This window comes from Engystomops pustulosus, chromosome 7, assembly GCF_040894005.1.
Source record: "Engystomops pustulosus chromosome 7, aEngPut4.maternal, whole genome shotgun sequence".
Lineage (NCBI taxonomy): Eukaryota > Metazoa > Chordata > Amphibia > Anura > Leptodactylidae > Engystomops > Engystomops pustulosus.
This window is the reverse complement of record NC_092417.1, coordinates 9,771,664-9,915,842: the sequence shown is the minus strand read 5'-3', so window position 1 is coordinate 9,915,842 and position 144,179 is coordinate 9,771,664. Positions and strand designations below refer to the sequence as shown.

Here is a 144,179-nt window from a genome sequence, read left to right as displayed (position 1 = left end):
CCGTGAGGCAGCACGCACGTGATTCTTCCCCTAGGCACAACTCAAAAAAGAACAGGTTACCAAGCAGTAGGAGACAATTAAACAATTAGTGTCTTGGCTGACTCCACCTATATAAGGCCGGAGCACACACACAACCCTTGTATGGTATATAGCAATAACGTTTCATCATTTAAGGGTGGGAAAGTTGTGCTTCCTCACGGACTAAAATAAATGGACATTTCGGTAAGCAAATTTCCTCCTTCTTTTTCGTCCGTTCGGCAAGCAGTACTTATGGGGAGGGATCTTAGTTGCCTGTTGCAGCACCATATTGTGTAAGGATGAAACCTTCGGAGGCAGAGAAGTCCATCCTGCAGAGATCTATAGACGAGGATGGAGAGGACCACGTGGCTGCTCTGTAGGACTGATAGACGTGACAGAGCTCAGCTAAAGAAGCTGATGTAGAGTTGGCTCTCAGCTGGTCTAGAGCTTCATGACCGGAGAGACTCAACAGCATCTCATGGAGTCAATGATCCAAGTGGACAATTTGCCCCCTTTTTAACCCCAAAACGACCTGGCCCTTTTTAGTTTTTTTCGATTCCATTTTACACACACTTCAAAAATCTCTAACTTTTTTATTTTTCCACATAAAGAGCTCTATGACGGCTTATTTTCTGCGTAACAAATTACACTTCATAGTGACGTATTTAATTTCCCATGCCGTGTACTGGGAAGCGGAAAAAAAATCCAAATGCAGTGAAAATGGTGAAAAAACACATTTGCGATGTTTTCTTGTGGGCGTGGATATTATGGCTTTCATTGTACGCCCCAAATGACATGTCTGCTTTATACTTTGGGTCGCTACGATTACGTGGATACCAAATATGTATAGGTTTTATAATGTTTTCATACATTAAAGGAAACCTACCACTTGAAGTGGCAGGTTTCTGATGGAAATACCGGGCACCAGCTCAGGGTGAGATCAGGGTGAGATCAGGGTGAGCTGGTGCCGGAGCTTATTTTCGTTAGTGTTTTAAACCGCGGTGTCGCGGTTTAAAACACTTTTTAAACTTTATAGTCGGCACAGGGAGGTACACGCTCAGCGCTTACCATGCGCGCGGCTCTCCTTCACTTCCTATGTAGCCGCGTGCACGGTAAGCGCCGAGCGCGTACCTGCCTGCGCCGGCTATAAAGTTTAAAAAGTGTTTTAAACCGCGACACCGCGGTTTAAAACACTAACGAAAATAAGCTCCGGCACCAGCTCAGCCTGATCTGGTGCCCGGTATTTCCATCAGAAACCTGCCACTTCAAGTGGTAGGTTTCCTTTAAAACCTCCTGTACAAAATTTTTTTTTATTATTTTGCCATCTTCTGGTGCCAATAACTTTCATACTTTGGTGTATGGAGCTGTGGGTGGCGTCTTTTTTTTTGCGACTTTTGATGGCGTTTTCATTGCTATAATTTTTAGCACTGTGCGACCTTTTGATCACTTTTTATTAATTTTTGTATGTTTTTCAAAATAGCAAAAAAATGCCATTTTCCACTTTGGGCGCTATTTTCCGTTACGGGGTTAAATGCAGTGAAAATACGTTATTATATTTTGATAGATCGGGCATTTTCGGATGCGGTGATACCTAATGTGTTTATGATTTTTACTGTTCATTTATATCAGTTCTAGGGAAAGGGGGGATTTGAATTTTTTGGTTCTTTTTATTATAATTTTTTTTCCCTTTTTTTATTTTTACTATTTTTCAGACTCCCTAGGGTACTTTAACCCCTTAACGCTCTGCGCCGTAGCTCTACGGCGCAGAGGTATAAGGGATGTATGAAGAGGGCTCACGGGCTGAGTCCTCTTCATACAGAGGTGGGGGTTTTTGCATTTTGCACAAAACCCCCACCGCTAATAACCGCGGTCGGTGCTTGCACCGATCGCGGCTATTAACCCTCTAAACGCCGCCGGCAAAGTCGCCGGCGGCGTTTAAAAGACGGCGGCGCCATCTTTTTTTCGATCGCCACGCCCCCGAACGTCATCGGGGGGGCAGCGATCGGTTACCAGGGTAGCCTCGGGTCTTCTTTTGACACGAGGCTACATGGTTTATGCAGGTTCGTTACAATGAGCCAGTGGCTCATTGTAATGTATGACCTGCAAAAATGCCATATATTGCAATACTGTAGTATTGCAGTATATGGTAGGAGCGATCTGACCATCTAGGGTTAATGTACCCTAGATGGTCTAAAAAAATAGTGAAAAAAAAAGTTTAAAAAATAAAAAAAATTAATAAAATATTAAAAGTTCAAATCAAAGTACAAACAGTAAAAATCACAGACATATTAGGTATCGCCGCGTCCCAAAATGCCCGATCTATCAAAATATAAAAAACGGTTACGGCCGGCGGTGACCTCTGGGGCGGGAAATGGCGCCCAAATGTCCGAAATGCGACTTTTACACCTTTTTACATAACATAAAAAATGAAATAAAAAATGATCAAAATGTCGCACAGACCTCAAAATGGTAGCAATGAAAACGCCGGCTCATTTCGCAAAAAATGACACCTCACACATCTCCGTACACCGAAGTATGAAAAAGTTATTAGCGTCAGAAGATGGCAAAATTTTTTTTTTCTTTTTTGTACACATTCGTTTAATTTTTGAAAATGTATTAAAACACAATAAAACCTGTATAAATTTGGTATCACCGCGATCGCACCGAACCAAAGAATAAAGTAGGCATGTTATTTGGTGCGAAGAGTGAAAGTCGTAAAAACTGAGCCCACAAGAACGTGACGTGACGTGCGTTTTTTTTTTCAATTTTTCCACATTTGGAATTTTTTTTTCAGCTTCGCAGTACACGGCATGTTAAAATAAATAACATCACGGGAAAGTAAAATTTGTTACGCACAAAATAAGCCCTCACACAGGTCTGTACACGTAAAAATGAAAAAGTTATGGATTTTTGAAGTTGGAGAGCGAGAAATCAGCCGAAAAACCCTGCGTCCTTAAGGGGTTAAAGGAAACCTACCACTTAAAAGTGGTAGGTTTATACACATATACATGGCACCAGCTCAGGGTGAGCTGGTGCCGGAGCATATTTTTGTTAAGGGAACAAAGCCCCGATCTTAGAATTATAAGTTATATTAACATATAACTCGGCGCACCGCACTTGCGCTCGGCGCACCATGCACGCGCCCTTGCGTGCGCCGTGTTCTGAAGTGCAGGAGAGTCGGTGACGTCACCGAGCTCTCCAGCACATGCGCGCCTGCGCAACTTAGCATGGGGAAACAGGCCGTGCTAATTTGCGCAGACGCGCGTGTGCCAGAGAGCTCGGTGACGTCACCGGCTCTCCTGCACTTCAGAATCCGGCGCACGCATGGGCGCGCGCATGGTGGGCCGAGCCCAAGTGCGGTGCGCCGAGGCAGGCTTAGGGTGATGCCACACATGGCATTTTTAGGCCGTTTTTAGTTTTGTAGAAAACGCATGCATTAAAAAAAACATCAGTTTTTGTCCGGTCTTCCGAATTTGCACAATTAAAATAGAAAAAACCGCATGCGATTTTTACAATCTGAAAACGACTAAAAACGCCATGTGTGGGGCATCACTCATAGGGACGGGCAGCAGCAGGGACATAGAGGGACTCGACCGCCCCCCTTAGCATTGCGGATGCGGCAGCTATGGTCAATAGGGCCAACAGGAGCGCGTGTTATGTGTTACCTGTGTGTGACATCACAGGAGCGCGTGTTATGTGTTACCTGTGTGTGACATCACAGGAGCGCGTGTTATGTGTTACCTGTGTGTGACATCACAGGAGCGCGTGTTATGTGTTACCTGTGTGTGACATCACAGGAGCGCGTGTTATGTGTTACCTGTGTGTGACATCACAGGAGCGCGTGTTATGTGTTACCTGTGTGTGACATCACAGGAGCGCGTGTTATGTGTTACCTGTGTGTGACATCACAGGAGCGCGTGTTATGTGTTACCTGTGTGTGACATCACAGGAGCGCGTGTTATGTGTTACCTGTGTGTGACATCACAGGAGCGCGTGTTATGTGTTACCTGTGTGTGACATCACAGGAGCGCGTGTTATCTGTTACCTGTGTGTGACATCACAGGAGCGCGTGTTATGTGTCACCTGTGTGTGACATCACAGGAGCGCGTGTTATGTGTCACCTGTGTGTGACATCACAGGAGCGCGTGTTATGTGTCACCTGTGTGTGACATCACAGGAGCGCGTGTTATGTGTCACCTGTGTGTGACATCACAGGAGCGCGTGTTATGTGTCACCTGTGTGTGACATCACAGGAGCGCGTGTTATGTGTCACCTGTGTGTGACATCACAGGAGCGCGTGTTATGTGTCACCTGTGTGTGACATCACAGGAGCGCGTGTTATGTGTCACCTGTGTGTGACATCACAGGAGCGCGTGTTATGTGTCACCTGTGTGTGACATCACAGGAGCGCGTGTTATGTGTCACCTGTGTGTGACATCACAGGAGCGCGTGTTATGTGTCACCTGTGTGTGACATCACAGGAGCGCGTGTTATGTGTCACCTGTGTGTGACATCACAGGAGCGCGTGTTATGTGTCACCTGTGTGTGACATCACAGGAGCGCGTGTTATGTGTCACCTGTGTGTGACATCACAGGAGCGCGTGTTATGTGTTACCTGTGTGTGACATCACAGGAGCGCGTGTTATGTGTCACCTGTGTGTGACATCACAGGAGCGCGTGTTATGTGTTACCTGTGTGTGACATCACAGGAGCGCGTGTTATCTGTTACCTGTATGTGACATCACAGGAGCGCGTGTTATGTGTTACCTGTGTGTGACATCACAGGAGCGCGTGTTATGTGTTACCTGTATGTGACATCACAGGAGGGCGTGTTATGTGCTACCTGTATGTGACATCACAGGAGAGCGTGTTATGTGTTACCTGTATATAACATCACAGGAGCGCGTGTTATGTGTTACCTGTATGTGACATCACAGGAGGGCGTGTTATGTGCTACCTGTATGTGACATCACAGGAGGGCGTGTTATGTGCTACCTGTATGTGACATCACAGGAGCGCGTGTTATCTGTTACCTGTATGTGACATCACAGGAGCGCGTGTTATCTGTTACCTGTATGTGACATCACAGGAGAGCGTGTTATGTGTTACCTGTATATAACATCACAGGAGCGCGTGTTATGTGTTACCTGTATGTGACATCACAGGAGCGCGTGTTATGTTACCTGTATGTGACATCACAGGAGGGCGTGTTATGTGCTACCTGTATGTGACATCACAGGAGAGCGTGTTATGTGTTACCTGTATATAACATCACAGGAGCGCGTGTTATGTGTTACCTGTATGTGACATCACAGGAGCGCGTGTTATGTTACCTGTATGTGACATCACAGGAGGGCGTGTTATGTGCTACCTGTATGTGACATCACAGGAGGGCGTGTTATGTGCTACCTGTATGTGACATCACAGGAGCGCGTGTTATCTGTTACCTGTATGTGACATCACAGGAGCTAATGTGCGGGGCTCTATGCTCACCTGCAGCTTCTTCTCCCTCCAGTCTAATGCTGTCCCCTGTGTGTCCTGTGTGGGGCGCTGTTCTCACCTGCAGTTCCATCTCCCTCCAGTCTAATGCTGTCCCCTGTGTGTCCTGTGTGGGGCGCTGTGCTCACCTGCAGCTCCATCTCCCTCCAGACTAATGCTGTCCCCTGTGTGTCCTGTGTGGGGCGCTGTGCTCACCTGCAGCTCCATCTCCCTCCAGACTAATGCTGTCCCCTGTGTGTCCTGTGTGGGGCGCTGTGCTCACCTGCAGCTCTATCTCCCTCCAGTCTAATGCTGTCCCCTGTGTGTCCTGTGTGGGGCGCTGTTCTCACCAACAGTTCCATCTCCCTCCAGACTAATGCTGTCCCCTGTGTGTCCTGTGTGGGGCGCTGTTCTCACCTGCAGTTCCATCTCCCTCCAGTCTAATGCTGTCCCCTGTGTGTCCTGTGTGGGGCGCTGTGCTCACCTGCAGTTCCATCTCCCTCCAGACTAATGCTGTCCCCTGTGTGTCCTGTGTGGGGCGCTGTTCTCACCTGCAGTTCCATCTCCCTCCAGTCTAATGCTGTCCCCTGTGTGTCCTGTGTGAGGCGCTGTGCTCACCTGGAACTTCACCTCCCTCCAGTCTAATGCTGTCCCCTGTGTGTCCTGTGTGGGGCGCTGTGCTCACCTGCAGCTTCATCTCCCTCCAGTCTAATGCTGTCCCCTGTGTGTCCTGTGTGGGGCGCTGTTCTCACCTGCAGCTCCATATGCCATATCCCTCCTCAGCAGTGCAGCCAGAGATATATTTTCCTGTCAGAGCCATGGAGAGCCCCGCGGGGAGGTGAGGGGAGAGGGAGGGATCAGTCTCCTCCTTCGCGGGTGTCAGGCGGCTCCTGGAGTCTCTCACACTCTGAGGTGATGGAGATGCGGAGAGAAAATGGCCGCGGAGTGCAGAGCAGCCAATGAGGTGAGAGGGCGGGAAGACGAGGGGGCGGGGTTATGGAGTGTGAGGTGTGAGGAGAGCAGTGACCTGAGGGGGAAGATGCTGTGAGGAGAAGGTGATGGCGGGAATCACATAATGGCGGCTCTTATATGTGTGAGGAGAAGCCCCAGTGGTTCCTGTGTTATATACATGTAGCAGGGGAGGGACAAACCTATTAGGACCCAGGAGTATAGACATTATTAGTGATTACTGTGTGTGAGGAGATTATGTGCTTATATATAAGTGAGGTAATATCTCTCCTGTGACAGGACAGGACTTCCATTATTATCTGACACCCAGTACAAGTCATTAGTTGTCAGGTAAGTGGCTGTGACTCCAGGGCTCATATGTTCTGGTACATATCAGCACCAGGTAACTAATGAGTAATACAGCACTCACTACTCTGTTACTCCTCCTGGCAGGGGGTAATACAGAACATACTACTCTGTTACTCCTCCTGGCCGGGGGTAATACAGCACTCACTACTCTGTTACTCCTCCTGGCCAGGGGTAATACAGCACTCACTACTCTGATACTCCTCCTGGCAGGGGGTAATATAGCTCTCACTACTATGATACTCCTCCTGGCAGGGGGTAATACAGCACTCACTACTCTGTTACTCCTCCTTCACCGGGGGTAATACAGCACTCACTATTCTGTTACTCCTCCTGGCAGGGGGTAATATAGCTCTCACTACTCTGTTACTCCTCCTGGCCGGTGGTAATACAGCTCTCACTACTCTGTTACACCTCCTGGCCGGGGGTGATACAGCACTCACTACTCTGTTACTCCTCCTGGCAGGGGGTAATATAGCTCTCACTACTATGATACTCCTCCTGGCAGGGGGTAATACAGAACTCACTACTCTGTTACTCCTCCTTCACCGGGGGTAATACAGCACTCACTATTCTGTTACTCCTCCTGGCAGGGGGTAATATAGCTCTCACTACTCTGATACTCCTCCTGGCCGGTGGTAATACAGCTCTCACTACTCTGTTACACCTCCTGGCCGGGGGTGATACAGCACTCACTACTATGATACTCCTCCTGGCCGGGGGTGATACAGCACTCACTACTCTGTTACTCCTCCTGGCTGGGGGTAATACAGAACTCACTACTCTGTTACTCCTCCTGGCCGGGGGTAATACAGCACTCACTATTCTGTTACTCCTCCTGGCCGGGGGTAATATAGCACTCACTACTCTGTTACTCCTCCTGGCAGGGGGTAATACCGCACTCACTACTCTGTTACTCCTCCTTCACCGGGGGTAATACAGCACTCACTACTCTGTTACTCCTCCTTCACCGGGGGTAATACAGAACATACTACTCTGATACTCCTCCTGGCAGGGGGTAATATAGCTCTCACTACTATGATACTCCTCCTGGCTGGGGGTAATACAGAACTCACTACTCTGTTACTCCTCCTGGCCGGGGGTAATACAGCACTCACTATTCTGTTACTCCTCCTGGCCGGGGGTAATATAGCACTCACTACTCTGTTACTCCTCCTGGCAGGGGGTAATACCGCACTCACTACTCTGTTACTCCTCCTTCACCGGGGGTAATACAGCACTCACTACTCTGTTACTCCTCCTTCACCGGGGGTAATACAGCACTCACTATTCTGTTACTCCTCCTGGCAGGGGGTAATATAGCTCTCACTACTATGATACTCCTCCTGGCAGGGGGTAATGCAGCACACACTACTCTGTTACTCCTCCTTCGCCGGGGGTAATACAGAACATACTACTCTGTTACTTCTCCTGGCCGGGGGTAATACAGCACTCACTACTCTGTTACTTCTCCTGGCCGGGGGTAATACAGCATTCACTACTCTGTTACTTCTCCTGGCCGGGGGTAATACAGCACTCACTACTCTGTTACTTCTCCTGGCCGGGGGTAATACAGCACTCACTATTCTGTTACTCCTTCCGGGAGGGGGTAATGCAGCACATGCTACTGTTATTCCTCCTGGCAGGGGGGGTAATACAGCACTCACTACTCTGTTACTCCTCCTGGCAGGGGGGTAATACAGCACTCACTACTCTGTTATTCCTCCTGGCAGGGGGGTAATACAGCACTCACTACTCTTACGCCTCCTGGCCGGGGGTAATACAGCACTCACTACTCTTATATTCCTCCTGGCCGGGGGTAATACAGCACTCACTACTCTTATATTCCTCCTGCCGGGGGTAATACAGCACTCACTACTCTTATATTCCTCCTGGCAGGGGGTAATGCAGCACTCACTACTCTTATATTCCTCCTGGCCGGGGGTAATACAGCACTCACTACTCTTATATTCCTCCTGGCCGGGGGTAATACAGCACTCACTACTCTTATATTCCTCCTGGCCGGGGGTAATACAGCACTCACTACTCTTATATTCCTCCTGGCCGGGGGTAATACAGCACTCACTACTCTTATATTCCTCCTGGCCGGGGGTAATACAGCACTCACTACTCTTATATTCCTCCTGGCCGGGGGTAATACAGCACTCACTACTCTTATATTCCTCCTGGCCGGGGGTAATACAGCACTCACTACTCTTATATTCCTCCTGGCCGGGGGTAATACAGCACTCACTACTCTTATATTCCTCCTGGCCGGGGGTAATACAGCACTCACTACTCTTATATTCCTCCTGGCCGGGGGTAATACAGCACTCACTACTCTTACGCCTCCTGGCCGGGGGTAATACAGCACTCACTACTCTTATATTCCTCCTGGCCGGGGGTAATACAGCACTCACTACTCTTATATTCCTCCTGGCCGGGGGTAATACAGCATTCACTACTCTTATATTCCTCCTGGCAGGGGGTAATGCAGCACAGAACAGTGTAGGGCAGTGATGGCGAAGCTTTTAGCGGTCGAGTGCCAAACTGCAACCCAAAATCCCCCTTATTTATTGCGATGTGCCTCCCAAAAATTAAAGCAGTGACTTATTGCTCCCTGTTCAACAACTTTCGATCATATTGGCCTCCTGAGGACAGCAACACAGTAGATAGATGATAACTTTTCATCATTGTAGCTTCTTTCCAGTGTCCCTCTGTACACAGAGAATCGTGGGGCCAGCAGGAGGTCCTCCAAAGATAATTCGGCCCTGTCTACTCATTCTCCCTCTTACGAAGTTTCAATATGGCTGACACCAGCATCTTTTAAGTTGCTTGGAACTGCAGGAAGATTCTTTGAGTCCTGTCTGGTGTGCTGGGGCGATGGCCCGGGTGCCGACAGAAAGGGCTCTGAGTGCCGCCTCTGGCACACGTGCAATAGGTTCGGTACCAGTGGTGTAGGGTGTAATTTTTTTTATGTGTAACTTTTTGACCTTTTATTACAATTTGTGTGAAGGCAAGTGGAAATTAGGACATTTGCAGTTTCTTCATCATCACAGTGTGGACCATATGGGAAAATTATTTTTATTTTCTGATATATCGGGCATCAAAAGGTAGTATAAAAAAATCAGCATAGAGTATTTAAAGGAAACCTTCCACTTCCAATGGTGGTTATAAGCTGCAAATGCCGTACACCAGCTCAGGGTGAGCTGGTGCCGGAGCTTATTTTTGTTCTGTTTTTAAAGAGATGTAAAGCGTTTCAACGCTTAGTAATCTTTATATACAAGTAGCTTCACCGCACCTTGGTCCGCGCTCGGCGGACCATGCACGCGATCACTTCGTGCGCCTGAACAGGAAGCGGGCGAGCATGGTGCGCCGAGCGCGGACCACGGTGCGGTGAACCTACTTGTATATAAAGATTACTAAAAGCGTTTAACACCTTAAGGACGCAGCCTAAAATGACCTTCAGGATGCAAGCCTATTTTTCAGACCTGACATGTAGACCTATTAGTCTTGAGTTAAAGTCAGTGTATCTAAATCCAATCTATACAGAAATAAAGCCAGATTGGAACAGGCAGGATACGAACCTGCAGTTACCTGACTAACTATCATTTCTCTACCATTTAAATGATAGTGACTACACCTCCTCACTATAAAGTAACAGGGGTGTGAGCCAATCCATTATCACACCCCACTTTTAGTTATGTCACCTTTCCCCTGCTGTTAACCATTTTTGGAGTACACTATACACACACAGCATCCAATTGGTTCAGCAGTGGATTAGACATACAAACTAATGTGCATTCAGAGCTCTGTCTCTTTATCTTTTATAATTTGAAGAAATAAAAGCTACGTTTTATTCTTTTGACACTATACCTCCATTACAGTGAATCCAGGTCAATCAAGGAGATATTACTCACTAACATCGCTAATTCATTCAGTGAAATAGATCTGAACAAGCAGTTTTAGCCTAGAGGAACGTGCACAGTCTGACAAAAGTGCCCTAAAAAAACACTGCAAAAAATTTTAAGGTAAAAAAAGTTATGGCTCTTAAAACGAAAATTTGATAAAAATGCCCCGGTCACTAGAGCCTTTCCACGCCGTGTCACTAAGGGGTTAAGACAAAATATTATTGATTCTTAACTAAACCATCTTTTTTTCAGGTTAAATTGCTGTACTGGCACTTTGCGATGAGTAGGAAGGTTTTGGGTTGCAGTTTGGGCACTCGGTCTCTTGAAGGTTCGCCATCGTTGCCCTAGTGTGTCCTGTCTTACTTGTTAACAGAAATACTCAAGTGGATGAACACTTGACATACTAAATACAGGCAGTCCCCAAGCTAGTACAAGGTAGGTTCCAAAGGTTTGTTCTTAAGTTGAATTTGTATGTAAGTCGGAACTGTATAGTTTATAATTGTAGATCCAGACCCCAAAAAATTTTTGTCCCAGTGACAATTGGAATTGAAATTTTTTTGCTGTATTGGGACCAAGGATTATCAGTAAAGCTTCATTACAGACACCTTACAGCTGATCATTGCAGCCTGGGACTATAGTTATATACAGAGGGGGCAGAGGGGTCCGTCTGTAACTAGGGGTCGTCTGTAAGTCGCTGTCCTTAAGTAGGGGACCGCCTGTAATTTGTATGTGTGGGACAATGGAGTGGTATTTGACACTTCATTGTTTATACTGTACTTTCCAAATGTTTTGGATGCAGTGGGACTGTGATGAATTTTGAGTGGAGTCTCAATGGTGAATGAGCTGCCAACTCCCTGCGTCACGTTTCACCTTGCGCCAGGAGGTGACAGGACCATCTCCTTACACAGGACAAGAAGCTGCGGGTGGGGGCTGGTAATCTGAAGAGGGGGCGCATTGTAATCAAAAAGGGGAGGCATAAGGAAGGGGATAAACTGAGGGTAGGGGGTGGAGTGGAATAGTAAACTAGCAAGATAAGGGTTAACCGCATGTATACCGGTGAAACTGGGTATAAGGGTCTCCATTTGGTGAATTAGGGCCTATGTAGAACACTTAAAGGGGATGTCAGGAGGTTGAAAAACAAGTCTGTTTTCTTCTAAAAACAGCTCCTCTCCTGATCCTGGGTAGTGCCTGGTATTTCAACTAAGCTTCAATCATTTCTGTATACCTGAGCTGCATAAACAGAAAAAAACATGGTCAGGTGTACAACCCCTTTAAGATAGGAACCCTACAATACTGTATCCCTCATAAATAGCCCCAATACAAAAAATGTGAAAATAACTGGGCAAAATTTCAAATTTTTAACAGGCTCTCTAAATGGGGAGTGAGAAGTCCATCCTGTTGTTCGACAAAAAATGCTTCCTACTCTAATCAACTATTCCTGTGTTTACAATGCACTTTATGTTAATATTCTATTTAAAGAGAACCTGTCATCGGGGAACCCCGTGGTAGCCACACACAGTACTTGTTAGATGTCTTTATACCTGTTCCATGGGATTAGAGCCGGCTTTTATTGATTCCCTTGTCCCAGTGATGGAGGCAGAGAGCTGCAGTATACAGTCTGTATACCCCACCTCCTCACTGACCCTGACACTGCTTACCCAGCCCCCTCATGAATGAGAGAGACGTGTGACTCCCTAAAAACAATTCCTAAAGGCAGCTTGAGGTTGACTCTTCACATAGCCAGCTCTCTCTGTCCCCACCTTTCTGCTGAAGTGTCTGTCTCTCTCTATCAACATTCCAGCGAGTTGTAAACAACTTCCTACTGCACCTGAAGGTGAAAGTAAAGGGAGCTGTATAAGTCTGTAGTTAAATGTTGGCAGGCGGTCCCTAAGTACTAGTTACATACAGTAGCTTGTCCTAGCATTGAGACCTGTCACTCAGTGACACATCTGCAATAGTGATGGCAATTCCGGCTCTTCTTAGTGATCTGGCTTCGCTCACTAAGAAGAGCCGGTTTGTATGGCTTCTGAACAGCTCCCTATTACATATATAATAGGGAGCCGCACGCCAGTCAATCACCCCACGCCACTCCACTTTTAACCTGATTGTATCGGGTTAAAGGGCTGTGGTGAGCCAGTTTGGGGCATGGTTAAGTGAGCCAGCTCATTCGCGAACGACACATCACTAATCTACATAAGACCCCATCAATATCATTGCACTCACATCAGGTGAGTTACATATAAGTTTACATACAGATTTTTTAATATTGCAGCTATGAAAGGGAACTATTTAGGGATAAGGGCAATAGGGTTTTTTAAGGGTTTTTAATGAAGTATTTATTTTGAGTGGGTTGATGTGCATGGCAGGTTCTCTTTATATCAACCTTTTTGTACCTAAAATTATTTAATTAATTGTATTGATTTATATATAGACATAGGAAGCCCATTTACTAAACAATAAATACAAAAAAAGGTTTATTAACCCCTTCAGGTCCAAGCCATTTTAGACCTTTAGGACAAGACCTGATTTTTAAAATCTGCCCTGTGTCATTATAGGAGGTTCTACCACAAGAAGAAGAAAGGATACATGCCAAGTGACCAAGACAATACATTCTTTATTCATATATCAAAAAAACACAACACAAAAAGAGAGAATAAAAACCATTAAAAAAAAATGTGAACAATCACAGAATAATCTACCACAGGAAAACCCAACATGTGATAGTGTTAGTCAGTGGTGGCGAACCTATGGCACGGGTGTCGGAGGTGGCACTCGGAGTCCTTTCTATGGGCACCCAGGCCATCATCAGAGATTACTCCAAGTATCTTCCTACAGTCCCAGACAGCCCAGGACTTGCTGTGCACAGAGCTATTTTAAAGTGACAGCACTACCTGGGACTACTGGAGGAGTGGGAAGGTATTGTGACTGAGCAGGGAGTATAAATCACAAATAAAATTTCTGTGTTGGCACTTTGCGATAAACAAGTGGGTCTTGGTTGTAGTTTGGGCACTCGGTCTCTAAAAGGTTCGCCATCACTGGTGTTAGTGATCCTGGGACCACCAGCTCCCCCTGGAGACTAAAGCCTTATGTAACACAAAAAGAGATACAACAATATTATCCTATAAGGGATTACACATTGGGCTAGGGAAAATGCGGTACCAAAATATAATGTAAGCGGATTGCAAAAAAGTCACAAAAAAAAGGGGGGTATTTTTTGTATAGAGCATGAGAGTATGCAAGCAAAAGTAAATAAATAGATGGTACCACACTGCGCACCTAAATCAAGAGATAAGCAAGTATTACCTGTGCGGCAAACATACACACAAGAGGGAGCTCATTCTTAGATTCCTTTAGATTCCTCCAAAATTCTTCTGTACACCCATCTATTTGATACATTCCTGAACAGCCATCCCAGAAATGGATTCATCCCATCAGTTTGCTTAGTTTACCACGGAATCCACCAGGCTCTACTTGCTCACGACCACCATAGTCGTTCTGTTGTGGACTCTCTCCCTCTCCTGCTGGCCCTCCGTGGCTGGCCCCTCCCTTCCATGTCCTATTGTATCTCGTTGCGCACTCTGGACTCAGATATACCTTTTTATTGATACCGTATATACTATAAGTATCCATATATATCTTTGATTTGAATAATGTTCTTGAATGTCTCGTCCGCATTTTATATTCCGTTGATCCCTATGAGCATCATTCCATGGGTGGGTATCCTACCTGGCATTGACTATTTCGCCCCCATCCATCCATTTTACTTCACTGTAGTACAATTTAGCATTTAAATTGTTGCACTTGCACTTTATGGGCACGTAGTCCATGCAACCACTCACTTAGTTTATATTGACATCATCTAATCACACATAATGGGGCAGATTTTCTTACCCGGTCCATTCGCGATCCAGCGGCGCGTTCTCTGCGCTGGATTCGGGTCCGGCTGGGATTCACTAAGGTAGTTCCTCCAACGTCCACCAGATGTCGCTGCTGCACTGAAGAGCATCGGAAAGCACTGGAATACAACGGGCTGAGTGAAGGTAAGTGCAATTTTCGAGGCACATTTTTTTTTAAAAATGCGGCGGTTTTTCTGAATCCGTCGGGTTTTCGTTCGGCCACGCCCCCCGATTTCCGTCGTGTGCATGCCGGCGCCGATGTGCCACAATCCGATCGCGTGTGCCAAAATCCCGGGGCAATTCAGGGAAAATCGACACAAATTGAAATATTCGGGTAACACGTCGGGAAAACGCAAATAAGTATATGACCCCCAATTAGTAAATGACCCCCAATGTTGTTTATCTCTAATATGCAGATTCATTCTGCATATGGTGGTTGTTTGGTTGAATGTATGATGCATGGGCCCATGATAGTATGTATGTGTTGATTGGTGGGGTGATAGATTATATGTTCTAGGCCAGTGATGGCAAACCTTTTAGAGGCTGAGTGCCCAAACTACAACAAAGACCCGCTTATTTATCGCAAAGTGCCAACACAGAAATGTAATTTGTGATTTATACTCCCTTCTCTGTCACAGTTTTCATTGATACCAGCACCTGAGGACACCAATAAAGCAGAAAATAGTCCCAGGTAGAGCTGTCACTTTAATATAGCTCTGTGCACAGCAAGTCCTGGGCCGTCTGGGACTGCAGGAAGATACCTGGAGTCATCTCTGGTGATGGCCTGAGTGCCCACAGAACAGGCTCCGAGTGCCACCTCTGGCACCAGTGCCATAGGTTTAACCATCACTGGTATATAGTATTTTAAGTATATTATATGCTATAGGTTAGTTCACTATTTAATATTCATTTATTTATTTTTTATACAATATTGTGTCACATACACTGATTTTTATATTGTTATCTTACACTATTTTCACTGTACAACCTTTCTATGTACATTCCCCCCTTTTTTGCATGTATATTTTCTCATGTATACTCTATACAATTTTGTGCCTTTTTTATACATATGATCTGCACATTTTTATAGATACCACTTTTGTAAGCTATTTATTTGCAGTGTAGGTTTTTATGCCATCCCCTGTTTTGTACGTGCATTTAGTGTACCAGTTTCTGGCTTATTTACTCTTTAGAACACGGGGACACATTTCTCTGTTGCACCACATTGAGAACACGGGGACACATTTCTCTGTTGCGCCACATTGAGAACACGGGGACACATTTCTCTGTTGCGCCACATTGAGAACACGGGGACACATTTCTCTGTTGCGCCACATTGAGAACACGGGGACACATTTCTCTGTTGCGCCACATTGAGAACACGGGGACACATTTCTCTGTTGCGCCACATTGAGAACACGGGGACACATTTCTCTGTTGCACCACATTGAGAACACGGGGACACATTTCTCTGTTGCACCACATTGAGAACACGGGGACACATTTCTCGGTTGCACCACATTGAGAACACGGGGACACATTTCTCGGTTGCACCACATTGAGTACTTGATGCTGGAAGTGAGCTAATTTAGCTCACTACCAACACATGGGATCTTCCTTTATAAATGGACGCACCACACCATACAGATACCCCTGAGGAAGCCACAGCAGGTGGTGATACGGCTGAGGCGGCCATCCCCAGCTCCCTCTTGTGTGTATGTTTGCCGCACAGGTAATACTTGCTTATCTCTTGATTTAGGTGCGCAGTGTGGTACCATCTATTTATTGACTTTTGCTTGCATACTCTCATGCTCTATACAAAAAATACCCCCCTTTTTTGTGACTTTTTTGCAATGCGCTTACATTATATTGGTACCGCATTTTCCCTAGCCCAATGTGTAATCCCTTACAGGATAATATTGTTGTATCTCTTTTTGTATTACATAAGGCTTTAGTCTCCAGGGGGAGCTGCTGGTCCCAGGATCACTAACACTATCACATGTCGGGTTTTCCTGTGGTAGATTATTCTGTGATTGTTCACATTTTTTTTAATGGTTTTTATTCTCTCTTTTTGTGTTGTGGTGTTTTTTTGATATATGAATAAAGAATGTATTGTCTTGGTCACTTTGCATGTATCCTTTCTTCTTCTTGTGGTTTAAGCTATCTTTAAATGCATTGACCTTTAGACCCTTTACCTGACCTCATTTTGTGCAGTGCCGGTCCCATTTTTTTGTATTCCATTATAGGAGGTTCTACCTTTTGTAACGCTATAACATATCCCGGGGATTTTGAGATTGAAGTACAATGAGTGACGAGAAAACAAAGTAATAGAAACATTTTGATGATATCTTTTATGTTTAGTTATGATAAAAAAAGGAAATTTTCTAAAAATTATTCATTTTCAAAGTTCAAAATGTTCTGCTTTTCAGGCAGATAGTGATAGCACCCCAGTAACTTTACAGCTAACATTTCCGGAATGTCTGCTGTATATCGGCTCAGGGTTTTATGCCTCCTCTCTCTTTTCTAGGTTGTTAGGACGTCCAGAGTTTTGGGTGCAATTTTTCTGAAAATCACTGAAACCCTTATTTTGAGGCACCTGCTCAGTTTTAAGTGACTTTGAGAGGCCTAAACAGCAGTAAAACCCCTTAAATTATACCATTTTAGAAACTGCATGCGCAGTAGTTCCGGCTGCGCAGCCGAAGGTGCCCTTTAAGAAGTGTGTTAACCCTTTAGATGTTTCACAAGGGTTAAAATAAGATGGAGGATTAATTTACAAGCTGTCTTTTTTTTTTTTTTAGACAATACATTAATTTTGGCCAAAAATGAAACCTTCACAAAGTTTTAAGTGACAAAAAAACTCCATAAAGTTTTATACCCAATGTCTCCCGAGTCTGAGGATGCCCCATATGTGGTGGTGACTGCTGTATGGGCTCACGGCCGGGCATAGAACAGAACTAGCCATTCAGAGCAGATCTGCAATGTCACATCTTACAGGCTATAAAATGTTTATTTTTTTGTAATTTGGACATGTGGGGGATTTTTTTTTTTTTTTTTTGGTGGATGAGATCCACTTTTTATGTATCATTTCCGGGCTTCCAATAGCGAATAATCAGATTTTATTAACTCGCTCACTAAGGTGGTGGTTAAAAAAAATCATTAATTCTTGTTTATGTTTTTAGCATTTTTTTTTTACCATAAAAATAATGTGTTATCTTTATTCTATGGGTCATCACTATTACGGCGATCCCCCATTTATATGGCTTTTTTTTATAGTTAACTTGTTTTGCAGATTCTAGAACTAATTTTTTGAGCATTTCATCATTATTTTGCGTTGTTCACTGTACGGGTTCAGTGACGTTTTTATTTTATTGTACGGGTTGTTACGGACATGGTGATACCCAATATGTTGTGTTTTTTGGTGATTTTCACTTTTTTATGTTTTATTTGATTATTGAATGGGACGGGACTTCAGGGGACTTTTATTCTTTTTTTTAATAGGGTTTTTTTAATTGCACTGTTTTTTTTTTTTTTACTGTTTTATTTTGCCCCAGGGTGGGACATGAACAAGTGATCATTTGATGACTTGTTCATTGTAATATACTGCAATACTAATGTATTGCAGCAGATTACAGAGTCAGCCTATGCATTCAGTACGATCCTAGAAGGCTGCTACTATAGGCAGCCCTGGGGTCCTTATCGGACCTCAGGGTTGACCTGGCAACGATTGGCACCTTCGTACCCTGCAGGAAGGGTCCCAATTGTCATGTCGGTGCACTATAGACGCCGCAGTCACTTTGACCGCGGCGTCTATAGGGTTAAACAGCCGGGATCGTGTTAGTCGTGATCTCGATTGTTACTGCAGGATCCCAGCTACCGCATACTGCCGGGATCGCCAAGATGTGATTCTACGTCAAGGTTCGGGAAAGGGTTTTCCCCCTAGTGATGTTTATTAAGTAAAGATTATTTTAACCCCTTACTTTGCAATTTTATTGCTATCACTTAGTGATGGTCGGTGTAAAACTGGGCAGGCTCTAGCTGCGCAGACACTTCATGATCCCTCTGTGCTATTAGATGCTGTGTGCTGACAATGTGCTTAGATCATCAGGGTCTAGGTTTTGCTACACTTTTGAAGATTCTACTAATATCTGACACATATACATGACATGGATTTAATGACATCTCTACTCACCTCACCTAATAAATCAAATTCATAGTCTGCACTGCTATTCCCTTTCCCCTCGGATCAAGACCTTATTGTGTGTGTAGAGCTCTAGAGTTTGAGGCACTCTGTCCAGCAGTGTGTAGAGGAGACCTACAAACTCTAGTGCTCTCTGACTTGTGCCCCTCCTTGCAAACGCGCCTACTTTCATGCCACAGAAATTGGGGTGCGGGCCTATGGACAATCCAACAGATTAGGACGCGGGATTTAACATTCAAAATGGTGTCGCAAGCCATGCACTTACATGCACCGGGAAGAAGATGGTGAACTCCGGCAGACCTGACTGGGGAAGCGACACATGCAGGAAATTGGACGCATGATCTTAGAGAATCGCGGCAGCTCCGAATCCTCGTTGAACAATGCACCTCGGGGATCGCGACGGGTTGGGTAAGTAAAAGTGCCCCATCAACTTTAGGTTGCTCACTTCATCATCATCTCCTCTATCTATCCTCTGTTCAGTTGTTACTCTACAGATCACTATTATGTCCCCACAGTAACAAATATAGTAACATTCCCTTCACTGTTCCCAATATAGTAACAGTATGCAGTAGCCAATTTAGTCCCAGTGCCCCCACACAGAAGCCAAAAGGCATGGCCATCGACAGGAGCCAGTAGTCACAGCACCAGCCCCACGGTAGTCAACAGCCACACTTTAACAGTAGTTAAAGTATCCTAGGGGATCTGAAAAATAGTATAAATTATTATTTTTAAATTATATTACAAAAAATTCTAATCACTCCCATTTCCCTAGAGGGCATATAAATAAACACAATGGGGCACATGAACTTACCCGGTCCGAGGAGTTCACAGAAATTGCATTGTCCGACCTACACTCACCGGCCACTTTAGTAGGTACACCATGCTAATAACGGGTTGGACCCCCTTTTGCCTTCAGAACTGCCTCAATTCTTTGTGGCATAGATTCAACAAGGTGCTGGAAGCTCCTCAGAGATTTTGGTCCATATTGACATGATGGCATCACACAGTTGCCGCAGATTTGTCGGCTGCACATCCATGATGCGAATCTCCCGTTCCCCCACATCCCAAAGATGCTCTATTGGATTGAGATCTGGTGACTGTGGAGGCCATTTGTGTCCAGTGACCTCATTGTCATGTTCAAGAAACCAGTCTGAGATGATTCCAGCTTTATGACATGGCGCATTATCCTGCTGAAAGTAGCCATCAGATGTTACAGGGTACATTGTGCTCATAAAGGGATGGACATGGTCAGCAACAATACTCAGGTAGGCTGTGGCGTTGTACCAAGGGGCCCAAAGACACCATGACACCACCACCACCACCAGCCTGAACCGTTGATACAAGGCAGGATGGATCCATGCTTTCATGTTGTTGACGCCAAATTCTGACCCGACCATCCGAATGTCGCAGCAGAAATCGAGACTCATCAGACCAGGCAACGTTTTTCCAATCTTCTACTGTCCAAATTTCCATGAGCTTGTGCAAATTGTAGCCTCAGTTTCCTATTCTTAGCTGAAAGGAGTGGCACCCGGTGTGGTCTTCTGCTGCTGTAGCCCATCTGCCTCAAAGTTGGACGTACTGTGCGTTCAGAGATACTCTTCTGCCTACCTTGGTTGTAACGGGTGGCGATTTGAGTCACTGTTGCCTTTCTATCAGCTCGAACCAGTCTGTCCATTCTCCTCTGACCTCTGGCATCAACAAGGCATTTCCGCCCACAGAACTGCCGCTCACTGGATGGTTTTTCTTTTTCGGACCATTCTCTGTAAACCCTAGAGATGGTTGTGCGTGAAAATCCCAGTAGATCAGCAGTTTCTGAAATACTCAGACCAGCCCTTCTGGCACCAACAACCATGCCACGTTCAAAGGCCTCAAATCACCTTTCTTCCCCATACTGATGCCCGGTTTGAACTGCAGGAGATTGTCTTGACCATGTCTACATGCCTAAATAGACTGAGTTGCCGCCATGTGATTGGCCGATTAGAAATTAAGCGTTAACGAGCAGTTGGACAGGTGTACCTAATAAAGTGGCCGGTGAGTTTATATCCTGCATGTGTCGCTTCCCCACTCAGGTCCGCAGGAGTTCACCTTTTTCTTCCTGGTGCATGTAAGTGCTTGATCTTGTGACACAATTTGAATCTTAAATCCCACACTCAGTACGATTTAGTCGGATTGTCCGACAACCCGCCACCCCATTTCTGTCGCATGGAAGCTGCGCTGCCACGCCAAAATCCGATCACGTGCGACACAATCCCAGCGCAAACCCCGTTAATTACCTGTCAAAACTGCGCAAATGCTGAAAACAGCGAACAAACCAACGATAGTGCGATCCGCAATCCTTAGTAAATAAGCCCCATTAGATATTGCCGCGTCCGAAAATGCCCAGTTTAACAAAATATAATGACGGTTTTTCACTGCGTTTAACCCCGTAACAGAAAATAGCGCCTAATGTCGAAAATTGCAATTTTTTGCCATTTTGAAAAATATAAAAACCTCAATAAAAAGTGATCAAAAGTCCTAAAAATAGAAGCATCGAAAACCTCATCATGCAAAAATTACCGAAGTATGAAAAAGTTATTGACGCCAGAAGATTAGCGGCAAAATTGGAAAAAAAAATTTGTACAGGATATTACACATAAACATGTATGTGATACATGTGCAACATCCCCCACCGGGGCCTAGACCTTTCTTGGGGCCTGGAGGCAGCAGAATACCAGAGTGGCTGGCAATAGAGGGAGAGGCTGATATACTGGTTCTCCCTGGGGCAACCCCTGAGTCTCTGTAAGATAAGTCCCTGGGTAATGGAGGGGAAGCCCATGGTGGTAACAGCTGTATCCAGGGAACAGACGGAGGCAACGTTGTGCAGCTCCTGACCTGGAAAGGGCGCTATTCGCAACTACCAGCATACCCATGCATTGGCAGGGGTGTTGCACACATATATATTACACATATGTGTATGTATGAGTAAACTGTAAGTGCATGAGGTGTGTCTGTGTGTTATATGCATATGTATATGTGTGCAACATCCCCCACCGAGACATAGCCTTTTCTTGGGGCCTGGAGGCAGCCGGGGCCCAGAATACCGGAGTGGCTGGCGATTGCGGCCTAGGGCACATTGATGTCACGGTGCTTGGTATGGGGACTGGAGGACTGTCCTACAGCCTGGCAGCTCTCCAGCAGGTGGTGTGTGCAAGAAATATGGAGGGAGAGGCTGAAGTACTTGTTTCTCCTGGGGGCAACCCCTAAGTATCTGTAGGATGAGTCCCTGGGAAATGGATGGGGAAGCCCGTGGTGGTAGACAGCCGTATCCAGGGACCAGACGGAGGCAACATTGTGCAAATCAACTTACAGTTCTTTATTGAACCTCAAACAGCAGGCAACAGCCAAACTCGATTAACATTGGATTCTGGTTACTGGAGTGGTCACAGAGTGGTCCGTAGGAATGGTGCACACAGCCTGATAGTAGATGCAGGCTGGGAGAATTGAGATGGAGCTGTGTCCAAACTGTGGAAGCTGCAGCTCTGGGTTAGAGTCTCCTGACTCAGCTCCTGGGATTAGTGTCCATGGCAGCACTGAAGGTGTGCTGCACACTCTGTCTCCTTGGGATTAGAACATAATAAGACCATGGTAGCTCCTCTCCAATCACACTCCAGCTTACAATACAGCTACATAATTGGATAATTACTTACACCCATTTAACTGTTGCCTTTTCTAGCATTATACTCTGGGTGAGTTGCACAGGCTCATCAGATAGATCCTGACATGGAGAGGGCGCTATTCGCAACTACCACCTTGCTTATACATTGGCAGGGGTGTTGCAAGTCTATCTGGTGGTACTATATATGTATATATGCATGTGAATAATTTATCACACGCATAAACACACCATACACTAGAATACACATATACTACCACATGCATATAACACACAGACACACATACATACAAACATACCCATAATCAGATAGAAATGCAGCTGCTGCAGATAATGAGGGGGATGGGGGGAGAGAACTGCAGCCAAAATAGACCTACCTTCTCTGATATAGCAGTGGAAGGCAAATTCTCTAACTAGATGAGCAATGGACGCCTGTCAGGGTGCAGGTTCAGTGGATCCTCTGGACCACCGCAGGAGGTGGCACTAGCTGACACCTAGAACCGGAATCTAAGTGGCACCTGTTCTTCAGGGCGCGTTCACACGTCGTGTTTTTGGTCGCGTTTTCATTGCGTTTGAAACGCATATACAACAGCTGATGAGAGGTGATTTGCCTAATTACATTAGTGTTTACATATGTTAACGCATGCGTTTACGATGCGTTTTGTAAACGGAAATGTTAACAGTGATGTAATTAGGCAAATCACCTCTCTTCAGCTGTTGTATATGCGTTTCAAACACAATGAAAACGCAGGTCAAAACGCAACGTGTGAACGCGCCCTCCCCAGAGCCCGCCGCAAAGCGGAACGGGGTGCCACCAGGTCGTTCCGCCGGTGCGACTAGCCCACGGTGGCAGCGGAGGTTGAGGTACCTTAGAAGGAGACAGTTGCGTGTTCAGGTACAGGCACAGAGTCAGCCCGTCAGGTTTTCGTTCGGCCACGCCCCCCGATTTACGTCGCTTGCATGCCAGCGCCGATGCGCCACAATCCGATCACGTGCGCCAGTTCAGGAGAAAGCGGCGCATATCGGAAATATATTCGGGTAACACGTCGGGAAACCGCGAATCGGGCCCTTAGTAAATGACCCCCACTGTGCAAGTCATGAGTGTAACCGGGTTTAATAGTGGGCCACTGGGGAGGCCACCACGTTCCTGGGCTAAGACGCCTGTGGCGTAGATGCAAAATAAAAGGTTTGGTTCAGTGGGATGTGCCTAGGGTTGGGGCAGACAGGATTTGCCACCTTATGGCTGTGGAATGCATCAATTGCCTCCTGACTAAGGGCAAATGGGGAAGAGGCAATGCAGTCATCAAGGGGCAACATCAGGCTGGGGGCAGCAGACCTTATCCCAGGCTGCAGGCTGGCCAGTCCTAGAATCATGTGAAGAGGCTTAGGGCCTCAGGGCAGGGGCATATTCTGGACTGCCAGCTTTCTTTCCTCTGTCAGGTATCTGCCTGTGGCTGAGAAGCAGTGGCCTAGGAAGACCACCTTCTCCTGGCAGTACTGGAGCTTATCTCTGGAAGCTTTGCAACCCTTCTGGAACAGAAAACACATAAGGTAAATAGATGCATCCTGGCAAACCTGTAAAATGGAGGCACAAAACAGTATAACATAATGTCATCCACATACTGTAAAAGAACATCACCCATTAAGGGCCCTAGTCTGCAGATCTACTCCCTGTAGGACCGTGGGGTATGGAGTTTGCCCCCCCCCCCCTCTTTGTGGGAATCTGCACCATATGTACTGGAATACTGAACTGGTAAAGGTAAATAGGTACTGGCAATCTTCATGTAGGGGCAAAGAGAGGAAAACATTTGCCAAATCAAATAACAGTGAAGAATATGGCATTCTCGGGGACTGCTGCCAGTGAGGTGTGTGGATTAGGAACCACTGAGCGTCAGTACACTCATTGTCAGCTCGGAGGTCATGGACCATCCTACATGTATCCGGCTGTTCTTTCTGGGTCTTTCTCTTGACTGGGAACAACAAAAGGAACTAACTCTGTCTTGGGGAGGTTGTGCTTGCCGACGTATTTGTCTGTTACCACCCCCTGCCCTAGTCCTCCCCTGTTGGGGGCATTTCTGTTTCCTAGGATGTGGCCACTCACTTCAGTCACTTTGGTAATGTCTCCTCCCCACAGTTGAAACACGCCCACCTCTCTCACCACACCGGAACTTCTCTGTTTCACTTTGTCAATGGTCTGTGAAACTGCTGATCCTGGTCTCTGTTCCCCCTGGCTTTCTGTCAGTCTTATCAGTCCCTCTGTACACCAGTCTGGCTGAGAAGTCTCTAGTCAGTTAACACCTTTGGTAATAACCCATTACAAAACAGCTGGCAAGTGCATTAGATGTACACTACACTGTCAGGTCATACCCCATGTGTCCAAAAGCTGTAACCAGTGGAACTCTTCTAACTGTTCAGGTATCTGCTTTATCTCATCTACACACATGGGATTCTCCCATAACTATCTCTAGCCCAGCGTTCTGCGCTACCTATAAAGTTCTGGCCAGACTGCAGTGTCTCAACAAAAGCCAGGGACACTTAAATGAAGTGTTGGTGTTTAGTAAAAAAGGAAACAAAAGTCATAGGCTCAGTCATAGAGTTGGGGGCTCTGTCCTTGCTTAGTCAGTTCATGGAGGACACAGAGAAATCTGCACCGTCTTATCAATCTCAAGCAGAATTCTCTCCAAGGTCACACACACTGCCTGTGAGCATAACACAGACACAGCATTCCAATCCAAAAGAGCCCAGATTTGGAGCCCCCGCCATCTCCCTTTTCCACGTACAGGAGATGCTGTCAAAATCACTTCTAAGCCACAGGATTTTTTTTTTTAATCATCAGAATCAAATAAGTTTTATCGGGACCATAACAAAACAAACAACTTCCCACTCCAAGAATCCTCTTAGCAGAAATCCGGAATTAGTGAAAATATTCACCTTTGCCGGCTTTTATTCCAGACATCTATCAAGATTCTCCAAGGTGCTCAGCTGCTAAACTACAACAAAGACCAGTTGTTTTCTACAACTATTGTCATCAATCAGCCTTTATGGCTGCCAAGAAAATAAACTGTCTCTAAGATGGCCGCCACTGAAGATTGGTAGGGCGTGTCATCTTCTCTAACCACCAGGTACAGGGGTGTGACTAGTGACATGGTCTGGGGAGAAACTGGGGGCATCACAATAAGTGGTCTCTCCTGACTCCCTGAATCCACACCTCTGCTGATATGGGTTAAGGGGGTGGAGTCCAAGAGGGTGCTAGTCCGGATCCTAGACGCCATATTTTTTTTCCTTTATACAGGGAGGAAAATACATAAAATCTTCTTCAATTCTCTCCACATCAAAAACTTTGAAATGTTGCTTATCACCCGTCTCTCTCTTCAGCGGGCACTCCTCCTCCTCCTGTCACTCTCTCCTGGTCCGTCAGTAGTCACTGGTCTAAGTCTTTAGTAATCAACCTCATCCACTTTCCTTTCCGTCACAGTATACTTTCACAACCAACTACCTACTTACATCAAGCCAACCTTCTGCCTGGGTGCCACCATTTTCATCAAGTGCTGTCTCCCACCTCTGCACACTCAGGGGATCTTCTACCATACCCAAAAACTTCAATACCTCATGACTTCCTTTCACCCACTCTTTACCTTTCCTTTGTGACACTATGTCAGTTTTCTTTTTAGGTTTGCAATGACAAGCTACATTGTTTCTTTGCTCACTACCCATATTGTGACCTGTGGAATACCTGTTTTGTTTAAGGACTATAGATATCCTCCGTACCTATAGCTCTGGACTACAAATTAAGTAGTACAAATTAGAGACCTTCACACAATGTTTCAGAAATCAAGGAGTTAACGCTCAACCGTAAAATCTCTGTCAGTGTCCCAGAGACTCTACTGTCCCTTACCGCATCACGGGGACGATCCCAATCCCGGAGGAAAGGTTCGTAAACCTGGCCAGGGTTTGTCTCTGCAAACTTCCAGATTCTTTTGGGTTTACGTCGTCGGACGGATTCGGACAACACCCAGGATTTAACATCTCAAATTACAAGACATGCACTCACATACACCGGGAAGAAGGAGGTGAACTCCGGCGCACCTCAGCGGGGAAGCCACACATGCAGGATCTCGGGTACACGATCTTGGTGAATCGCGCTGGACTTCATCTTCATCGGACCGTCCGGATCGGGGATTGCGAGAGGACCGGGTAAGTAAATGTGCCTCACTGTCCTTAATGAAGAATAGCTCAAGACAAAAACCTTTATTTTTGGCACTGAGACATGTATATGGAAAATCATAAGGCGCTTTGCATAGAGTGGGTAAGTACATGAGCAGGCAATACTATTGGGTGGTTTGATCCCAGAAATGCAACACAATTGGATGTAAGCACACAAAGGAATGTAGAACCATTGGCTGTCTTCACACATGCCCAAGTGCTCCCCTGAATACCTTCCCCAAGGTGGTGCTAGCGAGTCTGTGTTTTCTACCTTACTTTGTTTGAATAGAAACCCCACCCAAACTTTAGTTTTCACTAGACACGTTATGTGACCAGTGCAATCTCCTTAACACCCTCGTATCCTTGATATTCATCCGGAAACCTCCTACTACTGGAGGAAGAATTGTCCATAATGTCCTGGGATCAGCAAAGAGATACATCTGCTCCTGGTTTCCTCAATTATAGAGTTCCGTATTGGGTTTTCTTTTTTTGCAGCTCTTATATTTCTTCCTTCTCCTCCTTAGAGAATCCATTGTCCCTTAGACTAGAAGATAAAACAGATCCCTGTGTTATTGATGGGTATGAGGAGGAATCTGTACAATCCTCAATTCTCCGATCCAGGTCCAAATTCCAAATATAAACAGAACATGTATAGTGTGTGTATACGGTACATGTATGGTGTGTGTGTATACGGTACATGTGCAACATCCCCCACCGGGGTCTTCTTGTGGCCTGGAGGCAGCCGGGGCCCAGAATACCGGAGAGGCTGGCGGTTGAGGCCTTACAGTTCTTTATTTAACAGATGACCAATCGGTTAGCAGCAGACTCGTGGAGAGCCAGTCCACAGGAAGGTTACACGCAGCCTGGTAGTAGCTTCAGGCTGGCATGGTAGAAATGGAGCCAAGTCCTGCTGATGGATCTCAGCTTTGGGCTTAAGTCTCCAGACCTGCCCTGGGTGCTAGGCAGGGGCCTGAGGCACCTGTGGTTCCTGGTATTAGGAAGCTTGCTGTGGCAGCACTTGCATGTCCAGCTCACCCTGATTGGACTCTGTAGACTAACCATGTCCTTCCACCCAGCAGGAGTTTATAGACTCCCCTGGTCAGGTGGTAGCAACCCTCCAATCAACTTCCAGCTTGTTTTACAAGAACATAATTGGACAGTAACCTCTCAGTATTAACTCTCTCCTAGAGGTAGCTTCTGGAAGAGTTGCGCAGGCTCACCAGATAGATCCTGGACCAGGAAAGGACGCTATTCACAACTACCACCTTGTCTATGCAGCGTGTGTGTATACAGTACACGGATGATGCGCGTGTGTGTATACAGTACACGGATGCTGCGCGTGTGTGTATACAGTACACGGATGCTGCGCGTGTGTGTATACAGTACACGGATGCTGCGCGTGTGTGTATACAGTACATGTATAATGAGGAGGGTGAGGAGTGTGTGTCCTTTATATGTAAATAATACTCCTCTTATCATTTTTAACCCCTTTGTGACTGATGTTTATTGTTGCGTCATTATGGTCATTATGGTCCTATATTATCACACAGGGGCACATTTACTAAGGGTCTGTACACCGCATTTCCGTCGGGTTTCCAGACTATTTCTGATTTGTGCCTCATTTAACAGGGGTTTTTGGCGCACGCCATCAGATTTTGGCGCAATCATGCTGAGTTTCATGCGACACTATTTGGGGGCGTGGCGTGTACTTGGTTCCTATATACATTGTATATTTATAGATTATTAGGGAGAATCTTCCGGAAATAACAGACACAGGAGAGGATTAGACACACAGCTCAGCAGACAGTATCACACAGGAGAGGATTAGACACACAGCTCAGCAGACAGTATCACACAGGAGAGGATTAGACACACAGCTCAGCAGACAGTATCACACAGGAGAGGATTAGACACACAGCTCAGCAGACAGTATCACACAGGAGAGGATTAGACACACAGCTCAGCAGACAGTATCACACAGGAGAGGATTAGACACACAGCTCAGCAGACAGTATCACACAGGAGAGGATTAGACACACAGCTCAGCAGACAGTATCACACAGGAGAGGATTAGACACACAGCTCAGCAGACAGTATCACACAGGAGAGGATTAGACACACAGCTCAGCAGACAGTATCACACAGGAGAGGATTAGACACACAGCTCAGCAGACAGTATCACACAGGAGAGGATTAGACACACAGCTCAGCAGACAGTATCACACAGGAGAGGATTAGACACACAGCTCAGCAGACAGTATCACACAGGAGAGGATTAGACACACAGCTCAGCAGACAGTATCACACAGGAGAGGATTAGACACACAGCTCAGCAGACAGTATCACACAGGAGAGGATTAGACACACAGCTCAGCAGACAGTATCACACAGGAGAGGATTAGACACACAGCTCAGCAGACAGTATCACACAGGAGAGGATTAGACACACAGCTCAGCAGACAGTATCACACAGGAGAGGATTAGACACACAGCTCAGCAGACAGTATCACACAGGAGAGGATTAGACACACAGCTCAGCAGACAGTATCACACAGGAGAGGATTAGACACACAGCTCAGCAGACAGTATCACACAGGAGAGGATTAGACACACAGCTCAGCAGACAGTATCACACAGGAGAGGATTAGACACACAGCTCAGCAGACAGTATCACACAGGAGAGGATTAGACACACAGCTCAGCAGACAGTATCACACAGGAGAGGATTAGACACACAGCTCAGCAGACAGTATCACACAGGAGAGGATTAGACACACAGCTCAGCAGACAGTATCACACAGGAGAGGATTAGACACACAGCTCAGCAGACAGTATCACACAGGAGAGGATTAGACACACAGCTCAGCAGACAGTATCACACAGGAGAGGATTAGACACACAGCTCAGCAGACAGTATCACACAGGAGAGGATTAGACACACAGCTCAGCAGACAGTATCACACAGGAGAGGATTAGACACACAGCTCAGCAGACAGTATCACACAGGAGAGGATTAGACACACAGCTCAGCAGACAGTATCACACAGGAGAGGATTAGACACACAGCTCAGCAGACAGTATCACACAGGAGAGGATTAGACACACAGCTCAGCAGACAGTATCACACAGGAGAGGATTAGACACACAGCTCAGCAGACAGTATCACACAGGAGAGGATTAGACACACAGCTCAGCAGACAGTATCACACAGGAGAGGATTAGACACACAGCTCAGCAGACAGTATCACACAGGAGAGGATTAGACACACAGCTCAGCAGACAGTATCACACAGGAGAGGATTAGACACACAGCTCAGCAGACAGTATCACACAGGAGAGGATTAGACACACAGCTCAGCAGACAGTATCACACAGGAGAGGATTAGACACACAGCTCAGCAGACAGTATCACACAGGAGAGGATTAGACACACAGCTCAGCAGACAGTATCACACAGGAGAGGATTAGACACACAGCTCAGCAGACAGTATCACACAGGAGAGGATTAGACACACAGCTCAGCAGACAGTATCACACAGGAGAGGATTAGACACACAGCTCAGCAGACAGTATCACACAGGAGAGGATTAGACACACAGCTCAGCAGACAGTATCACACAGGAGAGGATTAGACACACAGCTCAGCAGACAGTATCACACAGGAGAGGATTAGACACACAGCTCAGCAGACAGTATCACACAGGAGAGGATTAGACACACAGCTCAGCAGACAGTATCACACAGGAGAGGATTAGACACACAGCTCAGCAGACAGTATCACACAGGAGAGGATTAGACACACAGCTCAGCAGACAGTATCACACAGGAGAGGATTAGACACACAGCTCAGCAGACAGTATCACACAGGAGAGGATTAGACACACAGCTCAGCAGACAGTATCACACAGGAGAGGATTAGACACACAGCTCAGCAGACAGTATCACACAGGAGAGGATTAGACACACAGCTCAGCAGACAGTATCACACAGGAGAGGATTAGACACACAGCTCAGCAGACAGTATCACACAGGAGAGGATTAGACACACAGCTCAGCAGACAGTATCACACAGGAGAGGATTAGACACACAGCTCAGCAGACAGTATCACACAGGAGAGGATTAGACACACAGCTCAGCAGACAGTATCACACAGGAGAGGATTAGACACACAGCTCAGCAGACAGTATCACACAGGAGAGGATTAGACACACAGCTCAGCAGACAGTATCACACAGGAGAGGATTAGACACACAGCTCAGCAGACAGTATCACACAGGAGAGGATTAGACACACAGCTCAGCAGACAGTATCACACAGGAGAGGATTAGACACACAGCTCAGCAGACAGTATCACACAGGAGAGGATTAGACACACAGCTCAGCAGACAGTATCACACAGGAGAGGATTAGACACACAGCTCAGCAGACAGTATCACACAGGAGAGGATTAGACACACAGCTCAGCAGACAGTATCACACAGGAGAGGATTAGACACACAGCTCAGCAGACAGTATCACACAGGAGAGGATTAGACACACAGCTCAGCAGACAGTATCACACAGGAGAGGATTAGACACACAGCTCAGCAGACAGTATCACACAGGAGAGGATTAGACACACAGCTCAGCAGACAGTATCACACAGGAGAGGATTAGACACACAGCTCAGCAGACAGTATCACACAGGAGAGGATTAGACACACAGCTCAGCAGACAGTATCACACAGGAGAGGATTAGACACACAGCTCAGCAGACAGTATCACACAGGAGAGGATTAGACACACAGCTCAGCAGACAGTATCACACAGGAGAGGATTAGACACACAGCTCAGCAGACAGTATCACACAGGAGAGGATTAGACACACAGCTCAGCAGACAGTATCACACAGGAGAGGATTAGACACACAGCTCAGCAGACAGTATCACACAGGAGAGGATTAGACACACAGCTCAGCAGACAGTATCACACAGGAGAGGATTAGACACACAGCTCAGCAGACAGTATCACACAGGAGAGGATTAGACACACAGCTCAGCAGACAGTATCACACAGGAGAGGATTAGACACACAGCTCAGCAGACAGTATCACACAGGAGAGGATTAGACACACAGCTCAGCAGACAGTATCACACAGGAGAGGATTAGACACACAGCTCAGCAGACAGTATCACACAGGAGAGGATTAGACACACAGCTCAGCAGACAGTATCACACAGGAGAGGATTAGACACACAGCTCAGCAGACAGTATCACACAGGAGAGGATTAGACACACAGCTCAGCAGACAGTATCACACAGGAGAGGATTAGACACACAGCTCAGCAGACAGTATCACACAGGAGAGGATTAGACACACAGCTCAGCAGACAGTATCACACAGGAGAGGATTAGACACACAGCTCAGCAGACAGTATCACACAGGAGAGGATTAGACACACAGCTCAGCAGACAGTATCACACAGGAGAGGATTAGACACACAGCTCAGCAGACAGTATCACACAGGAGAGGATTAGACACACAGCTCAGCAGACAGTATCACACAGGAGAGGATTAGACACACAGCTCAGCAGACAGTATCACACAGGAGAGGATTAGACACACAGCTCAGCAGACAGTATCACACAGGAGAGGATTAGACACACAGCTCAGCAGACAGTATCACACAGGAGAGGATTAGACACACAGCTCAGCAGACAGTATCACACAGGAGAGGATTAGACACACAGCTCAGCAGACAGTATCACACAGGAGAGGATTAGACACACAGCTCAGCAGACAGTATCACACAGGAGAGGATTAGACACACAGCTCAGCAGACAGTATCACACAGGAGAGGATTAGACACACAGCTCAGCAGACAGTATCACACAGGAGAGGATTAGACACACAGCTCAGCAGACAGTATCACACAGGAGAGGATTAGACACACAGCTCAGCAGACAGTATCACACAGGAGAGGATTAGACACACAGCTCAGCAGACAGTATCACACAGGAGAGGATTAGACACACAGCTCAGCAGACAGTATCACACAGGAGAGGATTAGACACACAGCTCAGCAGACAGTATCACACAGGAGAGGATTAGACACACAGCTCAGCAGACAGTATCACACAGGAGAGGATTAGACACACAGCTCAGCAGACAGTATCACACAGGAGAGGATTAGACACACAGCTCAGCAGACAGTATCACACAGGAGAGGATTAGACACACAGCTCAGCAGACAGTATCACACAGGAGAGGATTAGACACACAGCTCAGCAGACAGTATCACACAGGAGAGGATTAGACACACAGCTCAGCAGACAGTATCACACAGGAGAGGATTAGACACACAGCTCAGCAGACAGTATCACACAGGAGAGGATTAGACACACAGCTCAGCAGACAGTATCACACAGGAGAGGATTAGACACACAGCTCAGCAGACAGTATCACACAGGAGAGGATTAGACACACAGCTCAGCAGACAGTATCACACAGGAGAGGATTAGACACACAGCTCAGCAGACAGTATCACACAGGAGAGGATTAGACACACAGCTCAGCAGACAGTATCACACAGGAGAGGATTAGACACACAGCTCAGCAGACAGTATCACACAGGAGAGGATTAGACACACAGCTCAGCAGACAGTATCACACAGGAGAGGATTAGACACACAGCTCAGCAGACAGTATCACACAGGAGAGGATTAGACACACAGCTCAGCAGACAGTATCACACAGGAGAGGATTAGACACACAGCTCAGCAGACAGTATCACACAGGAGAGGATTAGACACACAGCTCAGCAGACAGTATCACACAGGAGAGGATTAGACACACAGCTCAGCAGACAGTATCACACAGGAGAGGATTAGACACACAGCTCAGCAGACAGTATCACACAGGAGAGGATTAGACACACAGCTCAGCAGACAGTATCACACAGGAGAGGATTAGACACACAGCTCAGCAGACAGTATCACACAGGAGAGGATTAGACACACAGCTCAGCAGACAGTATCACACAGGAGAGGATTAGACACACAGCTCAGCAGACAGTATCACACAGGAGAGGATTAGACACACAGCTCAGCAGACAGTATCACACAGGAGAGGATTAGACACACAGCTCAGCAGACAGTATCACACAGGAGAGGATTAGACACACAGCTCAGCAGACAGTATCACACAGGAGAGGATTAGACACACAGCTCAGCAGACAGTATCACACAGGAGAGGATTAGACACACAGCTCAGCAGACAGTATCACACAGGAGAGGATTAGACACACAGCTCAGCAGACAGTATCACACAGGAGAGGATTAGACACACAGCTCAGCAGACAGTATCACACAGGAGAGGATTAGACACACAGCTCAGCAGACAGTATCACACAGGAGAGGATTAGACACACAGCTCAGCAGACAGTATCACACAGGAGAGGATTAGACACACAGCTCAGCAGACAGTATCACACAGGAGAGGATTAGACACACAGCTCAGCAGACAGTATCACACAGGAGAGGATTAGACACACAGCTCAGCAGACAGTATCACACAGGAGAGGATTAGACACACAGCTCAGCAGACAGTATCACACAGGAGAGGATTAGACACACAGCTCAGCAGACAGTATCACACAGGAGAGGATTAGACACACAGCTCAGCAGACAGTATCACACAGGAGAGGATTAGACACACAGCTCAGCAGACAGTATCACACAGGAGAGGATTAGACACACAGCTCAGCAGACAGTATCACACAGGAGAGGATTAGACACACAGCTCAGCAGACAGTATCACACAAGGAGAGGATTAGACACACAGCTCAGCAGACAGTATCACACAGGAGAGGATTAGACACACAGCTCAGCAGACAGTATCACACAGGAGAGGATTAGACACACAGCTCAGCAGACAGTATCACACAGGAGAGGATTAGACACACAGCTCAGCAGACAGTATCACACAGGAGAGGATTAGACACACAGCTCAGCAGACAGTATCACACAGGAGAGGATTAGACACACAGCTCAGCAGACAGTATCACACAGGAGAGGATTAGACACACAGCTCAGCAGACAGTATCACACAGGAGAGGATTAGACACACAGCTCAGCAGACAGTATCACACAGGAGAGGATTAGACACACAGCTCAGCAGACAGTATCACACAGGAGAGGATTAGACACACAGCTCAGCAGACAGTATCACACAGGAGAGGATTAGACACACAGCTCAGCAGACAGTATCACACAGGAGAGGATTAGACACACAGCTCAGCAGACAGTATCACACAGGAGAGGATTAGACACACAGCTCAGCAGACAGTATCACACAGGAGAGGATTAGACACACAGCTCAGCAGACAGTATCACACAGGAGAGGATTAGACACACAGCTCAGCAGACAGTATCACACAGGAGAGGATTAGACACACAGCTCAGCAGACAGTATCACACAGGAGAGGATTAGACACACAGCTCAGCAGACAGTATCACACAGGAGAGGATTAGACACACAGCTCAGCAGACAGTATCACACAGGAGAGGATTAGACACACAGCTCAGCAGACAGTATCACACAGGAGAGGATTAGACACACAGCTCAGCAGACAGTATCACACAGGAGAGGATTAGACACACAGCTCAGCAGACAGTATCACACAGGAGAGGATTAGACACACAGCTCAGCAGACAGTATCACACAGGAGAGGATTAGACACACAGCTCAGCAGACAGTATCACACAGGAGAGGATTAGACACACAGCTCAGCAGACAGTATCACACAGGAGAGGATTAGACACACAGCTCAGCAGACAGTATCACACAGGAGAGGATTAGACACACAGCTCAGCAGACAGTATCACACAGGAGAGGATTAGACACACAGCTCAGCAGACAGTATCACACAGGAGAGGATTAGACACACAGCTCAGCAGACAGTATCACACAGGAGAGGATTAGACACACAGCTCAGCAGACAGTATCACACAGGAGAGGATTAGACACACAGCTCAGCAGACAGTATCACACAGGAGAGGATTAGACACACAGCTCAGCAGACAGTATCACACAGGAGAGGATTAGACACACAGCTCAGCAGACAGTATCACACAGGAGAGGATTAGACACACAGCTCAGCAGACAGTATCACACAGGAGAGGATTAGACACACAGCTCAGCAGACAGTATCACACAGGAGAGGGATACAAAGTGTCTATTACCCAGAGAAACTTCATTCTATCTTATACTTACTATAATCCCTCCAACCTGCGGAGACCGGACAGAGCTTCCAGCAGGACACTGAGGTCAGGACCAGCCAGGCGGTTACCAGACAGGACAAGTATCTTCAGGTCCGGATTATTCCTTATTACAGAAGCCAAAGGGACGCAGGACGTGTCTGAGAGATCATTACTACCCAAACTGTAAGAATAAGAGGAGATGTGAGGGAGGTGTCCGCAGACTGTATCACACAGGAGAGGATTAGATACACAGCTCAGCAGAATATCCCACTGTGTATCTAATCCCATCCTTTGTGATACTCTCTGCTGAGCTGTGTATCTAATCTTATGCTGTCTGATACTGTCTGTTGAGCTTTGTATCTAACTCTTTCCTGTGGGATAGTGCCTGCTGAGCTGTGCATCTAATCCTAGCCTGTGTGATACTGTCTGCTGAGCTGTGTATCTAATCCTATTCTGTGTGATACTGACTGCTGAGTTGTGTATCTAATCCTATCTAGGGTTGCACGATGCATTGAAATCTCAGTACTTATAGCCAGAATGGTTCAATACCAGGTTTCTGTTACGTGCGGTACTGAACGACTTCCACAGACTTCTATCTGTCTGCAAGGCAGACATCGGGAAGAGATGTGTCGGGTTAGAGGCAGAGCAGGGACCACGTCAGCAGGGAGATATCACCATCTGTCCATATATGGGTCTCTACATCTCCCAGGTCTTCCCCAGACACAAGACTTGAAGAACCCACAACCTCCACCCTCTGCCATAGAGAGACTGAGCCTCTATCCACTAGGCTATGGGCTTTGAATAATATTTTAATCATATATTACAGTTACATTAAATGAATAAAAATGTATAAGTTACATTCACACAGCCGTATGCTGGACCGGCCGCAGCCCCCTCCCCCCTCCATAGAGAAAAGCGCTGCACACAAGGGGAAAGATAGAGCATACACATCCCCCCCCAGACGGCTGTTTGAATGTAACCATATACAAAAAATAAGGGCTCATTCAGATGGGCGTTTCCACTGCTCATCTGCCAAAAATGCTGACGTGATGTCTGATCAGTCCATATTGTATCCGTACCCTATCCGTTATTTTCTCAGATTCAAAAAAAGCTGATGGGTTTCTAATCTACTTCTTGCTCCGCCCAGTTGGTTGCAACATTTGAAGAAATAACACTCTGCATACGGAGGTCATGCATGTGCCGTCCATTTTTTTGCGGATACATTGACTTCAATGGATGTACGTGGTCCGCATGCGAGACACAATAACGCATGCTGCACTTTTTTTCTCACTGTCTGCACATCCGTGAAAAAGGACATGAGAACAGACCCATAGGAAACAGTGGGTCCGTTTGCCATCCGCAAAAAAAAGGATAGTATACGGACATCAAAAACGCCCATCTACATGAGCCCTCTTGATAATGAAAAAGGGAGAAAAATCTTCCCTGAAATGTGTTTATGTCCCAGCGGCTGATTTCTACTACAAGTGCCCCCGGGACTATGCCTCTTCCTTACATGTCATGTATATCAGGTAGGTACCTGGACCACCTACCTCCATACTCAGAGACAGTAAAAATTTTGGGGCCCCTGACTGGGAGATGCTGGGCCCCCCTGCTGCTTGTATATTTATGTTATTATCGTCCTATATTATCACACAGTGCTGTCAGGGGGTTGTACATACAGCGCCCCCTAGAGGTGATGGGGAATAACTCTGCACCTTCCTGTCCTGTAAGACTTTGGGTGCTGGAAATGATATGTGGGTGCAGGGTGTCCCCGGCCTCCCCCATCACCATCATGTGCGGCTCCTGTATTACCGGATCACAGAGATAAGAGAAGGACAAGGCCGGGGCTCGTCATCCACAGCTCAGTGTCTCCTCTCCAGTCCTGCAATATTGTATGTTACCTCTGGGGGGCGCTATAGTCAGCTCCTAATAATGTATCTTCCTCTCCTCTATTACAGACACAAGAGACAAAGGGGGTCATTTACTAAGGGCCCGATTCGTGTTTTCCCGACGTATTACCCAAATATTTCCGATTTGTGTAGATTTTCACTATATTTCCCCGGGATTTTGGCGCACGCGATCCGATTGTGGCGCATCGGCCCTGGCATGCACACGACGGAAATCGGGGGGCGTGGCCATTAAAAAAACCTGACTGATTTGGAAAAACCGCCGCATTAAAAAAAAGTGTCACTCGACACGCACTTACCTGCACCCACAATAGGACGGTGAAGTTCAGTGCATTCTGATGAACTTCAGCGCAGCAGCGACACCTGGTGGACGTTCGAGGAACTACCTTACTACTACTGCTGAGCTGTGTATCTAATCCTCTCCTGTGTGATACTGCTGAGCTATGTATCTAATCCTCTCTGGTGTGATACTGCATAGCTGTGTATCTAATCCTCTCCTGTGTGATACTGCATAGCTGTGTATCTAATCCTCTCCTGTGTGATACTGCATAGCTGTGTATCTAATCCTCTCCTGTGTGATACTGCTGAGCTATGTATCTAATCCTATCCTGTGTGATACTGCAGAGCTGTGTATCTAATCCTCTCCTGTGTGATACTGCATAGCTTTGTATCTAATCCTATCATATGTGATACTGCTGAGCTATGTATCTAATCCTATCCTGTGTGATACTGCTGAGCTATGTATCTAATCCTCTCCTGTGTGATACTGCATAGCTTTGTATCTAATCCTATCATATGTGATACTGCTGAGCTATGTATCTAATCCTATCCTGTGTGATACTGCAGAGCTGTGTATCTAATCCTCTCCTGTGTGATACTGACCGATGAGCTGTGTATCTAATCCTATCCTGTGTGATACTGTCTGCTGAGCTGTGTATCTAATCCTATCCTGTGTGATACAGTCTGCTGTGCTTTGTATCTAATCCTATCATATGTGATACTGCTCAGCCATGTATCTAATCCTCTCCTGTGTGATACTTCTGAGCTATGTATCTAATCCTATCCTGTGTGATACTGCAGAGCTGTGTATCTAATCCACTCTTGTGTGATACTTCTGAGCTATGTATCTAATCCTATCCTGTGTGATACTGCAGAGCTGTGTATCTAATCCTCTCCTGTGTGATACTGACCGATGAGCTGTATATCTAATCCTCTCCTGTGTGATACTGTCTGCTGAGCTGTGTATCTAATCCTCTCCTGTGTGATACTGACCGATGAGCTGTGTATCTAATCCTATTCTGTGTGATACTGTCTGCTGAGCTGTGTATCTAATCCTATTCTGTGTGATACAGTCTGCTGAGCTGTGTATCTAATCCTCTCCTGTGTGATACTGACCGATGAGCTGTGTATCTAATCCTCTCCTGTGTGATACTGTCTGCTGAGCTGTGTATCTAATCCTATTCTGTGTGATACAGTCTGCTGAGCTGTGTATCTAATCCTCTCCTGTGTGATACTGACCAATGAGCTGTGTATCTAATCCTCTCCTGTGTGATACTGTCTGCTGAGCTGTGTATCTAATCCTCTCCTGTGTGATACAGTCTGCTGAGCTGTGTATCTAATCCTCTCCTGTGTGATACTGCTGAGCTGTGTATCTAATCCTCTCCTGTGTGATACTGCTGAGCTGTGTATCTAATCCTCTCCTGTGAGATATATGTATAATGATATATGTATAATCACACCCAGTGACCCTCTAATCTCCTATTCCGGGTCTTCGGTTGATGCTTTTTCCCTCTTCTGTTATTTGTAGATATTTTTGTGCTTATTTTAAGTCTCTTGATAATGAAAAAGTGAGAAAAATCTTCCATGAAATGTGTTTGTCCCAGCGGCTGATTTCTACTACAAGTGCCCCCGGGTCTATGCCCCTTCCTTACATGTAATGTGTATCGGGTAGGTACCTGGACCACCTACCTCCCTACTCAGGGACACTCAGGATTTTGGGGCCCCTGACTGGGAAATGCTGGGGGCTCCCCTGCTGCTTGTGGTTGTAGAGCAAGTCATCCACAGCTCAGTGTCTCCTCTCAAGTCCTGGAATATTGTATGTTACCTCTGGGGGGCGCTATAGTCAGCTCCTAGTAATGAGATGATTCTGTATCTTCCTCTCCTCTATATTTATGGCAGAGGCTTATTATAGGATTTCTGGACTTGGTTCCTGTATACTTTGTATATTTCATAGTTTCATTGTATCATGGTTTATATGGTTGAAAAAAGACACATGACCATCAAGTTCAACCAAGGAAGGGAAGGGATTGGATGAGGAAGGGATTTATGGGAAACAATTCTATATAACATAACCAGCAATGTTATTTAGGTGTAAAAAGGCATCTAGACCCTTCTTGAAGCTCTCTGCTGTCCCTGCTGTGACCAGCGCCTGAGCTCTCTGCTGTCCCTGCTGTGACCAGCGCCTGAGCTCTCTGCTGTCCCTGCTGTGACCAGCGCCTGAGCTCTCTGCTGTCCCTGCTGTGACCAGCGCCTGAGCTCTCTGCTGTCCCTGCTGTGACCAGGCCTGAGCTCTCTGCTGTCCCTGCTGTGACCAGCGCCTGAGCTCTCTGCTGTCCCTGTTGTGACCAGCGCCTGAGCTCTCTGCTGTCCCTGTTGTGACCAGCGCCTGAGCTCTCTGCTGTCCCTGCTGTGACCAGCGCCTGAGCTCTCTGCTGTCCCTGCTGTGACCAGCGCCTAAGCTCTCTGCTGTCCCTGCTGTGACCAGCGCCTGAGCTCTCTGCTGTCCCTGCTGTGACCAGCGCCTGAGCTCTCTGCTGTCCCTGCTGTGACCAGCGCCTGGGCTCTCTGCTGTCCATGCTGTGACCAGCGCCTGAGCTCTCTGCTGTCCCTGCTGTGACCAGCGCCTGGGCTCTCTGCTGTCCATGCTGTGACCAGCGCCTGAGCTCTCTGCTGTCCCTGCTGTGACCAGCGCCTGAGCTCTCTGCTGTCCCTGCTGTGACCAGCGCCTGAGCTCTCTGCTGTCCCTGCTGTGACCAGCGCCTGAGCTCTCTGCTGTCCCTGCTGTGACCAGCGCCTGAGTTCTCTGCTGTCCCTGCTGTGACCAGCCCCTGAGGCAGGCTATTCCACAGATTGACAGTTCTCATAGTAAAAAAGCCCTGTCGCCTCCGGTGATTAAACCTTGTTTTCTCCAGATGGAGACAGTGCCCCCTCGTCTTTTGATTTGATCTAATCTGAAACAACTTACCACCATATTCTTTGTATGGACCATTCATATATTTATATAAATTATTCCTGTCTCCTCGTAGTCGTCGCTTTTCCAGACTAAATAAATCTAGTTGTTTTAATCTTTCCTCATAACCAAGACCCTCCATACCCCTTATCATTTTTGTGGCTCTACGTTGTACCCTCTCCAGCTCCAGGGCATCCTTTTTATGGACCGGTGCCCAGAACTAGACAGCATATTCCAGGTGAGGCCGAACCAATGCCTTGTATAGTGGTAATATTACATCCCTATCACGAGAGTCCCAACCACTGCTGATACATGACAAGATCCTACTGGCTTTAGAGGCAGCTGATTGACATTGCATGCTGTTATTCAATTTTTGATCTACCAATACCCCCAGGTCCTTCTCAACAAGGGACTCTCCCAGATTTACTCCCCCAAGGACATATTTTGCCTTTGGATTATTAGCCCCCAGGTGCATAGCCTTACATTTATCCACATTAAACCTCATTTGCCAAGTGGATGACCAAACATTCAGTCTGTCCAAGTCACCCTGCACCCTATGAACATCCTCCATAGACTTTATTACACTACACAGCTTTTACTACTGCTCCCATCCTCCATAGACTGTATTACACTACACAGCTTGTACTACTGCTCCCATCCTCCATAGACTGTATTATACTACACAGCTTGTACTACTCCCATCCTCCATAGACTGTATTACACTACACAGCTTGTACTACTACCCCCATCCTCCATAGACTGTATTACACTACACAGCTTGTACTACTACCCCCATCCTCCATAGACTGTATTACACTACACAGCTTGTACTACTCCCATCCTCCATAGACTGTATTACACTACACAGCTTGTACTACTGCTCCCATCCTCCATAGACTGTATTATACTACACAGCTTGTACTACCCCCATCCTCCATAGACTGTATTACACTACACAGCTTGGGCCAAGCACAGAACCCTGGGGTACACCACTCATAACTGGTGACCATTCCGAGTAGGAATCATTGACCACAACTCTCTGGATACGATCCTTCAGCCAGTTCTCAATCCAATTGCAAATGATTTCTGCCAAACCAATAGCCCTAATTTTACCCATCAGGCGTCTATGAGGGACAGTGTCAAATGCCTTAGCAAAGTCCAAATTTATAGATTACTAGGGAGAATCTTCGGCAAATAACAGACACAGGAGAGGATTAGATACACAGCTAAGCAGTATCACACAGGAGAGGATTAGATACACAGCTCAGCAGACAGTATCACACAGGATAGGATTAGATACACAGCTCAGCAGTATCACACAGGAGAGGATTAGATACACAGCTCAGCAGTATCACACAGGAGAGGATTAGATACATAGCTCAGCAGTCAGTATCACACAGGGTAGGATTAGATACATGGCTCAGCAGTCTGTATCACACAGGATGGGATTAGATACACAGCTCAGCAGTATCACACAGGAGAGGATTAGATACATAGCTCAGCAGTATCACACAGGAGAGGATTAGATACATAGCTCAGCAGTATCACACAGGAGAGGATTAGATACATAGCTCAGCAGTATCACACAGGAGAGGATTAGATACACAGCTCAGCAGACAGTATCACACAGGATGGGATTAGATACACAGCTGAGCAGTATCACACAGGAGAGGATTAGATACATAGCTCAGCAGTATAACACAGGATAGGATTAGATACACAGCTCAGCAGACAGTATCACACAGGATGGGATTAGATACACAGCTGAGCAGTATCACACAGGAGAGGATTAGATACATAGCTCAGCAGTCAGTATCACACAGGGTAGGATTAGATACATGGCTCAGCAGACAGTATCACACAGGATAGGATTAGATACACAGCTCAGCAGTATCACACAGGAGAGGATTAGATACATAGCTCAGCAGTCAGTATCACACAGGGTAGGATTAGATACATGGCTCAGCAGACAGTATCACACAGGATAGGATTAGATACACAGCTCAGCAGTATCACACAGGAGAGGATTAGATACATAGCTCAGCAGTCAGTATCACACAGGGTAGGATTAGATACATGGCTCAGCAGACAGTATCACACAGGATGGGATTAGATACACAGCTCAGCAGTATCACACAGGAGAGGATTAGATACATAGCTCAGCAGTATCACACAGGAGAGGATTAGATACACAGCTCAGCAGTATCACACAGGAGAGGATTAGATACATAGCTCAGCAGTATCACACAGGAGAGGATTAGATACACAGCTCAGCAGACAGTATCACACAGGGTGGGATTAGATACACAGCTCAGCAGTATCACACAGGAGAGGATTAGATACATAGCTCAGCAGTATCACACAGGATAGGATTAGATACACAGCTCAGCAGTATCACACAGGATAGGATTAGATACACAGCTCAGCAGTATGACACAGGATAGGATTAGATACACAGCTCAGCAGACAGTATCACACGGGATAGGATTAGATACACAGCTCAGCAGACAGTATCACACAGGATAGGATTAGATACACAGCTCAGCAGTATCACACAGGAGAGGATTAGATACACAGCTCAGCAGAATCACACAGAGGATTAGATACATAGCTCAGCAGTATCACACAGAGGATTAGATACATAGCTCAGCAGTATCACACAGGAGAGGATTAGATACATAGCTCGGCAGTATCACACAGGAGAGGATTAGATACATAGCTCAGCAGACAGTATCACACAGGATAGGATTAGATACACAGCTCAGCAGTATCACACAGGAGAGGATTAGATACATAGCTCAGCAGTATCACACAGGATAGGATTAGATACACAGCTCAGCAGTATAACACAGGAGAGGATTAGATACACAGCTCAGCAGTATCACACAGGAGAGGATTAGATACATAGCTCAGCAGTCTGTATCACACAGGATAGGATTAGATACACAGCTCAGCAGTATCACACAGGAGAGGATTAGATACATAGCTCAGCAGTATAACACAGGAGAGGATTAGATACACAGCTCAGCAGTCTGTATCACACAGGATGGGATTAGATACACAGCTCAGCAGTCAGTATCACACAGGATAGGATTAGATACACAGCTCAGCAGTATCACACAGGAGAGGATTAGATACATAGCTCAGCAGTATCACACAGGAGAGGATTAGATACACAGCTCAGCAGTCTGTATCACACAGGATGGGATTAGATACACAGCTGAGCAGTATCACACAGGAGAGGATTAGATACACAGCTCAGCAGTATCACACAGGAGAGGATTAGATACATAGCTCAGCAGTATCACACAGGGTAGGATTAGATACACAGCTCAGCAGACAGTATCACACAGGATAGGATTAGATACACAGCTCAGCAGACAGTATCACACAGGATAGGATTAGATAAAAAGCTCAGCAGTATCACACAGGAGAGGATTAGATACATAGCTCAGCAGTATCACACAGGAGAGGATTAGATACACAGCTCAACAGTATCACACAGGAGAGGATTAGATACAAAGTGTCTATTACTGGGAGAATCTTCATTATATGTTGTACTTACCCTAATCTCTCCAACCTGCAGAGACCGGACAGAGCTTCCAGCAGGACACGGAGGTCAGGACCAGCCAGGCTGTTACCAGACAGGACAAGTGTCTTCAGGTCCAGATTATTCCTTATTACAGAAGCCAACGGAACGCAGGACGTGTCCGGGAGATTATTATAACCCAACCTGTAAGAATAAGAGGAGATGTGAGTGAGGTATCCGCAGACTGTATCACACAGCTCAGCAGTAGCACACAGGAGAGGATTAGATACACAGCTCAGCAGTATCACACAGGATAGGATTAGATATATATCTCAGAAGACTGTATCACACATGATAGGCTTACATACACAACACACAGCTCAGCAGTCAGTATCACACAGGAGAGGATTAGATACAAAGCTCAGCAGTATCACACAGGATAGGATTAGATACACAGCTCAGCAGGCAGTATCACACAGGATAGGATTAGATACACAGCTCAGCAGACAGTATCACACAGGATAGGATTAGATACACAGCTCAGCAGTCAGTATCACACAGGATAGGATTAGATACACAGCTCAGCAGACATTATCACACAGGATAGGATTAGATACACAGCTCAGCAGACAGTATCACACAGGATAGGATTAGATACACAGCTCAGCAGACAGTATCACACAGGATAGGATTAGATACACAGCTCAGCAGTATCACACAGGAGAGGATTAGATACACAACTCAGCAGTATCACACAGGAGAGGATTAGATACACAACTCAGCAGTATCACACAGGAGAGGATTAGATACACAGCTCAGCAGACAGTATCACACAGGATAGGATTAGATACACAGCTCAGCAGACAGTATCACACAGGATAGGATTAGATACACAGCTCAGCAGACAGTATCACACAGGATAGGATTAGATACACAGCTCAGCAGTATCACACAGGAGAGGATTAGATACACAGCTCAGCAGTATCACACAGGAGAGGATTAGATACACAGCTCAGCAGTATCACACAGGAGAGGATTAGATACACAGCTCAGCAGACAGTATCACACAGGATAGGATTAGATACACAGCTCAGCAGACAGTATCACACAGGAGAGGATTAGATACACAGCTCAGCAGTATCACACAGGAGAGGATTAGATACACAGCTCAGCAGTATCACACAGGAGAGGATTAGATACACAGCTCAGCAGTATCACACAGGAGAGGATTAGATACACAGCTCAGCAGTATCACACAGGAGAGGATTAGATGCACAGCTCAGCGGTATCACACAGGAGAGGATTAGATACAAAGTGTCTATTACTGGGAGAATCTTCATTATATGTTGTACTTACCCTAATCTCTCCAACCTGCAGAGACCGGACAGAGCTTCCAGCAGGACACGGAGGTCAGGACCAGCCAGGCTGTTACCAGACAGGACAAGTATCTTCAGGTCCGGATTATTCCTTATTACAGAAGCCAACGGGACGCAGGACGTGTCCGGGAGAACATTATTATCCAACCTGTAAGAATAAGAGGAGATGTGAGGGAGGTATCACACAGGATAGGATTAGATACATATCTCAGAAGACTGTATCACACATGATAGGCTTACATACACAACACACAGCTCAGCAGTCAGTATCACACAGGAGAGGATTAGATACAAAGCTCAGCAGTATCACACAGGAGAGGATTAGATACACAGCTCAGCAGACAGTATCACACAGGATAGGATTAGATACACAGCTCAGCAGTCAGTATCACACAGGATAGGATTAGATACACAGCTCAGCAGACAGTATCACACAGGATGGGATTAGATACACAGCTCAGCAGACAGTATCACACAGGATAGGATTAGATACACAGCTCAGCAGTCAGTATCACACAGGATAGGATTAGATACACAGCTCAGCAGTCAGTATCACACAGGATAGGATTAGATACACAGCTCAGCAGTCAGTATCACACAGGATAGGATTAGATACACAGCTCAGCAGACTGTATCACACAGGATAGGATTAGATACACAGCTCAGCAGTCAGTATCACACAGGATAGGATCAGATACACAGCTCAGCAGTATCACACAGGATAGATACACAGCTCAGCAGTCAGTATCACACAGGATAGGATTAGATACACAGCTCAGCAGACTGTATCACACAGGATAGGATTAGATACACAGCTCAGCAGTCAGTATCACACAGGATAGGATTAGATACACAGCTCAGCAGTCAGTATCACACAGAAGAGGATTAGATACACAGCTCAGCAGACAGTATCACACAGGATAGAATTAGATACACAGCTCAGCAGGCAGTATCACACAGGATAGGATTAGATACACAGCTCAGCAGACTGTATCACACAGGATAGGATTAGATACACAGCTCAGCAGACTGTATCACACAGGATAGGATTAGATACACAGCTCAGCAGTCAGTATCACACAGGATAGGATCAGATACACAGCTCAGCAGTATCACACAGGATAGATACACAGCTCAGCAGTCAGTATTACACAGGATAGGATTAGATACACAGCTCAGCAGTCAGTATCACACAGGATAGGATTAGATACACAGCTCAGCATACAGTATCACACAGGAGAGGATTAGATACACAGCTCAGCAGTCAGTATCACACAGGAAAGGATTAGATACACAGCTCAGCAGTCAGTATCACACAGAAGAGGATTAGATACACAGCTCAGCAGACAGTATCACACAGGATAGAATTAGATACACAGCTCAGCAGTCAGTATCACAGTCCTAGGCTACTTTAGTCCTAGGCTACAATAAACAGCTGTAACAGTTATCACAGGCGTCTGTAATGAAGCTTTAGTGTTAATCCTGGTTCTTATGACAACCCAACATTTTTACTATCCAATTGTCACAGAGACCAAAAAAGTTCTGGCTGGGATTACAATGATAAACTATACAGTTCCAACTTACATACAAATTCAACTTTAGAACAAACCTACAGACCCTATCTTGTATGTAACCCGGGGACTGCCTGTATATTCTCTTAGCTACACCAGAGAAGTTCCTAAGGAGTGAGAGTGGAACGATACTGTGGATTTGTCAAAGAACATTGAAAAGACTTAAAAGGAGCTCCGGTCAGATTGATTTTTTTTATATATTTTTTATACTTTGGTGTATGGAGCTGTGGGAGGTTTTGATGATGTTTACAATGTTATAATTTTTATGACTGTGTGACATTTTGATCACTTTTTATAGAAGTGCCATTTTCGACTTTCTGTCTATTTTAATAGATTGGGCATTTTCGGACGCGGCGATACCTAATGTGTGTATGATTTTTACTGTTTATTTATATAAGTTCTAGGGAAAGGGGGTGCTTTGAGTTTTTAGGTTTTTTTATTATATATATTTTTTTTTTTTTTAAATTTAGATTTATTTTTACAATTTTTAAGACTCCCTAAGGTACTTTAACCCTAGGTTGTCTGTAAGATCCTACCATATACTGCCATACTACTGATAGCACATTGTAATGCATGGGTTAAGCCGAAGTAGCCTCTGGTCTTCGGAAGACCCAAGGCTACCATGGTAACGGATCGCCGCTCCCCGATGATGTCACGGGGAGCGAAGATCCTCAGAAAGATGCTGGCAGCGATCAGTGAGAAAACACCTGCGCACTCGGCATGTGACGTAATACTACGCCACATGTCGGTAACAGGTTAAATTACTATTACATATGTTTTTTAATCTATATCTATATCAGTGCACAGTATGGGGGGGTGTATATCTATATCAGTGCACAGTATGGGGGGGTGTATATCTATATCAGTGCACAGTATGGCGGGGGTGTATATCTATATCAGTGCACAGTATGGGGGGTGTATATCTATATCAGTGCACAGTAAGGGGGGGTGTATATCTATATCAGTGCACAGTATGGGGGGGGGTGTATATCTATATCAGTGCACAGTATGGTGGGTGTATATCTATATCAGTGCACAGTATGGCGGGGGTGTATATCTATATCAGTGCACAGTATGGCGGGGGTGTATATCTATATCAGTGCACAGTATATGGGGTGTATATCTATATCAGTGCACAGTATGGGGGGGTGTATATCTATATCAGTGCACAGTATGGCGGGGGTGTATATCTATATCAGTGCACAGTATATGGGGTGTATATCTATATCAGTGCACAGTAAGGGGGGGTGTATATCTATATCAGTTCACAGTGAGGGGGGTGTATATCTATATCAGTGCACAGTATGGGGGGGTGTATATCTATATCAGTGCACAGTATGGGGGGGTGTATATCTATATCAGTGCACAGTATGGGGGGGGTTGTATATCTATATCAGTGCACAGTATGGGGGGGTGTATATCTATATCAGTGCACAGTATGGGGGGTGTATATCTATATCAGTGCACAGTATGGGGGGGTGTATATATCAGCGCACAGTATGGGGTGGGTTGTATATCTATATCAGTGCACAGTATGGGGGGGGTGTATATCTTTATCAGTATGGGGGGGTGTATATCTTTATCAGTATGGGGGGGTGTATATCTATATCAGTGCACAGTATGGGGGGGTGTATATCTATATCAGTGCACAGTATGGTGGGTGTATATCTATATCAGTGCACAGTATGGGGGGTGTATCTCTATATCAGTTCACAGTATGGGGGGTGTATATCTATATCAGTGCACAGTATGGCGGGTGTATATCTATATCAGTGCACAGTATGGCGGGTGTATATCTATATCAGTGCACAGTATGGGGGGGTGTACATCTATATCAGTGCACAGTATGGCGGGTGTACATCTATATCAGTGCACAGTATGGGGGGGGTGTATATCTATATCAGTGCACAGTATGGGGGGTTGTATATCTATATCAGTGCACAGTATGGGGGGGGTGTATATCTATATCAGTGCACAGTATGGGGGGTGTATATCTATATCAGTGCACAGTATGGGATGCATATATCTATATCAGTGCACAGTATGGCGGGTGTATATCTATATCAGTGCACAGTATGGCGGGGGTGTATATCTATATCAGTGCACAGTATGGGGGGTGTATATCTATATCAGTGCACAGTATGGGGGGTGTATATCTATATCAGTGCACAGTATGGGGGGTGTATATCTATATCAGTGCACAGTATGGCGGGTGTATATCTATATCAGTTCACAGTATGGGGGGTGTATATCTATATCAGTGCACAGTATGGCGGGTGTATATCTATATCAGTTCACAGTATGGGGGGTGTATATCTATATCAGTGCACAGTATGGGGGGGTGTATATCTATATCAGTGCACAGTATGGGGGGGGTGTATATCTATATCAGTTCACAGTATGGGGGGTGTATATCTAAATCAGTGCACAGTATGGCGGGTGTATATCTATATCAGTGCACAGTATGGCGGGGGTGTATATCTATATCAGTGCACAGTATATGGGGTGTATATCTATATCAGTGCACAGTATGGGGGGGTGTATATCTATATCAGTGCACAGTATGGCGGGGGTGTATATCTATATCAGTGCACAGTATATGGGGTGTATATCTATATCAGTGCACAGTAAGGGGGGGTGTATATCTATATCAGTTCACAGTGAGGGGGGTGTATATCTATATCAGTGCACAGTATGGGGGGGTGTATATCTATATCAGTGCACAGTATGGGGGGGTGTATATCTATATCAGTGCACAGTATGGGGGGGGTTGTATATCTATATCAGTGCACAGTATGGGGGGGTGTATATCTATATCAGTGCACAGTATGGGGGGTGTATATCTATATCAGTGCACAGTATGGGGGGGTGTATATATCAGCGCACAGTATGGGGTGGGTTGTATATCTATATCAGTGCACAGTATGGGGGGGGTGTATATCTTTATCAGTATGGGGGGGTGTATATCTTTATCAGTATGGGGGGGTGTATATCTATATCAGTGCACAGTATGGGGGGGTGTATATCTATATCAGTGCACAGTATGGTGGGTGTATATCTCTATATCAGTTCACAGTATGGGGGGTGTATATCTATATCAGTGCACAGTATGGCGGGTGTATATCTATATCAGTGCACAGTATGGCGGGTGTATATCTATATCAGTGCACAGTATGGGGGGGTGTACATCTATATCAGTGCACAGTATGGCGGGTGTACATCTATATCAGTGCACAGTATGGGGGGGTGTATATCTATATCAGTGCACAGTATGGGGGGGTGTATATCTATATCAGTGCACAGTATGGGGGGTTGTATATCTATATCAGTGCACAGTATGGGGGGGGTGTATATCTATATCAGTGCACAGTATGGGGGGTGTATATCTATATCAGTGCACAGTATGGGATGCATATATCTATATCAGTGCACAGTATGGCGGGTGTATATCTATATCAGTGCACAGTATGGCGGGGGTGTATATCTATATCAGTGCACAGTATGGGGGGTGTATATCTATATCAGTGCACAGTATGGGGGGTGTATATCTATACCAGTGCACAGTATGGGGGGTGTATATCTATATCAGTGCACAGTATGGCGGGTGTATATCTATATCAGTTCACAGTATGGGGGGTGTATATCTATATCAGTGCACAGTATGGCGGGTGTATATCTATATCAGTTCACAGTATGGGGGGTGTATATCTATATCAGTTCACAGTATGGGGGGTGTATATCTATATCAGTTCACAGTATGGGGGGTGTATATCTATATCAGTGCACAGTATGGGGGGGGTGTATATCTATATCAGTGCACAGTATGGCGGGTGTATATCTATATCAGTGCACAGTATGGGGGGGTGTATATCTATATCAGTTCACAGTATGGGGGGTGTATATCTATATCAGTTCACAGTATGGGGGGTGTATATCTATATCAGTGCACAGTATGGCGGGTGTATATCTATATCAGTGCACAGTATGGGATGCGTATAGCTATATCAGTGCACAGTATGGGGGGTGTATATCTATATCAGTGCACAGTATGGGGGGTGTATATCTATATCAGTGCACAGTATGGGGGGGTGTATATCTATATCAGTGCACAGTATGGGGGGGTGTATATCTATATCAGTTCACAGTATGGCGGGTGTATATCTATATGAGTGCACAGTATGGCGGGTGTATATCTATATCAGTTCACAGTATGGGGGGTGTATATCTATATCAGTGCACAGTATGGCGGGTGTATATCTATATCAGTGCACAGTATGGGATGCGTATAGCTATATCAGTGCACAGTATGGGGGGTGTATATCTATATCAGTGCACAGTATGGGGGGTGTATATCTATATCAGTGCACAGTATGGGGGGGTGTATATCTATATCAGTTCACAGTATGGGGGGTGTATATCTATATCAGTGCACAGTATGGCGGGTGTATATCTATATCAGTGCACAGTATGGGATGCGTATAGCTATATCAGTGCACAGTATGGGGGGTGTATATCTATATCAGTGCACAGTATGGGGGGTGTATATCTATATCAGTGCACAGTATGGCGGGTGTATATCTATATCAGTGCACAGTATGGGATGCGTATAGCTATATCAGTGCACAGTATGGGGGGTGTATATCTATATCAGTGCACAGTATGGGGGGTGTATATCTATATCAGTGCACAGTATGGGGGGGTGTATATCTATATCAGTGCACAGTATGGCGGGTGTATATCTATATCAGTGCACAGTATGGGGGGTGTATATCTATATCAGTGCACAGTATGGGGGGTGTATATCTATATCAGTGCACAGTATGGGGGGTGTATATCTATATCAGTGCACAGTATGGGGGGTGTATCTCTATATCAGTTCACAGTATGGGGGGGTGTATATCTATATCAGTGCACAGTATGGGGGGGTGTATATCTATATCAGTGCACAGTATGGCGGGTGTATATCTATATCAGTGCACAGTATGGGATGCGTATAGCTATATCAGTGCACAGTATGGGGGGTGTATATCTATATCAGTGCACAGTATGGGGGGGGTATATCTATATCAGTGCACAGTAAGGGGGGGTGTATATCTATATCAGTGCACAGTATGGCAGGTGTATATCTATATCAGTGCACAGTATGGGGGGTGTATATCTATATCAGTGCACAGTATGGGGGGTGTATATCTATATCAGTGCACAGTATGGGGGGTGTATATCTATATCAGTGCACAGTATGGGGGGGTGTATATCTATATCAGTGCACAGTATGGCGGGGGTGTATATCTATATCAGTTCACAGTATGGCGGGTGTATATCTATATCAGTGCACAGTATGGCGGGTGTATATCTATATCAGTTCACAGTATGGGGGGTGTATATCTATATCAGTGCACAGTATGGGGGGGTGTATATCTATATCAGTGCACAGTATGGGGGGGGTGTATATCTATATCAGTTCACAGTGAGGGGGGTGTATATCTATATCAGTGCACAGTATGGGGGGGTGTATATCTATATCAGTGCACAGTATGGGGGGGTGTATATCTATATCAGTTCACAGTATGGGGGGGTGTATATCTATATCAGTGCACAGTATGGCGGGTGTATATCTATATCAGTGCACAGTATGGGATGCGTATAGCTATATCAGTGCACAGTATGGGATGCGTATATCTATATGAGTGCACAGTATGGAGTGTGTATATCTATATCAGTGCACAGTATGGAGTGTGTATATCTATATGAGTGCACAGTATGGGATGCGTATATCTATATCAGTGCACAGTATGGAGTGTGTATATCTATATGAGTGCACAGTATGGAGTGTATATATGTTATTCCTGCGTGTTTTCCATAGAACTCTATTGGAAAGGGGCTTTACTCTACCATATGACCTTCAAAACTTTTGGACAAGCTACTGACTTTATTCCTTTGCAAATAGGGGGGAAAAAACGGATGACTCTGGGACCACTTCTGCTTACATTCTAAGTGTATGCTCACATCTACAGATTCTCTCTGTTCAGTCCCAGGTGAAGTGCACTACAGGGGATCATTGACAAGCTTATTTTTACGCTTGCCTTTTATTTTGGGGAGTAATGGCGCCCAATAATGCGCCTATGATGCTTGGTGAGGCGTTTGAGCGACCTCTGATTAGATACATATCTCAGCAGACAGTATCACACGGGATAGGATTAGATACACAGCTCAGCAGTATCACACAGGCTAGGATTAGATACACAGCTCAGCAGTATCACACAGGATAGGATTAGATACACAGCTCTGCAGTCAGTATTACACATGATAGGATTAGATACACAGCTCAGCAGACAGTATCACACGGGATAGGATTAGATACACAGCTCAGCAGTATCACACAGGATAGGATTAGATACACAGCTCAGCAGTATCACACGGGATAGGATTAGATACACAGCTCAGCAGACAGTATCACACAGGATAGGATTAGATACACAGCTCAGCAGACAGTATCACACAGGATAGGATTAGATACACAGCTCAGCAGACAGTATCACACAGGATAGGATTAGATACACAGCTCAGCAGACAGTATCACACATGATAGGATTAGATACACAGCTCAGCAGTATCACACAGGATAGGATTAGATACTCTGGTACAGTGTCCCCTTATTACTAATCGGGGGCACTATCACAACCATTACTACTATTACTATTGGCTACTGTGGATCCCGGTGTAATAATAATCCGGATGATTTATACCTCAGATCCCGGAGGTTGTGTAATCCTGGTGCCAGTCTCTCTAATCCCTCAGGGGTTATAGAGCATCCAGATAGATGGAGACCTTCTATATGTGAGCAGCACTCAATGATGAATGATAACATGGTGCAGTCTAGAGCCGACAAGGGCACATAAGAAAGGTCCAATGTTCTGTGTGATTGTAATGATTCCTGCACCAGAACCTTATTCCGGGTCTCAAACAGATAGAAGAACGTCCTGAGAAGTTGCTTCTTGTTTTCACTTTCCTCCAGCCTCTCTTCTTCTCCAGCCTCCAGCATCTCTCCTCCTTCTTTCTCTTCTTCTTCTCCTCCTCCTGTAATGAAGTTCTTCAGCCAAGTGATGACGTCTCTGGAGGCCTGAGCTGCTCGTGTGTCCAGGTATCCGGTTAGTAGTGACCTGGTGGTGGCATCTGATAGACCACACAGGAAGCGCAGGAACATCTCACCTCGTCCATCAGGATAGGATTTGGCTTTCTCTAGTGATTTCTGTAACTTCTCAGGAGAATAATCTGCATAATGCACAAAGGCAGAGAAGAATTCCTGGACAGTGAGATGTAAGAAGGAATAGGACACAGGTTCCTCCGATTCCATCAGGAAACTTGATAAGAGCTTTGACTTATTGTCCACATGGAAAGATTCCAGATCCCGATCATCAAATATAATCGTGTGATTCATGACCCCATGTTCTGCCATCCATCCCATGGACTGCAGGAGCTTCTGGGCGCCACTTTTCTCCAGGCTGTGATTGGACAGGATGTTGGCGACATATATGGCAAAGAGCTGGGTCACGGTTCTGGGTAATAATGAGACCTGCTGGTCACTACTTGTGGTCTGGAAGCTCCTGGATAATACTGTACAGATGATCCAGCAGTAGGACGGGAGGTAACAGAACGTGTACAATGTGTCATTCTGCTTCACATAGGTAAAAGCCTTTTCTGCCAGTTCAGGGTCACGGAAGAAATTGTCAAAGTAAATCTTTCTTTCTTCTGTGAAGAATCCACTGATTTCTACCATTCGCTGGAAATCCCTACAATCCATTGATGCCAGTCTGGTCGGGCGACTGGTCATCAGAACAGAACAACCAGTAAGAAGAGACTTTCTCACCAAACTGACCACAATGTCACCACAACGTTCCGGCTGTTTAGGGTCGGAGCACAAGTGACGGGATGTGAAATCCATTGTCTGATTGCTTTCATCTAATCCATCAAATATAAAGAGAAGTTTCTCTGGATCTTGTAGGATGTTCCCGAGCTGCTGCCACAGATATGGGTAATGATGAAGGATCAGGGTCTCCAGACTAACCTTATCCCATCTGTTCAGTTCCCGAAATTTGAAGAAGAAGACAAAAGAGAATCTTTGATAGAGATCCCCCTTCACCCAGTCATAGACAATCTTCTGCATCAGCGTGCTCTTCCCTACCCCGGGCTCTCCGCTCACCAGCACCATATGTGGTACCAGTCTGGACCGGTGGCACCAGCGGAACATCTTGTTGGGGGAAATACATTGTAATTCATGATGTTTCTTCTTTACATATTCCTCATGTCTTGCCCCGGTCGCTATGAGCTCATTCTTAGAGCGTTCCCTAAAGTGATGAGTGGAGGCAATGATGAGGGTCACATAACGTGTGCAGAAGGGAAAACTCTCCTCCTCCTGGTTACATCTCGGAGGTTTATTCTCTATCAGATTCTCCGTTTTCTCATATAAATGTTTCTTGTGCTGGTTCTGGATTTCTATGGAAACAACAGAAAATAAAGGAGATGATAAGTGGCTGCAGGGTTGGAGCCTAGGGTCCACCAGTGAAATATATTTTAGAGGCCCAGCTACTGCTTCATTGAAACAGGCAAACCACCCCATGTATATTTTCATTGTGTTTCTAAACGTGATGCAAATGCAAGGTGTGAATGCAGCCTGTGGCTGCGTTCACACATTGGGGCACATTTACTTACCAGGTCACTCGAGTTCACTGAAAGTGCATTGTGCGTCTATTATGCTGCATGCAGCGATTCACTAAGATCGTGTGCCTGAAATTATCGCTTCCCCGCTCAGGTCCATCAGAGTTCACCACCTTTTTTGTGGTGCGACTTTAACATAGAGCATGCAACAAAATTTAAAAGTCAAATAAGGTGCTCAGTCCAAATCAGTCAGACTGTCTGATGCCACGCCCCCTAATGTGTCACATGGAAGCAGCGCAGCTGCACCACAAAAGGATCGCCTGCGCCACAATCGCAGCGCAGACACTTCACCGGACTATAGTGTGGTGCAAAGCCCTTAGTAAATGAGCCCCATTGTGTTTTTGTTGCGTTTTCAACGCATTGGGAAAGAGGATCCTGTTTCTCTTCCATTTAAATGCATGTTGTTTTGCCATTTTGTAGCGATGCATTTAGAGGTTTGCCTTTTAAAAATACAAAATTAAAGCAAAAACACAACATTGATATGTTGCCTTTTTGCTTTTGTTTTATGTTTTTGAAAGACACACAAACCTCTAATTGCATTGTAACCCAACAGAATGCAACAAAGAAAACATAATGGGGCACATTTACTTACTAGGTCACTCGAGTTCACTGAAAGTGCATTGTCCGGCTATAATGCTGTATGAAGCTAATCACCAAGATCGTGCGGCTGATATCATGAATGTGTCGCTTCCCGCTCAGGTCAGACGGAGTCCAGCAACGTTTTTGTCGTTCATCTTTAACCTACGGAGTGCAACACAATTTAAAAGTTAAATACGGTATTTGGTCCGAATCAGTCGGAACGTCTGACAGCCCGCCCCCTAAGTTGTGTCGCATGGAGACTAGTGCAGCTGCATCACACAAGGGTTGCATGCACCGCTATCCCAGGGCAGACACTTCTTAAATACCTGTGCAAGATGTTTTAGCCACGAAGTATGTGCATTGTCCAACCAAAGTGTACAGCGCGACCCGTAGTAAATGAGCCCCAAAATGTGAAGGCAGCCTCAGGCTTCCTGGATAATACACTTGTGCAGTTCTTGGGATGAAAATAATGGTCCCATGGATCGTTGTTTGGACATTGTTTGACATTGGGATGTAAGTACATAATAATAGCCTGAACTGCGAACATGGTTAGGACCTGCTCTGTCATTTGCAGCTCAGGCAGTCGCCTCATACACAGGGCTATGAAATTCACAGCCATGTGCATGAGCCCATAGAAGTGATTGGGGACGTGTACAACAGTCCTGCAGAATACTGGCCCATTCACACTTAGTTATTTTGATGCGTTTTAACTGCATTGGAAACCATAAAAGGGAGGGGCATAGCCAGAACACAAATGTGTTTCTACTGAAACGCTTTTGTTCTGGAATGAGCCCCTCCCTTTTGCCTTTGCACATGGAATTAAAACACAAGAAACGTGTGAAGGGGCCTGAAGCTTGTTATCTGCCAGACTGTTTTACTTCCAGGAATCAGTATTTAACCTCTTAAGGACTGAACATGCAACAGGTTGCAGGTATATAAAGAAGGTTCACAGGCTGGGGGGGGAGGGAGTTTGACATGTGGTCGTGAAGGGCTGTAGAGGCGCGCACCTAAATTCTTTTGAAAAGCCTGCAAACTTTTGTTTGCTGGTTTTTACGCAAAACTACACCAGGTTGGACTTGGCAACGTTTTACCCGGCGACTGCTTTGCCCAACGGATACATCAAGAGGCCTCAGGGTGGCATCACACGTTAGCGTTTTAAAATACACTAGCTGGCCCAAATACATTTACATATTCGTTTGCATACAAAAGCATGCGAACAGTAATCAGCGCCCATTGTCTTGTATTGTGTAAATGCAAAACACCGGGTGAGGATTGACGATTGCATGGTACTACTGGCTACTGGGGGCCATCCCTGTGGCTGTTGGCTACTGGGGGCCATCCCTGTGGCTGTTGGCTACTGGGGGCCATCCCTGTGGCTGTTGGCTACTGGGGGCCATCCCTGTGGCTGTTGGCTACTGGGGGCCATCACTTACTATAAAAGGTCCGACACTGTGACTACTGGCTACTGGGGTTATTACTGTGGGGATCGCTATGACTATTGGCTACTGGGGGTTTAATGGTGGCCACAGTGGGTATCACTGTGAATAATAGCTACTGGGGGTCATCACTATAACTAATAGCTACTGGGACGAGAACTACGGTATTTAAGAATTAGACTTCCATACAGTACAAGTCTGTAATGGTCGACTTGAGAGCAGACCTAACAGTGCACTTACCTCTCAGATCTAGGGGTAGGTGGTGTCCTTCCTCATCCAGTAGGATTTCTCCCGGCAGATCCTCACCTAATAAGAAATTTGTAGGATTTTATAGTATGTAGATCAGTGCTGGATGTACAGATATAATATACATGTGAGATTATACAGGGATATGGACAATGGTCATAAAGATAAAGCTGAGAACAATCCCAGGAGCCAGAGATTGGACCAGATGAAACCAGTAGATGGATCAGAATGAATCTACACGTACCTAGCAATAGGTAGAGGCCAGAAATTATATCAACAATCTGTAGAAAACCTAACACTGATGGATTTATATAGAAGTTTCTGGACCTCACAAACCCCTGTCCCCCTCCGCCCCAAGTATAAACCACCTACATATAAATGGCAGGAACACAGAATGACTTGGAGGAGTTAAAGCAGCTCAATATAATATAATAAGAGTTTTCTACAGGAAACAAGATTCCCCCTGAAGAACCATTTTGCCTCATGGCTACACTAAGCATGGTGTGGAGCTTCCCTGGCTGAGATGAGTATAAAGGTTTGTTACGGGCAGAAAGCAACAAATAAAGTGTCATTTGGGACACTAAACCACTGGTCCATAAGTATCGGTAGATTGTTTAGTGTCCCAAATGGCCCTGACAGTAGTTACTACTGATGAGTGGAGAAGTCAGTGCCTGCTAATGTATAGGGACCAGACACCTTCCAGGGGTGTGCAGGGAGTGGATGGACAAACTGCAGTAATAGTCACTTACAGCTTTTCATCAGGAGTCGGTTTGTGTACACTAGGACCTAGAGGACAACAACAGCCAAGAGGAGGGAGCAGGACAACACCAGCCAAGAGGAGGAAGCAGGACAACGTGAGAGAGACAACAACAGCTAAGAGGAGGAAGCAGGACAACGTGAGAGAGACAACAACAGCCAAGAGGAGGAAGCAGGGCAACGAGAGAGAGACGACAACAGCCAAGAGGAGGAAGCAGGACAACGTGAGAGGACAACACCAGCCAAGAGGAGGAAGCAGAGCAACGTGAGAGGACAACACCAGCCAAGAGGAGGAAGCAGGGCAACGAGAGAGAGACGACAACAGCCAAGAGGAGGAAGCAGGGCAACGTGAGAGGACAACACCAGCCAAGAGGAGGAAGCAGGACAATGTGAGAGGACAACACCAGCCAAGAGGAGGAAGCAGGGCAACGCGAGAGAGACAACAACAGCCAAGAGGAGGAAGCAGGACAACGTGAGAGGACAACAACAGCCAAGAGGAGGAAGCAGGACACGTGAGAGGACGACAACAGCCAAGAGGAGGAAGCAGGGCAACGCAAGGGGACTACAACATCCAAGAGGAGGAAGCAGGGCAACGTGAGAGGACAACAACAACCAAGAGGAGGAAGCAGGGCAACGTGAGAGGACAACAACAGCCAAGAGGAGGAAGCAGGGCAACGTGAGAGGACAACAACAGCCAAGAGGAGGAAGCAGGACACGTGAGAGGACGACAACAGCCAAGAGGAGGAAGCAGGGCAACGCAAGGGGACAACAACAGCCAAGAGGAGGAAGCAGGACAACGTGAGAGGACAACACCAGCCAAGAGGAGGAAGCAGAGCAACGTGAGAGGACAACACCAGCCAAGAGGAGGAAGCAGGGCAACGAGAGAGAGACGACAACAGCCAAGAGGAGGAAGCAGGGCAACGTGAGAGGACAACACCAGCCAAGAGGAGGAAGCAGGACAATGTGAGAGGACAACACCAGCCAAGAGGAGGAAGCAGGGCAACGCGAGAGAGACAACAACAGCCAAGAGGAGGAAGCAGGACAACGTGAGAGGACAACAACAGCCAAGAGGAGGAAGCAGGACACGTGAGAGGACGACAACAGCCAAGAGGAGGAAGCAGGGCAACGCAAGGGGACTACAACATCCAAGAGGAGGAAGCAGGGCAACGTGAGAGGACAACAACAACCAAGAGGAGGAAGCAGGGCAACGTGAGAGGACAACAACAGCCAAGAGGAGGAAGCAGGGCAACGTGAGAGGACAACAACAGCCAAGAGGAGGAAGCAGGACACGTGAGAGGACGACAACAGCCAAGAGGAGGAAGCAGGGCAACGCAAGGGGACAACAACAGCCAAGAGGAGGAAGCAGGGCAACGTGAGGGGACGACAACAGCCAAGAGGAGGAAGCAGGGCAACGTGAAAGGACAACACCAGCCAAGAGGAGGAAGCAGGGCAACGCGAGGGGTCAACACCAGCCAAGAGGAGGAAGCAGGGCAACGTGAGAGAACAACAACAGCCAAGAGGAGGAAGCAGGGAAACGTGAGAGAACAACAACAGCCAAGAGGAGGAAGCAGGGAAACGTGAGAGAACAACAACAGCCAAGAGGAGGAAGCAGGGAAACGTGAAAGGACAACAACAGCAAAGATGAGTAGTTGCCCACCAGTCCCGGCAGCTCTTTTTTCGGGAAAGACAATTAAGCAGAGTGGCCACCGTGCTTCTACAGCTGCTTGACTCCCTGCAAATGCAAGCTTCGCTTTCCCTAAAGCCTCCCCAGCCTACCGCCTTGCTTCAACAGCTGCCTGACTCGAAGCAGTTTCAAGCCCGGCTTCCATGTCGGCCTCACTTGGCTCCGGTGTTCGAAAAGCTACCAGAGTTTCTGGCTCTCCCAGAAGCCGCTCCAGAGTCTCCGGCTCACCCAGAAGCCGCTCCAGAGTCTCCGGCTCTCCCAGAAGCCGCTCCAGAGTCTCCGGCTCTCCCAGAAGCCGCTCCAGAGTCTCCGGCTCTCCCAGAAGCCGCTCCAGAGTCTCCGGCTCTCCCAGAAGCCACTCCAGAGTCTCCGGCTCCCCCAGAAGCCGCTCCAGAGTCTCCGGCTCCCCCAGAAGCCGCTCCAGAGTCTCCGGTCTTCCAAGAAGCCGCTCCAGTGTGCCAAGTGCCGCTCCACTCTCCAATGTGCCAAGACCGGCTCCGACCTCTGCAACTCTCCAAAGCTGTCTCTGCTTTCCAAGAACTGCTCCTGCCTCCGCAGCTTCCCAGTGCTTCTCCGGTCTTCCAAGAGCCATTTCAGCCTCCGGCCTTACTGCTTGTTGAGGACTCTTTGCAAGTTATCCATCCATTGGCCAAAAGACTCTCCAGTGTATCCTCGGCTTGTTCCCTGCCAGGTCCAAGCACCTTATCGAGGTTTGTCCTGTTTCTGCTTTCCTCCTCAGGTGTCCCGTCACCAAGATGAATTGGAGGAGACGCAAGAAGAGGCAACTGAGGTGAAAGCCTCCTGTGTGTATCCCAAGGTCCCGTTTCCTGTGCGTTTCCAGATGCCTCCTGTGGTCCGTAGCCTGTGGTCCGGCATTGGGAAACACGGGGTTACACCTGTTTAACCTGTTAAATGCTGTGGTCAGCGCATTTAACATGCCTCTTAGGGTCTTTCCCCCCCGATCGCCCCCCTCCCCCGAATAGTTTTTGGTGGGCGCTGATCGTTGCCATGGCAGTGCGGGGGTCCGATCTGGTCCCCAGCACAGCCTGCAGGCACTGCCAGCAAGATGGCGTCATCTTAAAGGCACAGTGTCAGCCTATGCATGTGCATAGGCTGACACTGCTAATACCCTGCAATACATTAGTAGTACCATGAACAAGCAATCAGATGATTGCTTGTTCATGTCCCAGGGTGGAAGTAGTAAAAAAGTAAAAAAATAATGTTTTTCAATAAAAAAATAAAGTAATAAATCAATAAAAATGCCCATAAGCCCCATAACATATAAAGAGACATATAACACAAAAAAAGCCAAAATCATAACAAAAGCCCCACATATATAGTATCACCGCGTCCGTAACAACCCGTAGAATAAAAGTAAATTATTATTGAACCCTTTTGATAAAAAAAAATGCTAAAATCCCTCCAAAAATTATGATTTTTACCTATTCAATCCCACAAAAAATGCAATAAAAAGTGATCAAAAAAAACATATGTACTTCAGAATGATACAGTTGAAAAGTACAACAAAAAACAAGCCATCAACCAGCTCCATAGCCAAAAAATTAAAAATGTTATGCCACTTGGAAGACGGCAATGCAAAAATTATAACTTTTTCCCCACATTAGGGTTTTATTTGACAAATTTAGTAAAATGTAAGAAAAAATATTCATGTTTGGTATCCCCGTAATCGTAATGACCCATAGAATAAAGATAATATGATTATTAGTCTATACAGTGAACACAAAAAAAAAAAGGAAAAAATCCAGTACAGAATTGAGGGGGGTCTCTGCACTCGGGAGAAACTGCAGAACAAATTGTATGGTGGGTTTTGTATTTTTATCTTTTGGAAATGTGTAAATTTTAGGGCTAAATGAGCGTATAACCGACAAAATTTTACCATTCTAAATTTCACCTTCATTTTGATGTAATTACTATGAAGATCTCAAGGGGTTAACAATCTTCCTAAAAGCTGTTTCTGATAGTTTGAGGGGGGCAGATTTGAAAATGGGTTGATTATATAGGGGGAGTTTTGATGTTAAATATGTAAAATTTCATTCAAATCAGTATTTATCCGCAAAAGAGTAAATTCTGAAAATACGGAAAATCTCTATTCGATTTGTAACCGCGTGACATCAAAATAAATTATCCAGACATTTCAAAAATTATGAAAATGTAAAGTAGATTTATGTTTTGTGTAAGAGCGAACCATTGGTTCACATTAGGAATCCTACTACTTCCCCATTCTCGAACTATAAGGACCTTGGCTATTGTCATGAGCTTTAATACCAATAGCCTCTCTTTTTGCTTCACTTTATCGCTAATCCCAAACAGTCCCATAACTGCCACACTAATCGAGGGGGTCAGTGGCCGCTCTAAAATTTTATTTATCTGCCGGTATAAACCATCCCAGAAACCTTTAAGTCTGGGGCACGCCCAGATTGTATGAAGAAAGTCGGCCTCCTCTATTCCACATTTGAAACATTTAGATGAACTCTTCACTTTCATCTTGTACAGCACATCTGGAGAGTAGTATAGTCTATACAATACCTTTGTCTGGATAACTCTGATTTTCACTAATAGATCCTACCTTCACATTCCTATAAACCCCCTCCCACTCATGCCGTGTTATCTGTCCTATCTCCTTTTCCCAGTGTTCTTGTGACTTATGTTTAACCCTTTTCCTTTTTAGTGTTTTTAATAAAGTCTATACATGGATGTGACTCTAATTCTATACTCCTATGCCTCCTTATTGCTATAATTGCATGTGCTAACTGTGAATATCTCAAAAAGTCTCCATTATTCAAACCCACTTTTGTTTTAAGTGAAGAAAAACTTACCACTACCCCTTTATCCAGTATCTGAGAAAAAAGGCGCACCCCTCTATTTTTCCAGAAAATGGGATCTGGGAGGTTCCCAAGCTCTGGAAAGAGGGGATTATGCCACAAAGGAGTATCTTCTATAATACCATCCATATGAATTATTTTCTTCACCTGACTCCATCCTTTATGAACGGCCTCCATACTTGTATTTAAATTCTTCTTTTTCTCCACTTCCCCCCTCTCCAGTGCTTCGTACACAGTAGGAGCTTTCCCATCTTCCATTATCCAACTTTTCACTGGTTCGTCCCTGTCCTTCCATCCTACTATACGGGACATCTGGGCCGCAAGGAAATAGCCCTGCAGAAAGGGTATCCCAACCCCCCTTCTCCTGAGGGTCTGTATAAGTAACTAATTTTGATTCTACAAAACAAAGAAAGTCCAAGGCAGCACAACCAAACGGCCTGGGTGCAAAAAATCTGGATATCCGCGGCACGGACCAAATGATATAGGGAAGGAAGGCAGCAGCACTCCAGTAGGTAGAATAAATCAGGGTGATCTTTTATTTCAGATGCGACGTTTCGGTGTGTCCACCTTTTTCAAGCATATAACATAGTGATCAGTGTTTCTATATATGGACCAACCCACTTTCTGATTGGTCAAACAATTGTTTGTGCAATAGTTTAGTACAAAGACAATTTCTTAGTATACATTATAGTAGTGCATAGTACATCAATATTTACAGATGAAGTGTCCGTGCTACAATGAAAATTTGTGCAATAAGTGCATTATAAAAACAATAGTAATTCCTTGCTGGTCTAGGACCGCCCCATCGTCATTGATCGAATTTATGTAAATTAACAGGGGGCTGTCTTAGAAACGTGCCGAACCCGGGAAAACAGCGCCTCTTACGTCATATCCGGTTGAAACCGGAAGTCAAGTGGGTCACGTGACCGCTCGTCAGCCGCGCATGCGCACGGCATATTCTGAGATGCAGCGGCCATATTGGTTGAGGGAAACAGGCGGGGCGCCTGAAGGTAAGTATAGTATAGAGATATTTACAGGATTTAGGAGACCAGTTACACACTGCGGAAGCAGTGTGTTCTTGCGGGACAAGTGGGTCGTTGCGGATCCGCGAAATGGCAGGTCCACATGAGCCCTCTTATCGTCCCATTGGTCACCAATAGAAAGAAGGTCAAGAACTGTTCGAGTGAGAACCGCAGTGAGAACCGGACACATACTGTGTGAACAGTATGTTAGCATCGGGACTAGTGGAGCACCTCAGAGTCACAATTTTTGTAACTCTGTGCGTGTCTCCTTATCGTCCCACGGTTCACACTATTCGCGGACCTAGATAAAGGAGAAGGGAAGAAAAAGAGGAGTAAGACAGAGAGGTCGCTATAATTCCGGGAGGGGGTTTCGGTTGCAGCCAATTGATAGCCAATAGATTTTGCCGACGTATGGGGTCTTTTGGGTCCAAATACAGGAGGATCTAAAGTAAAACAAACAAATGTTACAAGATTAATATCGGAGAAAAAAAGGGAAATATCCCCTGCATTAATACACTTATGACTTTCAGAGGAACCAGGGATGGTACAGCGGAGTATACAGAACAGTACCAACCTATTCACATAAGCATATTATATAACAGTGGTGAGATTAAATTCAATATTTAAACCCTGGGGTTGTAATGATTGAAGGCGGTGTATCCACTCCAGTTCTTTTTTCCGGAGGGTATGTTCCCTATTACCCCCTCTCCTAAGGGGGAGAATGCGGTCAATAATTTGACATTTCAGGTCAGATTCTTTATGGCCCTTATCAGAAAAATGTCTACTGACAGGTAGGTCCAGTCTCTTTTTGCGGATGGTGTACCTGTGTTGTGTCAGCCTGGTTTTCAGGTCAAGAGTAGTTTCACCCACGTAAATCAGATTGCATGGGCATGATAGCTTATAGACTACGAAGTCGCTGTTGCAATCCAAATAATGTTTGATTCTATAGGTGACATCATTGTGAGTGAATGTGTTCCCTTTAACGATATAAGCGCAATTGATACATGAGCGACAGGGAAAACTACCAACCCTAAGTGTGCCGGTAAGAGTTTTTTGTATGGTTCTCCTCAAGGGACCAACATCCGATTTTACCAGATGGTCCCTAATGTTTTTAGATCGTCTATATGAGAAAAGCGGAGGGTTTTTTAGTTCTGGAACACCAGAGGGATCACTGGCCAAAATTCGCCAGTGTTTTCTTATTATACTTGAGACTAGTGTACTATTGTCACTAAACGTGGAGACAAATGGGATTCTGGGGGTCCCTTCTTTCTTTTTGGCGGGCAATAGAAGAGCATCTCTATCTTTATTTTGCGCGGAAATCAAGTTTTTATTGATGACGCGTCTAGGGTAACCTCTTTGTTGAAATTTAGTGATCATTTGTTGTACATTCGTTTGATATTTGTCATCATCAGAAGAGATTCTTTTTACACGTAGAAACTGGCTGAGGGGCAGGGAATCAAGCATGGGACGTGGGTGGCTACTCTCATATCTTAAGATGGTATTCCTGTCCGTAGGTTTTGTGTAAAGGTCCGTGGTTATCTTGTTGTCAGTAAGTATGACTTGTACGTCCAAAAACTGTATTCTTTCGGTAGAATGAACCAGTGTGAATTTTATGTCTTGGTCAATAGTGTTTAGGAATTCCTGAAATTCGAGGAGACTGTTGAGTGGGGCCGTCCAGAGGAGAAATATGTCGTCTATATATCGCCACCACCTCCGGACGTGTTGGAAGTGGTGGGATACATAGACGTTCTCCTCCTCTAGGCCGGCCATGACAATGTTTGCATAGCAGGGGGCCATGCTAGCCCCCATGGCAACCCCTTTCTGTTGAACGAAGAAGTTCTCTCCGAACAGAAAATAATTGTTGAACAGAACCATTTTAAGCAATTCCAAAATAAACAACATTTCTTGTTCATTAAAGTGCGACTGTCTTAGACATTTTTCCACTACTCTCAGGCCGAGCTCGTGGTTGATAGATGTATATAAGGATACCACGTCGAATGAGGCTAAAATGATAGGGGAAGTGTGTTCCAACTGAGTATCCTGTAATTTACATAGAAAGTCGGACGTGTCCTGTATGTATGAGCGGCTGTTTACAGCAAAATCCCTGAGTACCCGGTCTAAAAAGATAGTGATATGTGAAAAGATGGAATCATTCCCCGATACAATCGGGCGTCCGGGGGGATTTTCTAAGCTTTTGTGGATTTTGGGCAGGACATAAATAACCGGGGTCACCGGATCGTCAATCCATAAGTACTTATGTAGCTCTTTGCTAATAATGCCTGTATGGAGGGCCTCGTCTAAGATATTTCTGATCCTACGTGCTAACTCAAATTTGGGGTCTGCAGAGACCTGTTTGTAAGTAGATGTATCGGCCAGCTGGCGGCGGATCTCAGACACATATTGGGCCTTGTCCATGACGACGACAGCACCACCCTTGTCTGCGGGTTTAATGACGATGTCGTCGTCATGGGCAAGGTCCCTGAGCGCCGCAACCTCCAAACTGGTCATGTTATGGTGTGTTAGGCTGTTTTGTTGTTGCTGGCGTAGACAATGAATGTCATGTTTGACAGCTGTAGAGAATGCTTCAATGGCTGGTATCTCTACAGGGGGAGTAAAATTGCTCTTATTGTGCAAACCAAACCTTTTGAGATCAAGAATCCCCGTGGGATAATCGGGGGCTCTCTCAGTGTTAGAATCTGCCGTCTCATGATTATGGAACCAATGTTTGAGTTTAATGTTGCGTACAAGCTTACAAATATCCATTTCAAGTTCAAACCAATTAGTGTAGGACCACGGACTAAATGATAAACCTTTTTGTAACACATTAGTCTCATCACATGATAAAGTCTTAGAGGAAATATTTACCACTGCTAGCTGTGTCATTTCTTCTTGTTGGTCGTGGATCGCTGTGGTTGGGTGCGGCCCCTCATAGGTCTGTCTCTTTCGGGATCTGAAATGGTGTTTGCCCCCTCTCCTGGTTCGTCTGGGGCATGAGGTCCTATTCCTAAAAAAGGAGATGATAATTCTTCCCTTGGTGAACTGGTAGATTCCTGGTTGTCGCCTTTTCTGGAGTTTCTGTTGAGAGGGTTTCTGTTATTAGAGCCACGTTTCTTTTTGCCACTTTCTCTGATGGACGAATTGGAAGGTTGGGTATACGAATTCTGCCATGCATATATCTTGCCGGTACGGTAGTCCTCAAGGTCTCGGGTCCACTTCATCCGTTTCGTTTGTTCCAGTTCAGTTTTATTCTGGGTGGTTTTTAATTGGATAGAGTCCATAAATATTTTGTAGTCATCTTCTGTAAGGGTGTCTTTAAGGGTCGAACTCATAAGGGACATGGATTCTTGTACTTTATTGGTTTCTGACTGTAAAAATTCTATATTCAACATTAATAAATCCAGTGAATATTTGTTAGATATTTGCATGAACTTCATGCAAAAGGCTGAGTCCTGTATGAACAAATTAGGTCTGACGTTGGAACGCATCCCTCTTGGGATTCTTTTGGCCTTTAAATATTCACCCAGGGTGGCCAAGTGAAGTTCTAGAGAAATGAATCGTTTAGAGAGTACTTCGTACTTGCGTTTCAGTTCAGATGTTGACGGTGTGCTTAGGAAGGAGGTATCGGACTGAAGACTCGACAACATCCGTTCCTGGTCCTCTTGGGTATAAGTGAAGGAGTGAAATAAATCGCCCGTTGAGCATTCCATGTTTGAGATAATGAGATATTAGAGTAGAGGTGTGCAAAAATCCTGGAAGCCGATATACAAAACAAAGAAAGTCCAAGGCAGCACAACCAAACGGCCTGGGTGCAAAAAATCTGGATATCCGCGGCACGGACCAAATGATATAGGGAAGGAAGGCAGCAGCACTCCAGTAGGTAGAATAAATCAGGGTGATCTTTTATTTCAGATGCGACGTTTCGGTGTGTCCACCTTTTTCAAGCATATAACATAGTGATCAGTGTTTCTATATATGGACCAACCCACTTTCTGATTGGTCAAACAATTGTTTGTGCAATAGTTTAGTACAAAGACAATTTCTTAGTATACATTATAGTAGTGCATAGTACATCAATATTTACAGATGAAGTGTCCGTGCTACAATGAAAATTTGTGCAATAAGTGCATTATAAAAACAATAGTAATTCCTTGCTGGTCTAGGACCGCCCCATCGTCATTGATCGAATTTATGTAAATTAACAGGGGGCTGTCTTAGAAACGTGCCGAACCCGGGAAAACAGCGCCTCTTACGTCATATCCGGTTGAAACCGGAAGTCAAGTGGGTCACGTGACCGCTCGTCAGCCGCGCATGCGCACGGCATATTCTGAGATGCAGCGGCCATATTGGTTGAGGGAAACAGGCGGGGCGCCTGAAGGTAAGTATAGTATAGAGATATTTACAGGATTTAGGAGACCAGTTACACACTGCGGAAGCAGTGTGTTCTTGCGGGACAAGTGGGTCGTTGCGGATCCGCGAAATGGCAGGTCCACATGAGCCCTCTTATCGTCCCATTGGTCACCAATAGAAAGAAGGTCAAGAACTGTTCGAGTGAGAACCGCAGTGAGAACCGGACACATACTGTGTGAACAGTATGTTAGCATCGGGACTAGTGGAGCACCTCAGAGTCACAATTTTTGTAACTCTGTGCGTGTCTCCTTATCGTCCCACGGTTCACACTATTCGCGGACCTAGATAAAGGAGAAGGGAAGAAAAAGAGGAGTAAGACAGAGAGGTCGCTATAATTCCGGGAGGGGGTTTCGGTTGCAGCCAATTGATAGCCAATAGATTTTGCCGACGTATGGGGTCTTTTGGGTCCAAATACAGGAGGATCTAAAGTAAAACAAACAAATGTTACAAGATTAATATCGGAGAAAAAAAGGGAAATATCCCCTGCATTAATACACTTATGACTTTCAGAGGAACCAGGGATGGTACAGCGGAGTATACAGAACAGTACCAACCTATTCACATAAGCATATTATATAACAGTGGTGAGATTAAATTCAATATTTAAACCCTGGGGTTGTAATGATTGAAGGCGGTGTATCCACTCCAGTTCTTTTTTCCGGAGGGTATGTTCCCTATTACCCCCTCTCCTAAGGGGGAGAATGCGGTCAATAATTTGACATTTCAGGTCAGATTCTTTATGGCCCTTATCAGAAAAATGTCTACTGACAGGTAGGTCCAGTCTCTTTTTGCGGATGGTGTACCTAATTTGTTCATACAGGACTCAGCCTTTTGCATGAAGTTCATGCAAATATCTAACAAATATTCACTGGATTTATTAATGTTGAATATAGAATTTTTACAGTCAGAAACCAATAAAGTACAAGAATCCATGTCCCTTATGAGTTCGACCCTTAAAGACACCCTTACAGAAGATGACTACAAAATATTTATGGACTCTATCCAATTAAAAACCACCCAGAATAAAACTGAACTGGAACAAACGAAACGGATGAAGTGGACCCGAGACCTTGAGGACTACCGTACCGGCAAGATATATGCATGGCAGAATTCGTATACCCAACCTTCCAATTCGTCCATCAGAGAAAGTGGCAAAAAGAAACGTGGCTCTAATAACAGAAACCCTCTCAACAGAAACTCCAGAAAAGGCGACAACCAGGAATCTACCAGTTCACCAAGGGAAGAATTATCATCTCCTTTTTTAGGAATAGGACCTCATGCCCCAGACGAACCAGGAGAGGGGGCAAACACCATTTCAGATCCCGAAAGAGACAGACCTATGAGGGGCCGCACCCAACCACAGCGATCCACGACCAACAAGAAGAAATGACACAGCTAGCAGTGGTAAATATTTCCTCTAAGACTTTATCATGTGATGAGACTAATGTGTTACAAAAAGGTTTATCATTTAGTCCGTGGTCCTACACTAATTGGTTTGAACTTGAAATGGATATTTGTAAGCTTGTACGCAACATTAAACTCAAACATTGGTTCCATAATCATGAGACGGCAGATTCTAACACTGAGAGAGCCCCCGATTATCCCACGGGGATTCTTGATCTCAAAAGGTTTGGTTTGCACAATAAGAGCAATTTTACTCCCCCTGTAGAGATACCAGCCATTGAAGCATTCTCTACAGCTGTCAAACATGACATTCATTGTCTACGCCAGCAACAACAAAACAGCCTAACACACCATAACATGACCAGTTTGGAGGTTGCGGCGCTCAGGGACCTTGCCCATGACGACGACATCGTCATTAAACCCGCAGACAAGGGTGGTGCTGTCGTCGTCATGGACAAGGCCCAATATGTGTCTGAGATCCGCCGCCAGCTGGCCGATACATCTACTTACAAACAGGTCTCTGCAGACCCCAAATTTGAGTTAGCACGTAGGATCAGAAATATCTTAGACGAGGCCCTCCATACAGGCATTATTAGCAAAGAGCTACATAAGTACTTATGGATTGACGATCCGGTGACCCCGGTTATTTATGTCCTGCCCAAAATCCACAAAAGCTTAGAAAATCCCCCCGGACGCCCGATTGTATCGGGGAATGATTCCATCTTTTCACATATCACTATCTTTTTAGACCGGGTACTCAGGGATTTTGCTGTAAACAGCCGCTCATACATACAGGACACGTCCGACTTTCTATGTAAATTACAGGATACTCAGTTGGAACACACTTCCCCTATCATTTTAGCCTCATTCGACGTGGTATCCTTATATACATCTATCAACCACGAGCTCGGCCTGAGAGTAGTGGAAAAATGTCTAAGACAGTCGCACTTTAATGAACAAGAAATGTTGTTTATTTTGGAATTGCTTAAAATGGTTCTGTTCAACAATTATTTTCTGTTCGGAGAGAACTTCTTCGTTCAACAGAAAGGGGTTGCCATGGGGGCTAGCATGGCCCCCTGCTATGCAAACATTGTCATGGCCGGCCTAGAGGAGGAGAACGTCTATGTATCCCACCACTTCCAACACGTCCGGAGGTGGTGGCGATATATAGACGACATATTTCTCCTCTGGACGGCCCCACTCAACAGTCTCCTCGAATTTCAGGAATTCCTAAACACTATTGACCAAGACATAAAATTCACACTGGTTCATTCTACCGAAAGAATACAGTTTTTGGACGTACAAGTCATACTTACTGACAACAAGATAACCACGGACCTTTACACAAAACCTACGGACAGGAATACCATCTTAAGATATGAGAGTAGCCACCCACGTCCCATGCTTGATTCCCTGCCCCTCAGCCAGTTTCTACGTGTAAAAAGAATCTCTTCTGATGATGACAAATATCAAACGAATGTACAACAAATGATCACTAAATTTCAACAAAGAGGTTACCCTAGACGCGTCATCAATAAAAACTTGATTTCCGCGCAAAATAAAGATAGAGATGCTCTTCTATTGCCCGCCAAAAAGAAAGAAGGGACCCCCAGAATCCCATTTGTCTCCACGTTTAGTGACAATAGTACACTAGTCTCAAGTATAATAAGAAAACACTGGCGAATTTTGGCCAGTGATCCCTCTGGTGTTCCAGAACTAAAAAACCCTCCGCTTTTCTCATATAGACGATCTAAAAACATTAGGGACCATCTGGTAAAATCGGATGTTGGTCCCTTGAGGAGAACCATACAAAAAACTCTTACCGGCACACTTAGGGTTGGTAGTTTTCCCTGTCGCTCATGTATCAATTGCGCTTATATCGTTAAAGGGAACACATTCACTCACAATGATGTCACCTATAGAATCAAACATTATTTGGATTGCAACAGCGACTTCGTAATCTATAAGCTATCATGCCCATGCAATCTGATTTACGTGGGTGAAACTACTCTTGACCTGAAAACCAGGCTGACACAACACAGGTACACCATCCGCAAAAAGAGACTGGACCTACCTGTCAGTAGACATTTTTCTGATAAGGGCCATAAAGAATCTGACCTGAAATGTCAAATTATTGACCGCATTCTCCCCCTTAGGAGAGGGGGTAATAGGGAACATACCCTCCGGAAAAAAGAACTGGAGTGGATACACCGCCTTCAATCATTACAACCCCAGGGTTTAAATATTGAATTTAATCTCACCACTGTTATATAATATGCTTATGTGAATAGGTTGGTACTGTTCTGTATACTCCGCTGTACCATCCCTGGTTCCTCTGAAAGTCATAAGTGTATTAATGCAGGGGATATTTCCCTTTTTTTCTCCGATATTAATCTTGTAACATTTGTTTGTTTTACTTTAGATCCTCCTGTATTTGGACCCAAAAGACCCCATACGTCGGCAAAATCTATTGGCTATCAATTGGCTGCAACCGAAACCCCCTCCCGGAATTATAGCGACCTCTCTGTCTTACTCCTCTTTTTCTTCCCTTCTCCTTTATCTAGGTCCGCGAATAGTGTGAACCGTGGGACGATAAGGAGACACGCACAGAGTTACAAAAATTGTGACTCTGAGGTGCTCCACTAGTCCCGATGCTAACATACTGTTCACACAGTATGTGTCCGGTTCTCACTGCGGTTCTCACTCGAACAGTTCTTGACCTTCTTTCTATTGGTGACCAATGGGACGATAAGAGGGCTCATGTGGACCTGCCATTTCGCGGATCCGCAACGACCCACTTGTCCCGCAAGAACACACTGCTTCCGCAGTGTGTAACTGGTCTCCTAAATCCTGTAAATATCTCTATACTATACTTACCTTCAGGCGCCCCGCCTGTTTCCCTCAACCAATATGGCCGCTGCATCTCAGAATATGCCGTGCGCATGCGCGGCTGACGAGCGGTCACGTGACCCACTTGACTTCCGGTTTCAACCGGATATGACGTAAGAGGCGCTGTTTTCCCGGGTTCGGCACGTTTCTAAGACAGCCCCCTGTTAATTTACATAAATTCGATCAATGACGATGGGGCGGTCCTAGACCAGCAAGGAATTACTATTGTTTTTATAATGCACTTATTGCACAAATTTTCATTGTAGCACGGACACTTCATCTGTAAATATTGATGTACTATGCACTACTATAATGTATACTAAGAAATTGTCTTTGTACTAAACTATTGCACAAACAATTGTTTGACCAATCAGAAAGTGGGTTGGTCCATATATAGAAACACTGATCACTATGTTATATGCTTGAAAAAGGTGGACACACCGAAACGTCGCATCTGAAATAAAAGATCACCCTGATTTATTCTACCTACTGGAGTGCTGCTGCCTTCCTTCCCTATAATTTTGATTCTAGCTCTCTTCCTCCCCCAAATTAATTCATTAAGGAGAGCTTCCATTGCTTTAAAGAAAGAATTATCAATCCAGATTGGCCACGATGTCAAAAAAAACAAAATTTGTGCTAGCAGGACCATTTTTATATCTATCTATCCGCAAAGGAGAGAGGTAGTTTATCCCAGGTATGAACCCTACTTCTAACTGAGTTGACTAGAGGTTTCAGATTTAATAGTTCATATTCTTGCACGGTGGCTGAGTGAGTAGCACTTCTGCCTTGCAGCGCTGGGGTCTTGGGTTCGAATCCCACTCAGGTCAACATCTGCAAAGAGTTTGTATGTTCTCTCCGTGTTTGCGTGAGTACTCCGGTTTCCTCCCACACTCCAAAACATACTGTTAGGTTGTTTAGATTGTGAGCCCCATGGGGACAGGGACCAATTTGACAAGCTCTGTGCAGCACTGCGTAATCTGTGTGCGCTATATAAAGAATTATTATTATTATTACTTTTGCTGAGATTACGGTCCCGAGATATTTCAGCGATTCCTGGCTGTTCATTTTAATTCCAGATTCTAGCTCTACTATCTTGTTCCCATCCAGTGGCATCAGACCTGACTTACTCCAGTTAATCTCTAAACCTGAAAATTGACCAAATTCTGTCACTGTGCTTACTGCATTGGGTACCGAGACAAACAATCTGTTCAGACAGTCGCTCACTTTCCTGCCTGGGACAAACCCCCTCTGGTCCTCGTGAATAATACTGGCAATTACCTTCTTAAGTCGTCTGGCCAACGTCTTTGCTATGATTTTAGCGTCGGTATTAATCAGTGAAATGGGTCTGAATGATCCTGGGTCCAGTGGGTCCTTGACTTTTTTTGGGATAAGAATGATGATAGCTTCGGACATTGAGTCAGTCACTTTCCCTCTTCTATAAATTTCTTGCATTGTAGTTAACAACATTGGGGCCAGTACTTCTTTTAATCTCCTGTATAAACCGAAGGGAAGGCCATCCTGGCCTGGGGCAGAGTCGCCGCTACAGGAGTCAATTGTCTCCTCCAGCTCCTTCAACGTAATCGGGGAGTTCAGCGCTTCTACCTTTTTTCCAGACAAGCGCGGAAAGTTAATATCCTGCAGGTATCTTTTAATATCTCCCGTTTGATTTTTATCCCCAACAGACTCATAAAGGTGTTGATAAAAGCGTTTAAATTCCTGCTGTATCTTGTGTTGCTCTCTGCATATTTGTCCTCTATGCCCTCGGATAACTGAAATGTTCTTATTTCCTTGTTTATTGTTCTTGATCATATTAGCTAAAAGTTTACCTGATTTCCCCTTTTCCGTGAAGTATCGCTGTCCCGCAAAAAACAGTTTGTGTTGGGCTTTTTCTATTAAGAAATCTTCATATTTTTCCCTGGCATCCTTATAGGCCCGGGTAAGAATGGTATCTCCGGAGTGTCCCAAATTCTTAGATGTGTCCTCTACCTGCTTTTTTAAATCTGCCTCCTTCCTACTAAAATCTTTCTTTTTAACATTAATCGCATGTGAAAGCGTAGACTTAATGAATAGTTTCAACATATCCCAAACTGCAAAAGTGCTTGCGGTATTAATGTTCCTGTCCCAAAACTCTCCAATAGCTGTTTTTAAATCCAGATGAGGTTCGAGAACAGTTAGCCAATGGGGGTTTAGTTTGAACTTCCGCCTACTGAATGATGGTTCCCCTATTGTGACTAGGACTGGAGCATGGTCAGAGATCACAATGGGTTCATAGGTCATTCTGGAAGTGTTCCTCAATACCTGCGAATTAGCTAATCCATCATCTATTCTGGACAGGGTATTACAGGATTTAATGTGACAAGAAAAGGCCCTCTTTTCCCCATATATCCTGTAAACCCATGTCCTGACAAAAGTTCCTCAATTTTATCCCCTCATTAGGGTTTGTTTTTGTTACCCCCAATAGGTTAAGGCGATCAAGATGAGGAACAAAGACCATGTTCGGGTCTCCCATGATCAGGATTCTGGTACAACTTTTATCCTCAATAAAGCGGGCAAATTCTGACAGAACCCTTAACGATGAGGGGGGGGGGGGGGGTTAACATAAATGCAAGAACATACTCAATTCCGTTCAAAAGACAGTAAAAATATAAACCTGCCCTCAGATTTTTTATCAATTAATTTGAAGTCTATACTGAAGTGGTTTAGAACAGAGACACCTTTTGAGTAATTACCCCCGTATGAGTGGAATTCCCATACAGCCCATCTTTTTTATATTCTACATCCTGTTAGGATCAGTGGATCCTCTAGACCACCGCGGGAGATGGAACTAGCCAACACCCGGGACCGGAGCCCAGTGGCACCTGGTATTCACCAGAGCCCGCCGCAAAGTGGATTGGACTTGCTGCGGCAGGATACCACTAGTTCGTTCCCAGGCGTGACTAGCCCGCGGTGGCAGCCGAGGTCGAGGTACCTTAGCGGATGACAATCTCGTAGTCAGGTCCAGGCACAGGGTCAGGGCAGGCGGCAGAGATGCAATGTCAAGTCCAAGTCCGGGGTCAGCAACAGGAGTTGTTTGTTGTAGTTTGGGCACTCGGTCTCTTAAAGGTTTGCCATCACTGGCCTAGATTAACGCAAGGCGCACAGAGAGCAAAATACAGATATAAAATACAAAATAATAAAATATAAAATACAATAATGCCAAAATCGCCACAGGCTTATAATTACTTCAACGCAAATTTAACTAGGGTTGCTCAATAGTATGACTTAGAAAAAGAATGTTACTGGAGCAAACCCGAAAATCCAGACCAGACTTAAGTTAGGAGTTGGTTAGAAAAACAAGCAATAGAAGCATCATTAGGAGCCCTGGCGAGGTTGCCCAACTACAGAAACCACATCGGCATATCAGACTTTGCCCTATAGTCCCATATGAAAGATATGAACACATCCATATTGATAAATGTGGAACTGGAGGGAAATGGGCTGAGATCTGGAGTCATTGGAAATAGTTTTTTCCCCCATTGTTGAGGATGTGTTTCTGGGAGGAGGGAGAGGAAAAGAAGAGAAAGGGGAAAAAAAGAAGAAAAGAAAAAGGATGACATATTGGGGGTCATTTACTAAGGGCCCGATTCGCGTTTTCCCGACGTGTTACCCGAATATTTCCGATTTGCGCCGCTTGTACATGAATTGCCCCGGGTTTTTGGCGCACGCGATCGGATTGTGGCGCATCGGGGCCGGCATGCGCGCGACAGAAATCGGGGGGCGTGGCCGAACGAAAACCCGACGTATTCGGGAAAAACCGCCGCATTTAAAAACCGAAAATGTGTCGCTTGGGGAGCGCTCACCTTCACCTTCTATGGGATGGTGCATTCCGGGGCGTTAAGATTATTTTCGGCGCTGCAGCGCCACCTGGTGGACGGCGGAGGAACTACCATCTTAAATCCCAGCCGGACCCGAATCCTGTGCAGAGAACGCGCCGCTGGATCGCGAATGGGCCGGGTAAGTAAATGTGCCCCATTGTGTTTTATCTGGAGACCTGATGGCAGATCTCCACCATTGTGTTTCAGGTTAGGACGAACTATGTCTAGCAGTATGTGGTACACACCCTGGTTATATGAATTTTGTTAAACTGTTATATGTGTGAACACTGTTAAATTGCAATGTCTGACTACTATTTCTGTAATGTACATTCTTTGTTAAAAAAGCTATAAAAAATTTTTATAATGAAAAAAAAAAAAAAGTAGAGATATGGGAAATGTTATTCAGCAACTTATTTAGGTGATAAATCTATCTGCCTGGAAATGTAAGGATTTCGAATTTAAAAAAAGAGAAATTTTTCAAAAAATTCATCATTTTTTCTTATTTTAGTAAATAAACACAAAACTTATCAACCAACATTTACCACTAAAATGAAGTACAACATGTGGGGAAAAAACAATCTAATAATCGCTTTGATAAGTAGCAGTTTTCAAAAGTTATAACCATATAAAGCGACGCAGGTCAGAATCCAAAAAATGTGGGTGAGCCTTAAGCTGTAAAATGGCTGCGACCTTAAGGGGTTAATAAAACAAAAAGAAACAACATTAAACAAAAACATACAAAAACAAACTCTGTAGTGCGGCTGCTAGACCACGTCCATAATTTCCAACGAATATGGGGTACTAGTTTAAAATTCTCAATGAATTCTTTTTCCCATTATTTTGCTACGCCATCCCTCCAGTTCTTACATTCTCAATATTAAGTAGCCTGTAGTGCTCTTAATTGTATAAGGTTATTGCTCTGTGAGATAAGAGTGTTAGTCCTTTGTATATTACACGTTGCTCCATCTGTACATTTATACACTGCGGAGAATGACTGATCCAGTGCAGAGATCTGTATTACTGAGGTCATTGTACATGATGAGCCCCGGATATGATGAGTGACACATGTCATACACAATGTTACCTGTGTGGCCGAGCTCCTCCAGTACAGCGGCCAGGACCGGGGAACCGTGATCCTTCCGTAGTACATGAAGACTGACCCACAATGATATCACAGCTTCTGCTCCTCTACAGAAAATCTCCTGGAGTAAATTCCGGGCCAAGGTTTTTCTATCATGTTCTAAACTCAGGTATTTCTAGAACAAAAGAAAGGTCCAACATAAGGGTCATTATACAAGGAGACTGAATACAAAGGGTTAATATACACAGATACTTAAAGGGGTATTCTCACCTGGGCATTCACATTCAGTTTCACTAATCTTCCATTTATAAACATTTCTTCAATTGGATGTTATTAACCCCTTAAGGACGCAGCCATTTTGTAGCTTAAGGCTCAGCCCGATTTTTTGGATTCTGACCTGCGTCGCTTTATATGGTTATAACTTTTGAACACTGTTACTTATCAAAGCGATTCTTAGATTGTTTTTTCCCCACATGTTGTACTTCATTTTAGTGGTAAATTTTGGCAGATAAGTTTTGCGTTTATTTACAAAAAAAAGAAAATATGATAAATTTTTTGAAAAATTTGCCATTTTCGAAATTCTAAATCATTGCGTTTTCAGGCAGATCGATTTACCACCTAAATAAGTTGCTGAATAACATTTCCCATTTGTCTACTTTACATTTTCATAATTTCTGAAATGTCTGGATAATTTATTTTGATGTCACGCGGCTTACAAATAGAATATCGCTTTTCCGGATTTTCAGAATTGACTATTTTGGGGATAAATACAGTTTTGAATGAAATTTTACATATTTAGCATCAAAACCCCCCTATATAATCTACCCATTTTCAAATCTGCACCCCTCAAGCTATCAGAAACCGCTTTTACGAAGATTGTTAACCCCTTGAGATCTTCATAGTAATTGAATCAAAATGGAGGTGAAATTTAGAATGGTCATATTGTTCCCTTATACGTTCATTTAGCCCTAAAATTTACACATTTCCAAAATATAAAAAGAGAAAACCCACCATACAATTTGTTCTGCAATTTCTCCTGAGTACAAAGACCCCCCACATGTGGCCATTACTTGTGTTATGGGGGCACAGCGAGACGCAGAAGGGAAGGAGGGCGCTGCAGCTGCCAGGATTTTAGTTTTCTGGTTGCCCCCTTTTGAAGGCTATAAAATTTTCGCTTTTCCGTTATTGGGGCCATGTGATGGCATTTTTTTTGCGGGATGAGATGCTTTTTCCATTGTTACCATTTTGGGGTTGGTATCACCTATTGTTGAAAATTTAGGAACTTTTTTTGAGGGCAGGAGTAGAAAAGCATCAATTCTGTACTGGATTTTTTACTTTTTTTTTTTTGGTGTTCACCGTATAGACTAATAATCCTGTTATCTTTATTCTATGGGTCGATACGATTACGGGGACACCAGACATGAATATATTTTCTTACGTTTTACTAAATTTGTCAAACAAAACCCTAATGTGGGGAAAAATCTATCATTTATGTATTGCCGTCTTCCAAGTGGCATAACATTGTTACTTTTTTGGCTACGGAGCTGGTTGATGGCTTGTTTTTTGCGGGACATGTTGTACTTTGCACCAGTATCATGTCTGAGTACATATGGTTTTTTGATCGCATTTTATAGCATTTTTTGTGGGATTGAAAAGGTAAAAATCATAATTTTTGGAGGGTTTATAACATTTTTTTTTTACTGCGTTTATCGTGGGGGTTCAATAATGATTTACTTTTATTCTACGGGTTGTTACGGACGCGGTGATACTATATATGTGGGGTTTGTGTTATGATTTAGACTTTTTTTTGAGTTACAGGCGGTCCCCTACTTAAGGACACCCGACTTACAGACAACCCATAGTTACAGACGGACCCCTCTGCCCACTGTGACCTCTGGTGAAGCTCTCTGGATGCTTTAAAATAGTCCCAGATTGCAATAATCAGCTTAAAATTGTCTGCAATGAAGCTTTATTGATAATTCTTGGTCCTATTACAGCAAAAAAATTTGAAACTCCAATTGTCACTGGGGCAAAAAAAAAAAATTGTCGGGAACTACAATGATAAAATATACAGTTTCGACTTACATACAAATTCAACTTAAGAACAAACCTACAGTCCCTATCTTGTATGTAACCCGGGGACTGCCTGTATATGTCTCTTTATATGTTTTGGGAGTTTGGGGCATTTTTAGTGATTTATGACTTTATTTTTTTATTGAATAACTTTTTTTTTTTTTACTTTTTCACTTTTATACCATGGGACATGAAGAAGCAATCTTCTGATTGCTTCTTCATGATAATATTCTGCAATACTCATGTATTGCAGAGTATTATCAGTGTCAGCCTATACACTTGCATAGGCTGGCACTTTGCCAGTAAGATGACGTCACAGACACCATCTTACTGGCAATTCTTGCAGGTAACTCTGGGGTCCAGATCGGACCCCAGAGTTGCTATGGCAACGATCGGCGCCCCCCGAAAACGGTTCGGGGGGGCCGATCGTGGGGGAAAGACCCCCCAGATGCTTGTTAGATGCCGCGGTCGCACTGACCGCGGCATTTAACGGGTTAAGCACCCGCGATCGGAGACAACTCCGATCGCGGGTGTTACACTGGGGTGCCGGCTATTAGTTACAGCCGGCACCCCGTGTTTCCCGATGCCGGTTCGGCTCTGATCCAGAGCCGAGCCGGCATAAGCGCCGTGGCGGATATATCCGCCACTGAGCGCTAAGTCACTGCGCTCCGTGGCGGATATATCCGCCACGGAGCGTGAAGGGGTTAAAAAAAAATGATCCTGTGTGAAGATAATTTCTCATAAATGTAGTCATTCTGTCCCTTAGAAACGAGATGGCTTCCTCGGTTACGACCACGTCACACTCTGGCAGCGGTGGCCAGACATGAGCTATTCAGTCCTGTCTGACCTCCTGGATTCAGCAATCATTACCACAGGACGGCTGTGGGTCATGTAGTAAATCCCGGACATTTCATATACAAAAACAATTTGTTTCTTTGTGCAATCCCTCCATCAGACGTGGCCGTATCCGAGGAAGCTATCTCGTTTCTAAGGGACAAAATGACTACATTTATGAGAAATTATCTTCACACAGGAACATTTTTTTAATAACATCTAATTGAAGAAATGTTTATAAATGGCAGATTTATCAAACTGAATGTGACTGCCCAGATGAGAATATCCCTTTAATGTCTTCTCTATAATGTGCTGGTCCAGAGGAGAGAAATAGATGGAATAGTTGGGGAGAAAATCCTGATTCCACAAGTAACAATCATAATATTTACCAGAATATAATGACCCCCTTATGTATGTGTGTGGGTGGGGCAGGACGGGATAGCTACACTTATAATACTTACACAATATAATCTGCTATATAAGCCATAGGCCCGTAAAAGAAGGTTGTGAGCTTCCCGCAAAAATGGCAGCGAGGTCACGGCCCCCACTGAGGTCTATTGTGCGGTCACAGGATAACAGAGGAGACACCTGTATATAACACCTGATATCACAGGGGACACCTGTATATAACACCTGATAACACAGGGGACACCTGTATATAACACCTGATAACACAGGGGACACCTGTATATAACACCTGATAACACAGGGGACACCTGCATATAACACCTGATAACACAGGGGACACCTGCATATAACACCTAATAACACAGGGGACACCTGTATATAACACCTGATAACACAGGGGACACCTGTATATAACACCTGATAACACAGGGGACACCTGTATATAACACCTGATAACACAGGGGACACCTGTATATAACACCTGATAACACAGGGGACACCAGTATATAACACCTGATAACACAGGGGACACCTGTATATAACACCTGATAACACAGGGGACACCTGTATATAACACCTGATAACACAGGAGACACCTGTATATAACACCTGATAACACAGGGGACACCAGTATATAACACCTGATAACACAGGGGACACCAGTATATAACACCTGATAACACAGGGGACACCTGCATATAACACCTGATAACACAGGGGACACCTGCATATAACACCTGATAACACAGGGGACACCTGCATATAACACCTGATAACACAGGGGACACCTGCATATAACACCTGATAACACAGGGGACACCTGCATATAACACCTGATAACACAGGGGACACCTGCATATAACACAGGGGACACCTGCATATAACACCTGATAACACAGGGGACACCTGCATATAACACCTGATAACACAGGGGACACCTGTATATAACACCTGATAACACAGGGGACACCTGTATATAACACCTGATAACACAGGGGACACCTGTATATAACACCTGATAACACAGGGGACACCTGCATATAACACCTGATAACACAGGGGACACCTGCATATAACACCTGATAACACCGGGGACACCTGTATATAACACCTAATAACACAGGGGACACCTGTATATAACACCTGATAACACAGGGGACACCTGTATATAACACCTGATAACACAGGGGACACCTGTATATAACACCTGATAACACAGGGGACACCTGTATATAACACCTGATAACACAGGGGACACCTGCATATAACACCTGATAACACAGGGGACACCTGCATATAACACCTGATAACACAGGGGACACCTGCATATAACACCTGATAACACAGGGGACACCTGTATATAACACCTGATAACACAGGGGACACCTGTATATAACACCTGATGACACAGAGGACACCTGTATATAACACAGGGGACACCTGTATATAACACCTGATAACACAGGGGACACCTGTATATAACACCTGATAACACAGGGGACACCTGTATATAACACCTGATAACACAGGGGGCACCTGTATATAACACCTGATAACACAGAGGACACCTGTATATAACACCTGATAACACAGGGGACACCTGTATATAACACCTGATAACACAGGAGACACCTGTATATAACACCTGATAACACAGGGGACACCTGTATATAACACCTGATAACACAGGGGACACCTGCATATAACACCTAATAACACCGGGGACACCTGTATATAACACCTAATAACACAGGGGACACCTGTATATAACACCTGATAACACAGGGGACACCTGCATATAACACCTAATAACACAGGGGACACCTGTAGATAAGACCTGATGACACAGGGGACACCTGTATATAACACCTAATAACACAGGAGACACCTGTATATAACACCTGATAACACAGGAGACACCTGTATATAACACCTGATAACACAGGGGGCACCTGTATATAACACCTGATAACACAGAGGGCACCTGTATATAACACCTAATAACACAGGAGACACCTGTATATAACACCTGATAACACAGGAGACACCTGTATATAACACCTGATAACACAGGGGGCACCTGTATATAACACCTGATAACACAGAGGACACCTGTATATAACACCTGATAACACAGGGGACACCTGTATATAACACCTGATAACACAGGAGACACCTGTATATAACACCTGATAACACAGGGGACACCTGCATATAACACCTAATAACACAGGGGACACCTGTAAATAAGACCTGATGACACAGGGGACACCTGTATATAAGACCTGATGACACAGGGGACACCTGTATATAACACCTGATATCACAGGGGACACCTGTATATAACACCTGATAACACAGGGGACACCTGCATATAACACCTGATAACACAGGGGACACCTGTATATAACACCTAATAACACAGGGGACACCTGTATATAACACCTGATAACACAGGGGACACCTGTATATAACACCTGATAACACAGGGGACACCTGTATATAACACCTGATAACACAGGGGACACCAGTATATAACACCTGATAACACAGGGGACACCTGTATATAACACCTGATAACACAGGGGACACCTGTATATAACACCTGATAACACAGGAGACACCTGTATATAACACCTGATAACACAGGGGACACCAGTATATAACACCTGATAACACAGGGGACACCAGTATATAACACCTGATAACACAGGGGACACCAGTATATAACACCTGATAACACAGGGGACACCAGTATATAACACCTGATAACACAGGGGACACCTGCATATAACACCTGATAACACAGGGGACACCTGCATATAACACCTGATAACACAGGGGACACCTGCATATAACACCTGATAACACAGGGGACACCTGCATATAACACCTGATAACACAGGGGACACCTGCATATAACACCTGATAACACAGGGGACACCTGCATATAACACAGGGGACACCTGCATATAACACCTGATAACACAGGGGACACCTGCATATAACACCTGATAACACAGGGGACACCTGTATATAACACCTGATAACACAGGGGACACCTGTATATAACACCTGATAACACAGGGGACACCTGTATATAACACCTGATAACACAGGGGACACCTGCATATAACACCTGATAACACAGGGGACACCTGCATATAACACCTGATAACACCGGGGACACCTGTATATAACACCTAATAACACAGGGGACACCTGTATATAACACCTGATAACACAGGGGACACCTGTATATAACACCTGATAACACAGGGGACACCTGTATATAACACCTGATAACACAGGGGACACCTGTATATAACACCTGATAACACAGGGGACACCTGCATATAAAACCTGATAACACAGGGGACACCTGCATATAACACCTGATAACACAGGGGACACCTGCATATAACACCTGATAACACAGGGGACACCTGTATATAACCCCTGATAACACAGGGGACACCTGCATATAACACCTGATAACACAGGGGACACCTCTATATAACACCTGATAACACAGGAGACACCTGTATATAACACCTGATAACACATGGGGACACCTGTATATAACACCTGATGACACAGGGGACACCTGTATATAACACCTGATAACACAGGGGACACCTGTATATAACACCTGATAACACAGGAGACACCTGTATATAACACCTGATAACACATGGGGACACCTGTATATAACACCTGATGACACAGAGGACACCTGTATATAACACCTGATAACACGGGGGACACCTGTATATAACACCTGATAACACGGGGGACACCTGTATATAACACCTGATAACACAGGGGACACCTGTATATAACACCTGATAACACAGGGGACACCTGTATATAACACCTGATAACACAGGGGACACCTGTATATAACACCTGATAACACAGGGGACACCTGTATATAACACCTGATAACACAGGGGACACCTGTATATAACACCTGATAACACAGGGGACACCTGTATATAACACCTGATAACACAGGGGACACCTGTATATAACACCTGATAACACAGGGGACACCTGTATATAACACCTGATAACACAGGGGACACCTGTATATAACACCGGCACATCTCACCTGCAGATCTGGGATATTTCGGGAGCTCAGCTCATGTAGAAGTGATGGAAGACTCAGGTTCTCCATGATTTGGAGCAGATCCTCCTGGAAATACTCATACGTCATCCTCAGGACATGAGATGGATAGTGACAAAGCTGCTGGTAAAACTTCCGGGTCTCAGCATCTGGAAATGAAGGAGACACAAGGATGAAATCTTCCAGGACATGTAGAGGGATGACAGCAGTGGATATTAGTACAGTAATGTCATTGTGCTGCTAGGGGACTTGTGTAGGAACCTGGAACAGGCCAGGAAAGTCAAATGGGGCAGATTTATCCAGTGTCTGAAAGTCAGAATATTTCTAGTTGCCCATGGCAACCAATCACAATCCCGTTTAAAATATTCATGAGCACTGGTATTTTAAACGGGAGCTGTGATTGGTTGCCATGGGCAACTAGAAATATTCTGACTTTCAGACACTTGATAAATCTGCCCCAATGTCTGGAAGATGCATTGCTCCCAACCATCCCGGTTTGGCCAGGACAGTCACGATTTTTTTACCTCTGCCCCGCGTCACGGGCAACTGTCAGATTGTCACGGATATTCCCTCCAGGTCGCGCACTTGCTGGGGTTGTCCCGGCTCTGTGTCCCGCATAGTAAATACTTTCAAAGCCAGAACCTGGGAGCCTACATCTCCTAGGGTTCCCCAGAGCAGACATCGGGCAGGGAATCCTTTTGAGAGAAGTGTCGGGTTAGCGGAGAGAGCAGGGACCACGTCATCAGGTCAGATCACCATCTGTCCATATATGGTCTCCAGGGCTTCCCCAGACACAAGCTATTTATTGAATAAAATAAATTTATGCCCAGCCCGGGATTCGAACCCCAGACCCTCTGCAATAAGGATAGAAGCTTCTACCCTCAAGGCTATAAACTCAGAGGATGTCAGTGGGAGGATTTTCTGCAACTAAGAGTTTCACTGTTACATTGTGACACACCGATACTTCGAGAGGGATCTTCTCAGAGAATATTATTGAGATTATTATTGAGATGATTATTATTATTAAGATGAATATTGAGAGTAATATTGAGATTATTATAATTTAGATTATTGAGATTATTACTATTGAGATTATTGATATTATTGAAATTATTGAGATTGAGATTATTATTATTGAGATTATTAAGAGATTATTCTAATTATTGAGATTATTATTATTATAATTATTAAGATTCTTGAGATTATTATTATTGAGATTATTAGTACTAACATTATAATAATACTGATGGTCTCCATGATAATAATAAAAATAATAATAATAGTCATCTCAATAATTACAAATGGTAATTTCTGAGAAGATGTATCCTCCCATCAATGACCACTGGGCCAATACCCTAGTGCAGTGATGGTTAACCTTTTGGAGAGAGAGTGCCCAAACTTCAACCAAAAACCCACTTATATGTCGCAAAGTGCCAACATGACAATTTAAGCAGTAACTTATTGTTTTAATCCTATTGGCGGCCTGAGTTCATCAATACAATAGAAAGATGATGGAGAAATTTGGATTGTAGCTTCCCTACGGGTTACCCTGAAAAGGAGGAATCAGGGTTCCCAGAGCAGGAGCTCCAAAAATAATCTCTCTTTCCACACTTTCTCGTTCCTCATGTAGCTCTGGCTGCCAAGGATGTCGATTAAAAATGGCGCTGAGCATGGCACATCCTGGGCTGTATTGGACGGCAGGAGGAAGCCTTGAGTCCTGTTTGGCAAACTCTGTGTTGGGGTGAAGAGCTGGGTGCCCACAGAAAGGGCTCTGAGTGCCACCTCTGGCACCCGTGCCATAGGTTCGCCACCACTGCACTAGTGGATGGAAGCTCCTTCTCTGTAGCATTTAGAGTGTATGAGTTCAAATCCCAAGCTGAGCACATTTTTTTCATTATTATTATGAAGAGGATTATTATTCTTATTATTATTGTGATTATTATTATAATGAAGATGATTATTATTAATAAAAATGTAGTTTAAAGAACTGGTTAGCACAACCCAATGCAATATCAAATAGCCTTGTGCAACATAAATAAGCATGAAAGAACAAAAACAGAAAGCGGTGCACAAAAGCGGCCCATACATGAATACTCAAAATATACACCAAAAATTGCTCATTTTATTGATATAAAGGACAAACAAGAAACCATACAAAGACATCTAAAGCCATTTAAAACAAATAATGTACATAGAATGACTTAGGTGGAGATCCCGGTCTTGGTCAACCACAACTAACCTCTAATCCAGACAAAGAATACTGTCTAAACACCTCTACCCATGATAAATTGCATGAAGATATAATAATTATTGCATATAGTGCCCCAGCCAACAAATTACAGGTAATGGGCGATGGAAGGCCCCAAAATCATGCTGCAATGATGATAAAACACACCTATAAAGTGCAAGTGCTACAAGTGAAACAACTGTCAAAGCCCCCTAATGTTTAAACCAATGTGAGTTTCCAATGTAAAGTGCAAATTGCAGAGGGGGGGGGATGAAAGTGCTGATAAGCAATCCTATGAGGTCAAGGTTAGGGTCTTACGGCATGTGATAGATTGTAGAAAAAGATCCTGTGAGGTTGGTGGAGCAATGGGAAATGAGGTGGGATGCGAGGTGAACGGCTCCCCGCGCGTATCGTCGTCCCAAGGACCTACCCCTGAGGAAGTCGTGTGTGAGGTGTGTTTTATCATCATTGCAGCATGATTTTGGGGCCTTCCATCGCCCATTACCTGTAATTCGTTGGCTGGGGCACTATATGCAATAATTATTATATCTTCATGCAATTTATCATGGGTAGAGGTGTTTAGACAGTATTCTTTGTCTGGATTAGAGGTTAGTTGTGGTTGACCAAGACCGGAATCTCCACCTAAGTCATTCTATTAATAAAAATTTGGGGAATGGCCAGGGCGTAATTAGGGGTGTGGCTTAGGGGGATCGCCACGGCACGCTACACATGCCGCCATTTTTTCCTTCTTTCTCTTCCAGAAATGTTGGGAGGTATGAAGATGTGAGGAAACACTGGACAGTAAGAGAATATTTTACTATACTCTGCCGCAAAGACGTCGTATAGTAAGAGCTGTAATATCATATACACAATACACAGATACCACTATAAGGACACAGTATGGAGGTAATATCCTCATCACTGCCCCCTGTATACATGTAATGTACATAACACACATATCATATACACAATACACAGATACCACTATAAGGACACAGTATGGAGGTAATATCCTCATCACTGCCCCCTGTATACATGTAATGTACATAACACACATATCATATACACAATACACAGATACCACTATAAGGACACAGTATGGAGGTAATATCCCCATCACTGCATCCTGTATACCTGTAATGTACATAACACACATATCATATACACAATACACAGATACCACTATAAGGACACAGTATGGAGGTAATATCCCCATCACTGCCTCCTGTATACATGTAATGTACATACCACACATATCATATACACAATACACAGATACCACTATAAGGACACAGTATGGAGGTAATATCCTCATCACTGCCCCCTGTATACATGTAATGTACATAACACACATATCATATACACAATACACAGATACCACTATAAGGACACAGTATGGAGGTAATATCCCCATCACTGCCCCCTGTATACATGTAATGTACATAACACACATATCATATACACAATACACAGATACCACTATAAGGACACAGTATGGAGGTAATATCCTCATCACTGCCTCCTGTATACATGTAATGTACATAACACACATATCATATACACAATACACAGATACCACTATAAGGACACAGTATGGAGGTAATATCCCCATCACTGCCCCCTGTATACATGTAATGTACATATCACACAGTCATATCATATACACAATACACAGATACCACTACAAGGACACAGTATGGAGGTAATATCCCCATCACTGCCTCCTGTATACATGTAATGTACATAACACACACATATCATATACACAATACACAGATACCACTATAAGGACACAGTATGGAGGTAATATCCTCATCACTGCCTCCTGTATACATGTAATGTACATAACACATATCATATACACAATACACAGATACCACTATAAGGACACAGTATGGAGGTAATATCCCCATCACTGCCTCCTGTATACATGTAATGTACATAACACACATATCATATACACAATACACAGATACCACTATAAGGACACAGTATGGAGGTAATATCCCCATCACTGCCCCCTGTATACATGTAATGTACATAACACACATATCATATACACAATACACAGATACCACTATAAGGACACAGTATGGAGGTAATATCCTCATCACTGCCTCCTGTATACATGTAATGTACATAACACACACATATCATATACACAATACACAGATACCACTATAAGGACACAGTATGGAGGTAATATCCTCATCACTGCCCCCTGTATACATGTAATGTACATAACACACACATATCATATACACAATACACAGATACCACTATAAGGGCACAGTATGGAGGTAATATCCCCATCACTGCCTCCTGTATACATGTAATGTACATAACACACATATCATATACACAATACACAGATACCACTATAAGGACACAGTATAGAGGTAATATCCTCATCACTGCCCCTGTATACATGTAATGTACATAACACACATATCATATACACAATACACAGATACCACTATAAGGACACAGTATGGAGGTAATATCCTCATCACTGCCCCTGTATACATGTAATGTACATAACACACATATCATATACACAATACACAGATACCACTATAAGGACACAGTATGGAGGTAATATCCCCATCACTGCCTCCTGTATACATGTAATGTACATAACAAACACATATCATATACACAATACACAGATACCACTATAAGGACACAGTATGGAGGTAATATCCTCATCACTGCCCCCTGTATACATGTAATGTACATAACACACATATCATATACACAATACACAGATACCACTATAAGGACACAGTATGGAGGTAATATCCCCATCACTGCCTCCTGTATACATGTAATGTACATAACAAACACATATCATATACACAATACACAGATACCACTATAAGGACACAGTATGGAGGTAATATCCTCATCACTGCCCCCTGTATACATGTAATGTACATAACACACATATCATATACACAATACACTGATACCACTATAAGGACACAGTATGGAGGTAATATCCCCCATCACTGCCCCTGTATACATGTAATGTACATAACACACATATCATATACACAATACACAGATACCACTATAAGGACACAGTATGGAGGTAATATCCTCATCACTGCCCCCTGTATACATGTAATGTACATAACACACATATCATATACACAATACACAGATACCACTATAAGGACACAGTATGGAGGTAATATCCCCATCACTGCCTCCTGTATACATGTAATGTACATAACAAACACATATCATATACACAATACACAGATACCACTATAAGGACACAGTATGGAGGTAATATCCCCATCACTGCCTCCTGTATACATGTAATGTACATAACACACATATCATATACACAATACACAGATACCACTATAAGGACACAGTATGGAGGTAATATCCCCATCACTGCCTCCTGTATACATGTAATGTACATAACACACATATCATATACACAATACACAGATACCACTATAAGGACACAGTATGGAGGTAATATCCTCATCACTGCCCACTGTATACATGTAATGTACATATCACACATATCATATACACAATACACAGATACCACTATAAGGACACAGTATGGAGGTAATATCCCCCATCACTGCCCCCTGTATACATGTAATGTACATAACACACATATCATATACACAATACACAGATACCACTATAAGGACACAGTATGGAGGTAATATCCTCATCACTGCCTCCTGTATACATGTAATGTACATAACACAGTCATATCATATACACAATACACAGATACCACTATAAGGACACAGTATGGAGATAATATCCTCATCACTGCCCCCTGTATACATGTAATGTACATAACACACATATCATATACACACAATACACAGATACCACTATAAGGACACAGTATGGAGGTAATATCCTCATCACTGCCCCCTGTATACATGTAATGTACATAACACACAGTCATATCATATACACAATACACAGATACCACTATAAGGACACAGTATGGAGATAATATCCTCATCACTGCCCCCTGTATACATGTAATGTACATAACACACATATCATATACACAATACACAGATACCACTATAAGGACACAGTATGGAGGTAATATCCCCCATCACTGCCCCTGTATACATGTAATGTACATAACACACATATCATATACACAATACACAGATACCACTATAAGGACACAGTATAGAGGTAATATCCTCATCACTGCCTCCTGTATACATGTAATGTACATAACACACATATCATATACACAATACACAGATACCACTATAAGGACACAGTATGGAGGTAATATCCCCCATCACTGCCCCCTGTATACATGTAATGTACATAACACACATATCATATACACAATACACAGATACCACTATAAGGACACAGTATGGAGGTAATATCCTCATCACTGCCTCCTGTATACATGTAATGTACATAACACACATATCATATACACAATACACAGATACCACTATAAGGACACAGTATGGAGGTAATATCCCCATCACTGCCTCCTGTATACATGTAATGTACATAACACACATATCATATACACAATACACAGATACCACTATAAGGACACAGTATGGAGGTAATATCCTCATCACTGCCCCCTGTATACATGTAATGTACATAACACACATATCATATACACAATACACAGATACCACTATAAGGACACAGTATGGAGGTAATATCCCCCATCACTGCCCCCTGTATACATGTAATGTACATAACACAGTCATATCATATACACAATACACAGATACCACTATAAGGACACAGTATGGAGGTAATATCCCCCATCACTGCCCCTGTATACATGTAATGTACATAACACACATATCATATACACAATACACAGATACCACTATAAGGACACAGTATGGAGGTAATATCCTCATCACTGCCCCCTGTATACATGTAATGTACATAACACACATATCATATACACAATACACAGATACCACTATAAGGACACAGTATGGAGGTAATATCCCCATCACTGCCTCCTGTATACATGTAATGTACATAACAAACACATATCATATACACAATACACAGATACCACTATAAGGACACAGTATGGAGGTAATATCCTCATCACTGCCTCCTGTATACATGTAATGTACATAACACACATATCATATACACAATACACAGATACCACTATAAGGACACAGTATGGAGGTAATATCCTCATCACTGCCCCCTGTATACATGTAATGTACATAACACACATATCATATACACAATACACTGATACCACTATAAGGACACAGTATGGAGGTAATATCCCCCATCACTGCCCCTGTATACATGTAATGTACATAACACACATATCATATACACAATACACAGATACCACTATAAGGACACAGTATAGAGGTAATATCCTCATCACTGCCTCCTGTATACATGTAATGTACATAACAAACACATATCATATACACAATACACAGATACCACTATAAGGACACAGTATGGAGGTAATATCCCCCATCACTGCCCCCTGTATACATGTAATGTACATAACACAGTCATATCATATACACAATACACAGATACCACTATAAGGACACAATATGGAGGTAATATCCCCCATCACTGCCTCCTGTATACATGTAATGTACATAACACACACATCATATACACAATACACAGATACCACTATAAGGACACAGTATGGAGGTAATATCCCCATCACTGCCCCCTGTATACATGTAATGCACATAACACACATATCATATACACAATACACAGATACCACTATAAGGACACAATATGGAGGTAATATCCCCCATCACTGCCTCCTGTATACATGTAATGTACATAACACACACATATCATATACACAATACACAGATACCACTATAAGGACACAGTATGGAGGTAATATCCTCATCACTGTTTTTAGTCATTGTAACATAAAGCATAAATCTCAGAACATGTAATTGCAGCCGGATGTGAGAACAGCAGTGATATCATATCAGTAATAGTGTAAGAAGTAGAAGAGCCGGAGGTAGACAGCGGGAGAATCTTACCATCTCTGGGAGATATAATATTCATCTCTGATCCTCATTAGATAATAAATCCTGCAAGACACAAAACCTTCATTACATGTGGAAGAAACACACTTACCCCATTACATGACAGAACATCTCCCCTCCCCCGCACCCTGACACCTTCTCTATACACAGATGGATGTGGAAGAGGCTTGTTGTCAGCAGTGACCAATTTTTAGTCTTTCTTAGAAATTCATTAGCTGCGGTTTCCTCCATATCTTACTTTAGGAGGGGGTAAAGTTCTATAGTTTCTTCCTCTACCTGAGTCCTCCTATTAAAGGAAGCAAACATACCTTGATACTGCTGTAGCTACACTGATGCAGGATCATATCTTGGTTAATCCCTGAGCTGAGTGGTTTTGCTGTAAAACAATTATAACATTCAGGACCTTGGGAAAGCTGAGTCAGCATGGCTGCCAAGATAAACACATTACACACTGGAGCTTGGAATTACAGATGGAGTTAAGTCGAGCGTGATTAATCAACCTGAGCTGGTTCACTCATATACAACAGCTGGGGGATGGTGCAGCAATTGATTATTCTGTCTGGCAGGGAGAAGAGTGATTGCATCATCATCTCCTGCAGAGAAAAACTCTACTGCTATGAGAAGCGGGAAAGCAAGCGCCATAGAAGGGACAGAGCTTCATTATCATAATGTTATAATTGTTTTTTCAACAAAACCACTCCGGGATTAAACAAGATATGATCCTGCATCAGTGTAGCTACAGCAGTCTCAAGGTATGTTTGGTTCATAATGCACCAAATCAAATGGTAGGTTGTCTTTAACTACATCAAAACTAATCAAAAGGTTCTCAAAATGATATTCATGAAAATGTCAGCTCGTTCCCCAGAGAATGACACATTTTAAAGCGTTTTTCCGTGTTACCATCTGTTTGGATGGTTTTACAACAAGTGTAAGCACCAGTGTCGACACTTTCAGAGCTGTTTCCACTTTCAGAAATGAAGAAAAACTATTTCAAACTAGCCAAACGCATGGTAAACATTCAAAAAAGCAGCGCAAACGCAGCGTCTGAGCGCACCCGGAGGGTGATGCCACACATGGCATTTTTGGTCTGTTTTTAAGCATGCTCTATCTTTTCCCCATGTACGGCCACATATACCTCCCCCCCAGACGGCCATGTGAATGTACCTTAAGGGTGGTGACACACATGGCGTTTTTAGGCCGTTTTTTGAGCGCATGCGTTTTTTTCCCGATCTGAAAATGCACTACTTAAAACGGCCTAAAAACGCCATGTGTGTCACCACCCCCAGTCTGCAATGCAGCAGCAACCACCATAGAAAACAATCCATGTGAGAGGAGAGGCCGTCTGCAGAGATATCACTATGACCATCACGCAGTCCTGTGTCTTACTCAAGTTCTGCCCGGACAGAAGAAGATGCTGCGAGATCACTGGCAACTGTGAAGTCAGTAATAATTTTGATGCTTTATATAAATCAGGAGCTACTGTATACAGGCGGTCCCCTACTTAAGGACACCCGACTTACAGACAACCCATAGTTACAGACGGACCCCTCTGCCCACTGTGACCTCTGGTGAAACTCTCTGGATGCTTTAAAATAGTCCCAGATTGCAATAATCAGCTTAAAATTGTCTGCAATGAAGCTTTATTGATAATTCTTGGTCCTATTACAGCAAAAAAATTTGAAACTCCAATTGTCACTGGGGCAAAAAAAAAAATTGTCGGGAACTACAATGATAAAATATACAGTTTCGACTTACATACAAATTCAACTTAAGAACAAACCTACAGTCCCTATCTTGTATGTAACCCGGGGACTGCCTGTACAAATATTTTTAGTGGAGGGGGTACTGTATAATGAAATATAGACCATATGTACGATATATTGAGGGGGGGTCACTGTGTATTTATTATATATAGCAAAAGAAAGTTGTATGGAGTAAATGTTTGTTATTTAGATTTTATTTTATCACAAAAATGGGAAATTTTTATGCTGTGATTACAAAACACTTCACGTGTCACATATCATAACATCACAGAAAAATATAGAAACAAAAACACAATGGACAGAAATGACCCTTGTAAGAAGCACATGGCAAAAACATGCAGTGTCTACATATCTCCATTCCTGGCCACAACATAATTCATCAAGTCCGGGACATTGTGGTTATCCAGGAGAAACTATGCAGTAAATAACTGTGATATTTTTAGTGGCGCGGTGTGGACACGTGTAGCAAGGAGCTTGAGAGACCTGGCTTGCATATCCTGGAGTGAAGACCGGGATAAGTTATTCTGAGGGTGCGGTCACACGTTGCAGTTAAAACGGCATCACAATCAGCTTTGAGGAGGTTTTAGGGTGCTGTCACACGTCGCGTTTACCGCATGCGTTTAAAAACGCATTGCAATAGCTGGAGAGTGATTTGCCTAATTAAACACCTGCTAACACCTGTGTTTACAAAACGCAACCGTTAACGCATTGTTAACGCATGCGTTAACATCGCGGTTAACGCATGCGGTTGTTAACGCATTGTTAACGCATGCGTTAACATCGCGGTTAACGCATGCGTTTTGTAAACACAAGTGTTAAGAGGTGTTTAATTAGGCAAATCACTCTCCAGCTATTCCAATGCGTTTTTTAACGCATGCGGTAAACGCGACGTGTGACCGCACCCTCAGGTGCAGTTTTGTCAATTAAACAGGTGAAAGACATGAACTGAAGACATGAATGGGTGAATGACATTTGTGGAGCATGTTTCCCCTTCAAAGTCAAATTCACTCATTCAGTTCATGTCTTTCACCTGTTTAATTGACAAAACTGCACCTAAAACCACCTCAAAGCTGATTTCGATGCAGTTTTAACTGCAACGTGTGAACGCACCCTGAGGATCTATACCTGATGGATAATTGAAGCCTGTGAGGAGACCACCAGGATATGGACCAGGCCAGCGCTGATGGAAAAGGCCGCATATTTCTGTTATATGTATCACAGCCCCGGGGTGCAGTACATTTATTGTCACTATATTTATATACAGATCAGATCAAATGCTAATACAGGCGGTACCCTACTTAAGAACACTCGACTTACATACAGACCTCTGGATATTGGTAATTCATTGTACTTTAGTCCTAGGCTACAATGATTAGCTGTAACAGTTATCACAGGCGTCTGTAATGAAGCTTTAGTGTTAATATTGATTCTTATGACAACCCAACATTTTTAAAATCCAATTGTCACAGAGACCAAAAAAGTTCTGGCTGGGATTACAATGATAAAATATACAGTTCCGACTTACATACAAACTCAACTTAAGAACAAACCTACAGACCCTATCTTGTATGTAACCCGGGTACGGTCTGTATATATTTCTGTGTGCAGTATATTTGCATTACATTCATTACAGGCACATATTTGTCTGTGTGTTTATGCAGTACAAGTGTTTGCTCAATATAATGTGTGGACATCGCTGTGGGTTTTTGCTATATGGGGGCCCTGACACAAAGTTTGTACCGTGGCACATTACAGTCTTATTACGCCACTGTCTGTCACCTTATTTCAGTGTTTGCGTCACCATTTTTTACTCCCCTCAATCGAAAGCAAATTCTATTACTCCATGCAAGCTGGGAACATATACCGCATTTTTTCGGACTATAAGGCGCACCAGATTATAAGGCGCACCATCAATAAATGCCTGCTAAAACATCTAGGTTCATATATAAGGCGCACCGGATTATAAGGCGCACCTGATTATAAGGATGAATGACCAGCGGGTGGCAGACCTGTGCACAGTACAAGGCAGCTGTTGTCTGTAAGTACAGTTCATATATAAGGCACCTTTGATTTAAAAAATAAAAATAAAAAAAATACGGTAATAAATATTTTTAATGTATTGAATTTCTGAAAAAAATCACATTTGCACCATTTTCTTACTCTGTTTTCCCGGCTTTTACTGTGCGCTCCAAATGTCCCCTTCCCTTTATCCTTTTGGTCAGTACAATCAAGAAAATACAAAATTTCTATATTTTTTTTCATTTATCCCATTTTGGTGACTGTACGAGCATTTGATCACTTTATTTTTGTGTGTGGATAAAATAGCGGCGATTTAGACATTAGGTTTTTTTTTACATTATGGTGTTCACTGTATGGAGCAATCATTTCTATATTTTGATAGAATTGTAGGATTACCTACATGCATTATGAGTTCTAAGAAAATGAAGGTAATATTTAACCCCTTAAGGACGCAGGGTTCTTTCGCTCATTTCTCGCTCTCCACCTTCACAAATCCATAACTTTTTAATTTTTCCGTGTACAGAGCTGTGTGAGGGCTTATTTTGTGAGTAACAAATTTTACTTTCCCGTGATGTTATTTATTATTCCAGGCCGTGTACTGGGAAGCTGGAAAAAAATTCCAAATGTGGAAAAATTGGAAAAAACGTGTTTGTATCATGTCCTTGTGGGCTCAGTTTTTATGGCTGTCACTGTGCGCTTTACATAACACGTCTACTTTCTTTTTTGGTTTGGTACCATCGCAGGGATACCAAATTAATATATACAGGTTTTTATTTAATAACTTTTTCATAGCTATCATTTTTAGGACTGTGTGACATTGTGATCGCTTTTTATTCCATTTTCTATGTGTTGTAAAATGGTGTAAAAGTCGCTATGGGGATAGCCGCCGGCATTAAGTAGTTTTAGATTTGGATAGATCAAGCATTACCTATTGTGTCTGTTATTATTACTGTTTATTACGTTTTATATCATTTCTAGGGAAAGGGGGGTGATTTGAACTTTTTGTTTTTTCCTTTTTTAATTCTTTTTGAAACATTTTAGAAAATTTTTTTTTTACTATTTTTTTTAGACCCTCTAGGGTACATTAACCCTAGATTGTCTGATCGTTCCTACCATATACTGCAATACTACTGTATTGCCCATGCGCCACCGTTGTCAGCTGCATCGGAAGACGTGGGGGTGCTGTCACACGTCACGTTTACTGCATGCGTTTAAAAACGCATTGCTACAGCTGAAGGGATATTTCCCTAATTAAACAGCTGTTAACGCTTGGGTTTACAAAACGCAAGCGTTAACACATTGTTAACGCATGCGTTAACATCGCGGTTAACACATGCATTTTGTAAACGCAGGTGTTAACAGCTGTTTAATTAGGCAAATCTCCCTTCAGTTGTGGCAATGCGTTTTTAAACGCATGCAGTAAACGCGATGTGTGACCGCACCCTAAGAGGCAATATGCAGCAAACCCCACCTGTGTATGAAGAGGGCTCACCCCGTCCTATGCACAATACCTCCAGACAACACAAGATATGATCTAGTTGCAGGGGCCCCTGTTACAATAATAATCTCTGAGAAGATCCCTCTCTATATACCAGTGCAATCTGTGTCACAGTGTAACAGTAGCAGATAACAGCTCTTAGTTACATCAAATCCACAAATAGACAACCACTAAGCCCATAGCCTAGTGCAGTGATGGCGAACCTTTTGAGGCTGAGTGCCCAAACTGCAACCCAAAACCCTGCTTATTTATCGCGAGGTGCCAACCAAAAAATTAAAGCAGTATCTTATTGCTCCCTGTTCAACAACTTTCAATCATATTGGCCTCCTGAAGACAGCAACACAGTAGATAGATAAATGCATTAACATTTTTCCAGAAGGGTAATAATACTCCTCTCACAATTTGAGGAGTATTTTTAACCGAGGAGGAGTACGAAATTTTCATTAATAAATATATAACTCCTAGGCGTATTTATAGTGTTAAGAGACGTCTATTAATACAAGGAAAAAGTTACAGCTCCTGTTTTCTCTGCTTAAAAGGGTTTTCCCACAAATTCAAGTTAGGCCCTATCCAATTCTTGGGAAAATCCCTTTAGGGCGCATTCACACGATGCATTGAGTCACTTTTTTATGCGTTTTTGACGCATTCCAAAGGCTTCACATGTTGAAGTAACATTGGGTTTTAGCAAATGCAATGGAAACGCAAGCCTTTGGAATGTGTCAAAAAAGCAACGCATCGTGTGAATGCGCCCTCAAAAAGCAAGTATGTATTAAACAAGTGCTGCACAACATTTTTGTGGTGTCTTCACACATGGCGTTTTCAAACACATCAGAACAGCTGAGAAGAGATTTGCATAATTACATTGCAGTCAACATTGTGTTAACAAAACGCATGCATCAACGCAATTCTATTGCGTTTTGTAAACGAAATGTTAACAGCAATGCAATTAGGCAAATCTCTTCTCAGATCTGTTGTGATGTGTTTGAAAATGTATGTAATAACCTCACCCTTGGGTGATGTCACACATGGCGTTTTATGTCCGTTTTTAAACCTCCGTTTTCAGTCCGTTTACCATGCATTTGGCTGCTTACAACCTGTTTTTCTATTAAGATAATTGGGAAAAACTGACTAAAAACGGACCAAAAATGCCATGTGTGGCATCGCTCTTAGGCTACATTCACACCATATGGGGGACGCATGTACAACCGCAAGTTTGCGGCTTTTAGGTCCCCAGTAGAAGGCAATGGCTGCACGGAGCAATACCGCTCCGTACACGGGAAAAGGACATTACCCAATGCCGGTCACCCCTTCCTCCTCTCCATGTCACTAAACATGTCTGCACGGCTACGGCCTGGTGGGCATACGTTTGTGTGAATGCAGCCTTATTGTCTACAGAGCGGACTATGGCTGATGGCGGCCCCCAGCCCAGTCTTGGGCTGATGCTGCTGAATTTTTATTTAATTTATTTTCTGGAGTTTGGGAACATAACTTTTTTTTTTTTTTTTTTTTTTTACAGGGGCACATTTAGAAATGGAACATATAATATACTCAAATATAGATGACAGATAACAATGATCTAATGGTAAGAGCCCATTGGATCACTGTCATCAGTGATTTATATACAGAGACCTGCAGAGAGGATGCATACAGCACCTTCCCTGCAGCCTCTCACTGTATACAGGGGCTGCTGTGACAGGGGGCCGATTATTATCAGTCCCCTGTCACAGTACACGATTGGGCTGTCACATAGACAGCACGATCCTGTTACTGGCTGTGTGCATGATCGTACACTGATCAGGAGCACAGCCCCGGTAACAGATATCCCTCCCCCACCCCCCGCTCGGCTCCTCCATCTCTCACCACTCGCTCGACTCCGCCCCCTTACCCCGCTTGGCTCCGCCCCCTCACCCCCCTCGGCTCCTCCATCTCTCACCCAACTCTCAGCGCCCCGCAGGAGAGGCTCGGACAGTGAGCAGGAAGTCCCTCCCTGTCCTGCCTCCAGACACTCAGCGCTGCGATCCTGCAGAGAATATTTTGCATGATCGCAGCCGGCGCCGTCACCGCTTGGAAGCGGCAGCTAACATTCAGACAAGAAAATCACCAAGCGTACTTATACGCTTGGTGATCTTTTGGGGGAGTAAATCAGCCTTTAAACGCGTCTATGACGCTTGCAGAGGCGTTATCGCGACCTCTGGATAGATGGAAAATTTTCATCATTTTAGCTTCTTTCCAGTTTCCCTCTGGGGCCAGCAGGAGGTCCTCCAAAAATAATCCGACCCTGTCTAATTCTCCCTCTTCCTACAGTCCCAAGTATCAAAGTAAGTATCAAAATATGACTGAAAGCAGCATCTTTTAACCCCTACGGGACACAGCATCTTTTGGCCTAAAGGACGCAGCCCCATTTTTCAAATCTGGCCTGTGTCACTATAAGTGGTTATAGCGTGGGAACGCTGTGAGATATCCAGGGGATTTTGAGATTGTTTTCTCGTGACATATTGTACTTCAAATTAGTTTAAAAATTTGGATGAAATCTTTTGCGTTTAGTTATGAAAAAAAACAAAATTTGGCAAAAATTTTGAAAAATTCTTTATTTTCAACGTTCTAAATTCTCTACTTTTGATTCAGAAAGTCATAGCACCCAAATAAATTCATAACTTACATTTCCCAAATGTCTGATTTATGTTGGCATGGTTTTTTAAGATTCCACATATTTTACTAGAATGTTATGAGGCTCAGAATTTGGGTGCCATTTTTCACATTTTTTGTAAAATCGCCAAAACCTGTATTTAGATGGACCTGCTCAACTTCTAATTGACACTGAGAGGCCTAAATAATAGCGAGACTCGTAAATTACCCCATTGTGGAAACTACACCCCTCAACGTATGAAAAACCACTTTTAAGAAGTTTGTTAACCCTTTACGTGTTTTATAGGGGTTAAAACAAAATGGCGGTGGAGTCTGCAAATTGTAATATTTTTTCACAATACACTCATTTTGGGTGGAAAATTTTACATTTCTAATGGATAAAATGAAAAAAGGCTCCACAAAGTTTGATACGCAATTTCTCCCGAGTACACGGATACCCTACATGTGGTGGTAACCTGCTGTATGGGCGCACGGCCGGGCATAGAAGGGAAGGAGGCGCCATTCAAATCAGATTTGCTATGTCACATTGTACAGGCTATAATTTTTTTCTTTTTTTTATTGTGCACCTATAGGGGCTTATTTCTTTTGCCACATGAGATGCACTTTTCTAATACATAATTTTGGGGCATCTATAGCTAATTGGTGAGATTTAATTAACTCTTTGTTGGTGGAGGAAATGAAAATCATCAATTTTTAGGAAAATTTTTATGTGTTTTTTTTTTGGCCGTTAACCATACCATGAAAATAGTATATTATTTTTATTCTATGGGTCGCCACGTTTATGAAAATACTTCATTTATATATATTTTTTTATATTTTCCCATTTTTACTGTATAAAAAGTAATTTGGCAAAATTGTTGTTAATTTTAGCATCACCGTCTTTCATGTGCATAACTTTTTTATTTTTCACCTCAAAAATCTGTTTAAGGGCTTATTTTTTGCAAGAATGATAGCTCTTTTTAGTGGTCTTATTTTAGATTGCGTAACTTTTTAAAATCACTTTTTTAGAGCATTTTTAAAGGGCATTAATAAAAAATCATCTTTAGCAGAGAGAGTTTTTTAAGGTTGTTTTTTACGGGGTTCACTTTGCGGATCTAATAACGATTCTGTTTTATTATACAGATTGTTACGGACGCAGGGATACCAAATATGTGGGGGTTTTGTGTATTTTATTCAATTGTACTGAATAAAAACTAATTTGGAGAAAATCTTATTCATTTTAGCATCACCATCTTTTTATATGCATAACTTTTTTATTTTTTGGCAGATAAATCTTGTTAGGGGCTTATTTTTTGCGAGAACAGTTGTTCTTTTTAGTGGGCTTATTTTGGAGTGCATAACATTTTTTAAATCACTTTTTAGAGCATTTTTTATAGGGTATTAATTAAAAATTATCTTTTTTCGGAATGTTTTTTGCGTTTTTTTCCTCCGGCGTTTACCGTGCGGGTCCAGTAACGATTCTGTTTTATTATGCAGATTGTTACGGACGCGGCAATACCAAATATGCGGGGTTTTTTTGTGTTTTTATGTTTTTTATACTTTATTAAGTTTTTTTATGGGAAAGTGACATTTTAGGGGCTTATATTTTTATGTATTAATTTTTTATTTATTATAATGTGTAGTGTTAACTGTTTTTGCATATTTTTACTTATACATACTTGAACTTAAACCAGTGATGCTCTGATCACTGGTTTAAGTTCAATACACTGCTCTACAATACTATTTTATTGTAGAGCAGTGTAAACTGTCTGAGCAAGCTTGCGCATGCTCAGACAGTTTACAGCCAGACCCGGAAGGGGTCTGGCTGCCATGGAGACCGGGCAGCTCCGGGGCACATGCCAGTCCTCGGAGCTGCCCGGAAGAGGATCGGATCCCCCGGTAAGCGGCACGGGGGATCCGATCCACAGCGCTAACACCGTTACACGCCGCGGTCATGTTTGACCGCGGCGTGTAAGGGGTTAACACCCGCGATCGGAGCCGGCTCCGATCGCGGGTGTTAGCGCAGGCTGTCAGCTGTACTAGACAGCTGACAGCCGCTGCTTCTGGTACCGGCTCCGTTCGTGAGCCGGTGCCAGAAGCAGGACGTTATAGAACGTCCCCGTGCGCTAAGCATCTAGCCCCGGGGACGTACTATAACGTCCAGGTGCGCCTAGGGGTTAAGTTGCTTGGATCTGCAGGAAGATTCTTTGAGTCTTGTCTAGTGTTCTGGGGTGATGGTGCAGGTGCCCATAAAAAGGGCTCCGAGTGCCGCCTCTGGCACCCGTGCCATAGGTTCGCCACCACTGGCCTAGTGGGTAGAGGCTCTGTGTCTCTATGGCAGATGGAGCTGTGAGGTTGTGGGTTTAAATCCCAGGCTGGGCAAAAATGTATTTATTATTATTATTGAGACGATGACTATTATTATGATACTATGGTAAAAAGTTGGGGCATGGCACGGGCGAGATTGGGGGTGTGGCTTAGGAGGATCACTACGCGTGCTGCCATTTTATCCTTCTTTCCCTTCCAAAAATATTGGGAGCTATGGTCATAGGTCATACGAGAATGCACCAGCACAAAGAGCTGACTCATTTATGTGAACAACATTGTGAGCTGATGGCTCACTAAACCCCTCCCCTAAACGGCTCACCACGTATGGGGTTACGGATTGGCCTGTTCAAGAGCCAAAATAGCTGGCTCTTCTTAGTGGGTCGGAGCCTAATGAGCCAGCTCACTAAGAAGAGACGTAATTCCCATCACTACTGCAGACTGTATTTACAAAACAACCCCTGTTTATATCTCTGGGGTTTCTGAGGCAATACAGCAGGGGCAACAGGCTAATCACACTATTTCTTAGCAGCATTAGCAAATCCCTATATATGTCCACAGTGTAGACAGAGACCATATAACATATGACAGGACATATATATATACAGCAGATAAGAGAGGGGGATATTACCTGGAGGCTGCACAGTGTATACAGAGACCATATAACATGTGACAGGACATATATATATATACAGCAGATAAGAGAGGGGGATATTACCTGGAGGCCGCACAGTGTAGACAGAGACCATATAACATGTGACAGGACATACATATATACAGCAGATAAGAGAGGGGGATATTACCTGGAGGCCGCACAGTGTATACAGAGACCATATAACATGTGACAGGACATATATATATATACAGCAGATAAGAGAGGGGGATATTACCTGGAGGCCGCACAGTGTAGACAGAGACCATATAACATATGACAGGACATATATATATACAGCAGATAAGAGAGGGGGATATTACCTGGAGGCCGCACAGTGTATACAGAGACCATATAACATGTGACAGGACATATATATATATACAGCAGATAAGAGAGGGGGATATTACCTGGAGGCCGCACAGTGTATACAGAGACCATATAACATGTGACAGGACATATATATATATATACAGCAGATAAGAGAGGGGGATATTACCTGGAGGCTGCACAGTGTATACAGAGACCATATAACATGTGACAGGACATATATATATATACAGCAGATAAGAGAGGGGGATATTACCTGGAGGCTGCACAGTGTATACAGAGACCATATAACATGTGACAGGACATATATATATATATACACACAGCAGATAAGAGAGGAGGATATTACCTGGAGGTCGCACAGTGTATACAGAGACCATATAACATGTGACAGCACATATATATATATATACAGCAGATAAGAGAGGGGGATATTACCTGGGGGCTGCACAGTGTATACAGAGACCATATAACATGTGACAGGACATATATATATATATATACACAGCAGATAAGAGAGGGGGATATTACCTGGAGGCCGCACAGTGTATACAGAGACCATATAACATGTGACAGGACATATATATATATACAGCAGATAAGAGAGGGGGATATTACCTGGGGGCCGCACAGTGTATACAGAGACCATATAACATGTGACAGGACATATATATATATACAGCAGATAAGAGAGGGGGATATTACCTGGGAGCTGCACAGTGTATACAGAGACCATATAACATGTGACAGGACATATATATATATACAGCAGATAAGAGAGGGGGATATTACCTGGGGGCCGCACAGTGTATACAGAGACCATATAACATGTGACAGGACATATATATATATACAGCAGATAAGAGAGGGGGATATTACCTGGGAGCTGCACAGTGTATACAGAGACCATATAACATGTGACAGGACATATATATATATATACAGCAGATAAGAGAGGGGGATATTACCTGGAGGCTGCACAGTGTATACAGAGACCATATAACATGTGACAGGACATATATATATATACAGCAGATAAGAGAGGGGGATATTACCTGGGAGCTGCACAGTGTATACAGAGACCATATAACATGTGACAGGACATATATATATATACAGCAGATAAGAGAGGGGGATATTACCTGGAGGCCGCACAGTGTATACAGAGACCATATAACATGTGACAGGACATATATATATATACAGCAGATAAGAGAGGGGGATATTACCTGGAGGCTGCACAGTGTATACAGAGACCATATAACATGTGACAGGACATATATATATATATACAGCAGATAAGAGAGGGGGATATTACCTGGGGGCCGCACAGTGTATACAGAGACCATATAACATGTGACAGGACATATATATATATACAGCAGATAAGAGAGGGGGATATTACCTGGGGGCTGCACAGTGTGGACAGAGACCATATAACATGTGACAGGACATATATATATATACAGCAGATAAGAGAGGGGGATATTACCTGGAGGCCGCACAGTGTATACAGAGACCATATAACATGTGACAGGACATATATATATACACAGCAGATAAGAGAGGGGGATATTACCTGGGGGCCGCACAGTGTATACAGAGACCATATAACATGTGACAGGACATATATATATATACAGCAGATAAGAGAGGGGGATATTACCTGGGGGCTGCACAGTGTATACAGAGACCATATAACATGTGACAGGACATATATATATATACAGCAGATAAGAGAGGGGGATATTACCTGGGGGCTGCACAGTGTATACAGAGACCATATAACATGTGACAGGACATATATATATATACAGCAGATAAGAGAGGGGGATATTACCTGGAGGCCGCACAGTGTATACAGAGACCATATAACATGTGACAGGACATATATATATATATATATATATACAGCAGATAAGAGCGGGGGATATTACCTGGAGGCCGCACAGTGTATACAGAGAACATATAACATGTGACAGGACATATATATATATACAGCAGATAAGAGAGGGGGATATTACCTGGGGGCCGCACAGTGTATACAGAGACCATATAACATGTGACAGGACATATATATATATACAGCAGATAAGAGAGAGGGATATTACCTGGGAGCTGCACAGTGTATACAGAGACCATATAACATGTGACAGGACATATATATATATACAGCAGATAAGAGAGAGGGATATTACCTGGGAGCTGCACAGTGTATACAGAGACCATATAACATGTGACAGGACATATATATATATATATACAGCAGATAAGAGAGGGGGATATTACCTGGGGGCCGCACAGTGTATACAGAGACCATATAACATGTGACAGGACATATATATATATATACAGCAGATAAGAGAGGGGGATATTACCTGGAGGCTGCACAGTGTATACAGAGACCATATAACATGTGACAGGACATATATATATATATATACAGCAGATAAGAGAGGGGGATATTACCTGGAGGCCGCACAGTGTATACAGAGACCATATAACATGTGACAGGACATATATATATATACAGCAGATAAGAGAGGGGGATATTACCTGGAGGCCGCACAGTGTATACAGAGACCATATAACATGTGACAGGACATATATATATATATATATACAGCAGATAAGAGAGGGGGATATTACCTGGGGGCCGCACAGTGTATACAGAGACCATATAACATGTGACAGGACATATATATATATATATACAGCAGATAAGAGAGGGGGATATTACCTGGAGGCTGCACAGTGTATACAGAGACCATATAACATGTGACAGGACATATATATATATATATACAGCAGATAAGAGAGGGGGATATTACCTGGAGGCCGCACAGTGTGGACAGAGACCATATAACATGTGACAGGACATATATATATATATATATACAGCAGATAAGAGAGGGGGATATTACCTGGAGGCTGCACAGTGTATACAGAGACCATATAACACGTGACAGGACATATATATATATATATATATACAGCAGATAAGAGAGGAGGATATTACCTGGAGGCTGCACAGTGTATACAGAGACCATATAACATGTGACAGGACATATATATATATATATACAGCAGATAAGAGAGGGGGATATTACCTGGAGGCTGCACAGTGTATACAGAGACCATATAACATGTGACAGGACATATATATATATATACAGCAGATAAGAGAGGGGGATATTACCTGGAGGCCGCACAGTGTATACAGAGACCATATAACATGTGACAGGACATATATATATATATATATATACAGCAGATAAGAGAGGGGGATATTACCTGGAGGCTGCACAGTGTGGACAGAGACCATATAACATGTGACAGGACATACATATATATATATAATACAGCAGATAAGAGAGGGGGATATTACCTGGGGGCTGCACAGTGTGGACAGAGACCATATAACATGTGACAGGACATATATATATATACAGCAGATAAGAGAGGGGGATATTACCTGGGGGCTGCACAGTGTATACAGAGACCATATAACATGTGACAGGACATATATATATATATATATATACAGCAGATAAGAGAGGGGGATATTACCTGGGGGCTGCACAGTGTGGACAGAGACCATATAACATGTGACAGGACATATATATATATACAGCAGATAAGAGAGGGGGATATTACCTGGGGGCTGCACAGTGTATACAGAGACCATATAACATGTGACAGGACATATATATATATATATATATACAGCAGATAAGAGAGGGGGATATTACCTGGAGGCTGCACAGTGTATACAGAGACCATATAACATGTGACAGGACATATATATATATATATACAGCAGATAAGAGAGGGGGATATTACCTGGGGGCTGCACAGTGTGGACAGAGACCATATAACATGTGACAGGACATATATATATATATATATATATATATATACAGCAGATAAGAGAGGGGGATATTACCCGGGGGCTGCACAGTGTGGACAGAGACCATATAACATGTGACAGGACATATATATATATATATATATACAGCAGATAAGAGAGGGGGATATTACCTGGAGACTGCACAGTGTATACAGAGACCATATAACATGTGACAGGACATATATATATATATATATATATATATATATATATATATATATACAGCAGATAAGAGAGGGGGATATTACCTGGAGGCTGCACAGTGTATACAGAGACCATATAACATGTGACAGGACATATATATATATATACAGCAGATAAGAGAGGGGGATATTACCTGGAGGCTGTACAGTGTGGACAGAGACCATATAACATGTGACAGGATAGATATATATATATATATATATATATATATATATATATATATACAGCAGATAAGAGAGGGGGATATTACCTGGGGGCTGCACAGTGTATACAGAGACCATATAACATGTGACAGGACATATATATATATATACAGCAGATAAGAGAGGGGGATATTACCTGGGGGCTGCACAGTGTATACAGAGACCATATAACATGTGACAGGACATATATATATATATATACAGCAGATAAGAGAGGGGGATATTACCTGGAGGCCGCACAGTGTATACAGAGACCATATAACATGTGACAGGACATATATATATATACAGCAGATAAGAGAGGGGGATATTACCTGGGGGCTGCACAGTGTATACAGAGACCATATAACATGTGACAGGACATATATATATATATATATATATATATATATATATACAGCAGATAAGAGAGGGGGATATTACCTGGGGGCCGCACAGTGTGGACAGAGACCATATAACATGTGACAGGACATACATATATATACAGCAGATAAGAGAGGGGGATATTACCTGGAGGCCGCACAGTGTATACAGAGACCATATAACATGTGACAGGACATATATATATATATATATATACAGCAGATAAGAGAGGGGGATATTACCTGGGGGCTGCACAGTGTATACAGAGACCATATAACATGTGACAGGACATATATATATATATATATATACAGCAGATAAGAGGGGGATATTACCTGGAGGCCGCACAGTGTGGACAGAGACCATATAACATGTGACAGGACATATATATATATATATACAGCAGATAAGAGAGGGGGATATTACCTGGAGGCCGCACAGTGTATACAGAGACCATATAACATATGACAGCACATATATATATATATATATATATATATATATATATATATATATATACAGCAGATAAGAGAGGGGGATATTACCTGGAGGCCGCACAGTGTATACAGAGACCATATAACATGTGACAGGACATATATATATATATACAGCAGATAAGAGAGGGGGATATTACCTGGGGGCTGCACAGTGTATACAGAGACCATATAACATGTGACAGGACATATATATATATATATACAGCAGATAAGAGAGGGGGATATTACCTGGAGGCCGCACAGTGTATACAGAGACCATATAACATGTGACAGGACATATATATATATACAGCAGATAAGAGAGGGGGATATTACCTGGGGGCTGCACAGTGTATACAGAGACCATATAACATGTGACAGGACATATATATATATATATATATATATATATATACAGCAGATAAGAGAGGGGGATATTACCTGGGGGCCGCACAGTGTGGACAGAGACCATATAACATGTGACAGGACATACATATATATACAGCAGATAAGAGAGGGGGATATTACCTGGAGGCCGCACAGTGTATACAGAGACCATATAACATGTGACAGGACATATATATATATATATATATACAGCAGATAAGAGAGGGGGATATTACCTGGGGGCTGCACAGTGTATACAGAGACCATATAACATGTGACAGGACATATATATATATATATATATACAGCAGATAAGAGGGGGATATTACCTGGAGGCCGCACAGTGTGGACAGAGACCATATAACATGTGACAGGACATATATATATATATATACAGCAGATAAGAGAGGGGGATATTACCTGGAGGCCGCACAGTGTATACAGAGACCATATAACATGTGACAGGACATATATATATATATATATATATATATATATATATATATATATATATACAGCAGATAAGAGAGGGGGATATTACCTGGAGGCCGCACAGTGTGGACAGAGACCATATAACATGTGACAGGACATATATATATATATATATATATACAGCAGATAAGAGAGGGGGATATTACCTGGAGGCCGCACAGTGTGGACAGAGACCATATAACAGGTGACAGGACATATATATATATATACAGCAGATAAGAGAGGGGGATATTACCTGGAGGCTGCACAGTGTATACAGAGACCATATAACATGTGACAGGACATATATATACATATATATACAGCAGATAAGAGAGGGGGATATTACCTGGAGGCCGCACAGTGTATACAGAGACCATATAACATGTGACAGGACATATATATATATACAGCAGATAAGAGAGGGGGATATTACCTGGAGGCCGCACAGTGTATACAGAGACCATATAACATGTGACAGGACATATATATATATATATATATATATATACAGCAGATAAGAGAGGAGGATATTACCTGGAGGCTGCACAGTGTATACAGAGACCATATAACATGTGACAGGACATATATATATATATATACAGCAGATAAGAGAGGGGGATATTACCTGGGGGCTGCACAGTGTATACAGAGACCATATAACATGTGACAGGACATATATATATATATATATACAGCAGATAAGAGAGGGGGATATTACCTGGAGGCCGCACAGTGTATACAGAGACCATATAACATGTGACAGGACATATATATATATATACAGCAGATAAGAGAGGAGGATATTACCTGGAGGCTGCACAGTGTATACAGAGACCATATAACATGTGACAGGACATATATATATATATATATATACAGCAGATAAGAGAGGGGGATATTACCTGGAGGCTGCACAGTGTATACAGAGACCATATAACATGTGACAGGACATATATATATATATATACAGCAGATAAGAGAGGGGGATATTACCTGGAGGCTGCACAGTGTATACAGAGACCATATAACATGTGACAGGACATATATATATATATATATACAGCAGATAAGAGAGGGGGATATTACCTGGAGGCCGCACAGTGTATACAGAGACCATATAACATGTGACAGGACATATATATATATACAGCAGATAAGAGAGGGGGATATTACCTGGAGGCCGCACAGTGTGGACAGAGACCATATAACATGTGACAGGACATATATATATATATATATATACAGCAGATAAGAGAGAGGGATATTACCTGGAGGCTGCACAGTGTATACAGAGACCATATAACATGTGACAGGACATATATATATATACAGCAGATAAGAGAGAGGGATATTACCTGGAGGCTGCACAGTGTATACAGAGACCATATAACATGTGACAGGACACATATATATATATATATACAGCAGATAAGAGCGGGGGATATTACCTGGGGGCTGCACAGTGTGGACAGAGACCATATAACATGTGACAGGACACATATATATATACAGCAGATAAGAGAGGGGGATATTACCTGGAGGCTGCACAGTGTATACAGAGACCATATAACATGTGACAGGACACATATATATATATATATACAGCAGATAAGAGAGGGGGATATTACCTGGAGGCTGCACAGTGTATACAGAGACCATATAACATGTGACAGGACATATATATACAGCAGATAAGAGAGGGGGATATTACCTGGGGGCCGCACAGTGTATACAGAGACCATATAACATGTGACAGGACACATATATATATATATATACAGCAGATAAGAGAGGGGGATATTACCTGGGGGCCGCACAGTGTATACAGAGACCATATAACATGTGACAGGACATATATATATATATATATATATATATATACAGCAGATAAGAGAGGGGGATATTACCTGGGGGCTGCACAGTGTATACAGAGACCATATAACATGTGACAGGACATATATATATATATATATACAGCAGATAAGAGAGGGGGATATTACCTGGGGGCCGCACAGTGTGGACAGAGACCATATAACATGTGACAGGACATATATATATATACAGCAGATAAGAGAGGGGGATATTACCTGGAGGCCGCACAGTGTATACAGAGACCATATAACATGTGACAGGACATATATATATATATATATATATATATATATATACAGCAGATAAGAGAGGGGGATATTACCTGGGGGCCGCACAGTGTGGACAGAGACCATATAACATGTGACAGGACATATATATATATATATATATACAGCAGATAAGAGAGGGGGATATTACCTGGAGGCTGCACAGTGTGGACAGAGACCATATAACATGTGACAGGACATATATATATATACAGCAGATAAGAGAGGGGGATATTACCTGGAGGCTGCACAGTGTGGACAGAGACCATATAACATGTGACAGGACATATATATATATACAGCAGATAAGAGAGGGGGATATTACCTGGAGGCTGCACAGTGTGGACAGAGACCATATAACATGTGACAGGACATATATATACAGCAGATAAGAGAGGGGGATATTACCTGGAGGCTGCACAGTGTGGACAGAGACCATATAACATGTGACAGGACATATATATACAGCAGATAAGAGAGGGGGATATTACCTGGAGGCTGCACAGTGTGGACAGAGACCATATAACATGTGACAGGACATATATATACAGCAGATAAGAGAGGGGGATATTACCTGGGGGCCGCACAGTGTGGACAGAGACCATATAACATGTGACAGGACATATATATATATACAGCAGATAAGAGAGGGGGATATTACCTGGAGGCCGCACAGTGTATACAGAGACCATATAACATGTGACAGGACACATATATATATATATATACAGCAGATAAGAGAGGGGGATATTACCTGGAGGCTGCACAGTGTATACAGAGACCATATAACATGTGACAGGACATATATATACAGCAGATAAGAGAGGGGGATATTACCTGGGGGCCGCACAGTGTATACAGAGACCATATAACATGTGACAGGACACATATATATATATATACAGCAGATAAGAGAGGGGGATATTACCTGGGGGCCGCACAGTGTATACAGAGACCATATAACATGTGACAGGACATATATATATATATATACAGCAGATAAGAGAGGGGGATATTACCTGGGGGCTGCACAGTGTATACAGAGACCATATAACATGTGACAGGACATATATATATATATATACAGCAGATAAGAGAGGGGGATATTACCTGGGGGCCGCACAGTGTGGACAGAGACCATATAACATGTGACAGGACATATATATATATACAGCAGATAAGAGAGGGGGATATTACCTGGAGGCTGCACAGTGTGGACAGAGACCATATAACATGTGACAGGACATATATATACAGCAGATAAGAGAGGGGGATATTACCTGGGGGCCGCACAGTGTATACAGAGACCATATAACATGTGACAGGACACATATATATATATACAGCAGATAAGAGAGGGGGATATTACCTGGGGGCTGCACAGTGTATACAGAGACCATATAACATGTGACAGGACATATACCGTATTTTTCGGACTATAAGACGCACTGGACCATAAGACGCACATAGGTTTTAGAGGAGGAAAAATAAGAAAAAATGTTTTTTCCCCCAAATAGTATGCTAAAATTTTTAATAAAGTAACAGTAAAGTAACTGGGTGGTGCAGTGCAGCCATGTTCCTCTTTGGAGAGGGGCAGGGGCGAGCAGCGGTCACCCCCTCCTCCTCTCCCGGACACCGCCGTCTATCATTAGATAGAATTATGCTGTCATGTAGTCAGGGGGTCTCAAGAGTTACCAGGGCTGTATAGGTATGCGCATATGTGACAATGGTCACAAGAGCTTACAATCTATGAGAAGGAGGAGGACACATGAGATGACAGTGCTTGTACAATAGTCACAAGAGCTTACAATCTATGAGGAGGAGAGGGGCAGAGGAGGTGACAGTGCTTGTACAATGGTCACAAGAGCTTACAATCTATGAGGAAGAGGATACAGGAGATGTGAGTGCTTATATGATGGCCACAAGAGCTTACAATCTATGAGTAGGATAAGGGGGCAGAGGAGGTGACAGTCCTTGTACAATGGCCACAAGAGCTTACAATCTATGAGGAGGGGGACACAGGAGTTGACAGTGCTTGTACAATGGCCACAAGAGCTTACAATCTATGGGGAGGGGGACACAGGAGGTGACAATCCTTCTACAATGGCCATAAGAGCTTACAATCTATGGGGAGGAGGAGGACACAGGAGGTGATAGTCCTTGTACAATGGCCACAAGAGCTTACAATCTATGGGGAGGGGACACAGGAGGTGACAGTCCTTGTACAATGGTCACAAGAGCTTGGTCTGTGGGGTAAGGTACCTTCAAAAGACAGCAGGGAGAGAAGTTACAGGTCAGACACAGCACAGTACAGGCTCCTCTGCACACACTGCCGGCAGCCTTCACCTTCTTCTTCACTCTGAGCTACTTACAAGCCCAGCGGGGATTGGCCAGAGTCTGTGCCTTTCTCCTCCCCCTCTCTATCCACTGCTGCTCCTCTGCCACAAAGCTGGAGGACATCGATATATACATGAGTTACAAAGCGCTGCGCTCTGCCAGCTTTAGCTGCCCTCCATTCCCTCCAGCAGTGGAGGACTGAGAGGAGGAGAGGAGCGTAGCGGCACTCAGTACAGCCGCTGCGCTCCACTGTGAAGGGCTGCGCTTACTGCCAGCATCAGCTGGCAGAGCGCAGCTCCATCCCCTCCTGCAGGCTACATCCGGACTATAAGACGCACTACTGTTTTTTCCCCATTTTCTGGGGAAAAAAAGTGCGTCTTATAGTCCAGAAAATACGGTATATATATATACAGCAGATAAGAGAGGTGGATATTACCTGGGGGCTGCACAGTGTATACAGAGACCATATAACATGTGACAGGACATATATATATATACAACAGATAAGAGAGGGGGATATTACCTGGAGGCTGCATAGTGTATACAGAGACCATATAACATGTGACAGGACATATATATATATACAGCAGATAAGAGAGGGGGATATTACCTGGAGGCTGCACAGTGTATACAGAGACCATATAACATGTGACAGGACATATATATATATACAGCAGATAAGAGAGGGGGATATTACCTGGAGGCCGCACAGTGTATACAGAGACCATATAACATGTGACAGGACATATATATATATATACAGCAGATAAGAGAGAGGGATATTACCTGGAGGCTGCACAATGTATACAGAGACCATATAACATGTGACAGGACATATATATATATATATACAGCAGATAAGAGAGGGGGATATTACCTGGGGGCTGCACAGTGTATACAGAGACCATATAACATGTGACAGGACATATATATATATATACAGCAGATAAGAGAGGGGGATATTACCTGGAGGCTGCACAGTGTATACAGAGACCATATAACATGTGACAGGACATATATATATATACAGCAGATAAGAGAGGGGGATATTACCTGGAGGCTGCACAGTGTATACAGAGACCATATAACATGTGACAGGACATATATATATATATATACACAGCAGATAAGAGAGGGGGATATTACCTGGGGGCTGCACAGTGTATACAGAGACCATATAACATGTGACAGGACATATATATATACAGCAGATAAGAGAGAGGGATATTACCTGGAGGCTGCACAGTGTATACAGAGACCATATAACATGTGACAGGACATATATATATATATATACAGCAGATAAGAGAGGGGGATATTACCTGGAGGCCGCACAGTGTATACAGAGACCATATAACATGTGACAGGACATATATATATATACAGCAGATAAGAGAGGGGGATATTACCTGGAGGCTGCACAGTGTGGACAGAGACCATATAACATGTGACAGGACATATATATATATATATATATACAGCAGATAAGAGAGGGGGATATTACCTGGGGGCCGCACAGTATATACAGAGACCATATAACATGTGACAGGACATATATATATATATATACACAGCAGATAAGAGAGGGGGATATTACCTGGGGGCCGCACAGTATATACAGAGACCATATAACATGTGACAGGACATATATATATATATATATACAGCAGATAAGAGAGGGGGATATTACCTGGGGGCCGCACAGTATATACAGAGACCATATAACATGTGACAGGACATATATATATATACAGCAGATAAGAGAGAGGGATATTACCTGGAGGCCGCACAGTGTATACAGAGACCATATAACATGTGACAGGACATATATATATATACAGCAGATAAGAGAGGGGGATATTACCTGGAGGCTGCACAGTGTATACAGAGACCATATAACATGTGACAGGACATTATATATATATATACAGCAGATAAGAGAGGGGGATATTACCTGGAGGCCGCACAGTGTATACAGAGACCATATAACATGTGACAGGACATATATATACAGCAGATAAGAGAGGGGGATATTACCTAGAGGCCGCACAGTGTATACAGAGACCATATAACATGTGACAGGACATATATATATATATATATATACAGCAGATAAGAGAGGAGGATATTACCTGGGGGCTGCACAGTGTGGACAGAGACCATATAACATGTGACAGGACATATATATATATATATATATATATATATATATATACAGCAGATAAGAGAGGGGGATATTACCTGGAGGCCGCACAGTGTATACAGAGACCATATAACATGTGACAGGACATATATATATATACAGCAGATAAGAGAGGGGGATATTACCTGGAGGCCGCACAGTGTGGACAGAGACCATATAACATGTGACAGGACATATATATATATATATATACAGCAGATAAGAGAGGGGGATATTACCTGGAGGCCGCACAGTGTGGACAGAGACGAGATCTGCAGGGAAATGGCCGCCAGTGAAGTAATGGAGGAAGGATCCGGATAGAAGTTACTTTCGCTTTCAGTTGTGCTGATGATTGAGGTAAATACTTCTGTCATAACCCTTTCCCCGCTGGGTCTGGGACAGGCGTCTCCTCTGCTGTTCAGGGCTATTCTCACATTAATGACACGTAAAAAGAAAAGCAACATGACAACATAAAGAATGGCAGTGACCCCATAGTCATAGACTATCAGAGAGCGGACGCCGGACACATCATCGCTTTTAAGGCACCAACGCCGTGATGTCATTAATACTTATAGTGTCATTTCCATTCAGAATCACAAAAATCGCCATAAGTGGCTGAAAATGTGACATCACAGGAGCGCGTGTTAGCAGTATCACACAGGAGAGGATTAGATACACAGCTCGGCAGTATCACACAGGAGAGGATTAGATACACAGCTCGGCAGTATCACACAGGAGAGGATTAGATACACAGCTCGGCAGTATCACACAGGAGAGGATTAGATACACAGCTCGGCAGTATCACACAGGAGAGGATTAGATACACAGCTCGGCAGTATCACACAGGAGAGGATTAGATACACAGCTCGGCAGTATCACACAGGAGAGGATTAGATACACAGCTCGGCAGTATCACACAGGAGAGGATTAGATACACAGCTCGGCAGTATCACACAGGAGAGGATTAGATACACAGCTCGGCAGTATCACACAGGAGAGGATTAGATACACAGCTCGGCAGTATCACACAGGAGAGGATTAGATACACAGCTCGGCAGTATCACACAGGAGAGGATTAGATACACAGCTCGGCAGTATCACGCAGGAGAGGATTAGATACACAGCTCGGCAGTATCACGCAGGAGAGGATTAGATACACACCTCAGCAGGAGAGGATTAGATACACAGCTCAGCAGTATCACGCAGGAGAGGATTAGATACACACCTCGGCAGGAGAGGATTAGATACACAGCTCAGCAGGAGAGGATTAGATACACAGCTCAGCAGGAGAGGATTAGATACACAGCTCAGCAGGAGAGGATTAGATACACAGCTCAGCAGTATCACACAGGAGAGGATTAGATACACAGCTCGGCAGGAGAGGATTAGATACACAGCTCGGCAGTATCACACAGGAGAGGATTAGATACACAGCTCGGCAGTATCACACAGGAGAGGATTAGATACACAGCTCGGCAGTATCACACAGGAGAGGATTAGATACACAGCTCGGCAGTATCACACAGGAGAGGATTAGATACACAGCTCGGCAGTATCACACAGGAGAGGATTAGATACACAGCTCGGCAGTATCACACAGGAGAGGATTAGATACACAGCTCGGCAGTATCACACAGGAGAGGATTAGATACACAGCTCGGCAGTATCACACAGGAGAGGATTAGATACACAGCTCGGCAGTATCACGCAGGAGAGGATTAGATACACAGCTCGGCAGTATCACGCAGGAGAGGATTAGATACACACCTCAGCAGGAGAGGATTAGATACACAGCTCAGCAGTATCACGCAGGAGAGGATTAGATACACACCTCGGCAGGAGAGGATTAGATACACAGCTCAGCAGGAGAGGATTAGATACACAGCTCAGCAGGAGAGGATTAGATACACAGCTCAGCAGGAGAGGATTAGATACACAGCTCAGCAGTATCACACAGGAGAGGATTAGATACACACCTCGGCAGTATCACACAGGAGAGGATTAGATACACACCTCGGCAGTATCACACAGGAGAGGATTAGATACACACCTCGGCAGTATCACACAGGAGAGGATTAGATACACACCTCGGCAGTATCACACAGGAGAGGATTAGATACACACCTCGGCAGTATCACACAGGAGAGGATTAGATACACACCTCGGCAGTATCACACAGGAGAGGATTAGATACACACCTCGGCAGTATCACACAGGAGAGGATTAGATACACACCTCGGCAGTATCACACAGGAGAGGATTAGATACACACCTCGGCAGTATCACACAGGAGAGGATTAGATACACAGCTCGGCAGTATCACACAGGAGAGGATTAGATACACAGCTCGGCAGTATCACACAGGAGAGGATTAGATACACAGCTCGGCAGTATCACACAGGAGAGGATTAGATACACAGCTCAGCAGTATCACACAGGAGAGGATTAGATACACAGCTCAGCAGTATCACACAGGAGAGGATTAGATACACAGCTCAGCAGTATCACACAGGAGAGGATTAGATACACAGCTCAGCAGTATCACACAGGAGAGGATTAGATACACAGCTCAGCAGTATCACACAGGAGAGGATTAGATACACAGCTCAGCAGTATCACACAGGAGAGGATTAGATACACAGCTCAGCAGTATCACACAGGAGAGGATTAGATACACAGCTCAGCAGTATCACACAGGAGAGGATTAGATACACAGCTCAGCAGTATCACACAGGAGAGGATTAGATACACAGCTCAGCAGTATCACACAGGAGAGGATTAGATACACAGCTCAGCAGTATCACACAGGAGAGGATTAGATACACAGCTCAGCAGTATCACACAGGAGAGGATTAGATACACAGCTCAGCAGTATCACACAGGAGAGGATTAGATACACAGCTCAGCAGTATCACACAGGAGAGGATTAGATACACAGCTCAGCAGTATCACACAGGAGAGGATTAGATACACAGCTCAGCAGTATCACACAGGAGAGGATTAGATACACAGCTCAGCAGTATCACACAGGAGAGGATTAGATACACAGCTCAGCAGTATCACACAGGAGAGGATTAGATACACAGCTCAGCAGTATCACACAGGAGAGGATTAGATACACAGCTCAGCAGGGGAGGATTAGATACACAGCTCAGCAGGAGAGGATTAGATACACAGCTCAGCAGGAGAGGATTAGATACACAGCTCAGCAGGAGAGGATTAGATACACAGCTCAGCAGGAGAGGATTAGATACACAGCTCAGCAGGAGAGGATTAGATACACAGCTCAGCAGGAGAGGATTAGATACACAGCTCAGCAGTATCACACAGGAGAGGATTAGATACACAGCTCAGCAGTATCACACAGGAGAGGATTAGATACACAGCTCAGCAGGAGAGGATTAGATACACAGCTCAGCAGGAGAGGATTAGATACACAGCTCAGCAGTATCACACAGGAGAGGATTAGATACACAGCTCAGCAGGAGAGGATTAGATACACAGCTCAGCAGTATCACACAGGAGAGGATTAGATACACAGCTCAGCAGTATCACACAGGAGAGGATTAGATACACAGCTCAGCAGTATCACACAGGAGAGGATTAGATACACAGCTCTGCAGTCAGTATTACACAGGAGAGGATTAGATACACAGCTCAGCAGTCAGTATCACACAGGAGAGGATTAGATACACAGCTCAGCAGTCAGTATCACACAGGAGAGGATTAGATACACAGCTCAGCAGTATCACACAGGAGAGGATTAGATACACAGCTCAGCAGTATCACACAGGAGAGGATTAGATACACAGCTCAGCAGTATCACACAGGAGAGGATTAGATACACAGCTCAGCAGTATCACACAGGAGAGGATTAGATACACAGCTCAGCAGTATCACACAGGAGAGGATTAGATACACAGCTCAGCAGTCAGTATGACACAGGAGAGGATTAGATACACAGCTCAGCAGTCAGTATCACACAGGAGAGGATTAGATACACAGCTCAGCAGTCAGTATCACACAGGAGAGGATTAGATACACAGCTCAGCAGTCAGTATCACACAGGAGAGGATTAGATACACAGCTCAGCAGTATCACACAGGAGAGGATTAGATACACAGCTCAGCAGTATCACACAGGAGAGGATTAGATACACAGCTCAGCAGTATCACACAGGAGAGGATTAGATACACAGCTCAGCAGTATCACACAGGAGAGGATTAGATACACAGCTCAGCAGTATCACACAGGAGAGGATTAGATACACAGCTCAGCAGTATCACACAGGAGAGGATTAGATACACAGCTCAGCAGTATCACACAGGAGAGGATTAGATACACAGCTCGGCAGTATCACACAGGAGAGGATTAGATACACAGCTCGGCAGTATCACACAGGAGAGGATTAGATACACAGCTCAGCAGTATCACACAGGAGAGGATTAGATACACAGCTCAGCAGGAGAGGATTAGATACACAGCTCAGCAGTATCACACAGGAGAGGATTAGATACACAGCTCAGCAGGAGAGGATTCGATACACAGCTCAGCAGTATCACACAGGAGAGGATTAGATACACAGCTCAGCAGTATCACACAGGATTAGATACACAGCTCAGCAGTCAGTATCACACAGGAGAGGATTAGATACACAGCTCAGCAGTCAGTATCACACAGGAGAGGATTAGATACACAGCTCAGCAGTCAGTATCACACAGGAGAGGATTAGATACACAGCTCAGCAGTCAGTATCACACAGGAGAGGATTAGATACACAGCTCAGCAGTCAGTATCACACAGGAGAGGATTAGATACACAGCTCAGCAGTCAGTATCACACAGGAGAGGATTAGATACACAGCTCAGCAGTCAGTATCACACAGGAGAGGATTAGATACACAGCTCAGCAGACAGTATCACACAGGAGAGGATTAGATACACAGCTCAGCAGTATCACACAGGAGAGGATTAGATACACAGCTCAGCAGTATCACACAGGAGAGGATTAGATACACAGCTCAGCAGTATCACACAGGAGAGGATTAGATACACAGCTCAGCAGTATCACACAGGAGAGGATTAGATACACAGCTCAGCAGTATCACACAGGAGAGGATTAGATACACAGCTCAGCAGTATCACACAGGAGAGGATTAGATACACAGCTCAGCAGTATCACACAGGAGAGGATTAGATACACAGCTCGGCAGTATCACACAGGAGAGGATTAGATACACAGCTCGGCAGTATCACACAGGAGAGGATTAGATACACAGCTCAGCAGTATCACACAGGAGAGGATTAGATACACAGCTCAGCAGGAGAGGATTAGATACACAGCTCAGCAGTATCACACAGGAGAGGATTAGATACACAGCTCAGCAGGAGAGGATTCGATACACAGCTCAGCAGTATCACACAGGAGAGAATTAGATACACAGCTCAGCAGTATCACACAGGAGAGGATTAGATACACAGCTCAGCAGTATCACACAGGAGAGGATTAGATACACACCTCGGCAGTATCACACAGGAGAGGATTAGATACACAGCTCAGCAGTATCACACAGGAGAGGATTAGATACACAGCTCAGCAGTATCACACAGGAGAGGATTAGATACACAGCTCAGCAGTATCACACAGGAGAGGATTAGATACACAGCTCAGCAGGAGAGGATTAGATACACAGCTCAGCAGTATCACACAGGAGAGGATTAGATACACAGCTCAGCAGTATCACACAGGAGAGGATTAGATACACAGCTCAGCAGTATCACACAGGAGAGGATTAGATACACAGCTCAGCAGTATCACACAGGAGAGGATTAGATACACAGCTCAGCAGTATCACACAGGAGAGGATTAGATACACAGCTCAGCAGTATCACACAGGAGAGGATTAGATACACAGCTCAGCAGTATCACACAGGAGAGGATTAGATACATAGCTCAGCAGTATCACACAGGAGAGGATTAGATACACAGCTCAGCAGTATCACACAGGATAGGATTAGATACATAGCTCAGCAGACAGTATCACACAGGATAAGATTAGATACACAGCTCAGCAGACAGTATCACACAGGATAGGATTAGATACACAGCTCAGCAGTATCACACAGGAGAGGATTAGATACATAGATCAGCAGTATCACACAGGAGAGGATTAGATACACAGCTCAGCAGTATCACACAGGAGAGGATTAGATACATAGCTCAGCAGTATCACACAGGAGAGGATTAGATACACAGCTCAGCAGACAGTATCACACAGGATAGGATTAGATACACAGCTCAGCAGACAGTATCACACAGGATAGGATTAGATACACAGCTCAGCAGACAGTATCACACAGGATAGGATTAGATACACAGCTCAGCAGACAGTATCACACAGGATAGGATTAGATACACAGCTCAGCAGACAGTATCACACAGGATAGGATTAGATACACAGCTCAGCAGACAGTATCACACAGGATAGGATTAGATACACAGCTCAGCAGTATCACACAGGAGAGGATTAGATACACAGCTCAGCAGTATCACACAGGAGAGGATTAGATACACAGCTCAGCAGTATCACACAGGAGAGGATTAGATACACAGCTCAGCAGTATCACACAGGAGAGGATTAGATACATAGCTCAGCAGTATCACACAGGATAGGATTAGATACATAGCTCAGCAGTATCACACAGGATAGGATTAGATACACAGCTCAGCAGACAGTATCACACAGGATAGGATTAGATACACAGCTCAGCAGACAGTATCACACAGGATAGGATTAGATACACAGCTCAGCAGACAGTATCACACAGGACAGGATTAGATACACAGCTCAGCAGTATCACACAGGAGAGGATTAGATACATAGATCAGCAGTATCACACAGGAGATGATTAGATACACAGCTCAGCAGACAGTATCACACAGGATAGGATTAGATACACAGCTCAGCAGTATCACACAGGAGAGGATTAGATGCACAGCTCAGCAGTATCACACAGGAAAGGATTAGATACAAAGTGTCTATTACCCAGAGAAACTTCATTATATCTTATACTTACTATAATTCCTCCAACCTGCAGAGACCGGACAGAGCTTCCAGCAGGACACTGAGGTCAGGACCAGGCAGGCGGTTACCAGACAGGACAAGTATCTTCAGGTCCGGATTATTCCTTATTACAGAAGCCAAAGGGACGCAGGACGTGTCCGGGAGATTATTATCAGCCAAACTGTAAGAATAAGAGGAGATGTGAGGGAGGTATCACACAGGATAGGATTAGATACATATCTCAGAAGACTGTATCACACATGATAGGCTTACATACACAACACACAGCTCAGCAGTCAGTATCACACAGGAGAGGATTAGATACAAAGCTCAGCAGTCAGTATCACACAGGAGAGGATTAGATACACAGCTCAGCAGACAGTATCACACAGGATAGGATTAGATAAACAGCTCAGCAGGCAGTATCACACAGGATAGGATTAGATACACAGCTCAGCAGACAGTATCACACAGGATGGGATTAGATACACAATTCAGCAGACATTATCACACAGGATAGGATTAGATACACAGCTCAGCAGTATCACACAGGATAGATACACAGCTCAGCAGTCAGTATCACACAGGATAGGATTAGATACACAGCTCAGCATACAGTATCACACAGGAGAGGATTAGATACACAGCTCAGCAGTCAGTATCACACAGGAGAGGATTAGATACACAGCTCAGCAGACAGTATCACACAGGAAAGGATTAGATACACAGCTCAGCAGACAGTATCACACAGGATAGGATTAGATACACAGCTCAGCAGTCAGTATCACACAGGATAGGATTAGATACACAGCTAAGCAGACAGTATCACACAGGATAGGATTAGATACACAGCTAAGCAGACAGTATCACACAGGATAGAATTAGATACACAGCTCAGTAGGCTGTATCACACAGGATAGAATTAGATACACAGCTCAGTAGGCTGTATCACACAGGATAGGATTAGATACAGAGGTTGCACTAACATTTTTACCGGAAGGTAACGATACTCCTCTTATAATTTTTGAGGAGTAATTTTAGCCGAGGAGGAGTATGACATTTCAGTAACACAAATTAATAGATACTAGGCATTTTCTGTGCTGCCAATTGAGACAATCCCAGTCACTTTAGATGAAATGTGCATTAAATAAAGGCAAACAACCTTTCTGTCTCAATTGAAACGAATGACATGGGCTAGCGTACTATAGAAAAAAACAATGGACCGCAAAAATAGTACCTCACGTCAGAACAATCGGACTACATAGAAACTACAAGAAAAGTGTGACGTGTTACAGGTACTGGAATGCTATATACAAGAAGTCGGTAGACAATGCAATTACAATCTTTATTATAGCAAAAGTAAATACATGAAAAGCAGCACCAGCAGACTAGGCAGCAAATAGCAGATATAACAAGAAAATGAGAAATAGAAATAATATCCCCAGGTATGAGGAGAGGGGACAGGCTCCCCACGCGTTCCGCCACTAGACCATGTGGCTGCCTCAGGATTTCTCATTTTCTTGTTATATCTGCTATTTGCTGCTTAGTCTGCTGGTATTGCACTTTAGCCTTATAAGACTTAGGATATAAGCTATACTCATAGGTCTAGTAGGAGAGGGGTCTATAGCAACCTGTGCTCATCTTTGCACTTTATTGTCAGGCTGCTATTTGCTACCAGTATTTATCTACATTCTCATTTTCCCTGGTAACAATCCAGAAAGCTATGCACATGTTGGTGCTTTTAATTGCTTTTAAATGTTTTGGCTTGGATCTTTTCATGTATTTATTTTTGCTATAATAAAGATTGTAATTGCATTGTCTACCGACTTATTGTATATAGCATTCCAGTACCTGTAACACGTCACACTTTTCTTGTGGTTTCTATGGGCTAGCACACCTAAATTTTTATTTAATTTCTTTTTTGGGGGGTGGAGGGGCAAAAACTTCATAATTTATTTTACTTTTTTAATAAATGTTTTGCTTTTTTTTTTTTTTAATTACAATTCTTTAAACGGTGGCACACTTGGCAGGAAGCACATTAATTATATAAAATTTAACCCCTTAACGCTGCAGCCCTTTTCGTTTTTGCGTTTTCATTTTTCACTTCCCACCTTCAAACATCTACAGAGCTGTGTGATGGCTAATTTTCTGCTTAACAAATTGCACTTCATAATGGTGGCATTGAATATTCCCTGCCGTGTACTGGGAAGCGGGAAAAAAAATTCCGAATGCAGTGAAATTGGTAAAAAAAACGCCGTATTCTTGTGAGCTTGGATCTTACAGATTTCACTGAGCGCCCCAAATGACATGTCTGCTTTATTCTTTGGGTCGGTGCGATTACGGGGAGACCAAATTTATACAGGTTTTATAATGTCTTCATACATTTAAAAATATTAAAACCTCCTGTACAAAATTTTTTGGGGGGATTTTGCATTCTGGCGCCAATAACTTTTTTATACTTTGAAATATACTGAGTTGCACACTATACCCCAGTGATGGCGAACCTTTTAGAGACCAAGTGCCCAAACTGCAAACCAAAGTCTACGCTATCATTGCAGAGTGCCAACCCGGCTATTGAGCCTATAATTACCGACAATCCCCCTCTATAAGGGACATGTACTGGTAATGGTCATCATGTGGCACTATTATAACAAGATAAATACCACCATACTGATAATAAACAGACCACCATAGAAAGACCAACATCACCAATTATATCACAAAGCAGGAGCAAATAACGCTGGGAATACTACCCCCATTCACTGAGGAACACTACCCCCACACAGCGAGTGTGGGTGCACTGAATTACAAAGTTACATGGAATCAGGCAGGTGAATTTTCGATCAAATGTCCCCATATGACAGCCGTCTGTGGCTATATAATATATATATATATATATATATATCCCTTGGTCCTGAGCTCTGGGCACCTGTGCCATGCTGTCAGTGAGGGCAGTGTAGTGCACCCCAGGGTCACTGGCAGCATGGCACAGCAACAAGACAAGAGATCTGGGCCAAGGGCAGTATATATGTGGCCATGGGAAGCTGTCATACAGGGCAGTTTGGGACACTAAACAATAAGCACCTATAGTTGTTTAATGTCCCAAAGCTGCCTGCCTGTGACATATACACAGAGCAGCTCCTGCCTCCTGTTACACTTATCTTTACAGGCTGCTGTAGGCTCCTGCAGTTCCATCTTTTCTGGGCTGCAGGGGAGGAGGGGGAGGGAGTAAGAGAGTGTAAGGCAGCACTAGTGAGCACAGAGCAGCCTACAGTGAGAGATATCACTGGAGCGCTCGGCGATCGGCAGCTTTTCCTGCTGGCCGAAGCTTCATTGATTCAAGATATAGACGGCAGGGGAGATGGTGCGCGTGCCCATGGAGAGGGCTCTGCGTCAGGGCCGGCGCTATGGGTAGGCAAAGGTGGCAATTGCCCAGGGAAAGGGGAGAATCTCTAGGTGCTATGGATCCAGAGATATTCAGGTTTAAAGTGAGAATATCAGGTGCTATTCTTATATATAAAAATCACTTCCAACGGCAGTTTAACAGTTATTATCTCCATTTTCCTACATTTTAGAAACACAAATTTAAATTCATATAAAAGAGGAGACTCTCTTCTTCCATAGGAAAAAAGAAGTGAGGTTCTATGTGTCACAGAGCCAGAGATACAGCCCCCTGAAGTGCCCCCCCCCCCCCTCCAGATTCTTAGCCATCAGGCTGCAGGGAGAATTTGCTGCACACAGGAGCTGCTGCACCCCACAGATAATGGAAATATTCACTTTATATGTTACTACATTTTGAGAAGGGATAATATCAACTAATATTCATGTTTTTAACCCTTCTCTATGCAGAATTATCTAAGAACACACTTTGGGCCACATGTATCAATAGTTTTTTTTTGTTGTTTTTGCGCCTTTTCATTCAGGCGCACCGTTTTTGCGCCATTTTTGTGATTAAACGCCAAACTAGCCGTGCAGCACAAATAACCAGCTTTCCCTCATCTATCTTACCAATCCAGATGTTTTGCTACGCCTAATGATATTCATCACTTGCAACGTTTTCATTTAGGCGCACAAACGGGCGCAAAAACACTCCAGCCCGAAGGTGGCGTTATCTGAGAAGAAAGCACTGAGCCCCTTTGCAGAACAGCTCATTTCTAGCAGCAGAGCTCAGCCAGACACTGGAACATATAATAGATACATTAGATACACTACAGACACTAGAACATATAATAGATACATTACAGACAGGAGCTGCAGACTCTATTTACAGTTCATCACCTTCTATTTACAAAACATTCTGCAAAACGCTGAGCTCACAGCAAGAGAGAAGAGAAGTTTACAGAATGTTGCAGATACTACAGACAAGTGTCCCCCATGTAATTCTGCGCAGTATCACCAGTGTGTCTGAGGGGGATACTGTGCAGAATTACAGGGGTGCAGCAGGAGACCAGCACTGGGGGATCCCCTCCAGGAGAAGCCCCTGCTGAGGAGGTCACTGGGTGCTGGGTGTCACACACCTGGGTGCTGCTGTGAGTGTTATCTTCATTCTGGGCTGTGGGAGAAGCAGAGAGGAGCTTGTAGCAGGATCACATGTAACTGCCCGAATCTAACATTGCGCCTAAACTGTGTTAAAGTAAAGTGATTAATAAGAGGCAGAAAATTAACTTATCACAGATGGTTGTAGCTTGTGATAATTCTGGCAAAACAGTGCGCCAGAATTTTGGCGCAACTACTACATTTAGGCGCACAAAAGTGATAAATGTGGCCCCATATTTTCTTTATATAAGTATCTGGATTTGTACATATTTTAGAGGAAATTTTGAATGTTAATTGCCAAATGCATGGCCTGGTTGTCTGCTTTCAAAATTCTATAGGTTTTATGGCGCCTTTACTTTTTATTCTGTTTTATTGATATATTTTGCAGGTTGTGACTGTCTAAAAATGTCTAGCTGAAAAGCAGCTGTCTAGTTATTACAGTTTTAGTCATATTATGTGGATTTTTTTATGTGAACATATCATTTTGGGGCATTTGTGAACTCTACAAATGTCGATGTAGTACATTTAGGAGATGTGAAGGTAAACATTTTCTGTTTGGATCAAATTTTTTGCCATCAAAGTCAAATTTTAAGTATTTTTACTAAAATGTTTCATTTTGAATCAAAATTGCATGAAGGTTTTTTGAACCAATTTTGAAAATGGGGCAAGTGTCTATTTTCAGAAAATAAATGGTCCCTCTCCCCAATGGAGACACATGCCGGGACACATGGGGAATGAAGCCACTGCTTTTTCCCATTAGCTATACATCTTTATAGTGCTGTCTACCGTCAAGACAGTATTAGTTTATTGTTATCCCCTGATGAATCTGTATTATCACAGAAGAAACGCGTTGGGATTGCTGATCTTTTTTGAGGTGTTCTAGCGAGGGTGAGGTAACTAACAGGGTGAGCGGTGGACCGTCCTTGTTAGGACGGGAGTCTGTGGGCACTTATAGGGATATATCTAGCCTAGGACTATACAGGGTCGCTGCATGAAATGCATGAACCGCTGACCCGAGCTCCTCAAGAATGGTAAGATTACTCTATACTTTTTCCCACCTTTCCACACGGATGGACAGACGGTAAGAAAGTGCCACTTGTTGTTTGAATATACACGCTCAGCTTTGTTTTGTATCCACTGTGTACTCATGCTGAATATCTATACAGGCAGTCCCCGGGTTACATACAAGATAGGGTCTGGAGGTTTGTTCTTAAGTTGAATTTGTATGTAAGTCGAAACTGTATATTTTATAATGGAAGTTCTAGACAATTTTTTTTCTTTTGCCCCAGTGACAATTGGAGTTTCAAAATTTTTGGTGTAATTGGACCAAGAATTACCAATAAAGCTTCATTACAGGCATCTTACAGCTGATCATTGCAGTCTGGGACTATAGTAAAGCATCCAGAGAGCTTCACCAAAGGTCACAGTGGGCAGAGGGGTCCGTCTGTAACTATGGGTTGTCTGTAAGTCGGGTGTCCTTAAGTAGGGGACCGCCTGTACTTGAATGTGGACGATATTGGCCATACAATACATGTGATTAATTTATGGTTATATTCACAGCTTGTCCCGTATATATGTTTGGGTACCTCACCACTACATACAGACAAATCTCCAATTTATTGTAGGATAGCTATATCCATCTTGGCTGTCCTATTTAATCAAGTTATTTGGCAAGAAGTTTTGGGGCATCATGGTGTATGAATTTTGACTTTATACTATGTTGTTCAGATGATGATAGCATTTTATTGAACGTGGTTAATAAAGCTAGTTTTTAAATGTTTAAATAAAGGTTACATTTTATCCACCTTGCTTATTGATATAATCCTACGTAGGTGGTAGGTATAGCTGGAGGCCCTGATTTAAACCTAACGGTTACGGTGTTTTTTTTAGCTTTGTGTTTAATAACCAATGGGTCTCACAGTCTAATCAACCTACCAGTAATTTTTTTGGAGTGTGGGAAGAAACCGGAGGACCCGGAGGAAACCCACGCAGACACAGAGAGAACATACAAAATCCTTGCAGATGTTGACCAGCGCTGCAAGGCTGTAGTGCTAATCACGGAGCCACCATGCTGCCCATAAATCTCCCTATCATTTATCTATCTCCTGTAAAATTCTCCCATATTACAGTTTTTGTTTTTAGGAGCCTCTTGCTGACTGTGACTGGTCATAAAATAGTTTTATTTTGGGGCCCCACTTTTCGTTTTGCCCAGGGCCCCACTTTGTCTAGAACCGGCCCTGCTCTGCGTGCCCTCCGTGGCATGTGTGCCATAGGTTCGCCACCACTGCTATACCCTATTGGGACCTGCCCCACAGTCTCGGACCAATCCCACGTCCAAACATAAAGTATACAGGCAGTCCCCTACTTAAGAACACTCGACTTACATAACCCCTACTTACAAACGGACCTCTGGATGTTGGTAATTTCCTGTACTTTAGTCCTAGGCTACAATAATCAGCTGTAACAGTTATCACAGGCGTCTGTAATGAAGCTTTAGTGATAATCCTGGTTCTTATGACAACCCAACATTTTTACTATCCAATTGTCACAGAGACCAAAAAAGTTCTGGCTGGGATTACAATGATAAAATATACAGTTCCAACTTACATACAAATTCAACTTTAGAACAAACCTACAGACCCTATCTTGTATGTAACCCGGGGACTGCCTGTATATTCTCTTAGCTACACCAGAGAAGTTCCTAAGGAGTGAGAGTGGAACGATACTGTGGATTTGTCAAAGAACATTGAAAAGACTTAAAAGGAGCTCCGGTCAGATTGATTTTTTTAATATATTTTTTGTACTTTGGTGTATGGAGCTGTGGGAGGTTTTGATGATGTTTACAATGTTATAATTTTTATGACTGTGTGACATTTTGATCACTTTTTATAGAAGTGCCATTTTCGACTTTGGGCGCGATTTTCTGTTAAGGGGTTAAACGCAGTGAAAAACAGTTATATTTTAATAGATTGGGCATTTTCGGACGCGGCGATACCTAATGTGTGTATGATTTTTACTGTTTATTTATATAAGTTCTAGGGAAAGGGGGTGATTTGAATTTTTAGGTTTTTTTATTATATATATATATATATATATATATATATATATATATATATATATATATATATATATATATTTTTTTTTTTAATTTATATTTATTTTTACAATTTTTACATATGTTTTTTAATCTATATCTATATCAGTGCACAGTATGGGGGGGTGTATATCTATATCAGTGCACAGTATGGCGGGGGTGTATATCTATATCAGTGCACAGTATGGGGGGTGTATATCTATATCAGTGCACAGTAAGGGGGGGTGTATATCTATATCAGTGCACAGTATGGGGGGGGGGGTATATCTATATCAGTGCACAGTATGGGGGGGGTGTATATCTATATCAGTTCACAGTATGGGGGGGTGTATATCTATATCAGTGCACAGTATGGCGGGTGTATATCTATATCAGTGCACAGTATGGGGGGGTGTATATCTATATCAGTGCACAGTATGGGGGGGTGTATATCTATATCAGTGCACAGTATGGGGGGGTGTATATCTATATCAGTGCACAGTATGGGGGGGGTGTATATCTATATCAGTGCACAGTATGGGGGGGTGTATATCTATATCAGTGCACAGTATGGCGGGTGTATATCTATATCAGTGCACAGTATGGGGGGGTGTATATCTATATCAGTGCACAGTATGGGGGGGTGTATATCTATATCAGTGCACAGTATGGGGGGGTGTATATCTATATCAGTGCACAGTATGGGGGGGGTGTATATCTATATCAGTGCACAGTATTGGGGGGTGTATATCTATATCAGTGCACAGTATGGGGGGGTGTATATCTATATCAGTGCACAGTATGGGGGGGGTGTATATCTATATCAGTGCACAGTATGGCGGGTGTATATCTATATCAGTGCACAGTATGGGGGGGGGTGTATATCTATATCAGTTCACAGTGAGGGGGGTGTATATCTATATCAGTGCACAGTATGGCGGGTGTATATCTATATCAGTGCACAGTATGGGGGGGTGTATATCTATATCAGTGCACAGTATGGGGGGGGGGTGTATATCTATATCAGTGCACAGTATGGGGGGTGTATATCTATATCAGTGCACAGTAAGGGGGGGTGTATATCTATATCAGTGCACAGTATGGGGGGGTGTATATCTATATCAGTGCACAGTATGGGGGGTGTATATCTATATCAGTGCACAGTATGGGGGGGGGGGGGTATATCTATATCAGTGCACAGTATGGGGGGGGGGGTGTATATCTATATCAGTGCACAGTATGGGGGGGGTGTATATCTATATCAGTGCACAGTATGGGGGGGTGTATATCTATATCAGTGCACAGTATGGCGGGTGTATCTCTATAACAGTGCACAGTATGGGGGGGTGTATATCTATATCAGTGCACAGTATGGGGGGGTTGTATATCTATATCAGTGCACAGTATGGGGGGGTGTATATCTATATCAGTGCACAGTATGGGGGGGGTTGTATATCTATATCAGTGCACAGTATGGGGGGGTGTACATCTATATCAGTGCACAGTATGGCGGGTGTACATCTATATCAGTGCACAGTATGGGGGGGTGTATATCTATATCAGTGCACAGTATGGGGAGTTGTATATCTATATCAGTGCACAGTATGGGGGGGTGTATATCTATATCAGTGCACAGTATGGCGGGTGTATATGTATATCAGTTCACAGTATGGGGGGTGTATATCTATATCAGTGCACAGTATGGGATGCATATATCTATATCAGTGCACAGTATGGCGGGTGTATATCTATATCAGTGCACAGTATGGGGGGTGTATATCTATATCAGTGCACAGTATGGGGGGGGGTGTATATCTATATCAGTTCACAGTATGGGGAGTGTATATCTATATCAGTGCACAGTATGGGGGGTGTATATCTATATCAGTGCACAGTATGGCGGGTGTATATGTATATCAGTTCACAGTATGGGGGGTGTATATCTATATCAGTGCACAGTATGGGATGCATATATCTATATCAGTGCACAGTATGGCGGGTGTATATCTATATCAGTGCACAGTATGGGGGGTGTATATCTATATCAGTGCACAGTATGGGGGGGGTGTATATCTATATCAGTTCACAGTATGGGGAGTGTATATCTATATCAGTGCACAGTATGGGGGGGTGTATATCTATATCAGTGCACAGTATGGGGGGGTGTACATCTATATCAGTTCACAGTATGGGGGGTGTATATCTATATCAGTGCACAGTATGGCGAGTGTATATCTATATCAGTTCACAGTATGGGGGGTGTATATCTATATCAGTTCACAGTATGGGGGGTGTATATCTATATCAGTTCACAGTATGGCGGGTGTATCTCTATAACAGTGCACAGTATGGGGGGGTGTATATCTATATCAGTGCACAGTATGGGGGGGTTGTATATCTATATCAGTGCACAGTATGGGGGGGGTGTATATCTATATCAGTGCACAGTATGGGGGGGGGTTGTATATCTATATCAGTGCACAGTATGGGGGGGTGTATATCTATATCAGTGCACAGTATGGCGGGTGTATATCTATATCTGTTCACAGTATGGCGGGTGTATATCTATATCAGTGCACAGTATGGCGGGGGTGTATATCTATATCAGTGCACAGTATGGCGGGTCTATATCTATATCAGTGCACAGTATGGCGGTTCTATATCTATATCAGTGCACAGTATGGGGGGTGTATATCTATATCAGTGCACAGTATGGGGGGGGTCTATATCTATATCAGTGCACAGTATGGCGGGTGTATATCTATATCAGTTCACAGTATGGCGGGTGTATATCTATATCAGTTCACAGTATGGCGGGTGTATATCTATATGAGTGCACAGTATGGGGGGGTGTATATCTATATGAGTGCACAGTATGGGGGGTGTATATCTATATCAGTGCACAGTATCGCGGGTGTATATCTATATCAGTGCACAGTATGGCGGGGGTGTATATCTATATCAGTGCACAGTATGGGGGGTGTATATCTATATGAGTGCACAGTATGGGGGGGTGTATATCTATATCAGTGCACAGTATGGCGGGTGTATATCTATATCAGTGCACAGTATGAGGGGTGTACATCTATATCAGTGCACAGTATGGGGGGGTGTATATCTATCAGTGCACAGTATGGGGGGGTGTATATCTATATCAGTGCACAGTATGGGGGGGGGGGGTATATCTATATCAGTGCACAGTATGGGGGGTGTATATCTATATCAGTGCACAGTATGGGGGGTGTATATCTATATCAGTGCACAGTATGGGGGGTGTATATCTATATCAGTGCACAGTATGGGGGGTGTACATCTATATCAGTGCACAGTATGGGGGGGGGTATATCTATATCAGTGCACAGTATGGGGGGGTGTATATCTATATCAGTGCACAGTATGGGGGGGTGTATATCTATATCAGTGCACAGTATGGGGGTGTGTATATATCAGTGCACAGTATGGGGGGTGTATATCTATATCAGTGCACAGTATGGCGGGTGTATATCTATATCAGTACATAGTATGGCGGGTGTATATCTATATCAGTGCACAGTATGGGGGGGTATATATATCAGCGCACAGTATGGGGTGGGGTGTATATCTATATCAGTGCACAGTATGGGGGGGTGTATATCTTTATCAGTATGGGGGGTGTATATCTATATCAGTGCACAGTATGGCGGGTGTATATCTATATCAGTGCACAGTATGGGGGGGTGTACATCTATATCAGTGCACAGTATGGCGGGTGTACATCTATATCAGTGCACAGTATGGCGGGTGTACATCTATATCAGTGCACAGTATGGGGGGGTGTATATCTATATCAGTGCACAGTATGGGGAGTTGTATATCTATATCAGTGCACAGTATGGGGGGGTGTATATCTATATCAGTGCACAGTATGGCGGGTGTATATGTATATCAGTTCACAGTATGGGGGGTGTATATCTATATCAGTGCACAGTATGGGATGCATATATCTATATCAGTGCACAGTATGGCGGGTGTATATCTATATCAGTGCACAGTATGGGGGGTGTATATCTATATCAGTGCACAGTATGGGGGGGGGGTGTATATCTATATCAGTTCACAGTATGGGGAGTGTATATCTATATCAGTGCACAGTATGGGGGGGTGTATATCTATATCAGTGCACAGTATGGGGGGGTGTATATCTATATCAGTGCACAGTATGGGGGGGGTGTATATCTATATCAGTGCACAGTATGGCGGGTGTATATCTATATCAGTGCACAGTATGGGGGGGTGTACATCTATATCAGTTCACAGTATGGGGGGTGTATATCTATATCAGTGCACAGTATGGCGAGTGTATATCTATATCAGTTCACAGTATGGGGGGTGTATATCTATATCAGTTCACAGTATGGGGGGTGTATATCTATATCAGTTCACAGTATGGGGGGTGTATATCTATATCAGTGCACAGTATGGGGGGGGTGTATATCTATATCAGTGCACAGTATGGCGGGTGTATATCTATATCAGTGCACAGTATGGGGGGGTGTATATCTATATCAGTTCACAGTATGGGGGTGTATATCTATATCAGTGCACAGTATGGGGGGGTGTATATCTATATCAGTTCACAGTATGGGGGGGTGTATATCTATATCAGTGCACAGTATGGGGGGTGTATATCTATATCAGTTCACAGTATGGGGGGTGTATATCTATATCAGTGCACAGTATGGGGGGTGTATATCTATATCAGTGCACAGTATGGGGGGTGTATATCTATATCAGTGCACAGTATGGGATGCGTATAGCTATATCAGTGCACAGTATGGGATGCGTATATCTATATGACTGCACAGTATGGAGTGTATATATGTTATTCCTGCGTGTTTTCCATAGAACTCTATTGGAAAGGGGCTTTACTCTACCATATGACCTTCAAAACTTTTGGACAAGCTACTGACTTTATTCCTTTGCAAATAGGGGGGAAAAAACGGATGACTCTGGGACCACTTCTGCTTACATTCTAAGTGTATGCTCACATCTACAGATTCTCTCTGTTCAGTCCCAGGTGAAGTGCACTACAGGGGATCATTGACAAGCTTATTTTTACGCTTGCCTTTTATTTTGGGGAGTAATGGCGCCCGATAATGCGCCTATGATGCCTGGTGAGGCGTTTGAGCGACCTCTGATTAGATACATATCTCAGCAGACAGTATCACACGGGATAGGATTAGATACACAGCTCAGCAGTATCACACAGGAGAGGATTAGATACACAGCTCAGCAGTATCACACGGGATAGGATTAGATACACAGCTCAGCAGACAGTATCACACGGGATAGGATTAGATACACAGCTCAGCAGACAGTATCACACAGGATAGGATTAGATACACAGCTCAGCAGACAGTATCACACAGGAGAGGATTAGATACACAGCTCAGCAGACAGTATCACACATGATAGGATTAGATACTCTGGTACAGTGTCCCCTTATTACTAATCGGGGGCACTATCACAATCATTACTACTATTACAATTGGTTACTGTGGATCCCGGTGTAATAATAATCCGGATGATTTATACCTCAGATCCCGGAGGTTGTGTAATCCTGGTGCAAGTCTCTCTAATCCCTCAAGGTCTATAGAACATCTAGATAGATGGAGACCTTGTATATGTGAGCAGCACTCCATGATGAATGATAACACGGTGCAGTCTAGAGCCGACAAGGGCACATAAGAAAGATCCAATGTTCTGTGTGATTGTAATGATTCCTGCACCAGAACCTTATTCCGGGTCTCAAACAGATAGAAGAACATCCTGAGAAGTCGCTTTTTATATTTACTTTCCTCCAGCATCTCTTCTTCTTCTTCTTCCTCCAGCCTCTCTTCTTCTTCTCCTCCTCCTGTAATGAAGTTCTTCAGCCAAGTGATGACGTCTCTGGAGGCCTGATCTGCTCGTGTGTCCAGGTATCCGGTTAGTAGTGACCTGGTGGTGGCATCTGATAGACCACACAGGAAGCGGAGGAACATCTCACCTCGTCCATCAGGATAGGATTTGGCTTTATCTAGTGATTCCTGTAACTTCTCAGGAGAATAATCTGCATAATGCACAAAGGCAGAGAAGAATTCCTGGACAGTGAGATGTAAGAAGGAATAGGACACAGGTTCCTCCGATTCCATAAGAAAACTTGATAAGAGCTTTGACTTATTGTCCACATGGAAAGACTCCAGATCCCGATCATAAAATATAACCCTGTGATTCATGACCCCATGTTCTGCCATCCATCCCATGGACTGCAGGAGCTTCTGGGCGCCACTTTTCTCCAGGCTGTGATTGGACAGGATGTTGGCGACAAATATGGCAAAGAGCTGGGTCACGGTTCTGGGTAATAATGAGACCTGCTGGTCACTACTTGTGGTCTGGAAGCTCCTGGATAATACTGTACAGATGATCCAGCAGTAGGACGGGAGGTAACAGAACGTGTACAATGTGTCATTCTGCTTCACATAGGTAAAAGCCTTTTCTGCCAGTTCAGGGTCACGGAAGAAATTGTCAAAGTAAATCTGTCGTTCTTCTGTGAAGAATCCACTGATTTCTACCATTCGCTGGAAATCCCTACAATCCATTGATGCCAGTCTGGTCGGGCGACTGGTCATCAGAACAGAACAACCATTAAGAAGAGACTTCCTCACCAAACTGACCACAATGTGACCACAACGTTCCGGCTGTTTAGGGTCGGAGCACAAGTGACGGGATGTGAAATCCATTGTCTGATTGCTTTCATCTAATCCATCAAATATAAAGAGAAGTTTCTCTGGATCTTGTAGGATGTTCCCGAGCTGCTGCCACAGATATGGGTAATGATGAAGGATCAGGGTCTCCAGACTAACCTTATCCCATCTGTTCAGTTCACGGAATTTGAAGAAGAAGACAAAAGAGAATCTTTGATAGAGATCCCCCTTCACCCAGTCATAGACAATCTTCTGCATCAGCGTGGTCTTCCCTACCCCGGGCACTCCGCTCACCAGCACCATATGTGGTACCAGTCTGGACCGGTGGCACCAGCGGAACATCTTGTTGGGGGAAATACGTTGTAATTTATGATGTTTCTTCTTTACATATTTCTCATGTCTTGCCCCGGTCGCTATGAGCTCATTCTTAGAGCGTTCCCTAAAGTGATGAGTGGAGGCAATGATGAGTGTCACATAACGTGTGCAGAAGGGAAAACTCTCCTCCTCCTGGTTACATCTCGGAGGTTTATTCTCTATCAGATTCTCAGTTTTCTCATATAAATGTTTCTTGTGCTGGTTCTGGATTTCTATGGAAACAACAGAAAATAAAGGGGATGATAAGTGGCTGCAGGGTTGGAGCCTAGGGTCCACCAGTAAAATATATTTGGGAGGCCCAGCTACTGCTTCAATCATGTGCGTCTATCATGTGCCTGATATTATCAATGTGTCGCTTCCCCGCTCAGGCCCGACAGAGTTCACCATCTTTTTTGTGGTGCGACTTTAACATAGAGCATGCAACAAAATTTAAAAGTCAAATAAGGTGCTCAGTCCAAATCAGTCAGACTGTCTGATGCCACGCCCCCTTATTTGTGTCACATGGAAGCAGCGCAGCTGCACCACAAAAGGATCGCCTGCGCCACAATCGCAGAGCAGACACTTCACCGGACTATAGTGTGGTGCAAAGCCCTTAGTAAATGAGCCCCATTGTGTTTTTGTTGCGTTTTCAACGCATTGGGAAAGAGGATCCTGTTTCTCTTCCATTTAAATGCATGTCGTTTTGCCATTTTGTAGCGATGCATTTAGAGGTTTGCCTTTTAAAAATACAAAATTAAAGCAAAAACACAACATTGATATGTTGCCTTTTTGCTTTTGTTTTATGTTTTTGAAAGACACACAAACCTCTAATTGCATTGTAACCCAACAAAATGCAACAAAGAAAACATAATGGGGCACATTTTCTTACTAGGTCACTCGAGTTCACTGAAAGTGCATTGTCCGGCTATAATGCTGTATGCAGCTAATCACCAAGATCGTGCGGCTGATATCATGAATGTGTCGCTTCCCGCTCAGGTCAGACGGAGTCCAGCAACTTTTTTGTGGTGCATCTTTAACATACGGAGTGCAACACAATTTAAAAGTTAAATACGGCACTTGGTCCGAATCAGTCGGAACGTCTGACAGCCCGCCCCCTAAGTTGTGTCGCATGGAGACTAGTGCAGCTGCATCACACAAGGGTTGCATGCACCGCGATCCCCAGGGCAGACACTTCTTAAATACCTGTGCAAAATGTTTTAGCCACGAAGTATGTGCATTGTCCAACCAAAGTGTACAGCGCGACCCGTAGTAAATGAGCCCCAAAATGTGAAGGCAGCCTCAGGCTTCCTGGATAATACACTTGTGCAGTTCTTGGTATGAAAATAATGGTCCCATGGATCGTTGTTTGGACATTGTTTGACATTGGGATGTAAGTACATAATAATAGCCTGAACTGCGAACATGGTTAGGACCTGCTCTGTCATTTGCATTTCAGGCAGTCGCCTCATACACAGGGCTATGAAATTCACAGCCATGTGCATGAGCCCATAGAAGTGATTGGGGACGTGTACAACAGTCCTGCAGAATACTGGCCCATTCACACTTAGTTATTTTGATGCGTTTTAACTGCATTGGAAACCACAAAAGGGAGGGGCATAGCCAGAACACAAATGTGTTTCTACTGAAACGCTTGTGTTCTGGAATGAGCCCCTCCCTTTTGCCTTTGCACATGGAATTAAAACACAAGAAACGTGTGAAGGGGCCTGAAGCTTGTTATCTGCCAGACTGTTTTACTTCCAGGAATCAGTATTTAACCTCTTAAGGACTGAACATGCAACAGGTTGCAGGTATATAAAGAAGGTTCACAGGCTGGGGGGGGAGGGAGTTTGACATGTGGTCGTGAAGGGCTGTAGAGGCGCGCACCTAAATTCTTTTGAAAAGCCTGCAAACTTTTGTTTGCTGGTTTTTACGCAAAACTACACCAGGTTGGACTTGGCAACGTTTTACCCGGCGACTGCTTTGCCCAACGGATACATCAAGAGGCCTCAGGGTGGCATCACACGTTAGCGTTTTAAAATACACTAGCTGGCCCAAAGACATTTACATATTCGTTTGCATACAAAAGCATGCGAACAGTAATCAGCGCCCATTGTCTTGTATTGTGTAAATGCAAAACACCGGGTGAGGATTGACGATTGCATGGTACTACTGGCTACTGGGGGCCATCCCTGTGGCTGTTGGCTACTGGGGGCCATCCCTGTGGCTGTTGGCTACTGGGGGCCATCCCTGTGGCTGTTGGCTACTGGGGGCCATCCCTGTGGCTGTTGGCTACTGGGGGCCATCCCTGTGGCTGTTGGCTACTGGGGGCCATCACTTACTATAAAAGGTCCGACACTGTGACTACTGGCTACTGGGGTTATTACTGTGGGGATCGCTATGACTATTGGCTACTGGGGGTTTAATGGTGGCCACAGTGGGTATCACTGTGAATAATAGCTACTGGGGGTCATCACTATAACTAATAGCTACTGGGACGAGAAATATTTAAGAATTAGACTTCTATCCAATACGAGTCTGTAATGGTTGACTTGAGAGCAGACCTAACAGTGCACTTACCTCTCAGATCTAGGGGTAGGTGGTGTCCTTCCTCATCCAGTAGGATTTCTCCCGGCAGATCGTCACCTAATAAGAAATTTGTAGGATTTTATAGTATGTAGATCAGTGCTGGATGTACAGATATAATATACATGTGAGATTATACAGGGATATGGACAATGGTCATAAAGATAAAGCTGAGAACAATCCCAGGAGCCAGAGATTGGACCAGATGAAACCAGTAGATGGATCAGAATTAATCTACACGTACCTAGCAATAGGTAGAGGCCAGAAATTATATCAACAATCTGTAGAAAACCTAACACTGATGGATTTATATAGAAGTTTCTGGACCTCACAAACCCCTGTCCCCCTCCGCCCCAAGTATAAACCACTTACATATAAATGGCAGGAACACAGAATGACTTGGAGGAGTTAAAGCAGCTCAATATAATATAATAAGAGTTTTCTACAGGAAACAAGATTCCCCCTGAAGAACCATTTTGCCTCATGGCTACACTAAGCATGGTGTGGAGCTTCCCTGGCTGAGATGAGTATAAAGGTTTGTTACGGGCAGAAAGCAACAAATAAAGTGTCATTTGGGACACTAAACCACTGGTCCATAAGTATCGGTAGATTGTTTAGTGTCCCAAATGGCCCTGACAGTAGTTACTACTGATGAGTGGAGAAGTCAGTGCCTGCTAATGTATAGGGACCAGACACCTTCCAGGCTGTGCAGGGAGTGGATGGACAAACTGCAGTAATAGTCACTTACAGCTTTTCATCAGGAGTCGGTTTGTGTACACTAGGACCTAGAGGACGACAACAACAACCAAGAGGAGGAAGCAGGACAACGTGAGAGGACAACACCAGCCAAGAGGAGGAAGCAGGGCAACGTGAGAGGACAACACCAGCCAAGAGGAGGAAGCAGGGCAACGAGAGAGAGACGACAACAGCCAAGAGGAGGAAGCAGGGCAACGAGAGAGAGACGACAACAGCCAAGAGGAGGAAGCAGGACAACGTGAGAAGACAACACCAGCCAAGAGGAGGAAGCAGGACAACGTGAGAGGACAACAACAGCCAAGAGGAGGAAGCAGGGCAACGTGAGAGGACAACACCAGCCAAGAGGAGGAAGCAGGGCAACGTGAGAGGACAACACCAGCCAAGAGGAGGAAGCAGGGCAACGAGAGAGAGACGACAACAGCCAAGAGGAGGAAGCAGGGCAACGTGAGAGGACAACACCAGCCAAGAGGAGGAAGCAGGACAACGCGAGAAGACAACACCAGCCAAGAGGAGGAAGCAGGACAACGTGAGAGGACAACAACAGCCAAGAGGAGGAAGCAGGGCAACGTGAGAGGACAACACCAGCCAAGAGGAGGAAGCAGAGCAACGTGAGAGGACAACACCAGCCAAGAGGAGGAAGCAGGGCAACGAGAGAGAGACGACAACAGCCAAGAGGAGGAAGCAGGGCAACGAGAGAGAGACGACAACAGCCAAGAGGAGGAAGCAGGGCAACGTGAGAGGACAACACCAGCCAAGAGGAGGAAGCAGGACAATGTGAGAGGACAACACCAGCCAAGAGGAGGAAGCAGGGCAACGCGAGAGAGACAACAACAGCCAAGAGGAGGAAGCAGGACAACGTGAGAGGACAACAACAGCCAAGAGGAGGAAGCAGGACACGTGAGAGGACGACAACAGCCAAGAGGAGGAAGCAGGGCAACGCAAGGGGACTACAACATCCAAGAGGAGGAAGCAGAGCAACGTGAGAGGACAACAACAGCCAAGAGGAGGAAGCAGGGCAACGTGAGAGGACAACAACAACCAAGAGG

The 144,179-nt window shown here is 44.0% G+C and overlaps 1 protein-coding gene across 3 annotated transcripts; it reads right to left on the bottom strand.

Moving 5' to 3' along the window:
• Positions 1-23,185: 23,185 nt before the first annotated feature.
• LOC140069210 (NACHT, LRR and PYD domains-containing protein 12-like) lies at positions 23,186-118,422 on the bottom strand. Of its 3 annotated transcripts, none has more exons than XM_072114648.1 (10): positions 118,286-118,422; positions 94,155-94,205; positions 85,869-86,032; positions 78,443-78,614; positions 58,494-58,559; positions 54,270-56,016; positions 45,933-46,100; positions 44,613-44,780; positions 35,925-36,092; positions 23,186-27,214 (listed from the first exon to the last, which is right to left on the bottom strand). In XM_072114648.1, the coding sequence occupies exons 2-10, from the start codon at positions 94,177-94,179 to the stop codon at positions 27,169-27,171; spliced, it is 2,724 nt and encodes a 907-aa protein (XP_071970749.1). In that variant the 5' UTR covers positions 94,180-94,205; positions 118,286-118,422; the 3' UTR covers positions 23,186-27,168. The 3 variants fall into 3 exon arrangements, with proteins under 3 accessions (XP_071970749.1, XP_071970748.1, XP_071970750.1); XM_072114647.1 differs by lacking the exon at positions 118,286-118,422 and adding an exon at positions 115,790-115,962; XM_072114649.1 differs by lacking the exons at positions 35,925-36,092; positions 118,286-118,422 and adding an exon at positions 115,790-115,967.
• Positions 118,423-144,179: the final 25,757 nt, after the last annotated feature.

What these genes read in the sequence shown, in the direction of transcription:
- LOC140069210 (XM_072114648.1), bottom strand. Translation starts at nt 94,179, where the DNA reads ATGAATATTATATCTCCCAGAGATG. An exon ending in GAAATATCCCAGATCTGCAG is followed by an intron (nt 78,615 to 85,868) that starts GTGAGATGTGCC and finishes CTTTTGTTCTAG; the next exon opens with AAATACCTGAGTTTAGAACA. An exon ending in CCTACCCCTAGATCTGAGAG is followed by an intron (nt 56,017 to 58,493) that starts GTAAGTGCACTG and finishes TTGTTTCCATAG; the next exon opens with AAATCCAGAACCAGCACAAG.